The sequence below is a fragment of the Protomyctophum parallelum genome (assembly GCF_964188405.1).
Source record: "Protomyctophum parallelum genome assembly, chromosome: 4".
In the NCBI taxonomy this organism is placed as follows: Eukaryota; Metazoa; Chordata; class Actinopteri; order Myctophiformes; family Myctophidae; genus Protomyctophum; species Protomyctophum parallelum.
Window position 1 is genome coordinate 53,340,837 of NC_139700.1, and position 144,179 is coordinate 53,485,015.

Consider the following 144,179-nt stretch of genomic DNA (forward strand, 5'->3'; position numbering starts at 1 on the left):
TAGCAGACCTACAAGCTCGTAGCGCTATGAGCTTGTAGATCCGCTATTTTTCAATAGCTAAAGCATAACATAATGCTAACACCAAAAGGGGTCCCCCCCCCCCAAAATAGCCACTGTACATGTATGTAGGCTACTAGTTGTACGAACACACTCTACCATACAGATTGGATAAGTTATATTGTATTAACACACTCTACCATACAGAATTGATAAGTTATATTGTATTAACACACTCTACCATACAGATCTAGTCATATTGTAGTGGGGGTCAGGCCAGTTCTCCTGTAAAGGTCTTCATTGGGGACTGTCCGTTGGCCAAAATATCCTAAGTATATCCTTCTAAGATATCTTTGTCTGAAACACGTCTTGTTGTGTCACTTTCCACGGCTCTGCAAAGCAAAGTTACTATATGTTTACCCTGCAGGGTAACTGGACTAAAGGTACCATGTTTACCCTGCAGGGTAACTGGACTAAAGGTACTATGTTTACCCTGCAGGGTAACTGGACTAAGCTCAAGAACTTGTTTACAGCCAGGCCCTGCTCATAGAACATTTCATGGTAGGGGTTCAATGCCCCATACAGGAGAACCCCATGAAGGACGTTTGCTCTTGAGCATCCTTAAAGGGATTGTGACATAAAAAAAAAGGTTTTGGAATTGTTCTTGTTTTTTTTGGTTTTCTAATCTCAATTGCACCCAAAAAACATGAACTTTTAACATTCAGTAGATTTTCTGTGATCTGGGGTTTTCTGGCTCAAACAGGTGCTCTGATTTGCCGGCAGTAAGTGACATCACTTACTGCAAATCCCATATATGTCAATGGGATTTGCCAGCAGATGTCACTGTTTCACTGTGTTGCCTGTTTTCATTGTAGCTCAAAAGGCCCAAAAAACCCCAAAGAAAACTTCAGACCACAGAAAATCCACTGAATGTTCAAAGTTCAGGTTTTTTGGGTGTAATTGAGGTCATAAAACCTAAAATAAAAAATAAAAATAAATGAAAATGAATGTCATAAAACCTTTAAACGTTCCGGATTGCAGCTTCAGAACGTGTGACGTTGTGTAGGTTAAAAGTACGTTGGCTCAGAAAAAAACACTGTGTCAAGTCCAAGGCAAATGAAATGTCCTCTAAGCATTAATATTATATATATATAGGGTGTATCTTTTAAAAGGGATTGTGACATAAAAAATTTAATACAACGTTTTTGTCATTTCTCTTATTTATTTATTTTAGGTTTTCTGAGCTCAATTTTACTCAACAAACCTGAACTTTTAACATTCAGTAGATTTTTTGTGGTCTGGGGGTTTTCTGGCTCAACCAAGGGCTCTGATTGGCCCGTGAACTGTGATGTAAGAGTCCACAAATACCACATTCTGTATGACAGCAGGTGTCACTGTTTTTTTAATATATTTTTTATCCCACGATCTAATCCTAATGTGATCCTGGGCTCTACACACCCTCCACCAACCTAGTCCCCAGCAGGTGTCACTGTTGAGGGATTTTGCCTGTTTTCATTGAAGCTCAAAAGGCTTCAGAACACCGCGAATCGCGAAAACCGCGAAATCGCGAAAACCCCAAGACCACAGGAAATCCACTGAATGTTCAAAGTTCAGGTTGTGTGGGCGTAATTGAGGACAGGTCATAAAACCAGAACAGAAAAACGAAAAATAAAAAATAATTAAAATGAATGTTCATGGAACCTTTAACCCTGAAATGAAAAAATGTCTTCTAAATCATGACCGTTTTCTGAAATACCTATGTTTCTATATCGGTGGTGCTCAATATTTCATGTCAAGGACCCCAAATATATGTAGGCTAATTGGCCTCCGACCCCCATCTGAAAATATGTTGTTCCAGGGACCTCCCCAGAAGCAAAGATTTAAGGTAAAATATATATATTCCAAATTTGCGACACATTTTCACTGTTTTTTCAACCGCACGCTATGAGCTTGTAGCGAGCTACAAGCTCAGAGTGGGGGCTCAAGCTACAAGCTCGCGACCTACAAGCTACGAGCTTGTAGGTCTGCTATTTTTCAATAGCTAAATTATAACAATGTTTAAAACACCAAAAGGGGTTCACGCCCAAAATGGGTTAAACCCCAACACCCCCTATTTTGGGGAGGAACATTCACCAGAACTAGCAGATCTACAAGCGTTATATAGATCTGATATTTCTTGCAAGGGGAGTTGGTGTAGAAGTACAGATCGATCGAGGCAACTCAGGTCTGTTTCTCTAAAGTCTAGAAGAGAGAGGTTATAAGTGTCCCCGCACCTGAAGTTGTACAGTATGGACTCTGATGTAATATATATGACTGTAAATATAGTGTTCACTGTAATATATTCAGAAGCTGTCTGTTTGGAATAGGGATATTCGAAAAAGGGATATGTGTATAATACTGTAGCGCTTTATACAACTATAATTGTACTCATTTAAAACCCCAGAAAACAAAACAAAGAAAGTGTATACACGGCGTGTATGGCTGAGCGGTGCACACTAGAATGTGATGAATTGAAATTGAGAGGTGCAATTAATCATATTCTTTCAGCTGAGCACGCTCGGTCTGCCTAGGAATATAATTACATACATCATTATGCTCTATACTGTGGGTTCTCTGCCTCCCCATTTAACCCATTTCGACCGAGACAGATTCTACAAAATGGCTTTTTTAAATCATGAATTTTTTCTGAAAAACTGTTTCTATGTCAGTGGTTCTCATTCTATTTCATGTCAAGGACGCCCAAAAATATATGTAATTGTCCGCAGACCGCCCCATCTGAAAATATGTTGTTCCAGGGACCCCTCCCCCCCAGAAGCAACGATTTGAGTTAAAAAAAAAACTTCACTCTGAAAGAATAATATATATATTCAAAGCTTTGCAGCACATTTTCACGATTAAAAAAAAAAATAGCAGACCTACAAGCTCGTAGCACGGCACTCAGTGCCGCGCTATGAGCTTGTAGATCTGCTATTTTTCAATAGCTAAAGCATAACGTCATGCTATAAACACCAAATTTGGTTCCCGTCTAGAATGGGTTATAGCAGCTTGTTGTCTGTGCTCTTGTGTTTTCGTCCTTGAGGCTGAATGTAAAACTTATTATAATGGTGACTGTAGTTTAGTAAAAGGTATTTTCATAAAAACCCCAATGTCATATTGGTGCTGTACGTGTGTTTTGTTTGTGTGTGTGTGTGTGTGCTTTTTCTGGAGGATTTGGCCAGGCGTTTAGCAAAACTTTATAAACTTTTATTAGGCTATACATACTTATGGGGCATATATTCCGTCAAGCTTCATGTACTTATGAAATAGGAATATGCTGGTACACACGATCGAGGCTATGCTATCAAGCTGACCTCGGGGCTAAAGTGGTTCAACATGAATATATACCCTTCATTACAATATGGAGGTCTATTTGTGTGTGTGTGTGTGTGTGTGTGTGTGTGTGTGTGTGTGTGTGTGTGTGTGTGTGTGTGTGTGTGTGTGTGTGTGTGTGTGTGTGTGTGTGTGTCTTTGTTTAATACAATAAGATAGGACTTTTCTGTATGGATGTATGGATGTATGCAGTCAAGGCCTAAAGGTATTTAAAGAGCAAAAGGTACGTTTCTGAACTTTCCACCATTTCCTGTCTGGCAGCCAAATCTCGCGATAACAGAAACGATACCTGCTGCTGTAAATCCTCAAATAAAATGATGTACTGTGCACTCATGTGTACATCGAAAAGCAAGTGATTTAGAAAACAAACTGTGATAATATGTCTTCTTTTATATGCCTGAACCTATTATATGACACAGGTCTCAATATGGTTCATAATTAATGTTTGTTATGAGGTAGTCAAGCGGAAGTCTAGAATGAATAAGAAGGATAGTGCATGGAGGCGCGGCCTGGGCTCCTGCGGGAGGTTTGCACATGCTCAGTGTAAACAGGAACTGCGATGATGGAGTGTTCCAGCAGAGGTGCTGTAGATATAAAGCTCATAACTTGTGATGTAAATAATGAGATCCAGAACAGTTGAGAATTAAACAGCCGTCACCCTTCCCTTTTCAAATGTTTTGTATCATCCACAGCACTTGAATGAACAGTATCCATGTTCCTTTGTCATTTTAACAAAAATAAAAGTTTGACACATGTACTAAAGAACATGGAATATCCACAAAAGAAAATATACAAAAACATTAACATTTAGTGAATGTACTTGTCCTTTATCTTTCAGTATGTTATACACAACATTTTCTCCACAGTTATGAAATTGATATACTTTTTAAAATAAAAACAAAATCAACTTTGTACTATTCTCTTTTTGTGATATCCTTTTTACTATTTCAGTTCAGTGTCAGCAACTCTCATGCACCTCTAGCACCTCTGTTGGAACACTCCATCATCGCAGTTCCTGTTTACACCGAGCATGTGCAAACCTCCCGCAGGAGCCTAGGCCGCGCCTTCGTGCACCATCCTTCTTATTCATTCTAGGCGGAAGTGCGGAAGGCACGCTGCGTCGCTGCCATGCACTCAAGTGACTTCTGGCCAATCACAGCGTGTCTTTTCCAGGACTTATCGATTCAATCCAAGGGAGCTTTATTGGTATGATGAGGAAACGGACGTTTACATTGCCAAAGCAAGCACCGCTGGGAAAGGGGTGTCGCGCCTCTGATTGGCCAACCGAATGTCCTGTTTCCGTTACATACCTGGAAGCTCCGCTATGCTTGGCAAAGGCTAAAAGGGTTTCTTCCGCGGATTCGGGTTCTTGGAAACGCCCCCCAGCCACTGCGTTAGTTTGACTGAGGTTAGGTTTAGGTATAGTTTACTGAGGTTAGGTTTAGGTATAGTTTACTGAGGTTAGGTTTAGGTATAGTTTACTGAGGTTAGGTTTAGGTATAGTTTACTGAGGTTAGGTTTAGGTATAGTTTTACTGAGGTTAGGTTTAGGTATAGTTTACTGAGGTTAGGTTTAGGTATAGTTTACTGAGGTTAGGTTTAGGTATAGTTTACTGAGGTTAGGTTTAGGTATAGTTTACTGAGGTTAGGTTTAGGTATAGTTTACTGAGGTTAGGTTTAGGTATAGTTTTACTGAGGTTAGGGTTAGGTTTAGGTGTAGGCTGTCAATCACAGCGACTGGCCAGTCACAGCGCACCATTTACTCAAACCCGAGGCAGAAACCATAATTAGCTTGGCAAAGGAATCTGGGGAAAGCTTGCCTCCATGTTGCCTCCCCTCGAGAGACAAACGGCCCAGAGCCGAAGGAGGTGTTTGCCTCGTCATGTCTACGTTTAGGCCTAGAAGACTCACTGCAGCTCTGACTGCGTGAGACTTGAGTCCTGAGGAAGATGCAGTGGCATTGAAACATATCAGTCTCCCATCTTCGTGTACTTAATAATTAAAGCACCTTAATAAAGAAGTTTATTGTCCACGCTGCTACAATGTGTTCTACGTTTAATGATTGTATATCTGCTGTTCAAACACCATCTCACATATATGGCAATTAACTTGTTTACAAACGGACGTAGACAGCGGACAGCGCCTTTTGTAATGATTTATTAGGACAACCTTTAGCACGCTGTGTTTGTTGTTTGTGCAATGAATGCTGGGAATGAAGCTGCAGCAGCCCTTTAGGGGCAGTTCAATAATGAACCAGTGCTTCTTGTTTATAAAAACTTGACGGGAGAACCAACTTAACCTAGTCAAGAGGAGTTAGAACCAACTCAACCTAGTCAAGATTTAAGTCAACCGCTTATAGTTAGTAGTCAAGCAGTTCTGCACAACACAAAGGTAAGTAAGACCATGCACTTATATGAGACTGTTGATTCACAAAGCTTGTTGCTGCGATGAGTGTTATATCACACTATGGCAATGTATTAAAGCTACACATTGTGTTTAAATAAATGCAGACAGTGTGAAGTATAGTCTATAGCTTCCTGCATGCGAGTCATTAAGCCCCTCTGGCTATATATGGACATGTAGTATTTAACATAGTTATACTATTGTGTTAGTTTAGTTCATGTTTTGCTTAAACAACCTGCGGGTAACATGCAGCAATGTGTTTATTATTAGTATAGGTTTACCTCATTTTACCTGCACGCGCGCAAACACACACACAGCCATGTCTGCGGCAGAGGAGGGCAGCCCCCGGACCACCCCAGAGGAGGGCAGCCCCCTGACCACCCATGTGCTGAACAGTGCGGACGGGGTCCCGGCGAGGAGATTGTCCCTGAGTCTACATCGCCTGGACTCAGACCTGGTCATCTGGAACCTGGTCACAGTGGGGTAGGGTTCAAATCCATGACAACTACTCAATGGTTTTACTTATAAGTAAAAGTACCAATGCTGCAATTTTTAATATAGTAGAGGTCTCTAATAGTGGTGGGTCGTCCACATTCCATTAAGTCCATAAAGGGGGTTGGGTAGTAAGCTGACTCACAAAGTACACACATGTTGATGGCAGGGTGAACAATGTAACTAAGTACCACTTTAATTCATGTCATAATCATAAAAATCATAAAGTAATCAATATGAGTTCTAGAGTCCATACTTAGATATTGCAGGGTTAGCAAAACACCTTTATAATAATATCTAAGAGTCTTACCAGTTTTTGTAATGAGCTGTAATTCTGCAAACTGTTTATTTAAATAAATCCAATCAACCAATCAAAATGGAAACTAAATATATTGACAATTTTGTCAACAAATAAAATCTAGACTAAAATGTCACGTTGTGAGCTTGTAGATCGGCTATTTTCAGTAAGTGTAAAATCAGTCATTATACGACGGCATCAAGGCCCGTCAAAATACATTTTAGTCGACTAAATCAACTGTAGATTTAGTCCACTAAAAACTAGACTAACATTCCAGGTGACTAAAACCAAAATAAAACTATTCAAGAGAATAGATTATGACTAAAACTAAAATCAAAATCAAAACACTGTTTATTAGGCTACTTTATTTAGGAGAAGCTATAGGTCACGTGGATCTACAATACACATCACAGCATATCTCTCTGTTGGTGGGGTGGGTCAGGTTGGTGGGGCAGCGGTGGCCGAACGGTTTGCGGAGCGGTCTTGATATCGGAAGGTCGCTATAGTTCGTATCCCCGGACCGGCACGTTAAAATTACCACCGCTGAAGTGCCCTTGAGCAAGGCATTGAACCCCTACCATGAAATGTTCTATATATGAGCAGGGCCTGGCTGTAAACAAGTTATTGAGCTTAGTCCAGTTACCCTGCAGGTAAACATGGTAACTTTGCTTTGCTTTGCTTTGATCTACAATACATCACAGCATATCTCTCTTCGTTGTTGCAGGACGACAGATGAAAACGGACGCTGTCCAAACCTCATCACCACGGAAGCTTTCACCCCGGGCATGTACAAGCTCCGCTTTGACACCGGACCGTACTGGGAGAGCAACGGACAGGCGTCATTCTACCCTTATGTTGAGGTATATAAGGGCAGTGTTGTTTTTAGGCAGATAATTGTTGTGAGCTTGTAGATCTGCTATTTTCCGCATGAAACCAAGTGTAAAATGACTTATACTTGTCCACTAGTCCCTTCCTAACATTTCAGTCTAGTTTCTATTTGTTGACGAAATCGTCAGTAAGCCTATATTTAGTCTTGGTTTTAGTCATCGTAGCTTAGTTTTCATGTAGTTTCCATTTAGTTTTCATCGGTGAAAAAAGGTAGTCGACGAACATTTTTCGTCTTAGTTTTAGTCGACAAAAACAACACAGGGTAGGGTCCCCCCCCCCTCTTAACCTCACCAAATTGTTCACCTATACAATAATGCACGTACAATTTGTGACAACAAACTGTGACAATGCCCAACATGGCCTCCAGCTCCAGGTGGCTGCGGCATCACAAAGTAAAGGTCAAAGAGACCAAAGGCCGGGGAAGAGGAACTATATTTTATCCACTTTTCTTATTTTATGCCATCAAATTATTTTGTTAGGATGCAGTGGTGTGCACAGACATTTAGAGGGGCAGGTGCTCAAGTGAAAAAAGGGCACATGTGCAGCGCGTGGAACCGGCCGGTTGCCTTAATAGTGTGAGATTCATGTCACCATGGTCCACATACTGTACACTGTACATCCCCCCCCCCCCCCCCCCCAAAGGGCACATTGCTGTCCAGAGGTCAAGGGCAGGTGGTCCTCTAGCACCCCCTAGTGTCTATCTGCGCTAGTGCCACTGATGCTTTTGAGGGGCGCCAGCCGCTCCTATATATGTCCAGCATTCCGGGTTTGTGTAAATCATTTTACACAAACTGCTGTGATTCCCCTAGTGAGCTTTAAATGGATTGCCATGGGCACACTTCCCATACACTGCTCCTGCTTTGATGTATAGCAACTGTCTGCTTGCTTTTTTAGTCAACTAGCAATTCCCGTTGCTTAGATTTTTTAGTCCTTATTGGTCGCGTTCCTGTTCTCCCTTTCAGCTTCTTCGGTAGTGGGTAGGCCTACTGAATTTATGAGCATTGTATGTCTGTCCTGTTTTTTGTTGTTATTTTTTGTTACTGGCAGAGTTGTGTCACTTATTTTGCCTATTGTTCTGGCCAGTTAACACTTGTAAAAGAGACTTCAGTCTCAATGTGGTTTTTACTGGTTAAATAAAGGTTAAATAAAATTGAAGACGGAAAAGTGAACGACGCAATTTTTGTGATTGGCCAGAATGAGATGATGTATGATCGATGAAGTATGATGATCATCAGAGCGCCCCTGTGATTTATTTGAGGGGCGCTATAGCCCCTCCTATATGTCCAGCTTTGAGGGTCTGTGTAAACAGTTATACCGGTAACTCCAGGTTGAGAATCACGGCGCTCCATCCACAGGCGCTCTTGGTAGTCCCAGCTTCCAAGTTGAGAACGAAAGGGCCTTTGCACTCAGAGCCCCAACTCTCTGGAATGCCCTCCCCCTCGAGATAAGGCTCGCAGAAACCGTCCCCCGCTTCAAATCCCTCCTAAAAACTCACTTTTATAAAGCTGCTTTTAACACCTAAACGTTTTTTAACATTCCCTATTGTTCGTATGTCTTACTGCATTTCTGTACATTGCCTGTTCTTTATTGTCAACTGTTGTTTATGGTGTGCACTGCATTTGTTCTTATTTTTCTGTAAAGCACTTTGTATAAACCTCGTTTTGAAAGGTTCTATGTAAATAAAGGTTTATTATTATTATTATTATTATTATCTAACATAATTCTCCGTTGGACAGGTTGTCTTCAACATCACCAACCCCAGCCAGAGGTTTATTATTATTATTATTATTATCTAACATAATTCTCCGTTGGACAGGTTGTCTTCAACATCACCAACCCCAGCCAGAGGTTTATTATTATTATTATTATTATCTAACATAATTCTCCGTTGGACAGGTTGTCTTCAACATCACCAACCCCAGCCAGAGGTTTCACCTTCCTCTCGTGATGAGTCGCTTCTCCTACAGCACCTACAGCGGAAGTTAGACGTTGTCCCGCAGCGCCATCCAGTGGAGGAAGTTACTATGTTCTCCTCTTTCAGCAAAGTACAGAAGAAGTTAGACTATAGGAACCTTCACCCATTCAGGACGGGAACCCCTTTTTTGGTGTTTTAACCCATTCTGACCTGAGATCAGATTCATACGAGGTTTCCGCCGGACACACACTGGTCTGATGAACCCATTCTGACCTGAGATCAGATTCTAGAAATGTCAGTCGCTCTTCGATTTTTCAAAAATAGCAGACCTACAAGCTCGTATCGCGCCACTCGGTGGCGCGATATGAGCTTGTAGATCTGCTATTTTTAAATAGCTAAAGTATAACATGATGCTGACACCAAAATGGGTGCCCGTTCAGAATGGGTTAAGTATTATGCTATACTTTAGCTATTGAGAAATAGCAGATCTACAAGGTCGTAGCGCAGATCTGCTATTTGTTTTTGGAAAAATTGTGAAAATGTGGTGCAAATCTTTGAATATGTAATCTTTCAGAGAGAACGTTTTTAACTAAAATCTTTACTTCCGGGGGTCCTTGACATGGAAATGTTTGAGAACGACTGACATAGAAACATGGGTTTTTCAGGAAACTTTCAGGATCTAGAAGGCATTCTAGATCCTCAGGTTTTAAGCCAAATTCTGTTGTTTGATGTTGGTTCCAATAAGTTGGAAGCCTTCATCAGCACACTGAACTGTTGTTGGGTTGTTTTCAAACGGCTATACTTTTCAAGTAATAATGAAAAAAAGAAGGGATGTAAAGCAGTTATTCATTATTAAGTCACAACAAGCTCTTGTTAATACTTTTCATTGGTGCAATATGGATGCAAATAATTACAAAGAACAAAAACAACAAAAAAAGTGTTGTAACCTGCCGTTTTCTTCTTCTTTCTAATTATTTGTTCGGCCCGAAACATTGTGTTTGTTGTCATGATTTGTCACAACTCGAGTTGGCTTTGTACGAGGTCTTTAAATAAATACTTTTTGAAATGTCTATGAGGAAATTGAACGGAGAATCATTTCCTGGTCCCTGGTAGGGGGCAGGACTGTGACACTCTATACACTATAGAGTGCTATGTCTACATAAAATGCTATCTAAATTACACAAGTTTAGCCTAAAAAGGCTAAAAGGCTAAAAGGTCGTCCAAGCTATAGTAAAGATGCTACAGAAAGTGCTATGAATACATACAAACTATCCTTACGATACATAAATAAATAATTACACTTTAAGACAAAGACATGCATATATATATATAGGCATATACATTTGTATAAGACCCACTTCACATTTCACAAAATGTCCCTTTTATCTTGCATTCTATAAGCTCCAGCTTCTGTTGTTGCAACTGATAAATGGATTGATGTTGGAGTCCGAGTCGATAAACAGATAGTGATCGATTGCTACATGGTGAACTTTTGTTACTTTGGTATTCTTTCTCCCCTTTATTTCGCCTTTATTCTATATTTTGTATAGAGAGACAGACAGTAGGCTGACGGGAGGTGGGTGGAGGGATGGGTGGGGTGACGTTGTGCAGTGAGGGCCGTCGGGATCGGGAGTCGAGCCCGCGGCACACTGCCAGACTGGATTACCAGCCAAGGTGCCTGGACCGCTGAGCCACGGCCCAGGCCCCCCCTATTTGTTTCAACCAATATGTCATAGGCGGCAGGCCTATGTCAGATCTTCTAATATGCAGGTAGTTTTACAAAAAATAAACACAATGATAATCATAACTAGAAATGCACTCTGTCGAGCTGCCAACTTGCACCTTGCGCACAAGTAGGCCACACATGGCCGATTGGCCAAACATGGCCTGCTTGTGCGCAAGCCGAGCGCGCAAGTAGGCTACTGCTACTATAATGTCTATTACATGTCTATTAATGTCTGAGACCGCAGAGCGGGTTAATAAGAAAATGATAGGCAGTATTAGGCCTATGGTCGAATATGACAATCAAGTCATTTAAAGGTATATTCAGTGATTTCACTTAATTCAAATATCACTTCTGTTTCGTTTTGTTGTGATAATAATCCTCCCTACTATAGAGTGTGCTGACCACATAAGAACTTCCTCCCTGCCCTCAGTTAACCCCTGGGGCTGGGGGTAAAAAATAAACAGATTTCGTTTTTGGCTAGGTGGCCCAGCCTTCATCCAATCAGGATATAGAAGGCCCTTCCGGAAGGCCCTTCCGCCAATCATGATCTAGCCTGTTGCGTGTCCCCCCCACTGTAGAGCGTGCATGTGCACATCTTGTTAAGGCCTCTACATAGTCTGTTTTGTTCCTTGTCAATTGGCCATACATGGCCTACTTGTGCGCAAGCCGAGCGCGCAAGTAGGCTACTGCTACTATAATGTCTATTACAACTGCTGTTCTAAATCCTTTGTTTGTTTGTTTGTTTATTTCCAGTTACAACATATTGTGTTACAAAGTCAATAAAAAAACATGTGAAGGAGAAACCCTAAAAACCCTCCAGGGGCTAAATAACAAGAAAAGAAAACAAAAGTTCACAAAACAGGTTAAATTGTCAGACCGTAAGGGAAGTATGTGGTGTTTAAGAGAAGTGATTTCAGACCGTTCTTGAATTGATGATATGACGACTCTCTTTAGAGCCGTTATTGACCTTCTACCAACCTCGTACGACCTCGTACCTTAGTTACGTCACCATCAACAGCCAATAAGGGAACACCATTCTTACAGCGACATACATACATACATACATACATACATACACACATACATACGTATATAGTTACGATTATGTCATCAATAATGGTGGTCCCCTATTGGCCGGTGGACACCACCGACATACCCAGCCGATTACAGTACTTGCGTGCTCTGCTTGCGGAAGTAATAACTATACATGCACTTTATCGAGCTGCCAACGTGCACCACAACTACTTGTGGTGCACACAGAGCGTGCAACTACTGCCGACTTCTACAAACTTGAAACTTATCTTACATCAACATCAACAATCAATAAGTGACCACCATGTTTACCACAACACACATGCATACATATGTATGTATGTGTAGGCTACCTTTTACCCAACCAACAACATTGAAACATAGCCTATCTTAATTAAGTCACCCGGTCACCTAGCTCTGTTCCATAGCCTTCCGCTTCGCAGAAGGCTTTACCGGTTTGAATCTCAAATCGAAATCAGACCAGCCTCTCCTCTTTAGTGGAAATCTCACGAACGTTTGACCTACTCACCAATACAAACACGGGTTGTGTCAATAGAAAGCCTACTTTCCTTAGTGGACGCACTCTGAGCCCCCCACCACACGTATAAACGGTACTTTTTGGCAAAAAGGGGATTTTGTTTCCACCGGGAAAAAAAACATTTTTTGTTACTGCGCCCTCTACTGATATTGCCCAGAGAACTGCCTCATAGAGAATATTTGTCCTCCGGTGGAAAAAATAAAGGAAAAGTAGGCTTTCTAATGACACAACCCGTGTTTGTATTGGTGAGTAGGTAAAACGTTCGTGAGATTTCCACTAAAGAGGAGAGGCTGGTCTGATTTCGATTTGAGATTCAAACCGGTAAGTCGCATAGCCTTCTGCGAAGCGGAAGGCTATGGAACAGAGCTACCGGTCACCACCAACAGCCAATTAGGGACGGGCCTACATAATGATGTATATTTTTGATAGCTTATGCTTCTCAACATATGTCATAATTGTACACATAACGATGAATAACGATGAATTCGGACATACTGACTGCAATGAAAGCCAGAGACAACAAATGCTCTGAACTTCTTAAATGCAAGTCCAAACTAGCCAAGTGCAAGCGCTTCGACAGTGATCTCCAAACCAAACTGCACAACCTAAAAGCCCAGTGAAACAAGCTAAGAAACGGTGTAATTGCCATGACCAAATCAGCCAAATGTAACTTTATCAATGATAAAGCCGAGGAAATCAAAAACAATCCTCGGGAGCTATGGAAGTTACTAAACAACCAACTAGGCTGTGGTCGGAAACTAAAAACCAGGTTTACTAACATAAACATCAAATCGAATAACACCCTCATCACTGACAAACTCGATGTAGCCAACCACTTGAACATCTTCTTTACAAACATTGCAACAAAGCTGGTTAGCAAACTGCCCTCCCACTCTGGGCGTTTTGGTGTAGAGCACATCAAAGCCTTCTACAAAAACCTTGGTGTTTGTAAAGATGATTTTAAAATGGCAATGGTAACAACCGAGGAGGTACTTAAAAAACTGAGTGCCCTCCAACCCCACAAGGCCACTGGCCATGACAATATTCCCTCCAAATTTCTCAGAGACTCAGCCTTTTCCATAGCTCCAGTCATCACCCACATAGTTAACCTCTCCATCAAACAGGGACAGGTCCCCCAAGATTTTAAACTGGCCAAAGTAACCCCCTTGTACAAAAAAGGGAGTAAATTAGAACCCGGCAACTACCGCCCTATTTCTATTCTAAGCTCCATCTCGAAAGTGATGGAAAAAATAGTCTATGAACAGGTTGAAAAGTATCTTGCCACTAATAAATTGCTGTACGAGTTCCAATCTGGCTTCAGAACATCCCACTCCACTGACACATGCCTCCTCTATTTGAGCGATCACATCAAACACGAGGTGGATGCTGGAAAATACTGCGGCATGGTCATGCTGGACCTCCAAAAGGCTTTTGACACCGTGAACCACTCCATACTGGTTAACAAGCTTAAAGCTATTGGTTTTGATAGCACATCAGTGAGCTGGATGCAATCCTACCTGGAGGGGAGAGAACAGATGGTGGAGGTGAACGGAACACTGTCCCCTCCCCTCCCAGTGAGCTGTGGTGTCCCACAAGGAAGCATACTAGGGCCTTTACTGTTCCTAATTTATGTTAACGACATGACTTCAGCTTGTGACTGCAACTTGTTCCTGTTCGCAGATGACTCAGCACTGCTGGTCTCGGACAGGAACAAACTGCAGGTTGAAAAGACCCTCAGCTCTGAACTCGGTAGAATCTGCACCTGGCTCGCTGATAACAAACTATCCTTACACCTGGGAAAAACTGAATCCATCCTCTTCGGATCAAATAGTAAACTCAGCAAGGCAGATGGCTTCTTGGTTAGAGTGGGTGACAATATTATCACACGAAAAGATCAAATTACCTACCTAGGTTCCATCCTGGAGGCTAATCTTTCCGGTGATAAAATGGCCACCAACGTAATCAAAAAAGTCAATCAAAGAACAAGATTCCTTTACAGGATCTCCTCACTGGTCAGCAAAAACACCTTGAAGACCTTAACAGGAGCCCTCGTACAAGGTTTCTTTGACTATGCATCCACCTCTTGGTACCACAGCACCTCAAAGGCCCTTAAAACAAGGCTCCAGACCTCCCAAAACAAACTGGTCAGGCTCCTACTTGGCCTCACCCCCCGAACCCACCTCACCCCTGCCCACTTTGACAGGCTGGGATGGCTTAGGGTCGTCGACAGAGTACAGCATCTTGCAATGGGTCTGGTCCACAAGATTCGATACACCACCAAGATACCCATGTACCTGTCTAAATACTTCCTTAATGTAAACGAAGTCCACACCCACAACACCAGAGGGAGTGCAACAAACCATGTACAACCCAGATTCGGCACAAACAAGGGACTAAATTCTTTTCGCTCCTATGCCACCAAAATGTGGAACGCCCTACCAACAGTCATTAAGACATGTGAATCCCTTGACTCCTTCAAAACCGCTCTCAAAGGGCACCTACGGATGGCTGCAATTCGAAACTGGCCTCTGTAAAATCTGAATCCCCCCCACCCCCCCACCCCATTTCCCTCACTGTATATTGTATATTGTATATTTTCCCAGTGCTTGTATATTTTCCCTTTTTTGCTTCCCATATGATGAATTCCTGTTCTGTTCTTTAGCTACATAGAAATGTCTATTTGTATGTCTCTAAATGGTTGTATGTCTTTAAATGTTTTGATGAATTGAACAATGTGGACCCTGTTGTAAACAAGTGTAATGCTTAATTGGGTCGTCCACTCACAGTTGACAGTCTTTGTATTGAGTTTGTGCTTAAAATGTACTGTAAATTCTACAAACTGTTAATAAATATTTCAATCAATCAAAAAAACTTCGGCCTATAGGAGGTCACATGCAGGGAAGCCTGAGTGAAGAGGCCATCTAGGATAGCAAGTCACTAAATAAGTGTAGGGACACTTTAAGATAGTCATTTTGCAACAGCTGAGTTCATCCTGCTATATAGTGGACATTGTGAGGTTTTATCACTCAAGAATGCTTTCAAAATAGACCTGTTTACTGAGGCAACAGAGCCTTAAGGGTCAACACACACACACACACACACACACACACGCACGCACGCACGCACGCACGCACGCACGCACGCACGCACGCACGCACGCACGCACACACACACACACACACACACACACACACACACACACACACACACACACACACACACACACACACACACACACACACACACACACACACACAGGGACAAGGTGACACCCACAGGTTAGAGATGTATAAGATGGGACAGAGAATCAGTTAGAACTGTGAGTGAGGGACAGCAGAGAGAGACAAGGGGAACCTAGCTAGGCGCTCTGCCATGGGACGAAGGCCTCAGTCAATATGCTGTAACCATGGAACGAATGCTTGTAACCTGTAACTGATACTGATTGCTGACCAATAAATGGAAATAAGGAAATGTGCCTGTTTGGATCTCCTATTCATTTCAACAGCAACTTCAACAAAGGAATTTAGGTAAATTAATCCACAGAGCCCTGTAAGAAAACTAAAGACACATCAATACCATGGGCGAGCTCGGAAATAGCTGAGCACTGAGCTCACTGTGCAATGCAAACTAATAGGCGAGTGCGCTCCCGGTAGTGTTGTTTTTGGCAGCAAATTTCTATTTTAGTTTTAGTCATAGTCTCTTGAATAGTTTTCGCCTGGAATGTATTAGTGTTAGTCTAGTTTTAGTCGACTAAATGTCATGCAATTTTAGTCGACTAAAACTACAGGTGATTTAGTCGACTAAAATGTGTTTTGGCGGGCCTTGATGCCATCGTAATGGCAGATTTTATACTTGCTGAAAATAGCGGACTAGTCCCTTCCTAACATTTTAGTCTAGTTTTTATTTGTCGACGAAATTGTCAGTATATTTAGTCTTAGTTTTAGTCATCGTAGCTTAGTTTTCATTTAGTTTCCATTCGTTTTTGTCAGTAAAAATAGGTAGTCGCCGAACATTTTTCGTCTTAGTTTTAGTCGACGAAAACAACACTGGCTCCCGGTGCGCATTTCCGAACACACCCCATACATACATATATGGGGTGTTAATAATACATATATGGGGTATTAATACAATAAATACGCCAGCCGACCACAGTACTTGCACGCTCTGCTTGCGCAAGTAATAATGATGATAATAATGGTGATTGATTATTATTAATTAATACAATCTATAAAAAAAAATTATCACTTCATTCTCATTTTATTGTTTTTAATTGGGTCTATGATGATGCCTATATAGTTATAAGTGTGATGCAATGCCTGAAAGCAGCCAGTCATTGTGAGACCAGTGCTTTATAAAGAGGACAACAGTCATGCATTACTGGTTTACTGGTTAGTAGTTACAGTTGCATGGTGTTGCCGTTGCCAGTGTGTTACGTCACGTGCATGGAGGGGGAGGGATCTTTTTTTGTCTCGGCCAATCAGAGGCGGAGGTCTATGAGGACCCTTCCGCAGGACCCGCACGCACACACAGCTGTCCTTTTTAATGCACGCATGCAATAATAATTATATAAATATAAAACAACAAAATGCTGTTATTATTTCTCGACACCGAAATCACTCAAAATTGTTTTTTTAATCGACGCAAAAAATACGTTAAAAAAAAGTCAACGGTATAAAAATCAATGCGCAAAACAAACTGAACAGTGAAGTGTATTTTTCATCGGGCACGCGGAATGGAAGCTTCTCGTGTCTTTACCCTCTCGTGACATTTCCGTGGCTGCTGCTTGCCTTACTTAGCTTCAGAGGCTCTTCTCAATAACACAACAGAGACAGACAGACAGTCTGACGGCTGAATGAAGGAGAGGAGACATAGAAACCTTTCAAAACAACCGTCCATAACAAAGTGAGGTGGCGGCGGTGTCAGCGGGTCGGCGGCGGGCAGCAGCGGGGGAATGTCTCTCATGATGGGGCTCCTCTCGGCGGCAGCTCGGCTGCAGGCGGCGGGGAGGCTGAGGACGGCGGCGGCGGCGGCACGATGCTGCTTCACGGCCGCCAGATGCAGCTCCGTGCCCGGCTATGGCGGCTGCGCCACCACGGTACGTATACGTTGTTGTTGTTGTTGTGTAAAAGGCTTGTTTCTTTCTCCGCAACTGCAGGCATGGGTGGGTGTTCAAGCTGTCTGTCTGTGCAGCAGCCCGAAAGAGACGTTTGTTGTGGACTGGAGGTCTGATTCGTGTGATTGTTGTTGTTGTTGTTGGCTTAAGTTAAGAGTTCCTCCATCACTGTCATGAGTGGAGAAGTTAGCTTCCTGGGCTAACGTGGACTGGCCCAGTTAGGGTGACCTAGGCTAAACTGACCAGACCAGAATATGTCCCCATGGTTGACCAGATCTGTCCCCCTTTGCGTGGGTGGGGACAGTCCCTCATTTCCGAGACTTTCCAGGCGTCCCACACAGTGAGACCCTGCTGGCCTGTCTGTCCCACACACACAGTGAGACCCTGCTGGCCTGTCTGTCCCACACACACACACACACACACACACACACACACACACACACACAGTGAGACCCTGCTGGCCTGTCTGTCCCACACACACAGTGAGACCCTGCTGGCCTGTCTGTCCCACATTGTGACTGTCTGACAGACGGGCATCAGTGTTCAAATGCCCTATAGTCTCCTAGTTGGCTTTCTGTTTGCAAAGCTCTCTCATTCTCTCTTTGGTGTTTAAGCCCGTTAATAGCCTAACGTGATAAATATCAATATACAGCAGTACAGCACCAATACGTCGGCCATTATGGGCCATATAATACCACCCATGGATGAAAGTAGCATTTAAAACTATGTGAGACCCCAGAGCGGGTTAATAACAAAATGATAGGCAGTATTAGGCCTATGGTCGAATATGACAATCGAGTCATTTAAAGGTATATTCAGTGATTTCACTTAATTAAAATATCACTTCTGTTTCGTTTTGTTGTGATAATAATCCTCCCTACTATAGAGTGTGCTGACCACATAAGGAGTTCCTCCCTGTCCCCAGTTAACCCCTGGGGCTGGGGGTAAACTAAAAACAGGTTTCGTTTTTGGCTAGGTGGCCCAGCCTTCATGCAATCAGGATATAGAAGGCCCTTCCGGAAGGCCCTTCCGCCAATCATGATCGAGCGGGGGGTGGGACTTGGTCTGTGTGCTGTTGGCCTGTTGTGTACTATCCCCCCACTGTAGAGCGTGCATGTGAACATCTTGTTAAGGCCTCTACATAGGCCGTTTTGTTCCTTGCGTGGGGGAGTCAAACGGACACACAAAACGCAAGCTTATTATATATATATATATATGTATAGTCACTCCGTCGCTTGCGTCGTTTTCATTGGTCTATTATAGTTTGCAAAGCAGTGCTTCGAACGCTGATGTATTCGAACTATGATGTCATGTTCAAGACAAGGAAGCTCTGAGAAGGAAGGGAAGTGGTCACGTGACTGGGCTGCGTCATGACACTTTCATGGACACTTTCATGGGAGCTAAACTCACACCGGAAGTGCAATTAATACATGGCAGTAAATGGAGCCGGCTGGACCAGCTCATAACAAACATTATTCATGAACAATTGAGACCTTTTGTAAAGTAATCATTTCTGGAAAATAACAGAAGACATATCACAGGTTGTTTTCTAATCACTTACTTTTCGATGTGCACAGAGTGCACAGTATATAATTTTATCTGAGGATCTAAACGGCAGCAGGTATCGTTTCTGGCTCCGAAGTATCGCGATATTTGGCTGCCAGACAGGAAACGGTGGGAAGTCTCGCGATACTTGGTGCGTTCAGAAATGTACTTTGTACTTTATGGTATCTCTATTTAATCATCATAAATAATGTTTGTTCATGAGCTGGTCACTGAGCTCTCATTGACTCCAATGCATTCTGCCAAACTTCCGGGTAGTTTGGCTCCCATGAAAGTGTCCATGAAAGTGTCATGGCGCAGCCCAGTCACGTGACCACTTCACTTCCTTCTCAGAGCTTCCTTGTTTCAAGAGCGGTCGCGCAGAGGAGGAAATGCCTTCTTGCTCTCTGCTGCCTCCAGGTGGGCGAGGTGTCCTCGACGCAAGGTATGCGTAGGCTCGGGATCAGATCTCAACCCGACAGAACGAGACGGATCACGTACTGTAACTGACGCAACGCAAGGGAGAAATTTCTCTCACCCTGCGTTGCGTATGTATTCTTGCTTCGATTACGTTCGACTCTGCGACTGCAAGGCACTTTACCGGGGCGGACCTGGGGAGGTTTCCAAATCACCCAAATCACTGAATGCTCCTTTAACCCATTCTGACCGGGCACCCATTTTGGTGTCAGCATCATGTTATGCTTTAGCTATTTAAAAATAGCAGATCTACAAGCTCATATCGCGCCACCGAGTGGCGCGATACGAGCTTGTAGGTCTGCTATTTTTTAAAAAATCGAAGAACGACTGACATTTTTAGAATCTGATCTCAGGTCAGAATGGGTTCATCAGACCAGTGTGTGTCCGGCGGAAACCTCCGTATGAATCTGATCTCAGGTCAGAATGGGTTAATGGCAACTTATGTAATTAGTTGGCAACCCAGTCCCGTCCCACGCAAGTGATGCTTCTGTCCGTCCCTCAAATGAACAGTGTGGATCTGGTCACTCAGTGGTTCTCAAACGTCTCAACGTTGTGCATGGTCTCCAGCAGAGAGTCTCTGGAGCTGCGGACCCCCCCTTCCCCAGGAGGACCCCTGTCTGTCTGGTGGTCTCTGCCAGACATGGGGTCCTCTCCTGGAGCTGCGGACCCCCCCTTCCCCAGGAGGACCCCTGTCTGTCTGGTGGTCTCTGCCAGACATGGGGTCCTCTCCTGTCCTGCTTCTGGGGGTTCCCCAGCTAAATGCATATAGATAGATTCATATTCTTCACCATTATTATTACATACAACTAGAGACACTTAACACCTGCCCACCAGGTAAAGAAAATGTTCGGGCAGGTGACGTTTGCTACTATAAACACAACAACACAACTGTCTTTAATGTCTCTCCCTATCTCTCTACCAAGTCCCTCCCCCCCCCCCCCTACGCACGCACGCACACACACACACACACACACACACACACACACACACACACACACACACTGAGCGTGAAGTGGCTACGGCGCGGCTCTGGCGAAGACAGCTAATCTACAAGCTCACACCAACATCAACATCACCCGGCCTTGAGTTTTCTTAAGCCAGAGCTCAAAATTGCGACCATTTTTGCCCGCAAATGCACCTGAAATGTAATCTGTGCGACTTAAAAAATATATTTTGGAGCACCTAGTCCGGCAGCCGACAGGCTTCTTTTGTTTTAAAGTGGGAAATCTAGGTTGTATTGTCAAGAGGAAGGTGTGAGACATGACTCAACAATACAAATTAATTTACCTGGGCTTCCATAACACCTCAGTGACAAAGGCTAATCACCTCCATCAACGCCCCATTGATGAAATAATTTGTTCAAAAGTAGCCCAGACCAAGTATGGACTGCATACATTAATATATTTTTCAAATGGTCGACATTTCTCGTTTAAAAAAATCATTTATTTTAGTGGTCTCGTAAAATATTCTAATTTGTTGAGATAGGATTTTAAGATTTTCATGAGCTGTACGCCATAATCATCAAGATTAAAACAAAACGGTTTTGAAATACTTCACTTTATGCACAATGGATTTAGAATAATATGAAAGTTTCACTTTTTGAATTATATTATGGAAGAAAATGAACTTTTTTTCACAATATTCTAATTCATTGAGATGGGCCTGTAATGGGTTACACGGGTACATTGAGATGGGCCTGTAATGGGTTACACGGGTACATTGAGATGGGCCTGTAATGGGTTACACGGGTACATTGAGATGGGCCTGTAATGGGTTACACGGGTACATTGAGATGGGCCTGTAATGGGTTACACGGGTACATTGAGATGGGCCTGTAATGGGTTACACGGGTACATTGAGATGGGCCTGTAATGGGTTACACGGGTACATTGAGATGGGCCTGTAATGGGTTACACGGGTACATTGAGATGGGCCTGTAATGGGTTACACGGGTACATTGAGATGGGCCTGTAATGGGTTACACGGGTACAATGAGATGGGCCTGTAATGGGTTACACGGGTACATTGAGATGGGCCTGTAATGGGTTACACGGGTACAATGAGATGGGCCTGTAATGGGTTACACGGGTACAATGAGATGGGCCTGTAATGGGTTACACGGGTACATTGAGATGGGCCTGTAATGGGTTACACGGGTACATTGAGATGGGCCTGTAATGGGTTACACGGGTACATTGAGATGGGCCTGTAATGGGTTACACGGGTACATTGAGATGGGCCTGTAATGGGTTACACGGGTACAATGAGATGGGCCTGTAATGGGTTACACGGGTACAATGAGATGGGCCTGTAATGGGTTACACGGGTACAATGAGATGGGCCTGTAATGGGTTACACGGGTACAATGAGATGGGCCTGTAATGGGTTACACGGGTACAACGGGTATTGCATAGCCAGGTTAGGGCATGGATCTCCAACTTCCATCGTTACCGACTCGGTGCTCTACAGCCGTAGCCTGGTTAATAAACCAGACCAATCAGCCGTTGGCAAAAATAAATTGCCTGCCGGTGGATTACGGTCTGGAGAGGCTCAATTGTACGCCCATTTCCTACACCAGAGAAATGGGGCGGCCAATCGGGACACGGTATGCAATATGGGCGGGCTTTGGTACAGTGACTTTCAATGCTTGAGACCTTTGACTGACAGTAGCTCTGACCAATTGCGTCAAAGAGAAAATGTTTCAACCCGCCCCCCCCTGGAAATGAAATCCAAGCGGAGCCTCCCCAGACTTATATCCCGCGGTCCGTGCGATATAAGTCTGTTTTTTAACCAGGCTACTACAGCCGGTCTCCGGTCTAGTGTACAGTATATAAATGCATTTTCAGCATTTCTTCCAGACCGTTTTAATCGAACTAATACGTCTGATAATCTGGTAACCTCCCACGTTACATTGGTTCTAAATTTGAACTTGTCCAAAACTCTCTCAACCTCAGATCCAATGCTTGGTTACGCTATGTCGTGCCCCCAACTAAATCTGAGGCTGGGGAAAAAAAGCATTGCTTATTTCGGACCCTGGTCTTGGAATGACCTACAGTCCAGACTCAAACTGGCTGCTGTGATTTCCCCTAGTGAGCTTTCAAAGGATTGCCATCATGGGCACACTTCCCATACACTGCTCCTGCTTTGACGTATAGCAACTGTCTGCTTGCTTTTTAGTCTACTAGCAATTTCCGTTGCTTAGTTTTTATTTATTAGTCCTTATTGGTCGCGTTCCTGTTCTCCCTTTGAGCTTCTTCGGTAGTGGGTACTGTATTTATGAGCATTGTATGTCTGTCCTGTTTTTTTGTTGTGTATTTTTTGTTACTGGCAGAGTTGTGTCACTTATTTTGCCTATTGTTCTGGCCAGTTCACACTTGTAAAAGAGACTTCAGTCTCAATGTGTTTTTTTACTGGTTAAATAAAGGTTAAATAAAAATAAAATCTCCCACGTGGGACACCTGGGTTTGAATAGGAAACATACATTCATATTTCAGGTTTCTGTTTTCTTGTTCCACATATAGTGTGAAAGTAAATAATCTAATTGTGGATTCGTGTTCTTTTTCAGAATGTGTCTCTCACCCCATCGGAGTTGTTGTCCTACTGCCAGGGACGCTACTCGGCTCCAGGGAGATTTTATTCCAGTGAGGCTCCAAAAGGTACAGTAGGGTCACCATTACACATTTGACGATTCATTTTCACAAATAAATTGCGATTTAACGATTTTATTTTTTATTTTTTTGCCTTACTCCTTTTTCTTTGAGTTTTACCTTTTTCCACCAAACGCATGGAAACATATCAGAATAGGCCTATTGTGTATTGTGATACTGCTTGATTTTTTTATTTTATATATGTGACTAAATTTGACTGAGGGACTGCCATTGGATTTCTTTTTAATTTTTGTTATTTCATGACATATGAAAGCAGGAAATCATAGCTTCAAATTGGCATATTGGTTGTTTGACCCACCAGTTTTGTAGATATGGCTCATAGAGTAATGTCTTGCAGAAAACGGCGAGTTGAGAAAACAGGCTTCAACTTCAAAGGTTCACTTCTGTGGACTCTAACATTACACCTAGCTACATGTTTAAGCATTTATTTCATATTTACATGTCTTCTGTGGACTCTAACATTACACCTAGCTACATGTTTAAGCATTTATTTCATATTTACATGTCGATTTCAGCTCTGACACTTATTTCAGACATAGTATGTGACGAGTCTGCCTGTGCTATTAACTCATTTTGAAAAAAATAAAAAAGTTTTTCTCCTCTGGTGAAAAGCTGTAATTTGCACGATGGCAGTCTCTCAGTCAAATCTGGTCACATATATCACCCCACCTTTACTTGCAATCCGCAGATGGAAAAAGCAAGGAGTCGAGCGGGGGAGGAGGGAGGTCCGGTGGAGGGAAACGAGGTGGTAAAGACTGGTGGAGCCGCATGCAGAAGGTATGTCAACCCATCCATCTCATCAGAATACCAAAATAACAGCTTTTTGTGTGTTACACCAGTATTATTAGTATTATTTATATATAGTTGTGTTCACACACGCACGCACACACGCACGCATCAGGGCTGGACTGGGACAAAAATTTGGCCCGGTCATTTTCGCGTGAATTTGGCCCAGACCGGCCCACCACAAACAGCGCGCAGATAGCAGAAACTCTACCGCCCGCTCCGTCGAGGCACACGCAAACAAACAAGCCCTAATACCACCACTTTTACAGAACAACATAAATGATACAAACCAACAGACAACTAGACAACCCTTTGTAGAGGGTTTATTTGTCACTCACTGATACAGGTACGGTGACATTATCATGATGGCACTGGCAGAATGGCCTGCCGCCTATTGGCCTGCCTGCCTGTCCTACGGTCGCGGCCCACCGGTATGACCTGTGGCCCGTCCAGCCCTAGCACGCAAACATTGTTGCGAATGCAGTGAGCACTAACTATGAGACCCTGCAGATCGTGTCTGTCTGTGTGTGTGTGTGTGTGTGTGTGTGTGTGTGTGTCTGTCCCGCTGTGACACCACCCGCCCGCCACCAGAGGGCGCAGCTGTAGCACACACACACACACACACACACACACAGAGCTGCGTTCGCTTCCCGCGTTTGCGCGTCTTACTTGTATCACCTACACTCCTACAGTAAGGCAGTGATCACAGCAAGATGGGTCGCTACGTTGCCAAGTCCGCTTATTATAAGCGACAATGAGCAACTTTGGGCTTGTTTTTTTTTCTGCCAAGTCGCTTGTATATATGGATATACCATAAGTTACCATTTGCATTTTTGGGGGGCTTTTTCTGTGTTGTTTAAACTAAGTAACCAGTGGTTCTCACACATTTCCATGTCTTCAAGGACCCCAAATGAATATGTATTTGTCCGCGAACCCCCATCCATCTAAAGAAAATGGGGAAGTCAAAGTCGTACGATTTGTCACACATGTTTCCGCAGTGACATTTGTTCTCCGCATTTGACCCATCTCCTCGCGCTCGGGAATAATTTGATTAGTAGTTTTGACCCCCCCCAATCCAACCCATTGATTCTGAGTGCCAAGCACAATACTTTACAGTCTTTGGTATGACCCGGCCGGGGATCGAACCCCCGACCTCCCAGTTTCAGGGCGGACACTCTAACCACAACAAGGCCACTGTCTGGCGATTTTTAACGATCCCTGGTCTCTCTCCTGGTGTTACAGGGTGATTGTAACGATCCCTGGTCTCTCTCCTGGTGTTACAGGGTGATTGTAACGATCCCTGGTCTCTCTCCTGGTGTGCAGGGTGATTGTAACGATCCCTGGTCTGTCTCCTGGTGTTACAGGGTGACTTCCCGTGGGATGAGAAGGATTTCCGGTACCTGGCCCTCTGTGCGGCGGGAATCTCGTCGGCGTTCCTCTACATCTACTTCCGAGACACCGGCCGGGAGATCACCTGGAAGGACTTTGTGCATCGCTTCCTGGGCAGAGGCATGGTGAGGACCAATGACTGGGATTATTATGGTCTGTGGGCCGGTGTAGCGACGAATCCCGACGAACTTTACCTTGTGAGAACACATACATGTGTGTGCGGAGGAATCAATTGGCATACCGACTAAATTGGCGAGAAAAGGGGGTGCTCAAATGGCTGCTCTTAAAAAAAAAAAGGCAGACATGAAATAGACAAATGTTTCAGTAAATGGTAAATAATAATTTGAATAAATAAATAAAACATATAATTTTGGTAAAACTAGTACTAAATGCTGTGAGCACCATGCAGGCAGCTTCTTAGCCCTGAAACATGACTGCCATGATGATTATCATGACAGTCATGCAGAAACTTTGCCCTGTTTTTTGCGCTCGCTGCATTTACAAGATTTCCGTATATATAAACATTCAGATTTCAAATATAAAGTACTCACAAAGTGTCCCACAGGTGTTAGTTAGTAGGCGGGTAAAAATATGGTTTGACCCTAAAAAAATTGCAACAAAAGGTTTCTCAACTTTTTTTTGTAGTATTAGGTGTCCTTAATAACATACTAAAAGTTTACCAAAGTTTGACCACCCGAAAGGTGTTATTTTCAAGATGGCCGCCGCCAGTTCTTAAAATACCATTACTCCTCCATTATTCATCCTAGAAAAATAATTTTGGTGTCTAACCCTATGTCTTGGTTATCTAGGAATCCAATTAGCATATATAAATTATATAAAAGTACAATGATATATTAAAGCAATTGTTTATAAGGTTATAACAGTGTAATAGGGCATTTCTCTTTTCTATAATGCCGTACTGCTGTATAGGTGAATTCATCACCTATACACAATTCACATTCTGTTGAAGCTTTCAGGAGATTTATTTTGATACCATAACAATAAGGATTCATTATTACTGGGTGGTACTGTCATGTGACATTTGTAAAAGCATGGCTGCCAAATGATAGACTGCATGGGAATATTACACAAATCATGGAATAAATTTACAGAGAAATGTCTGCCCTTTTTTTTGTAAATGTGTCTGGCAATAATAATAATAAAAATAAGTCCCCTATAAGGGTAGTGTTTCCCAAACTGTGGGCCGGGACAAACATTGTGAAAATAGGCAATCTATAAAAGCTCACAACGCTGAGTGTCTTTGCAGCAAACACACTCAGTCAGTAGAACCAAATGGCCACTTGTCTGGTCTATGGGGAAGATGGACTCCTCAGTGGGGATACAGTGGAGAGAAATGGCCCCTCATGGGCCTAGAGCAGGGGTGTCGAACTCAACTTGGGGCGAGGGCCGCATTGGTCAAAAGGTCACTTGATGGGGGCCACAACCAGTTGCGGACGCACGCTCGATGTCTCATAGGGGATTCACACTATGGTCCCGGGTGCGCACTCGGGACCACTTGGCAGATGTTGTGGTAGTGTGAATGATGCGTACCGTTCCCGGGAGCGGATCGCCCAACCGTCCCCGGGACCGCATGGGGGGAGGGTCTCTGGACCGTTGAAGTGTATTCAGATACGGATCGTTCCAATGTGAATGCATGCGTACCTAAAGAAGGATGTGGACTGTTTTTTTTTAAAGAACGTGACATAATCTCTAGTCGACGAGCCAAGCGTCAACAAAAAAAAACACAGCCGCTGCACGATGCGTAACACCAGCGCATTTCTCAACGCCGCCCTTCTCCTGTTGAATCTGCTTATACGCGCAGCACTGCGCTGATCTTATTCTGCGGACTACACGTGGCTCTTGGGCTTTGCTTGGCACAGTTTCCAAAGTAAAACAAAATAATAATAATGCTAAAGTAGAATCCATAGCAAACTAATACACTGGAGCACAGAACTGACTGACACAGTGAATAGCAGGCAGGCTGACAGTGAAGTAGTATAATGGCAAAAAGCCAAAGAGGCAATGCAATTCAGTGTGTCTGGATTTATTTGAGACAATGTCGCACAGTTGATGGTCAGTGTCTGTGCGCGCCAGCCATCAAGCACACCGTCATCAGGAGGATTAAAGTGTGTTATGCAAGTGTACCCGGGTGCGCTGTTGAATCTCGGGCAATGTGAATCATGGCCATCGGGGACCAGGCAACCGTATTCGGAAACGGTTCCAATGAAACGGATTCAGTCCGTCTCAGTGTGAATCCCCTATTAGTCAGTCACTGCTATAATATCTATCTATCTATCTATGCTCAGACCCAGCCAGCCAGCCAGCCACACACATATAGTGCTCAGACCCAGCCAGCCAGCAAGCCACACACATAGTGCTCAGACCCAGCCAGCCACACACATAGCTCCGTAAGGGAGTGGTTGCACCACTCAAAAACTCTTCAAAAAACTGAAGAGGCTACTGGAGATTGGAGAACCTGATTTGGACATGATCTGATGCAGGACAATATTATGTCACTATGACAGAAAGAGAAGATGGGTCTGGCCACATTCATTCACCCCATAATCTCAGTGGAAATTGGGGAATATGTTGACAATAGTCGACAGCTCTGCCGATTAATAATCGATTAATTGAACCCACCCCCCATATTAATCAATATCACAACATGGAGGTCTTAGAACTACCACCACAGGGACAGACAAGCCCCAATCTCTCAAGCTCTCAAGTGCCCCATAGCTTTAATGGGACATGTACTGTATGAGCCACCTCAGACATGCATAGAGGAGAAGACCATGAGGGTCTTCTTAACTTTGCTCTTCTGTGCTCCAAGTCCCCAGGGAGAAATCCAGTGACCCCCCACTCCCCATACTCCCCTGTACCCACCTGAGGGGAACCCTAGGCCCACTAAACTCTAGACCGGACCCCCCTTTACCTTCTCACCCAACCCCACCTATCATACTCCCCTCTGCACCCGGTAGAGACTTAGGTTCTGACTACTCTGCACTAAGAGTAAGTAGAGCGTCGCAGTTCCGCCCCCTCGAGAGAGACGGAGAAGAAATCACCGTTCATTTTCCTCATAGACTTTTCAAAAAGTATTTATTTAAAGACGTTTACACTGCGGACAAAGCCAACTCTTGTCGTGACAAATCATGATATTAAACACAATGTTTTGGGCCAAACAAAGAATTAGAAAGTAGAAAAGAACAGCAGATTACAACACTTGTTGTTTTTCTTCTTTGTAATTATTTGTTGTCATGATTTGTCACGACAAGAGTTGGCTTTGTACAACGCTTATAATGTCTTTCAATAAATACGTTTCGAAATGTCTATGGGAAAAATGCATTGGGAATTATTTCCTGGGCCTGGCGTCGTCATGAAAGGGGGCGGGACTGCGACGCTCTAGAATGCAAGAAATTAGTTTTGGGTGGGGTGTATAATGATGAATTATTTACAGTAGTTTGAGCCAAAGTTTATCCACCAAGCTATCCAAAACGTTTCAATATTGCAGTAGACTATTATCTATCAACTGACAATATTCTCTGCCACAACCTTCTGCATTACTGACAATTGTGACTATTAGTTTTGTTGTGTTTTGAGGATATCTTGAAACCTTATTCCAAAAGATATATAAATATTCAGACATTTATTAAATATTTAGTTTAGTTAACTTGAAACTGGTGACTATTTCAGAGGGTTTTAACAGAGTCACAAACATAATATTGGATTTCACAATTATCTAATTGTATCTCTGCAATTTGAAGTTCAATGGACTCCTAGACCCCAAAAACATAGGATTAGACACAAAAAGTACTTGTCTAGGATGAATAATGAAGGAGTTAGGCTATTTTAATGGTTTTTAGGCCATCTTGGACGCCATCTTGAAAATAACACCTTTCGGGTGATCAAACTTTGGTAAACTTTTAGTATGTTATTAGGGACACCTAATACTACAAAAAACTGTTGAGAAACCTTTTGTTGCAATTTTTTTAGGGTAAGGTGCTTTTTTTTCATAGATTTACTCGCCTATAGTAGCAGCGCCAGCGATTAGAATTGCTGCGTCCCGCGTTGTTTAATAAAAAGCATTTTTGTCCGAGCTCCCCGGCTACTTTTTTCAAACGGGGTTCGTTTGGGAAATCCACAGTTGCACACCGGGAGCGCACTCGCCTATTAGTCTGTATTGGCAGGGCGGTCAGCGTACCTATATCGAACACACCGAGTGCCACCCTCCTCCCGACCGATAGGGGCGCGTAGTTGAAAGCCAATGGCAAAATAACACCTCGGATAAAAATGCTTTTTATTAAACAACGCGGGATGCAGAAATTCTAATCGCTGGAGCTGCAACTAACTAACACCCGTGGGACAAATTGTGAGTACTTTATATTTGAAATCTGAATGTTTATATATACGGAAATCTTGTAAATGCAGCGAGCGCAAAAAACAGGGTGAAGTTTCTTCATGACTCTCGTATGAATACGAGAGTCATGAACCATGGCTAGCAGCTTCTTGATGCGAGTTTCAACAACCTAAAAATAAAAATAAAGTCATTAGATTTGTGTTGTTGTTTCATCCTAATTAACAACAGCAATGTGATGTTACTACATACCAAAACATGCAATTAACTTATACCAGTATAAGGGCCGATTCATACTCCTATTTTATCGCTGTAGTTTCGGCTCGTCGGAAATGTTCATTAGCACCGAAGAGCCGACTTTAGGACGGTACCCCCCCCCCCCCCCCCCAAACCTCAAATGACGACACATTGTAGGCTAAAATAGGAGTATGAATCGCGCCTAAGTATGTCTAATAGTACCGGTAGCTATTTATTGCTAAGTGTGTTGTTAATGTGTGTGTGTTTCTTTCCTCTGTTATGCCGTGTTTTACTAGGTTGACCGCTTGGAGGTCGTCAACAAACAGTTTGTACGAGTCATTCTGATGCCAGGAGCAGACGCAGCCGACGGGGTAATAATAATAATACTAATGAATTGCATTTTTATAGCGCTTTTCCAAGTGCTCAAAGTGCTTTAAAATACAACGGTTCATTCATTCATACATTAACCCATTCTGACCTGAGATCAGATTCTAAAAATGTCTGTTTGAAAATGACAGTTTTCTGAAAAAGTCAGTCGTTCTTCGATTTTTCAAAAATAGAAGACCTACAAGCTCGTAGCGCGCCACCGAGTGGCGCGCTACGACGTCATTTTTGAGCTTGTAGATCTGCTATTTTTAAATAGCTAAAGCATAACGTAATGCTAACACCAAAACGGGTTCCTGCCTAAAATGGGTGAATTGGGAGGTGAAGCGGCGAACAATCAACGCCAGCGTCCTCACTTCCCACATGGGGTGTGTGTGTAGATCAGGGGGGCAGTCAGCCAGATATTTCGTGAAGCCTCATTTTAAATCGGTAGTTCATATAATGGCCTGTTGTGGCGCTGGACTGGACCCAAAAAGCCCCATAGCTCCATAGAGGCCCATGTATTTGGGCCCAACTTCACCTAGACTGTATTACCTTAATAAACATGGTCATGAATACTTTCTGCTTCCAGTCACTAGTTTAAAGTCTCATTTCTAATGTCATAATATTCTTTTTGGAAAATTATGGTCCCATTTATAAAATAAATGACCATAAAGTCGCGTATGTTCTGAGGGGCGTGGCTACCGTTACAGTCTATGATCGGGATCCCCCACCCACTCGAGTCAAAATAAAAACCAACGGAGAAGAAGGGGGGAAGTCCCGCCTCGTTGTCTGGGCCAGCCAATGGCCAGCTGGGCCAAAACGGATCTAGAAAGATGGCGACTTACAGTGCATTAGAATGCAAGGGATTTCAGGCTTCATTTTACGTTCATGTTAGACCCGGGGAACGCTTTGTCCATATTTTTTACAGTCTATGGTGTAGATGCATGATTGACAATTATTTAAAGTATAGCATTTTCTCACAAATACACTATAATGTGAATACTTTGGACCCGCTGGGCCCGACTCATTAATTCACTGCGTTTACACCCATATGTTGGATGTAAAGGAATTTTCCAAACTTCCCACGTTTAGTACGGTAGTCTGATTCAGTAATCTGTTTAGTACGTTTAGTACGGTAGTCTGATTCAGTAATCTGTTTAGTACGTTTAGTACGGTCGTCTGATTCAGTAATCTGTTTAGTACGTTTAGTACGGTAGTCTGATTCAGTAATCTGTTTAGTACGTTTAGTACGGTCGTCTGATTCAGTAATCTGTTTTTTGTCTGTGAATGTCGCGGAGGGACACTCTTTCTCAGGTCTGCTCGCATGCACTGTTGTTTTTGTCGACTAAAACTAAGACGAAAAATGTTCGTCGACTACCTTTTTCCCCTGACGAAAACTAAATAAAAACTAAGCTACCGTATGTATGGTGACTAAGACTAAATGTATTGACAATTTCGTCAACAGATAAAATGCTAGGAAGGGACTAGTGGACAAGAGATCCACTATAAGTCATTTTACACTTGTGTGTTGCATGCTGAAAATAGCAGATCTACAAGCCCACAACGCGTCGCAGCGAGACACGTTGTGGGCTTGTAGATCGGCTATTTTCAGCAAGTGTAAAATCAGTCATTACGACGGCATCAAGACCCCTTGAACCCCTTTTGGTGTTGCATTATGTAATGCTTTAGCTATTGAAAAATAGCAGACCTACAAGCTCATACGATCTTGTAGGTCTGCTATTTTTGAAGAATCGTGAAAAGTGACATGAAAGTGTTTGAGAACGACTGACATAGAAACATAGCTTTTTCAAGAAAACAGTCAGGATGTAGAAGACATTTTTAGAATCTCAAAAGGAACTGGTTGGAATAACGTGTTCCTTCCAAGCGCTACGTCCAACCAGGGAAACTCCCCCCTGTCAGGTTGTAAAGGAGCAACTTGGACACTCAGGCATGAAGGAAGCATGAGTTCAAGTCCATTGCTCTCCCCAGGTTGGTGGAGGGTGTGTAGAGCCCAGGATCACATTATTAGATGATTGACACAGGGGTGAAAAAATGGGTTACAAAATCGTGGGATAAAAATTATTAAAAAAAAAATCTGATCTCAGGTCAGAATGGGTTAAACGACGTGCTTGTGTTCCAATGCTGTCCTTTTGTCGTCTCTGCCCCCCCCCCCCCCCCCCATCCACAGAGCTACGTGTGGTTCAACATAGGGAGCGTGGACACCTTCGAGCGGAACCTGGAGGCGGCCCACATGGAGCTGGGCCTGGAGCCGTCTCACAGAGCAGCGGTGGTGTACAGCAACGAGGGGGATGGGTGAGTACTCTCTCTGTTCTGTCTAACGGCCAAGCTACACCAGGCAATTTTGCGCGCGTGCGTATGCGTTTACTGCGCGCGTACAGTGCGTTTGGATAGGACCAATATATGTCAATGATACCAGCTACACCAGACAGACGCACGGATAACGCGGACCATCCTACGCGTGCTCTAAAAATAGGATCGGTTCTAAATTTTCTACGTGCGTATATTAATGCCCCCATGCGCGCGTATCTATATATCCTCCCGCACAAATCTGCCGCGCGCCACAGATCTGGTGTAGCCGGGGCATTTCGCACGCATACTTTGTGCGCGCAGTGCGCTTACGTCAAACGCACACATGCCCGTAAAGGGCAGTCCATACTGTCTCCGACCATCGAACTTTTCGTCGGAAAGATCAGACTTTAATTTTTTCTCCGAAGTCGAGTTCGGCGAGTCACAACATCTGGGAGTGCAGCTTTCAGAACAAAAGTTCTGAGGAATGCGTTTCAGAAGTTGCGAGTGACGTCATGTTGTAGTTGTACCGGAGCTTTCCGACGAAAAGTTCGATGGTCGGAGAGACAGTATGGACTGCCCTTGACCCATTTTGGATTCGATTAAAATAAATTCTTCTAAATTCTATTAGTTTTCTGAAAAACCAATGTTTCTATGTCAGTGGTGCTCAACCTTTTTCACGTCAAGGACTCTCAGAATTATCTGCATTTGGCCACGGACCCCCCATCTGAACATGTTGTTCCAGGGACCCCCCCCCAGAAGCAAAGATTTGAGTTAAAAAACGTTCGCTCTGAAAGAATATATATTCAAAGATTTGCGCCACATTTTCACGATTAAAAAGAAAATAGCAGATCTACAAGCTCGTAGTGTGGCCGTGCTATGAGCTTGTAGATCTGCTATTTTTAATAACGTTTTGAACTCAAATCTTTGCTTCTGGGAGGTCCCTGGAACAACATATTTTCAGATGGGGGTCGGCGGCCAATTGCATAATATTTTTGCGGGTCCTTGACATGCAAATGTTTTGAGAACCACTGATATAGAAACGTTTTTTCAGAAAAATGTCAGGATTTAGAAGACATTTGTAGAATCGACCTCAGGTCAAAATGGGATAATGGCATGCAGTGTTGGTTTCGTCGACTAAAACTAAGACGGAAAATGTTCGTCGACTACCTTTTTTCACGGACAAAAACTAAATAGAAACTAAAAAATTAAAACTAAGCTATGATGACTAAAACTAAGACTAAATATAGAAATAAAAACAAAAACAAAAATGGACTAGTAGACAAGAGGTCCAGTATAAGTGAATTTACACTTGGTTGCATGCTGAAAATAGTCGATCTACAAGCCCACAACGCGTCGCAGCTTGTAGATCGGCTATTTTCTGTCATTTCTGTCATTCTGTCATTTCGACGGCATCAAGGCCCGACAACAAAATACATTTTAGTCGACTAAATCAACTGTAGATTTAGTCGACTAAAATTGCGTGACATTTAGTCGACTAAAACTAGACTAACACTAAGACATTCCAGGTGACTAAAATGTGACTAAAACTATATGAAAACTATTCAAAAGACTAAAACTAAAATAAAAACGTGCTGCCAAAAGCAACGCTGGCTGCATGGATAATCTCAGTGCTGTCAATCATCGTTCACTCCTTTTCTGTCCACAGTTCTTTTCTGAAGAGCATCATCCCCACCTTGCTGGGGATTGGCCTGCTGCTCTTCTTCCTGCGCTGGGGACCAATGGGACGGGGCGCCGGCGGCGGGAAGGGCGGGCCCTTCAGCATGAGCGAGTCCACGGCCAAGATGATGAAGGACAACATCGACATCAAGTTCAAGGACGTGGCCGGCTGCGAGGAGGCCAAGCTGGAGATCCTGGAGTTCGTCAACTTCCTGAAGAACCCCAAGCAGTACCAGGACCTGGGAGCGAAGATCCCAAAGGTAACTCATAGCTTAACCCGTTAACACATTCCGTTCGTAAAACGCCTCAGGGCGTCTTAAGGATTAAAACCGAGCTGAGCCTTAGACTTCGCTGGACGTCCTAGCGCATCCTCAATGATACGGGGCGAGATAAGAATATTCCGATTTTTTTTTTTTTTTGGCCTGTTCGCCTTTCGGCTCATATTAGCTTACCGTTGACTTACATGTTAGCGCAGCGGAAAGAATGACTCGTATCTCCTAATCCAGGGCGCTCTCCGTGGTGATGAACGGATCGATATGCTGGCGCTTCATTTCTGCTCCTAATCCGTCTCTCCCGCAAAATATGAACGCTTTTTAGATCATATATCGTATAAATTAAAATGATCGCAATGTAAGCTAGCAACCCAGAGCCCTTATTTTGAAGCACTTCCGGCACTGATAGTGTTTTAAAGATGGAGTGCCGTGATCAGGTCTAAAGTGGTTAAAAGCTTTCCCGTGTATAAGGGGGTAACGCGGCAGCCATTTGGCAATACAACACACATGCCACGTTTGAAGTCTTATCGTTCGTACGGTTCTAAAGCACACAGTCAGAAACACACACTCAGAGATGCTGTGCATGTATAGATGCAGATAGAGCCGTGCCATGCAAACGGCATTGTAAATATGGACATTAGTGCGTAAAGAGTCAACGTGCAGAAACGGGGAGTAGGTGTGTGTGTGTTTGTGTGTTAATGTGTAGGCTTGGGGAGAGATATATTAAGGGAGAATTCTATACTAGAAGGCTTTCTTACCTTTATTTGTAGTTCTTACATCCCCACCAAAGAGGTCCAGGTGTTATTTGTAGTTGTTACGTCCCCACCAAAGAGGTCCAGGTGTTATTTGTAGTTGTTACGTCCCCACCAAAGAGGTCCAGGTGTTATTTGTAGTTGTTACGTCCCCACCAAAGAGGTCCAGGTGTTATTTGTAGTTGTTACGTCCCCACCAAAGAGGTCCAGGTGTTATTTGTAGTTGTTACGTCCCCACCAAAGAGGTCCAGGTGTTATTTGTAGTTGTTACGTCCCCACCAAAGAGGTCCAGGTGTTATTTGTAGTTGTTACGTCCCCACCAAAGAGGTCCAGGTGTTATTTGTAGTTGTTACGTCCCCACCAAAGAGGTCCAGGTGTTATTTGTAGTTGTTACGTCCCCACCAAAGAGGTCCAGGTGTTATTTGTAGTTGTTACGTCCCCACCAAAGAGGTCCAGGTGTTATTTTGTGCAAAAGTGCATTATTGGCTATTAACCCCTAATATAAGCCCTCAATGGGGGTTCGGTTTTTGTGCTAATTCGCTTATTTCCATCAAAAAATAAATAGTAAAGTGTGCCGCTCGGGATACTATTTACATTATGAAGAGAGGTATATACAAAAGATATCGATTTTTGAGCGATGGAAATAAGCGACTTAGCATAACACCCCATAGCCCCATTCAATTCAATGCAATTCATTGAGGGCTTATGGACGCTTTTGCACAAAATAACACCTGGACCTCTTTGGTGGGGACGTAACGACTACAAATAAAGGTAAGAAAGCCTTCTAGCATGGAATTCTCCTTTAACTCACGATACGATTTAACTCATATCTTTGCTTCTGAGGGTCCCTGGCTGGAACAACATATTTTCAGATGGGGGTCGGCCGCCAATTACATTATCATTCTTGGTGTCCTTGACATGAAATGGTTTGAGAACCATTGACGCAGAAACATAGTTTTTTTTCAGAAAACTGTGATGATTTAGCAGATATTTGTAGAATCGGCTACTCAAACCTTAATGTGGTGTTTGTCCTGCGCCTGGTCACTAATGGGTGTGCGTGTAACGATTCACTCAACTCACGATACGATTTGTATCACGATATGAGGTTCCACGATATGATTTAACTACGGTACATTGCAAAAGAAGTAGCATTACTTTTGAAACATAATTGCTAGGGCTGACCCAAAAAAATCGATTAATCGATGTTCAATCGATACGCACGGGAATCGATTTTTAAATTTTGAATCGAATAGTCATTTTAAAAAAAGCGGCCGCTTTTGGTCCGCGAGACGGCCCCATTTGGTCCGCGAGCCATGATCGCGCCTCGCAGCACCGCAACGCCTCCTCCCCTCTCCCCCTCACTACTCGTGGTAACAACAAGGAAGTCAACACACACACACACAGCAGCCTGCCCTGCACTCATGCCGCCACAAAAGAAATCTAAAGTGTGGTTGCATTTTAGAATATGCAAGGAGAACAAAGAACAAGTGGTGTACAGTGTCAACTATGTGACAAGAAATTGGCGTATCACATACGGGATGGCGCAAATGGGGAGAAAAATCGGCGAGATTTCACGCATGGGACAGGGGAAAAAGCCCTAGACCTCCTGGGCTCCAGGCGCGCTAATTTGAGCCGCGGTCATCCACACTTTTCTACCCCAAGAAAGAGCCTCGTCGGAAGGGTCTGAGAGCGGCGTAGACCGCGGCGCAAATTAGCGCGCCTGGAGCTCCAGGACTGGTGTTTTTTTTTGGTGTTTTCACATCTGAGTTTCAATCGGAAGAGAAGCTTTGATTATAGGCTATATATATTTTTTTTTGGAGAGGTAATGCGCCTGTGTCAGGCAGTTGACTTGTTACGGTCGAATGTTTTATTAAGCCTAATTATTTGTGCGTCACTGCTTTCATGAAGGCTGCAACAGTTGTTGCTTAAATGCTTATCGCTTTAAATAAATGAGACCAATCCAAGCATGCCTTTCTCTCCGCTATTGTTTAAGGTGCGCGCCTCGCATCGCGCATCCCGCACCTCGTATCGCCCCCCCCCCCCCCCCCCCCCCCCCGTTGGGTTTCGAAGTGTCGAAGATCGAAACAAAATTATATCGAAGCGTCGATCATCAAAAACGTAATCGAAGGTCAGCCCTAATAATTGCACAGCTCTACAGTCACAGACACACACAGCTCCCCTCTACAGTCACAGACACACACAGCTCCCCTCTACAGTCACAGACACACACAGCTCCCCTCTACAGTCACAGACACACACAGCTCCCCTCTACAGTCACAGACACACACAGCTCCCCTCTACAGTCACAGACACACACAGCTCCCCTCTACAGTCACAGACACACACAGCTCCCCTCTACAGTCACAGACACACACAGCTCCCCTCTACAGTCACAGACACACACAGCTCCCCTCTACAGTCACAGACACACACAGCTCCCCTCTACAGTCACAGACACACACAGCTCCCCTCTACAGTCACAGACACACACAGCTCCCCTCTACAGTGCTCTACTACTGAAAGTGATTAATTTCTCTCCAAAAGTTTGAATATGATGGAATATGACTAAAGCTCACATACCATAATTCACTAGCCCCCCTTTTTTTTTTTTATAAATCGATTCATATCGTCGGGATTAATATCGATATACGATATATCGTTACATGCCTATAGAGAACAATACAAGGGGGCACGGTGGCACAGTTGGTAGTGCTGTCGCCTCACAGCTAGAAGGTCCTGGGTTCGATTCTCGCTCGGGACGCTGTGGGTGCTGGCGGCGTGTTTCCTCCTCCGCGTCATCAGTGCCCATACCCGAGGCGGGGGTTGGCGAAAGGGCCTTTCTGTGTGGAGTTTGCATGTTCTCCCCGTGTCCCCTAGGGTAGGTACCCTCACAAAAACATGCTGTAATCCTGGTCTCTAAAACTACCTCCCCCTGGCCAGCCGGGGCGCCTGATGGAGGGGAAAGGAACTGGTCGGAATAACGTGTCCCTTCCACGCGCTACGTCCGGCCGGGGAAATTCCCCTCTGTCGGGTGAAAAGAAGCAGCTTGGACTCCTCATGCATAGAAGGAGGCATGAGGTCAGTCCGCTGCCCCCCCAGGTTGGCAGAGGAAGTGTAGCGCCCAGGATTACATTAGATAATTGGCACTGGGTGAAAAGAAAACTGGGTTACAAAATCGTGGGATAAAAAAAAAAGAGAACGATACATGTTTCCGTCCGTTCCGTTCCCACAGGGGGCGCTGCTGTCCGGGTCGTATCAGTGTTGTTTTTGGCAGCAAATTTAGATTTTAGTTTTAGTCATAGTCTTTTGAATAGTTTTCATTTAGTTTTAGTCACATTTTAGTCACCTGGAATGTGTTAGTGTTAGTCTAGTTTTAGTCGACTAAATGTCATGAGATTTTAGTCGACTAAATCTACAGTTGATTTAGTCGACTAAAATGTATTTTGGTGGGCACTGATGCCGTCGTAATGACTGTTTTTGCACTTGCACATCACAAAATACTCATGCTGAAAAAGCATGCAACCAAGTGTAAAAGGACTTATTCTGGATCTCTTGTCCACTAGTCCCTTCCTAACATTTTAGTCTAGTTTTTATTTGCTGACGAAGTTGTCAATACATTAGTCTTAGTTTTAGTCATCATAGCTTAGTTTTAATTTAGTTTCCATTTAGTTTTCTTCAGTGGAAAAAGGTAGTCGACGAACATTTTTCGTCTTAGTTTTAGTCGACGAAAACAACACTGAATGATACAGAACCTTACATGTTCTGTCCGTTCCGTGCCCACAGGGAGCGGTGCTGTCTGGACCCCCGGGTACGGGGAAGACCCTGCTGGCCAAGGCCACGGCCGGAGAGGCCAACGTCCCGTTCATCACCGTCAACGGCTCCGAGTTCCTGGAGATGTTCGTCGGCGTCGGGCCGGCCAGGGTGAGTTCCTCCTGGAGATGATGATGGACGGTTACCCTAGTGGTGTTTTTGGGGCAGCACATTTTGATTTTAGTTATAGTCTCTTGAATAGTTTTCTTCATTTAGTTTTAGTTACATTTTAGTCACCCGGAATGTTTTAGTGTTTTACTGCTCTAAATACGATGACTTAAGGGATATTTTGGTTAATAAGATGTCTTCTATTTGTGGGGATTTCCTAGATTTAAATGACTATGTAAAAAAAAAATTGCCAAAGGGACTTTCGTTGTAGCAGATTTGATTTGTCAAGCTTTGGAAAGAAGACGTATGAAGATGTATACATCTGAGGTGTAATATAATGAATTATGTAATGTAAACATGCTGTAAAATGCATAAATTATCTAATGTAAAACATGCTGTAATTGCAAATGTGAAACGGTGTCTTATAAAACCCATGAGGGTTGGGCACAAGGTGTGCATGACACGAAAAATAAATAATCAATCAATCATAGTGTGTCATATTTTAGTCAACTAAATATAAGATTTTAGTCTAGTTGGTCTTGATTTAGTCGGACAAATTTTTATTTTGGCGGGCCTTGATGCCGTCGTAATGACGTAATGATTTTATACTTGCTGAAAATAGCAGATCTACAAGCTCGGCAAGAAAGCCTATGGCTTGTTTCCATTGGGGGTCCTTCATATTCAATTCATCAGAACATTTAATGACAAATTATACAGTAATATGTTACAAAAATAAAGAAGGAAAACAAATCGTATAAATGGTTGCTGCCTATTTTTATTTATTTTAGCGATGCACGATTAATCGGTAGCATAATCGGAATAGGCCATAAAGCCGTATCGGAGCGGTCTAAAAATAATACACATTATCTGTTTTCACCAGCAAAAAATAGAAATGCATTTTAAACAATTCTACATTTACTTTGTGTACTCATCTCATTCAGTACTAGTCATTCAGTTATGAAAACATGTAAGAGGTATAAAGTACAGCAGCCTTGTGTTGCTAAAACAGAAAGATTGGGTATTGGGTAAGACTGACATTATGTATCTTTCAGGACCTTTCACTACTTCGTCTCAACCATTACTCAATGGCTCTGGTCTCAGCCACCGCGGTGGATATTTTGACATTCCGTTTTATTTTATTATTTATGTTGCCACTACTGTTGGAGCAGCCATAAACTACACAGGTTCATCCCGATGTTCTGGGCATCTTTGTAATGTTAGTGTTAGTAAAAAGCAGGTAAAAGAGTAACGTTTGAGGCAGACTAACATCAGTCACTTTTCCATTCACTGTAGTAGAAGAGGTGCAGGTTTAAACCGCAGTTATGTCGTCTCCGCCTACAGGAAATACGTTGCCTGCGACCATGAGACCCGTTTCTGAATCGGTCTATAGGGCCATTGTGGTCCTCTGTATAATATCGGAATTGGTCAGAATCGAGTGGCGCGCTACGAGCTTGTAGGTCTGCTATTTTAGAAAAATCAAAGAACGACTGACATAGAAACATCAGAAAACTGTCAGGATGTAGAAGACATGCATGTAGAAGACATTTTTTAGAATCTGATCTCAGGTCAAAATGGGTTAAGATTGTGATTTTCATCTTTCTCCTTCCATTAACCCCTGACCCCTATAAGGTCAGGGACATGTTCGCCATGGCCAGGAAGAACGCCCCGTGCATCCTCTTCATCGACGAGATCGACGCGGTGGGACGGAAGAGAGGAGGCGGGAACTTTGGAGGCCAGAGTGAACAGGAGAACACGCTGAACCAGCTGCTGGTGGAGATGGACGGTGAGTTAGGGTCAGAGTGAACAGGAGAACACGCTGAACCAGCTGCTGGTGGAGATGGACGGTGAGTTAGGGTCAGAGAACAGGAGAACACGCTGAACCAGCTGCTGGTGGAGATGGACGGTGAGTTAGGGTCAGAGAACAGGAGAACACGCTGAACCAGCTGCTGGTGGAGATGGACGGTGAGTTAGGGTCAGAGAACAGGAGAACACGCTGAACCAGCTGCTGGTGGAGATGGACGGTGAGTTAGGGTCAGTGAACAGGAGAACACGCTGAACCAGCTGCTGGTGGAGATGGACGGTGAGTTAGGGTCAGAGTGAACAGGAGAACACGCTGAACCAGCTGCTGGTGGAGATGGACGGTGAGTTAGGGTCAGAGAACAGGAGAACACGCTGAACCAGCTGCTGGTGGAGATGGACGGTGAGTTAGGGTCAGAGGCTGTTGTTTTTGGCAGCACATTTTGATTTTAGTCTTAGTCGTCGTAGTTTTAATTTAGTTTTAGTCACCTGGAATGTTTTAGTGTTAGTCTAGTTTTGGTTCGACTAAATGTCATACGATTTTAGTCTACTAAATCTACAGTTGATTTTGTCGACTGAAATGTATTTTGGCGGGCCTTGATGCCGTCGTAATGACTTTGATTTTTCCACGATCTACAAGCACAAGCTTGTAGATCTGCTATTTTCAGCATGCAAACGAGTGTAAAATTACTTATACTGGATCTATTGTCCACTAGTCCCTTCCTAACATTTTAGTCTAGTTTTTGAGTGGTGCAAGCACTCCAAGGAACAGCACCGTGATGTTCACCTATGTGTTGGTTAATGAGCACCATGAGTACCAGTAGGGGCGCTGTTTGCCAGAAACGGAGAGAGAGACAGTGCTGCACTGTTGCCAGAGAGAGAGAGAGAGAGAGAGAGAGAGAGAGAGAGAGATGTACATATATATAACTGTATATATATATATATATATATGGTGATTTCGGGTGTGCCAGTACAGTGCAGTGACAGTACAGTAGAGGGACCCCCACACGGTAACTCTGTCATTTCTCAACCGTTTCGGACGTGGGGCGGCTCGCCGGAATCGGCCCGGCACCCTGGGTGCGTTCCTGTGGGTCTGGACCTTAAAATGTTGAGTAGTAACTAACTGTCCTGAGGTTGTTTTGCAGGGTTTAATACGGTCACCAATGTGGTGGTGCTGGCTGGAACCAACAGGCCAGACATCTTGGATCCCGCGCTCATGAGACCGGGGCGCTTTGACCGGCAAATCTTCATAGGTAGGTAGTTTTCCTCCTACATGTTCAAACATTCTAAAAACACATCTTCATAGATAGGTACCCTTCCTCCTTAATGTTCAAACATTCTAAAAACAAATCTTCATAGGTACCGTTTCTCCTTCATGTTCAAGCATTCTAAAATCAAATCATAGGTACTGTTCCTCCTTGACGTTAAAACATTCTAAAAGCATTGGTTTCCACCCGACGGAGACGACATTTGGCTTATTTGAATCCAAGGCCTCTCAAATAAACTGTTAAAATGAAACGACTCCATACGAACTATAAAAGGTTTGTTTTTGTGGGGATAATGTCTAATATTAATATGAAACATCCACAATCTGCTGACACTGTTCTTTCTTCCAGGTCCACCTGACATCAAGGGCCGAGCCTCCATCTTCAAAGTCCATCTGCGACCGATCAAAATCCACCCCGACATGGACAGGGACGCGCTCGCCCGCAAAATGGCCGCCGCTACGCCGGGGTTCACGGGTAAGGAGAGCCAACGGTTCCGCCTCATTTACATTTCATCATCACGTTCAAAGTCCACCCCCACCCTAGCTCTGGTCCATAGCTCTAATGCGTTTCATTTAGAGCTATGTTACTCTCAACTTCCGCCGCTCGCATGAATGCAGACCAGCCTCTACTCTTTGGCGTAAATAAAAAGAACGTTTTTTCTTTTTTACTCACCAAAACAAAGGCGGGTTGTTTCATTAGAAAGCCCACTTTCCTTAGTGGAAGCACTCTGAGCCCCCCACCACATGTATAAACTGTACTTTTTGGCCAAAAGGAGATTTTGTTTCCACCGGAAAAAAAAAAAAATTAGTTACTCCGCTGCGCCCTCTACTGATATTGCCCAGATAACTGCCTCATAGAGAATATTTTTCCTCCGGTGAAAAAAAATCCCTTTCTGGCCCAAAAGTACCGTTTATACGTGTGATCGGGGTCTCAGAGTGCGTCCACTAAGGAAAGTAGGCTTTCTAATGACACAACCCGCCTTTGTTTTGGTGAGTAGCTAAAACGTTCTTTTTATTTACGCCAAAGAGGAGAGGCTGGTCTGATTTTGATTTGAGATTTAAAACTGAAAGTCCCATAGCCTTACTGCGCAGGGCAGAATCATAGAAGCAGTAGAAGGCTATGGACCAGAGCTAACCCCCACCCCAAGGAGCACAAGGAAACTCGATTAAAGTCGATTAAAAAAAAGGGCTTCTAAATCCTAAAACATTTTCTGAAAAACCCCATGTTTCTATGTCAGTGGTGCTCAACCTTTTTCATGTCAAGGACCCCCAGAATGATCTCTATTGGGCCACGGACCCCCATCTCAAAATATGTAGTTCCAGGGACACCCCAGAAGCCAATATTTTAGTTAAACACAACTTAAAAAAAATAGCAGACCTACAAGCTCGTATGAGCTTGTAGGTGTGTAGGTGTTTGTAGGTGTGTCCCCAGCCAAAATCATTGAGAACCCCTGCCCTAAGACACCCATGTACCTGTCAAAATACTTCCTTAATGTCAACGAACAAAGGGGTTCAATTAATTTCGCTCCTATGCCACTAAAATGTGGAATGCCCTACCAACAGCCGTTACGAAATGTGAATCCCTAGACTCCTTCAAAACCACTTACAAGCTAACGAGCGTTTTGATGAATTGAAAATGGAGGACCCTCATGTAAACGAGTCTTAAGTGTTTGTTCTGGTTTGTGAATTGACCTGTACCTTCCTTTAAAGATGGAGTGCCGTGATTTTGTTCCACCCTAAAAACATGATCATCAGGTCTTATTGTTATATAAGGAGGTATAATTATTTTCCAAAAAGTGTACAGTATTTGTTAAAATGACATTTTTATGTGGGCACGCCCACCAGTTCATTAAGTATGCCTGGTTTGCCTGGTGGGTGTTGATCCACCTGAACTGAAGCCGCACCCACAGCTGTAGTTGTATGATAAAGGGGGAGGGGTTAGGGGAGGGGCTGATAGTGTGATGTCACTATATTTCTGTTCATTTCATTGCTCCGTTTGACTGTCAAGGGTTCAGCCTCCAGGAAGAAACCCTAAATACACCATTGCACAGACAAACGACTCCAGGGTGTCTAATGAAGTACTGTCACCTCATAGACGCATACAGTAGACCCCAGGGTGTCTGTAAATTGAAGTACTGTAAATGGTAAATGGTGCATTTATATAGCGCCTTTATCCAAGGCGCTTTACATAGATTGTGCATTACATTCACCCATTCATACACCGATTGCGGCGGAAGCCATGCAAGGTACCAACCAGCACATCGGGAGCAATTTGGGGTTCAGTGTCTTGCCCAAGGACACTTCGACATGTAGACAGGAGGAGCCGGGATTCGAACCGCCGACCCAGGGATCATTGGACGACCTGCTCTACCTCCTGAGCCACAGTCGCCTCATAGACACACGAAAAACTGGAAAAATACAAAAAATGTGGCACTCCCTCTTTAACTGTACCCATTCTGCAATCTGTGAATAACATATTCAATCCATCAACTTTATTTGCTATTTACACGGATGCATAGGAGTCCTTGACGACTTTCCTTTCGTAACATTCATTTTCCGACGTGTTCTCCAACGCCAGGAGCCGACATCGCCAACGTCTGCAACGAGGCAGCGCTCATCGCCGCCAGACACCTCAACACGTCCGTCAACGCCAAGCACTTTGAGCAGGCCATCGACAGGGTCATCGGAGGTCAGTGCAATATTACTGTACATAATATTGTTTGTTTTTACTTTGAAATTGGTTGTGGTACAGGTAAGTACAGTTGTATTAGTTGTAGGTTAGGTTGAAAACCTTAAACAGAGAAAGACAAAAAATAATAATACAAGCTGTCATTAACTATGTAAGGTCATAATCAAACAAAAACAATAACTGAAATGCACTCATTTCACTTCAATAACCATAGTTGCATCAGTAACCTACAGCACTGAATCACTAGACACTTCAGTAATCCAAATAAACAGCTTGTTTTAACTCATATTTCTTCCATATTCAATTAAAGATCATCACATCAACTTAGCAAGCCTATATGCAATCGGAGGTCAGTGCAATTTTACCTATACTGTTGTTGACTTCATCCACTAAAACTGTGACAAAACTACACTGTGATGACTAAAAACTGAGACTAAATATATTGACAATTTTTCGTCAACAAATAAAACTAGACTACAATGTTAGGGGTCATTTAGGGAAGTTTCAGTAGAAGTAAAAGACAAGTCATTTTATGCTTGGTTGCATGCTGAAAATAGGCCGATCTACAACAAGCTCACTCTGAGCTTGTAGATCAGCTATTTTCAGCATGCACCCGAGTCTAAAACCAGCCATTCCGACGCCATCAAGGCCTACAATTTAGGCATTTATCAGACGCTCTTAATCCAGAGCGACTTACATTAAGCAATAACAAAAAGCATGGGAATACATCACATAAAAACATTTATCATGCGTAAGCTAAGAACGTAACAGTGGAATATCTATATAATGAAGCTATACATATAAACTATATATCTATACTACTATGCTATACATATGTACTATGGCGTGCTATGACTATATACAATGCAATTATAGTGCTGTCTACATAACATGCTATAAGTCTGTGTCAAATGCTATCTAAGTCTACAGAAATGCTATCTAAGGGGGTGGGGTAAGTGCTATGGGCCATGATGGAGTCTGAAAAGGTGGGTTTTCAGACTACGGCGGAAGATTGGGAGTGATGCTGCAGTTCTGACTGCAATGGGAAGTGCATTCCACAGTTTTGGAGCCAAAAGACATTTTAGGCGGCTAAATCTACAGGTGATTTTCTAAATCTTGTCTTTTCTAAATCTTATATTTAGTTGACTAAAACCTAGGATAACACTAAAACAGTTGACTAAAATGTGAATAAAACAAAATGAAAATGCATTCAAAAGACTACATCAGAATGTTCTTTCAAAATCAACACTACTTTATATTTAGATCTCACAACACATCGCAGTGTGTCGCGTGAGCTATTAGTGTTGCAGGTGTGCCTCGGTTCACATTTGGACAAACGTTTTTGACCGTTCATAACAGCAGCCACGATATCTACTGTATTCTTTTCTCTCGGTTTATTCAGTGACATTTATATTACTCCTGCAAAAATTAAAAAAAGTTTGAGATCTCTACATACATACATACATCTAATTTCTTAATTCTTAATTTGAGCAGTAACGGTGCTGCACTAGTTGGCAATTCATTTTAGTAACTCTTATGTTTTTGCTACAAGAGCAGTCGACCACTTTTGATGTTGTCTGTTTAAAGCCACAGTAGTTGTCTCCAGGTGCCACATTTTTAATTAAGCAATATTACACAAGAGGGGGGGGGGGGTGGTATTTCACTTCTGCGTTCCTTTCAGAACTCGCCCTGCGTGTTCGTTCCTGCAACATCGCAGGCGTGCATTAACCCATTCTGACCTGAGATCAGATTCATACGAGGTTTCCACTGGACACACACTGGTCTGATTAAACCACGCCCTCGAGTGTAATAATATCGCCGAAAAAACATGTTTTTTTTTTAATGACGGATGTCATTACGACCACAAATGTCCCAAGAAACTAGCCTAGCCACCGAGTTTGCTGCGCTCTGGGAGAACAGAGCAGCTGAATTCTTTGTTTTGATTGGGTGTGGAGCGGTGCTCGTTTGAACCACGGCTATAGAAGGCTGTTTCAACCAATCGGATTGCTTCCTCGAAACGACCTGTTGTATAATGTATTAATGTTCAGCAACTACACAGACTAAAGACTACATGTTTTCATGGAACAAAATGAGAATCTCAATTTTTGTGAAGGAAAAAAATGGAGATTGACATTTGAGCGAGAAGAATCCAGAATGGTGCAGCAATAAATTAATATTCCTGGTTGCTCTTCAGGTCTAGAGAAGAATCCAGAATGGTGCAGCACTAAATTAATATTCCTGGTTGCTCTTCAGGTCTAGAGAAGAATCCAGAATGGTGCAGCACTAAATTAATATTCCTGGTTGCTCTTCAGGTCTAGAGAAGAATCCAGAATGGTGCAGCACTAAATTAATATTCCTGGTTGCTCTTCAGGTCTAGAGAAGAATCCAGAATGGTGCAGCACTAAATTAATATTCCTGGTTGCTCTTCAGGTCTAGAGAAGAATCCAGAATGGTGCAGCACTAATTAATATTCCTGGTTGCTCTTCAGGTCTAGAGAAGAATCCAGAATGGTGCAGCACTAAATTAATATTCCTGGTTGCTCTTCAGGTCTAGAGAAGAATCCAGAATGGTGCAGCACTAATTAATATTCCTGGTTGCTCTTCAGGTCTAGAGAAGAATCCAGAATGGTGCAGCACTAAATTAATATTCCTGGTTGCTCTTCAGGTCTAGAGAAGAAGACGCAGGTTCTCCAGCCCAACGAGAAGAAGACCGTGGCGTACCACGAAGCTGGCCACGCCATCGTGGGCTGGTTTCTGGAGCATGCTGACCCTCTGCTTAAGGTACACCTGGTCCTGGTTCTGGTTCTGGTTTCTGGAGCATGTTGACCCTCTGCCAGTGCCCATACCAGAAGGCGGGGGTTGGCGAAAGGGCCTTTCTGTGTGGAGTTTGCATGTTCTCCCCGTGTCCCCTCACAAAAAACATGCAGTAATCCTGGTCTCTATAAACTGCCTCCCCCTGGCCAGCCGGGGCGCCTGATGGAGGGGAAAGGAACGGGTCGGAATAACGTGTTCCTTCCACGCGCTACGTCCAACCAGGGAAGCTCCCCCCTGTCAGGTGTAAAGGAGCAACTTGGACACTCAGGCATGAAGGAAGCATGAGTTAAGTCCGTTGCTCTCCCCAGGTTGGTGGAGGGTGTGTAGAGCCCATGGATCACATTAGATAATTGACAAAGGGGTGAAAAATGGGTTACAAAATCATGGGATAAAAAATATATTAAAAAAAAAAGAAATCCTGTTGTTTCCATGTCATATCTGTACTTTGCCAGATATGACTGACACTTTTTTTCAGAAAACTGTCCCGAATTTAGAAGGCATTTGTAGAACCGTCCTCCGGTCTAAATGCTAAGGTGACACAGATTCATTCCAGATCTTAACCCATTCTGGGCGGGAACCCCTTTTGGTGTTTTTAAAGCATCATGTTATACTTTAGCTATTGAAAAATAGCAGATCTACAAGCTCATAGCGCACGAGTGCCGCGCTATATGAACTCTGCTATTTTCGAAAAATCGTGAAAATGTGCCTCAAAACTTTGAATATATATATATATATATTATTACAGAGTGAACATTGCTACCACACAGTGACATTTATGTATAGTACAGTACTTCTGCTGGCCACCAGATGGGGCACTTTCCTAACATTCTGTGTGGTTCGATAACCATGTCTGAAATGACACATACTAAGGTATGTTGAGCAATAGCCTACCGATTGCTATTTAGCATGTGCTATGTGATTTGATTGATTGAAGTGTGTATTAACAGATTGGAGAATTACAGTACATTTCAAGCACAACTCAATACAAAGACTGTTAAGTGTGGACGACGCCAGAAAGCATTACACTTGTTTACAATAGGGTGCACCATGTTCAGTTCATCATGACATTTAGAGACGTACAAATATACATTTCTATTTAGCCGAAATCAGTGCCCTTTGAGAGCGGTTTTGAAGGGATTTCCATATCTTAATGACCGTTGGTAGAGTGTTCCACAGTTCCACATTTTGGTGGCATAGGAGCGAAATTCATTTAGTCCCTCGTTTGTGCCAAAAGAGGGACTATTTTTCAACGGCTGATTTAAAAATAAATAAAGGAAAGTAGATGCTTTCACTCCAAACGTCCTTCTCGATTCTTCGATGAAAAGCAATCGATGGAATGCGAAAATCTACACTAAAATAGCTGAATATCCTAAAAAAAAAAACCCCAGGAAGCCATGCTAAAAGGTAAATTGACGGTCGCCATTTTCATATTATGGAGTATACGGTTGACTACGAACATATACGTGGTTGGCACCTGCCGTACCCCCTAGCCTAGCGGGGTGGTTGGAAATATGTTCGTAGATGTGCGCAGAGAAGAATGAACCCATTCTGACCGGGAACCCATTTTGGTGTCAGCATCATGTTATGCTTTAGCTATTGAAAAATAGCAGATCTACAAGCTCATATCGCGCCACTGAGTGGCGCGATACGAGCTTGTAGGTCTGCTATTTTTGAAAAATCGACAAGAACGACTGACATTTTTATAGAATCTGATCTCAGGTCAGAATGGGTTCATCAGACCAGTGTGTGTGTCCATGTGGAAACCTCGTATGAATCTGATCTCAGGTCAGAATGGGTTAATAACATCCCTATTCTTGTGTGCGCTGCAGGTGTCCATCATCCCGCGGGGCAAAGGGCTGGGCTACGCCCAGTACCTCCCCAAGGAGCAGTACCTCTACACCAAGGAGCAGCTGTTCGACAGGATGTGCATGATGCTGGGGGGGCGCGTGGCCGAGGAGGTCTTCTTCGGGAAGATCACCACGGGGGCTCAGGACGACCTGAAGAAGATCACCCAGTCGGCCTACGCTCAGGTACTGTACGCCCATCCGTCACCCCCCAGGCCCGGATTAACCCATTCTGGGGGTCGGGGGAGCCCCTTTGGTGTTTTAACACTTATACCGCCATTGCCGAAGTCCTTTGTCAATTGAAGCCTAATTTTGATACTGACGCTTAACGCCATTGCCGATGCCCTTCGGCAATTGCGCTTTTATAGTGCATTCGATCAAGCGACCCATAATGCTACTCACGTTAGCCGGTTAGCTAGCTGTGTTGTTAGCACAACACTGGATCGTCCATCTTAGATCGCTGTCGCCATAATAATCCATTCTATCCATTTCTTTCAATCGCCTGTATCTCCTTTTCCTTGTCCCAGATGGCATTTTTGGTCAAAACGACATTTCTTTGACGGCACAGAGCCGACGATATGGTGCTCCCCAGAGCCCCGGTCTGGATTCATATTGTCAACAAGGCTGGCCCAGCTCCGTGTAGATTCCCAGTTTAGGTCTACTGCTAACTGACCGAAAATGGCGGCTTTTCAAAATAAGAGCTCAAATTCAAAAAATGCTGGCGTGAATTCAATAAATGCTAGCGGGCAATGGCTTAAGCATTATGTCATACTTTAGCTATTGAAAAATAGCAGATCTAGGTCTACTATTTTTGAAAATAGCCGGGGCGCCTGATGGAGGAGAAAGGAACTGGTTGGAATAACGTGTTCCTTCCACACGCTATACGTCCAACCAGGGAAACTTCCCCCTGTCAGGTGTAAAGGAGCAACTTGGACACTCAGGCATGAAGGAAGCATGAGTTCAAGTCCGTTGCTCTCCCCTTGTCCCCCATATATGGGGACTAGGTTGGCGGAGGGTGTGTAGAGCCCAGGATCACATTAGATGATTGACACAGGGGTGAAAAATGGGTTACAAAATCGTGGGATAAAAAAAAATATATATAAAAAAAGAGTAAAAAAAACCCCCAAAAGATCCAACCCTTCATCACCGCTATAGGTGTCATTGTCCCTGTGCGGTCGGGGCTCAACCTTCTGCTCTCGTTGTGGTTCCTCAGGTGGTGCAGTTCGGGATGAGCGACAAGGTGGGCCAGGTGTCGTTCGACCTGCCGCGGCAGGGCGAGGTGGTGATGGAGAAGCCCTACAGCGAGGCCACGGCCGAGATGATCGACCAGGAGGTCAGGGAGCTGGTGGACCGCGCCTACCGACGGACCATGGAGCTGGTCCTCGAGAAGAAGGAGCTGGTGGACATGGTGAGAGAGAGGGAGGGGGAGAGAGGGAGGGAGGGAGGGAGGGAGAGGGAGGAGAGAGGGAGAGAGGGGGGGAGGGGGAGAGGGAGGGAGGGAGGGAGAGAGAGGGGGAGGGAGAGGGGGAGCTGGTGGAACGCGCCTACCGCCGGACCATGGAGCTGGTCCTCGAGAAGAAGGAGCTGGTGGACATGGTGAGAGGGAGGGAGGGAGAGAGGGAGGGAGGGAGGGAGAGGGAGGAGAGAGCTGGTGGACCGCACCTACCGCCGGACCATGGAGGGAGGGAGAGAGAGAGGGAGAGAGGGAGGGAGGGAGGGAGAGAGAGAGAGAGAGAGGGAGGGAGGGAGGGGGAGAGGGAGAGGGAGGGAGAGAGAGGGAGAGAGAGAGAGGGAGGGAGGGAGAGAGAGGGAGGGAGGGAGAGAGGGGGAGAGGGAGGGAGAGAGGGGGAGAGGGAGGGAGAGAGAGAGAGAGAGAGAGGCCCGCCCGCCCGCCAGCGAGAGAGAGAGAGAGAGAGACCTGCCTGTGCCAGTCAGTCATGTGCGAGAGATTTATTCACTCCCAATCTGCATTTCAAGCATTGGGAGCTTGTAGATCGGCTATTTTCAGCATGCAACAAAGTGTAAAATGAGTCTTGAGTGTAAAAATGAGTCCCTTCCTTTTAGATTTTAGTCTAGTTTTTATTTGTTTTAACGAAATCGTCAGTATATTTAGTCTTAGGGCGCTTTCACACCCAAAGTTCGCTTAGAAGGTCCGGATCAAGGACCAAGGACCAAATATTTAGATTTTGGTCCGTTTGGTGTTCACACTGGACTTTGTAAAGCGTACCAAATATGTAAACAAGTGACACATGGACATGTTAAAGGGACACTTCACCCTTTTTGCAAAATAATATATGTTAATGACGTTTAGAAGCTTTAGAACACTTTCCTGGGGGTCTTTATGTGTGTAATATGTGGTTTTAGATCTTTTAGATTGTAGCAGTGAGCCCGGTGTCTCTGATGTCATGGACACTGGGCTCACTTCCTTCCTGGACTACATGTTGTCTCTAAGACAGCCCTCCCCCTATCCACAAGGAGGAGCAGTGCACCAAAGAATGATGGGAATTGTAGTCCAGGAAGGTAGTGAGACCAGTGTCCATGACATCAGAGACACTGTGCTCACTGCTACAATCTAAAATAATCTAAAACCACATATTACACACATAAAGACCCCCAGGAAAGTGTTCTAAAGCTTCTAAATGTCATTAACATATTTTTTTTGCAAAAAGGGTGAAGTGTCCCTTTAAGCGAACCGAATGGTGAAAAAAAAGAAAAGGTAATTTTACGATGGAGGGAAATAGAACATGAGGGGAAATCACTGTCTACAATTTCTGGGCGCAACCTTCAGTCTCACACAGAGAGAGAAGAGAACACAGCAACAACCTGCTATTGCATTCATTCTTATTCATTATTTTATTAGCCAAATAAGAGCAACAGATGAACAGAGGAGCAGGTGTTTGAACAATAATGTGATTGCTGCTGATGTATACAATTCACGGAGACGTGTAGGCTATAGCCTACATTCCCTACAACAAGGTATCCCCGATAAAAAAGACTTTTCTTCCATGTGTGCACCTTAACCCGATTAGATATATGTTATGCGCATCAAATCGGCGGGCATTTATTTCCATGTCCTCTTATGGTTTAAACTTGAAGGTGGTCAGTTAGTATTGAGCTTCAAGTCAGAACAGCTCCGCTGCAGCTAATTGAGTTGACCTAGTTTTACGTCTTTTGCTATAGTGATGCAATCAATTAATCATTTGGGACCACCTGCTTATTTAACATTTGCTCCATTCCATTGGCTCTTTCTCTATTTACGTGCGGCCGTGCACTAGAGCGAGACAGGATGATTTTAAATATTTCTCTGTCTCTGCGTCTCTCCCATATAAATATATGGGGTCTCTCCCCCCCATGTGCGCGCGCCCCCACACACACACACACACTCTCTATTTTATGACAGATTCTGACAGTAAAAAGGAGAGTTGAAAGAAACACTCTCACATGAAGGCTCATGCATCGCATGCTTCGTCATAACTTTTCGTGGCGGCGGCGGTGCATGCTTAAACAGATCTACAATCATCTTACATCATGTACCATACTGTACATACCATTCCGTGTCGATAACTTGTACATCTGTTATTTTTGCGCATGTGAACCTCGAACGCTGCCATTAAATTTGCGCTGCGCCTCGGCCTCTATGTATGCGTCTACTCTACTATTAAAATCAGACAGCTAGCTGTCATATCGATAGTGATCCCCGTAAAAAATACATGCTTTTAGAACTAATTATTAATGCAGCTTCATAACTGCCGACGCCCGACGGCTATTTTGGCTATCGTCCTGTATTTGGTCCTCTATAAAGTCCGAATGCAAATTTCACACCAGTAACGAACCGCACCGTGGTTCGTTTGGAAGCGAACCGAGTCCGGCCTTTTTTAGCGGACCATGGTTCGTTTCTTTGATCCGCACCAGAGTTCGGATGCACGTTTCATTTTCATTTCATTTCATTTTATTTCGCACATGGCGTATCACAATACAGTACAAATCATAATAGATAACAATTCATTTGTCTTACATACTTCATTTGTTTTTCATACCTATCTGATACACCCATGACGAAAAGGAGCAGGAAGAAGAATAAATTCTTATAAATACCTGCCCCCTTTTCACTCAAGTTAGTTTTTACTTTAATGATTGGCTCATACACATCCAAACAAAACAAACAAAAACAAAATAAAACAACAAAAAACTAAAGTAAGACAAAACAAGCAAGAAGTTGAGCAATGACACGTGCAAGAAATAATAGCTAACCTATTCGTCGGCTTCATATTGCCTAAATATTCGATTTTTGTAATTCATTTTAAATTGGCAAATATTTGTACAACCCTTTAAATTGTCATCCAGAGAATTCCACGTTCGGATTCCTGTTACCGAAGGACACATCAGTCTTTGAGTGGTCCGTGCAACTTTATGTTTAAAATCAAATTTCCTCCTACTATCCCCACTTTCTGAACTAGGTTCAAATAGCTGTTGTAAATGAACTGGTAATGTTTTGCTTTTTGCTCTGAACATAATTAATAAGGTTTGTAGCTTCACGACATGTTCAAGTTTCAATACCCTCGATTTTATAAATAGACCATTTGTGTGCTCTCTATAATGCACTTTGTGCATGATTCGTACTGCTCTCTTCTGTAATAAGTATAATGGTTTTGTGGTAGTCATGTACGTATTCCCCCACACTTCAGCACAATAACTAAGATATGGAGAAATTAGTGAAAAATATAATATTCGCATTGCTTCTTTTGCTAGCACATGCTTCACTTTGTTTAAAATAAAGATGCTCTTCGAGATCTTTTTCTTAACATGCGCTATATGGGATTTCCATGTTAATTTGTCATCCATTATTACACCTAAGAACCGAAATTCTGATACTCTTGCGAGTATCAGAATTTCGGTTCTTAGGTGTAATAATGGATGTTCACACCAACCGAACCAAAGGGGTAAGCGGGTAACCATGGTTCGTTTTAAACAAACCAAACATGTCCGGTGTGAAAGCGCCCTTAGTTTTAGTCACCATAGCTTACCGGTAGTTTTCATTTAGTTTCCATTTATAGTTTTCGTCAGTGGAAAAAAAGGTAGTCGACGAAACATTTTTCGTCTTAAGTTTTTAGTCGACACAAAATCTAAATCCCCGCTCCTCTGCTCCGTCCTCCCAGGTGGGGAAGCGTCTCCTGGAGAGGGAGGTGTTGGACAAGGCGGACATGCTGGAGCTCCTGGGCCCGCGGCCCTTCGAGGAGAAGTCCACGTACGAGGACTTTGTGGAGGGCACCGGCAGCTTCGAGGAGGACACCAGCCTGCCTGAGGGCCTCCGAGACTGGAACCGGGAGAGGGAGGACTCTGCCCCGGCGCCGGCACAGGAGAAACAGGCGGCGTAAAGGACAAAAAAAAGGACAAAAACCCCCGGACCCCCCATTCATACCTGAAATGACATGAATGCGTCTCATAATCCAGATTGACGCTTTGTTTTAGCTCGGTGACTCTGGACCTGCGAGGGATTGTGAAGTTGTGACGTGACAATTTAAGGACCTTTTTGTAATACCTAAACACCATTGATCAAAGGTAATCATCAAAGGTAATCCACAGACATTGGCCAAATTGTTACATTATATATTTAAAGGGGAATACCACTCATTTTCAACATTTTACTATGTCATTAATATACCTTAAAGCTGTTGTGTGGAAATAATAAAAAAAGTTCCCCCATTCAGTGTTTCCTAGAACTGGAGGTATGTTAATGACATAGTAAAATGTTGAAAATGAGTGGAATGCCCCTTTTTTTTAAATGGCAAAAGCTTATTAAAATAATAGCAGATATCTACAAGCTCACAACGCCTTATTGCATTCTGTGGAACCGAGTCAAACTATATAGTGTATATAGTTTATAGCTTGTACGTCAGCTATTACAAAACATCCTCTAATGGAGGTCCCTGGCACGCTATTTTCAGATGGGGGGGGGCAGTCATATGATAGATAGAGATTTTATTAACCCATTCTGACCTGAGATCAGATTCATACGAGGTTTCCGCCGGACACACACTGGTCTGATGAACCCATTCTGACCTGAGATCAGATTCTAAAAATGTCAGTCGTTCTTCGATTCTTTTTTCAAAAATAGCAGACCTACAAGCTCGTATCGCGCCACTCGGTGGCGCGATACGAGCTTGTAGATCTGCTATTTTTTCAATAGCCAAAGCACGACATGATGCCGACACCAAAATGGGTTCCCGGTCAGAATGGGTTATTAAAGTGTCCTACATCATAGGATGCCCAGCCCGCACGGGCTTACAAGACACTCACAAAATTGTACATATATAATGATACATAATATACAAATGGACAGTAAAGGTGGTCGCACACCGGCCGCGTTTTTCGGAAAACCGATGGAGAAACCGCCGCTTAAAAATCCGAATTTGCGCCCGGTGTGTGGAGACCTTTACTCATGGATACATCGTTCTCCAACTCAACTGCCATGCCTTCTCTATGAATTTTACAAAAACAAAAACTTCATTACTGAACAACCAATTTAACCCATTCTGACCTGAGATCAGATTCATACGAGGTTTTCCACTGGACACACACTGGTCTGATGAACCCATTCTGACCTGAGATCAGATTCTAAAAATGTCAGTCGTTCTTCGATTTTTCAAAAATGGCAGACCTACAAGCTCGTATCGCGCCACTCGGTGGCGCGATATGAGCTTGTAGATCTGCTATTTTTCAATAGATAAAGCATAACATGATGCTAACACCAAAATGGGTGCCCGGTCAGAACATAAAACGCCTCAGACATCCAAAACAGATCTGGGTTCTTATCCTGATTTATTTTTTCAAATAAAATGTTTCTTAAATCATGGTATCAGACATGATACCATGACAAGCATTATGATAAGTCGTATGCATGTCAGTTTGTGGGTCCTTGACATGAAGATGTTTGAGAACGACCGGTCTGGTTGGTGTTCAATTCTGGGGCAATACAGAATTCAGGGGAAATGGCAGATTGTCATGCCTTGTTGAGCCTGTAAGATCGGCTCTCTAAATGGCAGATTGTCATGCCTTGTGAGCCTGTAAGATCGTCTCTCTAAATGGCAGATTGTCATGCCTTGTGAGCCTGTAAGATCGGCTCTCTAAATGGCAGATTGTCATGCCTTGTGAGCCTGTAAGATCGGCTCTCTAAATGGCAGATTGCCATTAGCCTGGTTAATAAACCAGACTAATATCGCACGGACCGCGGGATATTAGTCTGGGGAGGCTCAGCTTGGATTTCATTTCCAGGGGGGGCGGGTTGAAACATTTTCTCTTTGACGCAATTGGTCAGAGCTACTGTCAGTCAAAGGTCTCAAGCATTGAAAGTCACTGTACCAAAGCCCGCCCATATTGCATACCGTGTCCCGATTGGCCGCCCCCATTCCTCTGGTGTAGGAAATGGGCGTACAATTGCGCCTCTCCAGACCGTAATCCGCCGGCAGGCAAATCCTTTTTTGCCAACGGCTGATTCGGTCTGGTTTATTAACCAGACTAGGTTGTCATGCCTTGTGAGCCTGTAAGATCGGCTCTCTTTGGCGAAGAGATTTGATTGGTGGGGGAGAAAGGAACCAAGTATCCGCCCCTTTCATGACGATGTGAGACCCAGAAGTGAATTATTCCCCGTTCATTTTCTCCATAGACTTTTTCAAAAAGTATTTATTTAACCCATTCTGACCTGAGATCAGATTCATATGAGGTTTCCACTGGACACACACTGGTCTGATGAACCCATTCTGACCTGAGATCAGATTCTAAAAATGTCAGTCAATAGCAGACCTACAAGCTCTTAGGTAGTCACGACTCCAGTTGGCTTTGTCCGCGGCGTAAACGTCTTTCAGTAAATACTTTTTAAAATGACCGTGGAGAAAATAAAACGGGGAATCATTTCCTGGGCCCTGCCTGGTAGGGGGCGGGACTGCGACGCTCTATAGGTCGCGGTCAGCTAAAAGTAGTAGTGCTTTTAAAAGGCCTTCCCGTGGTTTCACACGGTCAGATGTTGGGACTTCTTTCTCCTCGTTAGATGCTGGGCTGCACTGCCTCATTATAATTCACCGTACCGTACTTTAGAAATAAGGCAAGTACTCAGTGGCGTAAATATCGACGGTGCAACCGGTGCCATGCACCAAGGCCCAGCGCCCCCAAGGGGCGCCCGGGGCCCCCAAGGGGCGCCCGGGGCCCAGCACCCCCTAGGGGCCCATGAAGGGGGAAGAAGAAGAGCGAGAGAAGTCTGGTTTCAGGGGCTATCGGTCGCAGGAAGAGTAACACCAAGGATTTGTCAGTGATGTCACTGACTGACTGGTTTATAAACGGCATCAAGTCCATACAACACTACCGCGTTGCATAACAGTGACATCACTGTCTACTCCTTGTTATCTTCACCACCTTGTTTCAATGTGTGTGTGTGTTCATGGCGCGCTGCGCTGCCTGTCAGCAGCACAACAAGCTCAGACTACTGTAGACTATTTTGTCACGTTCCGTCGCGCTAATGACACACTAGATGGGATTATTATGTCATGTCAGCAGTCCGCTTGGGTACAGTTCAAAGACTCGGTTGGGAAAATGACACAAATTCCATCCATGCACGCCAACACTGTTTCCACAACTAAGCGCAAGACGGGTTTGCGCCGCGGACAGAAGAAGAAGCTGTGCGGCGTGTTGGTGCGCAGCTGGTTTTTAGACAGCTGGTGGATGCCGGGAATTAAGCTCCACCTCCGCAGACGACTGACGCCGCGGAGGAGAGCGCGCTTCCCGGGAATCTGGCCGTCGTGCAAGTCGTCCGCGGAAAGTGGAGCTTCTTTTCCATCCACCAGCTGTCTAGAAACTGCGCAGCCGAGAACGTGGCTCTCGTGGCTCTTTAGATAGTGTGGCAGCACCTTAAAGCTCACCCAGGCCCTAGCCACTCCTTCCTCCCTTCCTAGTGGCAAACATGTATTCCGTCTCGCAGGTGTTGGCATTTTGGATTTGAGACTCATTTCGATTTTAATTTAACCCTTTTTTATTGCTACTAAAGTGGCCAAACGTGTCCATCTTGACCACCTATTGTGGGAGACGGTGCGTTTGATCGGATCGCAATTACACTGACATTTTAATGCATTTTATAGTGATTTACAAAGCGATCGCCCCCCCCCAAGGGCAGGACGTGTAAATTCCAGATGTAAAGTGGGAAAACTCCATTCCGGAAGGAATCATGCTGTTTTGTTGAATCTGTATGTTGGACTAATGACAATAGAGCACCGAAGTCCTGACGTAACTCGCTCATCCCGACGATTCCCCTGGTTCGCGGAAGTAATGTCTCTATGGAGAATAACATGGGGTGATCTTAATATCGTCTACTATAAGCGTTGTGGTCCAACAATAAACAAGCTGTCTCGGCGTTATTGTCATGGAGGTGTCTCTGTATCGTTTGCTACAGTCAGTCACTCATATATGATACAGTCTGCTTCTAGCGAAAATCTAACTAATTCAGCAGCAGTAACATTAGCGTTGTCTCTCAGTCAGTTGATTCTTCATATCCATATGAGTGAAGCGGCCGGGGTGACATGTTTATTTTTCAAACACAGTTGTTATATGAGGCGATCTCAAATCGCCTCAATGGGGATTTCAATGCAACTACGAAAATACATGAACCTGGGGACTGACGCCCTCTACTGAATGTGACGTCAGACTTCGGTGCTCTATGCTGGGTGGATCCTTTTTTTTTCTTCTTGTGTGTTTTTCTTTTCTTTTTTTCCTAGTTATTTGCTCAGAATGTGAATGTAACTTCATAGACCCTGGTGTCCGTATCGTGGGCTTGTTGTTATAGGTGACGATTGATTCATACACACAACATACTGTACCTTGTATGCCAGTCAGTGTTGCACGGCGAAAATAGCCAGTTTCTGTGAGCTTTTTTAGATTGGCTATTTTCGTTGCATGCCGGTTGGAGGTTTGAGGTCGTGTAGTTACGTGGCCGTGATGCAACTTAACCCATTCTGACCTGAGATCAGATTCTAAAAAATGTCTTCTACATCCTGACGGTTTTCTGAAAAAGCCATGTTTCTATGTCCGTCGTTCTTCGATCTTTCAAAAATAGCAGACCTACAAGCTCGTAGCGCGCTATGAGCTTGTAGATCTGATATTTTTGAATAGCTAAAGCATAGCATAATGCTAACACCAAAAGGGGTTCCCGTATAGGCAAGATATCTTCAATAGAGAAACCGTTGAAGATTAGAAACCGATTATTCAAATCTATTATCGTCGTTTACTTGAATTTGAACACTGAAACAGGTCTCCGTGTTACTCTTTCAGCTGGTGAACAAACGCAAAACAAAGGAGATTCTGACAATATTGCAACATGAGAAAACCTTGTACAGAATTGTATTTATTTTGAATTAAAAGTTAATTTGTTAATTTGATTCATTTAAAGTGTCATTTTCAAAGTGTATCTCGACAATCTCGTTGTCTTCAGCCTCTGACAGAAAGAACGCATGCTCGTTGTCGTTCTCGTTTGTTAAAGTCAAAGAATGTCTTTTCGATGACTTTTTATTTTTATACCATTTGAATCAGGAAGAAGATCCAAACTGGAAACGTGGATCAGAATTTTCAAATTGTAATCAACAGGAAGGTACCTTTTTTATTAATTATATTTAAAAAAAAATCACACCCGTGTGAACTGAGTGGTGCAACTCTCCTCTCCCCCTCCCTCTCATTAGCAGACAACAGTGCAGCACTATCTATATCTCCCTCTCTGTTTCTGGCACAACAGCGCCACTTTTGCCCCTACTGGTACTCGTAGTCACACACAGGTTAACACGGACATGGCTGTTCCTTGGAGTGGTTGCACCACTCAAACTGGTCAAAACTATATTTTTTTCTGTACAAGGTTATACATTCATAATCAACAGAAACTATAGAAGACATACCGCCAATATGTGTGCAGTTACATCATGGCAACTTGACGACTACACAACCAGCCTGCTAATCGCGCAGAAATACGTAGATATGCAACGGAATTGACAATTCCGCAGAATACACGACTGGAAAAGCCCCAACATCCGTACATATTCAGTATTTTAGCCGTGACGCGAGCGCCCCCTCCTGAGATACTTCCGGGTCCTACTTTTGTGTCGCTTTTGTGTCCCCATAGAGTTATACTGTGACGCTCCGTCGGACTAAATCTGAGACGAAAACAACCACGAAAGTCTCATTTTACCGCTTTCCTCGCAACAACAAAGCTGCGCTGCTCTCCAAAATCTGCCTGTGACAGGCCGTCTGCCCCACATGGAATACTATCGCCATTTTATTTGATTGTGTCAACTAAGTCCTCATTAATGCAAACTAGATTCAACATACTCAAGCCTGCACACATTCTAAATATCCCCCGAAATATTTTACAGAGCAAATGGACTGTTGCCACCTAAAATAATAATGATAATAATAGTCTTTATTGTCTCCACATCATATATTTTTGTTGTCATGGACACTTGTACAAAACATTAATAATTCTACACGAGTTGGAAGCATTAAGACCCATTTTAACCCTCTATGGCTTCCTTTCTGAAAAATAACGTCACTGTAAAAAGATTCACACGTTTAGATATTCTATTTACAATGGGATGTGGACGGGAGCTGGTGCCACTTGGACCCGGACGTAACGTAGCACTACAAAATGACGTCGGACTTAAATACTGAATACACGACTACTGACGGAGGCATGGCTTTCACAAACACGGAAGTGCCACGTGACGTCACCGTGTCTTCGCAATGCTCGACACGGCAACGCGTGTCATTGTTTTTTGGGAGGCATTTGTGTCGGGTACGGATTTTGATTTTCTTTTCACGGAATTGCAATTCCGTGCATAGCTATTAGCTATGAGGGAACTACGGATGAGCTTTTTCTTGTCGCCCGAATCCGCGTGTGCATATTTATAATCCGCCCGTCATCCGACCGCATTCACCCATTCTGACCTGAGATCAGATTCATACGAGGTTTCCGCCGGACACGCACTGGTCTGATGAACCCATTCTGACCTGAGATCAGATTCTAAAAAATGTCAGTCGCTCTTCGATTTTTCAAAAATAGCAGACCTACAAGCTTGTAGATCTGCTATTTTTAAATAGCTAAAGCAGGGGTTCCCAAACTTTTTTGGACCAGGTACCCCTTTTGGGGTAGATATTTTTCCAGGTACCCCCTCATCCTCGCAACACAGATAACAATATATTTACAACCACAAGCAGTGTTTCCTGCAGGAAAAAGCTTTGGCATGGTGCTGGGCGCAGGCCGCAGGGGGGCCTTCTTGCGTCGAACATTTTGATGAATTAATTAATTTGATTCAATAATTAATGAATAAGATTAATAAATTAAGATTAATTTGTATTATTGCTCTTGTATTGCTATTGGAGACACTGGGGGGACACTGGGCAGGCACTGGGGAGGCACTGGGGAGGCACTGGGGAGACACTGGGGAGGCACTCAGGGGGACACTGGGGAGGCACTGGGGAGGCACTGGGGAAGCACTCAGGGGGACACTGGGGAGGCACTCAGGGAGACACTGGGGAGGCACTCAGGGAGACACTGGGGAGGCACTCAGGGAGACACTGGGGAGGCACTCAGGGGACACTGGGGAGGCACTGGGAAGGCACTGAGGGGACACTGGGGAGGCACTGGGAAGGCACTGAGGGGACACTTCGGAGGCACTGGGGAGACACTGGGGAGCATGGGGAGGCACTCAGGGGGACACTGGGGAGGCACTGAGGGGACACTGGGGAGGCACTGGGGAGGCACTGAGGGGACACTGGGGAGGCACTGGGGAGACACTGGGGAGCATGGGGAGGCACTCAGGGGGACACTGGGGAGGCACTCAGGGGGGCACTGGGGAGGCACTCGGCTGGGCACTGGGGAGGCACTCAGGGGGGCACTGGGGAGGCACTCGGCTGGGCACTGGGGAGGCACTCAGGGGGACACTGGGAAGGCACTGAGGGGACACTGGGGAGGCACTGATGGGACACTGGGGAGGCACTGGGGGGACACTGGGGAGACACTGGGCAGGCACTCAGGGGGACACTGGGGAGGCACTCGGGAGGCACTTGGGAGGCACTCAGGGGGACACTGAGGAGGCACTGGGGGGAAACGGGGAGGCACTGGGGAGGCACTCAGGGGGACACTGGGGAGGCACTGGGGAAGCACTGAGGGGACACTGGGGAGGCACTGGGAAGGCACTGGGGAGGCGCTGGGGAGAAACTGCAGCCACTGGGGAGACATTGGGGAGGCACTGGGGAGACACTGGGGAGGCACTCAGGGGGACACTAAGCAGACACTGGGGAGGCACCATGGCGGACACTGGGGAGGCACTGGGCAGACACTGCAGGGCAGACACTGGGGTGGCACTTGGGGAGGTACTGGACATTTCATATCACACACACACCATGATTCACTAGCCCTTGAGGGGGCTTGGGGTACCCCCTGGCTATGCGTCGCGTACCCCTAGGGGTCCGCGGACCCCACTTTGGGAACCGCTGAGCTAAAGCATGACATGATGCTGACACCAAAATGGGTTCCCGTTCAGAATGGGTTAAAAGCTATACATTTATTTCCCGCATTATTTCACCCGCGGTTTATCCTGTATTAATGTATAATATATTTTAATGACCCAAATCCACCCTAAACTGCGGTTATCTGCGGCACGGTCTCTTAATGTCTGCGTATTTCTGCACGATGAGGTTGACACAACTCAAAAGAACCTCTACCAAAGTGTGATTGTGGTTTTAACCCATTTTGACCTGAGATCAGATTCTAAAAATGTCTTCTGGGTCTTATAAATGTCTTATAGGGGCAGCGGTGGCCGAACGGTTTGCGGAGCGGTCTTGATATCGGAAGGTCGCTAGTTCGTATCCCCGGACCGGCACGTTAAAATTACCACCGCTGAAGTGCCCTTGGGCAAGGCATTGAACCCCTACCATGAAATGTTCCATGAGCAGGGCCTGGCTGTAAACAAGTTCTTGAGCTTAGTCCAGTTACCCTGGGTAAACATAGTACCTTTCCTTTCCTTTCTACATCCTGACAGTTTTCTGAAAAAGCTATGTTTCTATGTCAGTCGTTCTTCCATTTTTCTAAAATAGCAGACCTACAAGCTCATGAGCTTGTAGATCTGCTATTTTTGCACCAAAAGGCGTTCCCGCCCCCAAAATGGGTTAAGGCTTATTGTTGGCAGAAAGTGAACCTTTGCCGTATGTGATCTGTACCGTGTGTGATCTGTACCGTGTGTGTTCTGTACCGTGTGTGTTCTGTACAATTTACAATTTACAATTTAGGCATTTAGCAGACGCTCTTAATCCAGAGCGACTTACATTTAGGCAAGAACAAAAGCATGGGAATACATCACATAAAAGCATTTATCATGAAACATGCGTAAGCTAAGAAGGTAACAGTGGAATATCTATATGATGAAACTATACATACACTATACATAATAAACTATACATATTCACTACTATGCTATACATATGTACTATGGCGTGCTATGACTATATACAATACAATTATAGTGCTGTCTACATAACATGCTATAAGTCTGTGTCAAATGCTATCTAAGCCAACAGAAATGCTATCTAAGGGGTTAGGGTAAGTGCTATGGGCCATGATGGAGTCTGAAAAGGTGGGTTTTCAGGCTACGGCGGAAGATTGGGAGTGATGCTGCAGTTCTGACTGCAATGGGAAGTGCATTCCACAGTTTTGGAGCCAGAAGGGAGAAGAGTTTGGGACGTGTGGAGCGTTGTCCCGGCGTTTTTAGTGAGGGTACTTCCAGTTTCCCTGCGTTGGCTGATCTGAGTGCGCGGGAGGGTTTGTAGGGTTCAATCATACTTGTAAGATATGGGGGAGCCATACCTTTGGTTGCTTTGAATGCCAGCATCAGAGTTTTGTATTCTGTGCGGGCAGCGACCGGGAGCCAGTGGAGGGAGCGGAGCAGGGGGGAGACATGTGAGAATTTTGGCTGGTTGAAGACCAAGCGAGCTGCTGCATTTTGGATCAGCTGGAGAGGCTTAAGTGCACATGCTGGTAGGCCAGTAAGGAGGGAGTTACAATAGTCGAGTTTTGACAAGACTGTTGTCTGGATTAGGAGCTGGGCTGATTCCTGGGTGAGGAACGGTCTAATTCGTCGTATGTTATAGAGTGTGAACCTACATGATCGAGTGACAGCTGTGATGTGAGCTTTGAACGAGAGCTGACTGTCCAGGACAACACCAAGATTCCTGGCTGTTGGGACAGACGTTACCAGGGCGTTGTCTACGGAAATAGTTAGCTCCTGCATAGGCATACCATGTGTGTTCTGTACCGTGTGTGTTCTGTACAGTAGGATATATAGCCTAAAGCACTGGTCACTAGCGATGCTCACATTTCACATTGTGTTCCTCATTATCGCCATGTTTTCATTTTCCATAACGAAGTGCAGTAACAGTCGTGTATATTTGAACCGCTTGAAGAGATGAGTCTCTAGTCTGCATACATATTTATTTTATTGAAAGTGTAATCAATCCTTTTATTATGACTGACGGAGATTCTCAGCCTCCCGATTAAGAATAAATGAGTATGAGAAATGGTCTCTAACTTACCTATAACTATAACATAACATGAATTAGTTTTGTTGAATGCTTTTATTGGGGTCCCACAGACAAAAGCGTTGAGAAACCCAGAGGATGTACATGCATAAAGTGAGTTTAATATTTAACATGGTACATAAAACCATAATGCAATCAGATCAGACTTTCTGTTTGGATGTATGTGCTGTCAAGGCCACAAAGTAGTTCCCCCCCCCCCCCCCCCTCACTCGGTAGGCATTCCCGCAGAACCTCTGGCCGTGTATGATGGCGGTGGCTCAGGGGTAGAGTGCCTGGATGGTAACCGCAAGGTTGCCAGTTCGAACCCGGGCTCCCCCAGAGTTACTGTCGAAGTGTCCTTGAGCAAGACACTGAACCCCTAATTGCTCCCGATGTGCTAGTTGGTGCCTTGCATGGTTTCCGCTGCCATCTGTGTATGAATGTGTGTGTGAATGGGTGAATGTAATGCACAATCTCTGTAAAGCGCCTTGGATAAAGGCGCTATATAAATGCACCATCTTATGACGACGTCACATATCGCATATACCTCTATTCACCTGTTTCCTAGGCTGTGTGTGTCCCACTTCCTGTCGATTGGACCCAATGAAACTGGTCAGAAGTGGAACACACACACAGTCTAGGAAACGGGTGAATACATTGCGGACACATTGATAAAAATAAGTTGTTACATTTCCTTCTGAGTCTAGCTTTTTTTCCCCCCTTGAACTTGTGCCTCTAGCAATGTAAATGACCACAATTTACAATTTAGCAGACGCTCTTAATCCAGAGCGATTTACATTAAGCAAGAATGTCATAAATGTGAAAATGCACATGATTGAATTACTCTAGGTACGCAGTAGGCGTACTTTACCTTCAGTTTGCTATTAGTGGAGGATATTAAGTCAATATTTCATGAGAATCGTTCACTTTATGGTACAAGCACCAAAATTGGCACACGAGTGCTTCGGAACCTACTCTCTCAGAAAAGTACGTTGTCCACTTAAAAAAACAAAATGGACACCATTTTTCAAGATGGCCGCCAAATGAAAAAGGCCATTTGTGGCGGTTCTGGACAACCGTTGGTCCGACCGACTCGAGACCGGGCACTGCACTCCCTGTGGGTGTGTGGAACGTGTGTGTCGAATTTGAAGTTGGTGGGGCGAACGGTTCTCGAGTTACGTGGATTACAGACGTACACACACACAGAATTTGTGCAATTAGCAGATCATTGGAACGGTTGTTCGCTTGGTGATACAAGGGTGACATTTGCCGTGAACATTCCTTTGGTCAACTCTTTAACTTTTTAAACCGAGCCATCCAAAAATCCAATATGGCGGTGATATTTCAAGATGGCCACCAAAATTAGACTGGTTTTGCATTTCAGCATATATTTGGCTATACCTTTGTGATGTACTATACCATACTACTGTATAATACTGTACGGCACTGTAGGGCATCATACTGTACCATACTGTACAGTACAGTACAGTACAGTACAGTACTGTACCGTACAGTACCGTACTGTACAGTACTGTACCATACAGTACTGTACCGTACTGTACCATACTGTACCGTACTGTACCTTACTGCATGGTATCATACTGTACCATACTGTACCGTACTGTACTGTACTGTACCGTACTGTACCATACTGCATGGTACCGTACTGTACCTTACTGTATGGTATCATACTGTACCATACTGTACCGTACTGTACTGTACTGTACTGTACTGCATGGTACCATACTGTACTGTACCGTGCCGTACTGTATCATACTGTACTGTACCATACTTTATGGTATCATACTGTACCATGCCGTACCGCACGTTACTGTACCGTACTGTACTTTACCATACTGTACTGTAACATACTATAGTGTACTGTACAGTACCGTGTGTGTGTGTGTGTGTGTGCACGTGCAGGGAAAAGGGGAGGGGTCGGTTAATGTGGAAATTGTAATGTAATTTGTGTCACAGTGAAATGTTGTGCAAAAACAGTATGTCATACAAAAGCAATATTTGTACAGTAAATATGACATGGATGCAATGTAGTGCAGATGGATTTCTGTGGCATGCATCATTTTTTGTGCATAGAGAGATGTGTGCTAACGGAGTGATTTGGTAGGAGAAGTCGGACGGATAAACAGACATATTGCTTTGCATCCCCTATAGTAGTAGGAGCTAGGATGAGCATCAAAACTATATATTTTAAATACTTTTCATTAGCACAATTTTACATTCCATAGGGCTGGACCACACATGGACCCCATTTGGTTTTGTTTTCTGCATCTTCCTCTGTGACCTGCCACCTTCATGTCATCTCTCACAGCATCCTTAAACCTCGTCTTTGGCCATCCTCTTACCTGGCAGCTACATCTTCAGCATCCTTCTCCCAATGTACCCTCATCCCTCCTTTTCACATGTCTAAACCATCTCAACCTCACCTCTCTTGCTTTATCCCCAAACCTTCTAACCTGGGCTGATCCTCTAATTCAGTAATTTCTGATAATGTCCTTCCTTTTCACTCCTAATGAGAACCATAGCATCCTTAATTCTGCCACCTCCAGCTGTGCCTCCTTTTCATCAGTGCCACCGTTTCCAACCGTACGGCATGGCTGGTCTCACTACCATCGTATACATCTTCCCTCTCACTGGTAGCCTTCTGTCACAAATAACTCCTGACACATACATAATATGTCCCATATTCTCAATACATTGGCTTCCCTTGCTAGAACATTTCCATCTCTATACTCACCTTAACCTGTTACACTACTGTCTGGTCAATTGGTACAAATAATTTTCTCCCTCCCTCACCATCTCTCTTTGCACTTACTGTACATCTCATATAGCCCTGACCACTTCTTAGCCCACACCACCTGACATCACATCTCTCTCTTCTTACCCATCATCTAAAAAAAAAACCCAATGGGCATTGCCCATTGACATATATTCAAGTCTGTGTGTGTGTCTGTACATCTGTAATCCACATAACCCAAGAACCGTTCGCCCCACCGACTTCAAATTCGACGCACACGTTCCACACACCCACAGGGAGTGCAGTGCCCGGTCTCGAGTCGGTCGGACCCACGGTTGTCCAGAACCGCCACAAAAGGCCCTTTTCATTTGGCGGCCATCTTGAAAAATGGTGGCCATTTCGTTTTTTCAAGTGGACAACGTACTTTTCTGAGAGAGTAGGTTCTGAAGCACTTGTGTACCAAATTTGGTGCTTGTACCATAAAGTGAACGATCGTGTCATTAATATCCTCCACTATATACCTACATAATACTTTCATTGATCACCCTAACATATTATGCTACTACAGAGAGTTTTCATATTCCATTCCAATTGGCTATGACTGTTATGGGCACTGGCGTTCAACACCTCTGTGTTCTGGGGAGAGGAGTGCACTTTTCTAATGTCGGTAAGTGTACTTTCAACTCCACCTTTCCTCTTACTACTTCTAACTTGCGGGGAATGGTTTTGGGGTCCACTGATGGGGATAACATATTGTGATAAAGTTGTCAACTTAGCATAGACCAGGGTTGGGCAACTAGCGGCCCCCACCTTCACTTAATGTGGCCCTCAGGTTAATATCAGAATACTAATATAATATTGGTTCCAGCTGTTTACAATTCCACGACATGCAAAACATGACCCGCTTTAATTACTTCAGTCTAAATCAGTAGCTCAATGCTCAACACACGTATAAATTAAAGGCATTTGAAATGACATAAAAATGTAGATTTTCAGGATTCCAATTCGAATATAGCAAAAAATAGCTGATCTACAAGCTCAAAACGCGTCGCAGCGCGGCGCGTTTTGAGCTTGTAGATCGGCTATTTTTGCTACGACAGTAAAATATGGCCCTAGGGAGTGAGTGTGGAAATATAGTGGCCCTCTCCATCGTCAAAGTTGCCCACCCCTGGCATAGACCACTGGTTCTCAACGTGGTAACTCTTGAGAGAAAGAGTGGTCCAATTGGTTCCATTTTATTTGTACGCTCATGTTGTGTTCACACAGGGCAGATTAAACGATGCAGTCTAGGTGGTTCGGGCATCTGGTTAGGATGCCTCTCGGGCGCCTCCCTAGGGAGGTCCTCGACGCACGTCCCATTGGGAGGAGACCCCCGGGGGGGGGGGGGGGGTGGGGGGGGGGCAGACCAAAGCGCAGTTGGAGGAAACACATCGACTCACTGGCCTTGGAACGTCTCGGAATCCCCCACAGGAGGAAGTCACTAATGTTGCTCTGCATGGAGAGGGAAGTCTGGAGCACTCTGGTGGAGCTGTTTGTATGTCAGTGTTGTTCTCGTCGACTAAAACTAAGACTAAAAATGTTCGTCGACTACCTATTTTCACTGACAAAAACTAATGGGAACTAAATGAAAACTAAGCTACGATCACTAAAACTAAGACTAAATATACTGACAATTTCGTCTACAAATAAAAACTAGACTAAAATGTTAGGAAGGGACTATAGTGGACAAGAGATCCAGTATAAGTTATTTTACACTTGGTTGCATGCTGAAAATAGCCAATCTACAAGCTCACAAGTGTAAAAACAGTCATTACGACAGCATCAAGGCCCGCCAAAATACATTTTAGTCGACTAAATCACCTGTATATTCAGTCGACTAAAATCTTATGACATTTAGTCGACTAAAACTAGACTAACAATAAAACATTCCGGGTGACTAAAACTAAATGAAAACTATTCAAAAGACTAAAACTAAAATAGAAATTTGATGCCAAAAACAACACTGCTCTCTCAGCGTGTTCATTTCCTTCTCCAGCTGTTGCCCAATCAGCTTGGCCGACTTGGCCATCGCGACGTCCTGCTTGTTGCACGCCACGACGAGAGCGGGCCCGGCGTTCCCGCGTATCGCGGCGTCCGTCGGTCGGTCAGCAGAACGTAAAGGAACTACGTCTCCACGTCTCTACGTGGAACTACGTCACCACGTCTCTCACCACCTCCTTCCGGAAGACGGCGGCGCTGTCCACCACGGACACGATGGCCCTCGTCGCCGTGGACTTGAACTTCTCCACGGCCTGAACACTTCCGGGACAGCATGCCGAGTGAACAGCAGGGTCTTTCCGGAGTCGCACATTCCCGCCAGGATCACCACCGCGGCACCACCTCTCCTTCCCGCCGTCGTCGTCTTACCCAGTGGCGTGCACAGACACTTGGGGGTGCTAGAGCACCCCCTGCCCTTTTGGCAATTTTGCTCTTAAAAAAAAAATTGTAGTGTGTGGACCATGCGGTGACATTGATCAAATCTTGATAAAAACGCTTCTATTATTTAGGCCCCCACAATCTAAAGCTATATGTTTCTATGTCAGTGGTTCTTCGATAAAATAAAAATAGCAGACCTACAAGCTCGTAGCGCGCCACCGCTATTTTTCAATAGCTAAAGCACCAAAATGGGTTCCCGCCCCAAAATGCGCTGCACAAGGTGCCCTTTTTTTTCACTTGAGCACCTGCCCCTCTAAATGTCTGTGCACGCCACTGGTCTTACCGCCGTGTAGATACTTCAGGAAAACAGAAGTGACGACGACGACTAACAGAGCAACGATGAAACCGATGATGAGCGCCGGAGATTCGGACATCTCTCCTCTCCGTCCAGGAGCGGCAGTTTGTTGTTAAAGAAGTCCATATAGACTGTAACGGGTCGAAGTGAATGTGAAAGTACCTCACACCTTTATATATAGACTATAGCCAGAGGCCACGGCGTACTGAATACAGAGAAAACGTGTGTCATTAGTCAGAAGGTTCATTGTTCCGAAATTACTATCCCCATCTCTAACCCTAACCTAAACCTAACCGCAAGCACGGGAGCAAACCTAAACCTAACCGCAAGCACGGGAGCAGTGCATGTTCGGACTAACGGGACTTCGGATCTATGGGAAGGTCCCTTGGAAATGGTGTATTTTTGTATATAGCGCCTTTATCCAAGGCGCTTTACATAGCTTGCGCATTACATTGACCCATTCATTCAGTCATCGATGGCGGCGGAAACCATGCAAGGCACCAACCAAGCACATCAGGAGCAATTAGGGGTTCAGTGTCTTTCTCAAAAAGACACTTCGACTAAGAATGAAGCCGGGACCACTGCTGCGTTGGCTATTATGGGATATGGATATGGGCTTGGTGTGGTGGGGTGGGGTAAAAAAAAACAACAACATGAGATTAAATCATGGCTGTTATTTAGGCCTAAGGGCTTGGTTTAGTTTGTTGCACAATACTATACGCATAACTAATTTAATCAAGTCTTTAATAGTCATTATCTAAGTGAAATAATATGCTATAGTCACGCAAGGGTGTGCCCAGAAGGTAGATCGCGATCTAGATCACAATGGCTGTGCAGGTAGACCACATGACATGCCCCAAAATATATATCATTAACCCATTCTGACCGGGCACCCATTTTGGTGTCGGCATCATGTCATGCTTTAGCTATTGAAAAATAGCAGATCTACAAGCTCATATCGCGCCACCGAGTGGCGCGATACGAGCTTGTAGGTCTGCTATTTTTTTTTTTATCGAAGAGCGACTGACATTTTTTAGAATCTGTTCCCAGGTCAGAATGGGTTAATCAGACCAGTGTGTGTCCGGCGGAAACCTCGTATGAATCTGATCTCAGGTCAGAACGGGTTCAAAAAATACAAATGCATTACAAATACAAAGTCATATTATACAAATAACTACGAATTCCATTTTCCTCTCTCTCTATTTCCCATTCCCAGTGTGTTTGTCTTATAGTATGTAACGCCAGTGCTGCATGTTTTCAGCAATGGGATAATACTTTTTTGGGTGAGCATATACTGTAGATCTTGTTGAGCTGGTTATTGTGAAAGTAGCTCTTAAGTCAAAAAAGTGTGGGCACCCAGTCCCCTGTTGACAGGTTCCAGAGCTCAGCAAACGCTGAGAACCTCTGATCCATTCCTATCCCACGGTTAACCCAATATGTTGTTGTCTTCATGTTGACTGATATACTGACAGTATCTGATGTATCAGCGAGCAGACACATGCCATTTAGACGAGAAGACAATCAGCCTCAGGTCTTAATGGTGGTTGTGTGTTAAAGCTATATTCAGTGATTTCACTTAATTCAAATATCACTTGTTTTGTTGTGATAATTAATCCTCCCTATACTGTAGAGTGTGCTGCTGACCATATAAGGAGTTCCTCCCCAGTTAACACCTGGGGTAAAAAACTAAACGTGGGTTTAGCTTTTGGCTATAATGGACCAGCCATCATCCAATCAGGATAGAGAGGGGCCTGACGCCATGATCGAGCGGGGGCGGGCCTTGGTGTGCGCGCTGTTGGCCTGTTGTGTGTGTGTGTGTGTGTGTGTGTGTGTGTGTGTGTGTGTGTGTGTGTCGTGCTGTAGAGCGTGCATGTGTACATCTTGTTACCGGAGCGGACCGTTTGTTTTTCCAAATCACTGAATGCTCCTTTAACTTGGAACTGCAAGCTGTCTCCCAACTACATGGGCCAAGATCAGCAGTGGTGATTGATTAATTAATCAGAACCACATTTCCTTTAGGCATTTATTTCACACGTTCCAATATTTGTTGATATTACCTGCGACCAAAGTCGTAAATTAAGGGGGTAACTTTGCAGTGGTTTCCCCCCCCACACTGTGTGCGGAACGCCCTGCCCTCGGCGATAAAACATGCTGAGTCTGTTGGCAGTTTTATCCCACGATTTTGTAACCCATTTTTCACCCCTGTGTCAATCATCTAATGTGATCCTGGGCTCTACACACCCTCCGCCAAACTAGTCCCCATATATGGGGGACATGGGGAGAGCAACGGACTTGAACTCATGCTTCCTTCATGCCTGAGTGTCCAAGTCGCTCCTTTACACCTGACAGGGGGGAGTTTCCCTGGTTGGACGTAGCGCGTGGAAGGAACACGTTATTCCAACCAGTTCCTTTCCCCTCCATCAGGCGCCCCGGGCTGGCCAGGGGGAGGCAGTTTAGGGACCAGGATTACTGCATGTTTTTTGTGAGGGTACCTACCCTATAGGGGACACGGGGAGAACATGCAAACACACAGAAAGGCCCTTTCGCCAACCCCCGCCTTCGGCTATGGGCACTGATGACGCGGAGGAGGAAACACGCCGCCAGCACCCACAGCGTCCCGAGCGGGAATCGAACCCATAGGACCTTCTAGCTGTGCCTTGTTTTAATGAGCATTGTGCCTGTCACAGACATGATGATGTCACAGACATGAAGATGTCACAGACATGCGCAGAGCACGTTCAGTCAGGAAACCTCCGTGCAGTCGGACGCTGCCAGGCGTTAATTACAGCATCACGCTCTCATCCATCGCTTGGTCTGAGTACCTAAAAAGCAGATCCAGTTCATCGCCTTGGTCTGAGTACCTAAAAAGCAGATCCAGTTCATCGCCAAACCATAATAAACATATTATACTGCTCCTTTATATTCAATAAATATCTATTCCATCCATTCGTGAGCTGTCCTGACTGAACCTTGGTTGATTTATATTGTTGTCCACTGTATATATAGCACCTTGTAAGGTGCTATATATATATATATATATATATATATATATATATATATATATAGCACCTTGTAAGGTGCTATATATATATATATATAGCACCTTGTAAGGTGCTATATATATATATATATAGCACCTTGTAAGGTGCTATATATATATATATATATATATATATATATATATATATATAGCACCTTGTAAGGTGCTATATATATATATATAGCACCTTGTAAGGTGCTATATATATATATATATAGCACCTTGTAAGGTGCTATATATATATATATAGCACCTTACAAGGTGATATATATAGCACCTTGTAAGGTGCTATATATATATATATATATATATAGCACCTTGTAAGGTGCTATATATATATATATATATATATATAGCACCTTGTAAGGTGCTATATATATATATATATATATAGCACCTTGTAAGGTGCTATATATATATATATATATAGTGCCCACTGGCCTAGCGGTCCAGGCGCATGCATGCCACACAATAGAGCGGCGCAGTCCCTCCCCCTTTCAGAATAACGAACGGCCCAGGAAATGAAAACACAATGCATTTCCCCATAGGGCAGTTCTTATTTAATTTATTTAAATACCTTTTAAGCTTCGTACGAAGCCAACTCTTGTCGTGACAAATCATGACAATAAACACAATATTTTGGACCAAACAAATAATTACAAAGAAGAAAAACAACAAAAAACCTGTGTGTGTTGTCATGATTTGTCACGACAAGAGTTGGCTTCGTACGACGCTTAAAAGGTCTTTAAATAAATTAAATAAAAACTGCCTGATTCAGGGGCATAATCTGGGGGTCTCAGCGTGTGGCACTTGTCGCCCCCTAGAGTTCACATTCAACCTGCAATTGATTTTAGACGATCTCGTCTGATTTCAGATGAGAAATCTCTATGCATCGAGACTGCATGTGACAGATCAAAGATTAGCTGTTTTTAAACGCACGCACGCACGCGCACACACACACACACACACACACACACACACACACACACACACACACGCACACACGCACACACGCACACACATGCACACACAACACACACATGTGATGACCGAAATGTATATTTGAAGTGATAAATGTATGTTTTGTAATAATAATCAAGAAGTAGCTACATTTTGTAACTAAGGTTTTCAAATAAATGTAGTAAAAGTAGACCTATATATATAAAGTAGAAATAAAAGTATTGGAAATTGGAAATACTCCATTACAAATACCTCAAATTAAAATCTGGACATATAAGTACAGGCCTTTCCACCAGTGGGAAGATGTTTCGATATCCAAACAATGACTCATTCTTTTGATGTCGAAATAAATAATTTATGTTCAGAGTGAAGGGTGGGAGGGGCCTTTAAGAAGGGCTGCTATACTGTATATATACTTCTGGTCATCTGTGTCAAATAACCAGAAGCTGCTGAAGAAGTGAGTCCATCTTCATTCCAGGTCAAATTACTTTTACCTTATTTAATGCAAACACAATGTTTTGTAACGGTCTGCTGGTTATATAGAATAGGGCAGTGTTTAAATTTTTATTAAATACATATATTAACATATTATGCCAATATAATATGGCAAGCGCAGAAGCCTATGCTGCATATACTGTATATATATGCCATATTCAGGTTCATATATGTGAATAAATAGGAATTATATGTCTCTATAAAGCTTATGCAATTTTTATGTTTATGTTTATTCAACTTTCAGCATGATCACAGGTTTTAAAAGACAGGTGCCATTAAAAACACTGAATTATTTTGCCGATCACAAATATAAAACTTCAAATCTAAAATGCAATAGCCTATCTAAAAATGCTGGATTCTATAGGCTTAACCCATTTTGCGCGGGAACCCATTTTGGTGTTGGCATCATGTCATGCTTTAGCTATTGAAAAATAGCAGATCTACAAGCTCATAGCGCGCCACCGAGTGGCGCGATACGAGCTTGTAGGTCTGCTATTTTTGAAAAAATCGAAGAACGACTGACATTTTTAGAATCTGATCTCAGGTCAGAAAGTGTTCATGTGTTATGGAACATTAGATATGGAGGTGATCAGCCTGTGGTAGTGTTCATGTGTTATGGAACATTAGATATGGAGGTGATCAGCCTGTGGTAGTGTTCATGTGTTATGGAACATTAGATATGGAGGTGATCAGCCTGTGGTAGTGTTCATGTGTTATGGAACATTAGATATGGAGGTGATCAGCCTGTGGTAGTGTTCATGTGTTATGGAACATTAGATATGGAGGTGATCAGCCTGTGGCATTGTTCATGTGTTATGGAACATTAGATATGGAGGTGATCAGCCTGTGGCAGTGTTCATGTGTTATGGAACATTAGATATGGAGGTGATCAGCCTGTGGTAGTGTTCATGTGTTATGGAACATTAGATATGGAGGTGATCAGCCTGTGGTAGTGTTCATGTGTTATGGAACATTAGATATGAAGGTGATCAGCCTGTGGTAGTGTTCATGTGTTATGGAACATTAGATATGAAGGTGATCAGCCTGTGGTAGTGTTCATGTGTTATGGAACATTAGATATGGAGGTGATCAGCCTGTGGTAGTGTTCATGTGTTATGGAACATTAGATATGAAGGTGATCAGCCTGTGGTAGTGTTCATGTGTTATGGAACATTAGATATGGAGGTGATCAGCCTGTGGTAGTGTTCATGTGTTATGGAACATTAGATATGGAGGTGATCAGCCTGTGGTAGTGTTCATGTGTTATGGAACATTAGATATGGAGGTGATCAGCCTGTGGTAGTGTTCATGTGTTATGGAACATTAGATATGGAGGTGATCAGCCTGTGGTAGTGTTCATGTGTTATGGAACATTAGATATGGAGGTGATCAGCCTGTGGTAGTGTTCATGTGTTATGGAACATTAGATATGGAGGTGATCAGCCTGTGGTAGTGTTCATGTGTTATGGAACATTAGATATGGAGGTGATCAGCCTGTGGCAGTGTTCATGTGTTATGGAACATTAGATATGGAGGTGATCAGCCTGTGGTAGTGTTCATGTGTTATGGAACATTAGATATGGAGGTGATCAGCCTGTGGTAGTGTTCATGTGTTATGGAACATTAGATATGGAGGTGATCAGCCTGTGGCAGTGTTCATGTGTTATGGAACATTAGATATGGAGGTGATCAGCCTGTGGCAGTGTGTTATATGGAACCTCATAGGTTTGCTTTGACAGCAGCCTTGATTGAGCTCATCTGTATGGTTTCACTGGGTGAACAAAAACATGTGTTACAACATTTTAAAGATTAGAAAATAATAATAATAATAATAAGAAAAATGTCATATCTGTTTAAATACAGTGTTGTTTTTGGCAGCACATTTTGATTTTAGTTTTAGTCATAGTCCCTTGAATAGTTTTCATTTAGTTTTAGTCACATTTTAATCACCTGGAATGTGTCAGTGTTAGTCTAGTTTTAGTCGACTAAATGTCATAATATTTCAGTCGGCTAAAATGTATTTTGGTGGGCCTTGATGTTGTCGTAATGACTGATTTTACACTTGCTAGCATTTCAGTCTAGTTTTTAGCTGTTGACGAAATTGTCAATACATTAGTCTTATAGTTTCAGTCATCATAGCTTAGTTTTAGTCTTAGTTTTAGTCATCATCATAGCTTAGTTTCCATTTAGTTTCCGTCAGTGAAAAAACGAATAGTCGGCGAACATTTTTCGTCTTAGTTTTAGTCGACGAAAACAACACTGTTTAAATACTATACACAAACACGAGCATATGAGCCATTAAAGGGATTGTGACATTAAAAAAAAGGTTTTGGAATTGTTCTTGTTTTTTTAGGTTTTCTAATCTCAATTGCACCCAAAAAACATGAACTTTTAACATTCAGTAGATTTTCTGTGATCTGGGGTTTTCTGGCTCAAACAGGTGCTCTGATTTGCCGACAGTAAGTGACATCACTTACTGCAAATCCCATATATGTCAATGGGATTTGCCAGCAGATGTCACTGTTTCACTGTGTTGCCTGTTTTCATTGTAGCTCAAAAGGCTTCCAAACCCCATGGAAAACTTCAGACCACAGAAAATCCACTGAATGTTCAAAGTTCAGGTTTTTTGGGTGTAATTGAGGTCATAAAACCTAAAAGAAAAAAGAAAAAGAAAAATAAATGAAAATGAATGTCATAAAACCTTTAAATCGTAACAAATTGCTCTTCTGTGCCACAGACAGACAACAGGTTTCCTGAGCTTCCGATCATGTCCACTGGGGGATCAAGCTTTTTGGGCTGGGCGTGCAGATACTCATTGATTCGTCCGGTGAGCTGGAAGACATCGCCAATGGTCTGCTGGCGCTGATACCGACCGACCGCCAGTGTCTGATCAAGATCCAGAACTTCTCTTCTAAACATAATCTCAGTAACGCCCAGTAAGTATCTGTTTTTCTACAGTAAGTATCTGTTTTTCTACAGTGCCGGCATAAGCAATATACGCAGTCTTTAGGGGCCACAACCACAAAGGGGGCCACATACTATAGTCTTTTTATGTCCAATGTATTGGACATGAAAAGACATATGCATTTAACCCCTTCTGACCTGAGATCAGATTCATACGAGGTTTCCACTGGACTACACGCTGGTCTGATTAACCCATTCTGACCTGAGATCAGATTCTAAAAATGTTCAGTTGCTCTTCGATTTTTCAAAAAAATAGCAGACCTACAAGCTCATATCGCGCCACTCGGTGGCGCGCTATGAGCTTGTAGATCTGCTATTTTTCAATAGCTAAAGCATAACATGATGCTAACACCAAAATGGGTTCCTGTTCAGAATGGGTTAAGTTCATGAAGTTAACATAAGAACATATAAATGTATTTGAAATTAAATAATAACGTTAATTTTCAGTCAAATTCAGAAATAGCAAAAAGAAAGTATTCAGGATTCCAATAAAGAAATTGCAATAATTGCAGATCTACTATAGCTCAAAACACGTCGCAGTTTGAGCTGTATAGATCAGCTATTCTTTTTTACTATAATGCATTGTGGCCCCAAACCTGCCTTATCCAAAAACTATAGTTATTATTTGAATATGCAAAAAAAATTAGATCTCACAACAGACACAATGCAAGTTGCAAATTGCACTCTGCCCACAGGTGAAGTGGTTTGCCATTGATTGCAGTCGGTTGATTGAATTGTTGGCAATAGGTATAGCACAGTAAAGATGATAATAAATTAATAATCTAATATGATGTGTGTAGTTCTTTATAGATATATATAGGGCTCCATTTTTGTCACCCCTAAACCCCTTATCCCTAAACTTCTTTCCACTGGACACACACTGGTCTGATTAACCCATTCTGACCTGAGATCAGATTCTTAAAATGCCAGTCGTTCTTCGATTTTTCAAAAATAGCAGACCTACAAGCTCATAGCACGCCACGTCATCAATTAATCTATTAAAGAATCATGGACTCACATGTGCCACACTGTGGCTGATTTGCCACACTACACCCATTGACACCTATAAATCAAGTGTGAATCGTTTGTACCACCAAAGGGGGGCGTGGCACCACAGAGTCACTGCGGAGGTAGCCTCGGTACCAGGCTTTCATTTTTGTTGGTGCAAAAATGTAAAGCCTGGAGGAACGCATTGGCCGCTCTGGTCTAAAAGTGGGAGTCAACCCTTCCGGGTGGGCGTCGCTCCAAATGATGTGACGTAGCGCTGCACTAGGGGGGAGAGGGGGGGGGGGGCGGAGGTGACAGACAGATCGATGAGATCCAATCAGGGCGTGCGCAAATCTCAGCCGCGACCCGCCCCTCTAGACCAGAAACCTAACACGTTAGCTCAGGCTACTGCGGAGGTAGCCGACTCGAGTGGTATCGCTGCCAGTCTCACCTGCTCACCACTGTATGTGTTTTTTTCCCCCCTTCTACGCAGGATGTTCGTTTACAGCGGGCACAGCTACGACGCTCTGCCGTCGGTGGTGAGTCCGGGCCACGAGACCACGCTGTTTTTCGTCAAGACGCCGCACCTGGCCCGCGGCGCCGTGGCCGTGGTGACCTACGACATCGAGGACCCCATACAGACCACCAAGAGGCTGGCCGTCATGTTCAGCGTGCCGTACGACTTCAACGTCTTCTCCAACTGGTTCGCCGTGGGGGCCTACTACAAGGTCTTTCCTCCAGTTTCTCACTCTTCTGATTCAAATTGTATATACATGTTTTTTTAAAGGGATTGTGACATTAAAAAAAAGGTTTTGGAATTGTTCTTGGTTTTTTTTAGGTTTTCTAATCTCAATTGCACCCAAAAAACATGAACTTTTAACATTCAGTAGATTTTCTGTGATCTGGGGTTTTCTGGCTCAAACAGGTGCTCTGATTTGCCGGCAGTGAGTGACATCACTTACTGCTAATCCCATATATGTCAATGGGATTTGCCAGCAGATGTCACTGTTTCACTGTGTTGCCTGTTTTCATTGTAGCTCAAAAGGCCCAAAAAACCCCAAAGAAAACTTCAGACCACAGAAAATCCACTGAATGTTCAAAGTTCAGGTTTTTTGGGTGTAATTGAGGTCATAAAACCTAAAATAAAAAATAAAAATAAAAATAAATTAAAATGAATGTCATAAAACCTTTAATAACCTTCATTGTAACATGAATACAGTCAGACATGAACTGTCAACGTTACATCAGGCGGCTGTGGCTCAGGAGGTAGAGCAGCAGGTCGTCCAATGGTCTCTGGGTCGGCGGTTCGAATCCCGGCTCCTCCTCCTGTCCACATGTGGAAGTGTCCTTGGGCAAAGACACTGAACCCTACATTGCCTCCAATGAGTCGGTCGGTGAGCCCTATACAGTATGTTGCATTTAACTTAGAAATCACCTCCGTGTGAAGTGAGTGGTGCAACTCTGTGTGGGGGTCCCTGGGGGGGGGGGGGGGGGGGACAGCAACACTGCCAGGGTGCCACCCCCCTCTTATATATACTGTGTGTGTGTGTGTGTGTGTGTGTGTGTGTGTGTGTGTGTGTGTGTGTGTGTGTGTGTGTGTGTGTGTGTGTGTGTGTGTGTGTGTGTGTGTGTGTGTGTGTGTGCGCGTGTGCGTGTGCGTGTGGCTGCGCAACAGTGACACTTGGTCGTGAAAACCAACCAAAAGATAAGATCTTTACTGTCACTGTATGAGACATACAATGACATTTCTTATAGTGCAACCATAATAACACATAGTAGTATCAACAGAGAGAAAAAAAAGACCAAGAAAGAAACACTGATAAAGTCCATCACAGTCCAGTCAAGTCATCTCAATCCATTAGCCTACTATAAGAGCACCATTAGATGCACCATTAAAAATGGTAAAATACACCAATAATCAAATAAGGGGGACCACACAATCCCATGACTAAATCGATGGAACAGAGTTCAAAGCTATTTCCGTGCTCGGACAGACCCAGCCAGCCAGCCAGCCAGGGACAGACCCAGGAACCCACGGACTGTCTATATGGTCCACTGTTATGTACCATGATTTAAGAAATCTTTATTAAGATTAGCAAAGTATTTGTTTTAGAAAGATTCATAGAGAAGGCATGGCAGTTATACATTGGAGAAAGATCTATCCATAAGTAACTGGTTATGTATTTTGTTTATGGTGGGTGTATCATTGTGTATGCAAATTTTGTAAGTGTCTTGGCATCCTTTGATATGACAAAGAAGTCTATTGACAAGCTACAACTTGTGCAAAATGCAGCAGCGATGCAGGACCATATCACCCCAGTTTTGGCCTCCTTGCACTGGCTCCCGGTTGTTCTTAGAATAGATTTTAAAATGATTTGACTTGTTTACAAAGCTTTAAATGGCCTCGCCCCCACCTATCTTCAGGACTGCTTGCCCAGGTATGTCCCAAACCGCCTCCTTATAGGACCGCCACTGCTGGCCTGCTCGAAAAGCCACAATAAATGGCATTGAAAAAAAAATGGCAAAGCAGCGTTTTCTTTCCACGGGCCGACCGTTTGGAATAAACTTCCAATCCACCTTAGACTGCATGGGACCCTCCCTAGATGTTTTTAAAACTCAGCTTAAGACCCACTTTTTTATTTTAGCATTTGGCTGAATCCTTTGATTTTAATCTCACCGTTTTACCTCTTTTCTTTTTGTCTTTTTATGCATTTTTTATGTCGTTTGGTGTTTTTTTACATTTTTTATACTTTGTTGTCTTGTAAAGCACTTTGCGCTGCACTCGTGTCATGAAAGGTGCTCTATGAATAAAGTTTATTATTGTTATTATTATTTTAATAAAGAAAATCTATCTATCCATCTACAAGGAGGACAAGCACTGCGACTACAGCCTCTACAAGGAGATGTACTACAACAACTTTGGCGAGGGCTCCGACTTTGCGCGTCAGCGCGGCGGTCGGACGCTCTCGTTCAAGAAGTGGCAGATCCGGGTGGAGGCCACGATGACTGACACCTACAAACCCAACATCCTCATCAAGTTCCACGACGACCACCAGTATGAGAACCAAGATGACACCAGCGGTGCAAAGTTCATTCACTCAACCCATTTGAAATAAATAAAATTACAGTTTTCTTTTTTGTGACCAACTTATTTTTTTATATATAATAAACCCCTCAACAGACCCCCAGGGTTAGCACAGACATTACAGGGAAAGGAAAATATATATCCCAGCTAACATGTCCATCTGGGCCCAATTGGGTTTTGACATGGGCTATGGGCATGGGTTCCAAGTGGGCCGTGGCGTGCACCCAGTTTTCACAAAGGGCCCACCCGTGTTAGCTCATATGGGCTTACGTGGGTTTCTAACTGGATCTTAGGTGGTATCCAAATGGGCCATTTTATTTCAGAACCATGTGTGCGCCACCTGTGTTTGCCTATATGGGTTTGAACTGGGATCTGATTGGGCCCTAAGTGGGTACCAGCTGGGCGAATTATATGTGACCCGTGTAGGCCACACTTGTGTCCGCCCTCATTGTCTTCCGTCCTGTTTCTGTTGTCACCTGCTGTCGATTGTTCATTCCTACGGATAGGATGCAGTGCGCCACATTGGCGGTGTTTCCAGTTTTCTGTAGTAGTTTCTTCAAGTGTTCAAATTTTATGACTGGATAGCACTCGATCTGTAGAGTCCTACATTACTATCTCCTACAATCAAGGGTTAGGGTTAGGGTACTGTAGCATGCCGTTTTTCATCATTTTTGAGGACGAAAATCACTCTGACACCATGGACTATAGCCCATGGTCTGGAAGTGATTTTGTCTTTTTTCAAATCCTCGTTTTTCATCGTTTTTGACCATGGATTATAGCCGGGTTAGGGTTAGGTTCCACGGGCTAATAAAGTGTAAATTCGGGGGTCCTTGACAAGAAAAGGTTTGGGAACCACTGTTGTAGAGGGTCTATAGGTCAAATGAGGTACAGAAAACCGTATGACTTCCAGGCTGATCTCACTGGGGGTAAACTGTATGAGTTTATTTGTTTAAGAACTAACAAATACATTGAAAAATATATTCTGGATGTGACACTTACAAGCCGAAATAGCGCAGTTGGTAGAGCATTAGACTGAATATCTAAAGGTCCCTGGTCAATCCAGGCTTTCGGCAGTTGAAATCAAAGTACAAAAAAAGTACAGAAAATCCTATGACTCTTAGGTTGATCTCACTGGGTGAAAAACTAGATGAACAAGACCAATTTCGGGAGAACAAAACAAACAAAAAAGCATTGTGAATTGTCTGGAACCAGTGTCTCAGAGTGTTAGAACATTGGCCACATGATTGGAAGATGGTGAGTTCAATCCCCACTCAAGTATTTACTTTCAAGACCAATTTCAGGAGAATAAAACAAACAAAAAAGCAGCATGTATTGTCTGGAGCCAGTGGCTCAGTGTGTTAGAACGCTGTCACATGATCGGGAGATGGTGAGTTCAAACCCAACTCAAGTATTTACTTTCAAGATAAATTTCAGAAGAATAAAACAAACAAAAAAGCACTGTGAATTGTCTGGAACCAGTAGCTCACTGTGTTAGAACGCTACCACATGATCGGGAGATGGTGGGTTCAAACCCCACTCAAGTTCAAACAAAAATAACTCATAAACTACAAAACATTTCAAAGGAAAACGTTCCATCATGTGTCTCCACAGTAAGCTGAATAATAAAAAGTGTGAATGGAGTTTCTAGGTGAAAGTGATTTTTTTACGTGCCAAAATCTGCCATTGAGCCCCATGTTAAAAGTCTCAAATTTGAAAGCACTATATTTCTAAAACTATGACACCTTTCAAGAATTCCTTTTCAGGCAATAGGCATAAACCTAAGTAGGCTAGAATGGGGTTGGTAGGTTTAAGTATGTAGGACTAGTAGCATGCCAAAGTTTGTGCTATTGCCATATAGAATGCATTGGGCGTTTAAGTTAAATAACTCAGAAACTACAAAAATCTGAAACTACAAAACTCCATTCACACTTTTTATTATTCAGCTTACTGTGGAGACACATGCTGGAACTTTTTACTTTGAAATGTTTTATAGTTTGAGTTATTTAACTTAAACACCCAATGCATTCTCTATGGCAATAGCACAAACTTTGGCATGCTACTAGTCCTACATACAAAATGATGAAAAACGAGGATATTTATTTTTATCTAAAATTCAAAAAACTATGGGCTATAACCCATTGTTTTTTTCATTTTTTATGAAAAAAACCCATTGTTTTTTTTCATTTTTTTCAAATCCTCAAAAATGAGGAAAAGCGGCGTGCTATAGTATGCCGTACGATATGGGCTATAGCCCATGGTCCAAAATGATGAAAAACGAGGATAAAAAAAAATCTAAAATTAAAAAAACGGTGGGCTAAAACCCATCGTTTTTTAAATTTTCGAATTCTTTTCAAATCCTCAAAAATGATGAAAAACGGCGTGCTACAGTATGCCGTACGATAAGGGCTATTGCTCAGTGGGATGGTCAAAAATGATGTAAAACGAGGATTAAATAAAAAATAACCCATCGTTTTCTTTTTTCATTTTTTTCAAATCCTCAAAAATGATGAAAAACGGCGTGCTACAGTATGCCGTATGATATGGGCTATTAGACGAGCGTCTAAAAATGGGATAAGAAACGTCTAAAAATAGACGTCTAAAACACGTGTAAAAATAGACGTTTTTTATCCCATTTTTAGACGCACGTCTAATAGCCGGCTATTGCTCAGTGTGATGGTCAAAAATTATGAAAAACGAGGATAATTATTTTTTTCAAAAATTCAAAAAACGATGGGCTATATATAACCCATTGTTTTTTTTTATTTCATTTTTTTCAAATCCTCAAAAATGATGAAAAACGGCGTGCTATAGTATGCCGTACTGTATGGCCTATAGCCCATGGTCAAAAATGATGAAAAACCAGGCTAAAAAAGAATATCAAAAACTCAAAAAACGATGGGCTATAATCAATTTTTTTTTTTTTTTCATTCTTTTCAAATCCTCAAAAATGAATGTATGTCCGATATGGGCTATTAGACGAGCGTCTAAAAATGGGATAAAAAACTTCTAAAAATAGACGTCTAAACACGTCTAAAAATAGACGTGTTTTAGACGTCTATTTTTAGACCTTATTTTGACGTCTATTTTTAGACGTTTTTTATCCCATTTTTAGACGCACGTCTAATAGCCGGCTATTGCTCAGTGGGATGGTCAAAAAAATCTAAAAACGAGGATTAAAAAAAATCAAGAGATCAAAAAACGATGGGCTATAACCCATCATTTTTTTATTTTTATTTTTTTTCAAATCCTCAAATGATGAAAAACGGCGTGCTACAGTATGCCGTATGATATGGGCTATTAGACGAGCGTCTAAAAATGGGATAAAAAACGTCTAAAAATAGACGTGTTTAGACGTCTATTTTTAGACGTTTTTCGACGTCTATTTTTAGACGTTTTTTATCCCATTTTTAGACGCACGTCTAATAGCCGGCTATTGCTCAGTGGTATGGTCAAAAATGATGAAAAACGAGGATTAATTTTTTTTTTTTTAATCAAAAAACGATGGGCTATAACCTATCGTTTTTTTTTTTTCAAATCCTCAAAAATGATGAAAAACGGCTTGCTATAGTATGCCGTACAGTATGGGCTATAGCCCATGGTCAAAAATGGGATAAAAAACGTCTAAAAATAGACGTCTAAAACACGTCTATTTTTAGACGTGTTTTAGACGTCTATTTTTAGACATTTTTATCCCATTTTTAGACGCTCGTCTAATAGCCCATGCTGTACGGCATACTATAGCACGCATTTTTTCATCATTTTTGAGGATTTGAAAAAAAAGGAAAAAAAAAAAAGATGGGTTATAGCCCATCGTTTTTTTTTTTTTTTTTAATCCTCAAAAATGATGAAAAACGGCTTGCTATAGTATGGCGTACAGTATGGGCTATAGCCCACGGTCAAAAATGGGATAAAAAACGTCTAAGAATAGACGTCTAAAACACGTCTATTTTTAGACGTGTTTTAGACGTCTATTTTTATCCCATTTTTAGACGCTCGTCTAATAGCCCATACTGTACGGCATACTATAGCACGCATTTTTTCATCATTTTTGAGGATTTGAAAAAAAAAAAAAAAGATAGGTTATAGCCCATCGTTTTTTTTTTTTTTTTTTTTTTTTTCAAATCCTCAAAAATGATGAAAAACGGCTTGCTATAGTATGCCGTACAGTATGGGCTATAGCCCATGGTCAAAAATGGGATAAAAAACGTCTAAAAATAGACGTCTAAAACACGTCTATTTTTAGACGTGTTTTAGACGTCTATTTTTTGACATTTTTATCCCATTTTTAGACGCTCGTCTAATAGCCCATACTGTACGGCATACTATAGCACGCATTTTTTCATCAGTTTTGAGGATTTGAAAAAAAAGAAAAAAAAAAACGATGGGTTATAGCCAATCGTTTTTTTTTTTTTTCTTTTTTTCAAATCCTCAAAAATGATGAAAAACGGCTTGCTATAGTATGCCGTACAGTATGGGCTATAGCCCATGGTCAAAAATGGGATAAAAAACGTCTAAAAATAGACGTCTAAAACACGTCTATTTTTAGACGTGTTTTAGACGTCTATTTTTAGACATTTTTATCCCATTTTTAGACGCTCGTCTAATAGCCCATACTGTACGGCATACTATAGCACGCATTTTTTCATCATTTTTGAGGATTTGAAAAAAAAAAAAAAAAAAAAAAAGATGGGTTATAGCCCATCGTTTTTTTTTTTTTTATCCTCAAAAATGATGAAAAACGGCTTGCTATAGTATGCCGTACAGTATGGGCTATAGCCCATGGTCAAAAATGGGATAAAAAACGTCTAAAAATAGACGTCTAAAACACGTCTATTTTTAGACGTGTTTTAGACGTCTATTTTTTGACATTTTTATCCCATTTTTAGACGCTCGTCTAATAGCCCATACTGTACGGCATACTATAGTACGCATTTTTTCATCATTTTTGAGGATTTGAAAAAAATGAAAAAAAAAAAAAACGATGGGTTATAGCCTATCGTTTTTTTTTTTTTTTTTTTTTCAAATCCTCAAAAATGATGAAAAACGGCTTGCTATAGTATGCCGTACAGTATGGGCTATAGCCCATGGTCAAAAATGGGATAAAAAACGTCTAAAAATAGACGTCTAAAACACGTCTATTTTTAGACGTGTTTTAGACGTCTATTTTTAGACCTTATTTTGACGTCTATTTTTAGACGTTTTTTATCCCATTTTTAGACGCACGTCTAATAGCCGGCTATTGCTCAGTGGGATGGTCAAAAAAATCTAAAAACGAGGATTAAAAAAAATCAAGAGATCAAAAAACGATGGGCTATAACCCATCATTTTTTTTTTTTTTTTTTTTTTCAAATCCTCAAATGATGAAAAACGGCGTGCTACAGTATGCCGTATGATATGGGCTATTAGACGAGCGTCTAAAAATGGGATAAAAAACGTCTAAAAATAGACGTGTTTAGACGTCTATTTTTAGACGTTTTTCGACGTCTATTTTTAGACGTTTTTTATCCCATTTTTAGACGCACGTCTAATAGCCGGCTATTGCTCAGTGGTATGGTCAAAAATGATGAAAAACGAGGATTAATTTTTTTTTTTAAATCAAAAAACGATGGGCTATAACCTATCGGTTTTTTTTTTTTCAAATCCTCAAAAATTATGAAAAACGGCTTGCTATAGTATGCCGTACAGTATGGGCTATAGCCCATGGTCAAAAATGGGATAAAAAATGTCTAAAAATAGACGTCTAAAACACGTCTATTTTTAGACGTGTTTTAGACGTCTATTTTTAGACATTTTTATCCCATTTTTAGACGCTCATCTAATAGCCCATGCTGTACGGCATACTATAGCACGCATTTTTTCATCATTTTTGAGGATTTGAAAAAAAAAAAAAAAAAGATAGGTTATAGCCCATCGTTTTTTTTTTTTTTTGTTTTTTTTTTCAAATCCTCAAAAATGATGAAAAACGGCTTGCTATAGTATGCCGTACAGTATGGGCTATAGCCCATGGTCAAAAATGGGATAAAAAACGTCTAAGAATAGACGTCTAAAACACGTCTATTTTTAGACGTGTTTTAGACGTCTATTTTTATCCCATTTTTAGACGCTCGTCTAATAGCCCATACTGTACGGCATACTATAGCACGCATTTTTTCATCATTTTTGAGGATTTGAAAAAAAAATATATATATATAGGTTATAGCCCATCGTTTTTTTTTTTTTTTGTTTTTTTTTTCAAATCCTCAAAAATGATGAAAAACGGCTTGCTATAGTATGCCGTACAGTATGGGCTATAGCCCATGGTCAAAAATGGGATAAAAAACGTCTAAAAATAGACGTCTAAAACACGTCTATTTTTAGACGTGTTTTAGACGTCTATTTTTTGACATTTTTATCCCATTTTTAGACGCTCGTCTAATAGCCCATACTGTACGGCATACTATAGCACGCATTTTTTCATCAGTTTTGAGGATTTGAAAAAAAAGAAAGAAAAAAACGATGGGTTATAGCCCATCGTTTTTTTTTTTTTTTTTTTTCAAATCCTCAAAAATGATGAAAAACGGCTTGCTATAGTATGGCGTACAGTATGGGCTATAGCCCACGGTCAAAAATGGGATAAAAAACGTCTAAGAATAGACGTCTAAAACACGTCTATTTTTAGACGTGTTTTAGACGTCTATTTTTATCCCATTTTTAGACGCTCGTCTAATAGCCCATACTGTACGGCATACTATAGCACGCATTTTTTCATAATTTTTGAGGATTTGAAAAAAAAAAAAAGAAAAAAAAGATGGGTTATAGCCCATCGTTCTTTTTTTTTAATCCTCAAAAATGATGAAAAACGGCTTGCTATAGTATGCCGTACAGTATGGGCTATAGCCCACGGTCAAAAATGGGATAAAAAACGTCTAAGAATAGACGTCTAAAACACGTCTATTTTTAGACGTGTTTTAGACGTCTATTTTTATCCCATTTTTAGACGCTCGTCTAATAGCCCATACTGTACGGCATACTATAGCACGCATTTTTTCATCATTTTTGAGGATTTGAAAAAAATGAAAAAAAAACAAACGATGGGTTATAGCCCATCGTTTTTTTTTTTTTTTTTTTTTTCAAATCCTCAAAAATGATGAAAAACGGCTTGCTATAGTATGTCGTACAGTATGGGCTATAGTCCATGGTCAAAAGTGGGATAAAAAACGTCTAAAAATAGACGTCTAAAACACGTCTATTTTTAGACGTGTTTTAGACGTCTATTTTTTGACATTTTTATCCCATTTTTAGACGCTCGTCTAATAGCCCATGCTGTACGGCATACTATAGCACGCATTTTTTCATCATTTTTGAGGATTTGAAAAAAAAGAAAAAAAAAAAAAGATGGGTTATAGCCCATCGTTTTTTGTTTTTTTTTCTTTTTTTTCAAATCCTCAAAAATGATGAAAAACGGCTTGCTATAGTATGTCGTACAGTATGGGCTATAGTCCATGGTCAAAAGTGGGATAAAAAACGTCTAAAAATAGACGTCTAAAACACGTCTATTTTTAGACGTGTTTTAGACGTCTATTTTTATCCCATTTTTAGACGCTCGTCTAATAGCCCATACTGTACGGCATACTATAGCACGCATTTTTTCATCATTTTTGAGGATTTGAAAAAAAAAAAAAAAAAAAAGATGGGTTATAGCCCATCGTTTTTATTTTTTTAATCCTCAAAAATGATGAGAAAGGGCTTGCTATAGTATGCCGTACAGTATGGGCTATAGCCCATGGTCAAAAATGGGATAAAAAACGTCTAAAAATAGACGTCTAAAACACGTCTATTTTTAGACGTGTTTTAGACGTCTATTTTTAGACATTTTTATCCCATTTTTAGACGCTCGTCTAATAGCCCATACTGTACGGCATACTATAGCACGCATTTTTTCATCATTTTTGAGGATTAAAAAAAAAAATAAAAAAAAAAAGATGGGTTATAGCCCATCGTTTTTTGTTTTTTTTTCTTTTTTTTCAAATCCTCAAAAATGATGAAAAACGGCTTGCTATAGTATGTCGTACAGTATGGGCTATAGTCCATGGTCAAAAGTGGGATAAAAAACGTCTAAAAATAGACGTCTAAAACACGTCTATTTTTAGACGTGTTTTAGACGTCTATTTTTATCCCATTTTTAGACGCTTGTCTAATAGCCCATACTGTACGGCATACTATAGCACGCATTTTTTCATCATTTTTGAGGATTTGAAAAAAAAAAAAAAAAAAAAAAAGATGGGTTATAGCCCATCGTTTTTTTTTTTTTAATCCTCAAAAATGATGAGAAAGGGCTTGCTATAGTATGCCGTACAGTATGGGCTATAGCCCATGGTCAAAAATGGGATAAAAAACGTCTAAAAATAGACGTCTAAAACACGTCTATTTTTAGACGTGTTTTAGACGTCTATTTTTAGACATTTTTATCCCATTTTTAGACGCTCGTCTAATAGCCCATACTGTACGGCATACTATAGCACGCATTTTTTCATCATTTTTGAGGATTTAAAAAAAAAAAAAAAAAAAAAAGATGGGTTATAGCCCATCGTTTTTTGTTTTTTTTTCTTTTTTTTCAAATCCTCAAAAATGATGAAAAACGGCTTGCTATAGTATGTCGTACAGTATGGGCTATAGTCCATGGTCAAAAGTGGGATAAAAAACGTCTAAAAATAGACGTCTAAAACACGTCTATTTTTAGACGTGTTTTAGACGTCTATTTTTATCCCATTTTTAGACGCTCGTCTAATAGCCCATACTGTACGGCATACTATAGCACGCATTTTTTCATCATTTTTGAGGATTTGAAAAAAAAAAAAAAAAAAAAAAAAGATGGGTTATAGCCCATCGTTTTTATTTTTTTAATCCTCAAAAATGATGAGAAAGGGCTTGCTATAGTATGCCGTACAGTATGGGCTATAGCCCATGGTCAAAAATGGGATAAAAAACGTCTAAAAATAGACGTCTAAAACACGTCTATTTTTAGACGTGTTTTAGACGTCTATTTTTTGACATTTTTATCCCATTTTTAGACGCTCGTCTAATAGCCCATACTGTACGGCATACTATAGCACGCATTTTTTCATCAGTTTTGAGGATTTGAAAAAAAAAAAAAAAAAAAACGATGGGTTATAGCCAATCGTTTTTTTTTTTTTTCTTTTTTTCAAATCCTCAAAAATGATGAAAAACGGCTTGCTATAGTATGCCGTACAGTATGGGCTATAGCCCATGGTCAAAAATGGGATAAAAAACGTCTAAAAATAGACGTCTAAAACACGTCTATTTTTAGACGTGTTTTAGACGTCTATTTTTAGACATTTTTATCCCATTTTTAGACGCTCGTCTAATAGCCCATACTGTACGGCATACTATAGCACGCATTTTTTCATCATTTTTGAGGATTTGAAAAAAAAAAAAAAAAAAAAAAAGATGGGTTATAGCCCATCGTTTTTTTTTTTTTTTTTTTTTTTTTTTTTTTATCCTCAAAAATGATGAAAAACGGCTTGCTATAGTATGCCGTACAGTATGGGCTATAGCCCATGGTCAAAAATGGGATAAAAAACGTCTAAAAATAGACGTCTAAAACACGTCTATTTTTAGACGTGTTTTAGACGTCTATTTTTTGACATTTTTATCCCATTTTTAGACGCTCGTCTAATAGCCCATACTGTACGGCATACTATAGTACGCATTTTTTCATCATTTTTGAGGATTTGAAAAAAATGAAAAAAAAAAAAAACGATGGGTTATAGCCTATCGTTTTTTTTTTTTTTTTTTTTTCAAATCCTCAAAAATGATGAAAAACGGCTTGCTATAGTATGCCGTACAGTATGGGCTATAGCCCATGGTCAAAAATGGGATAAAAAACGTCTAAAAATAGACGTCTAAAACACGTCTATTTTTAGACGTGTTTTAGACGTCTATTTTTAGACCTTATTTTGACGTCTATTTTTAGACGTTTTTTATCCCATTTTTAGACGCACGTCTAATAGCCGGCTATTGCTCAGTGGGATGGTCAAAAAAATCTAAAAACGAGGATTAAAAAAAATCAAGAGATCAAAAAACGATGGGCTATAACCCATCATTTTTTTTTTTTTTTTTTTTTTCAAATCCTCAAATGATGAAAAACGGCGTGCTACAGTATGCCGTATGATATGGGCTATTAGACGAGCGTCTAAAAATGGGATAAAAAACGTCTAAAAATAGACGTGTTTAGACGTCTATTTTTAGACGTTTTTCGACGTCTATTTTTAGACGTTTTTTATCCCATTTTTAGACGCACGTCTAATAGCCGGCTATTGCTCAGTGGTATGGTCAAAAATGATGAAAAACGAGGATTAATTTTTTTTTTTTAAATCAAAAAACGATGGGCTATAACCTATCGTTTTTTTTTTTTCAAATCCTCAAAAATTATGAAAAACGGCTTGCTATAGTATGCCGTACAGTATGGGCTATAGCCCATGGTCAAAAATGGGATAAAAAATGTCTAAAAATAGACGTCTAAAACACGTCTATTTTTAGACGTGTTTTAGACGTCTATTTTTAGACATTTTTATCCCATTTTTAGACGCTCATCTAATAGCCCATGCTGTACGGCATACTATAGCACGCATTTTTTCATCATTTTTGAGGATTTGAAAAAAAAAAAAAAAAAGATAGGTTATAGCCCATCGTTTTTTTTTTTTTTTTTTTTTTTTTCAAATCCTCAAAAATGATGAAAAACGGCTTGCTATAGTATGCCGTACAGTATGGGCTATAGCCCATGGTCAAAAATGGGATAAAAAACGTCTAAGAATAGACGTCTAAAACACGTCTATTTTTAGACGTGTTTTAGACGTCTATTTTTATCCCATTTTTAGACGCTCGTCTAATAGCCCATACTGTACGGCATACTATAGCACGCATTTTTTCATCATTTTTGAGGATTTGAAAAAAAAATATATATATATAGGTTATAGCCCATCGTTTTTTTTTTTTTTTGTTTTTTTTTTCAAATCCTCAAAAATGATGAAAAACGGCTTGCTATAGTATGCCGTACAGTATGGGCTATAGCCCATGGTCAAAAATGGGATAAAAAACGTCTAAAAATAGACGTCTAAAACACGTCTATTTTTAGACGTGTTTTAGACGTCTATTTTTTGACATTTTTATCCCATTTTTAGACGCTCGTCTAATAGCCCATACTGTACGGCATACTATAGCACGCATTTTTTCATCAGTTTTGAGGATTTGAAAAAAAAGAAAGAAAAAAACGATGGGTTATAGCCCATCGTTTTTTTTTTTTTTTTTTTTCAAATCCTCAAAAATGATGAAAAACGGCTTGCTATAGTATGGCGTACAGTATGGGCTATAGCCCACGGTCAAAAATGGGATAAAAAACGTCTAAGAATAGACGTCTAAAACACGTCTATTTTTAGACGTGTTTTAGACGTCTATTTTTATCCCATTTTTAGACGCTCGTCTAATAGCCCATACTGTACGGCATACTATAGCACGCATTTTTTCATAATTTTTGAGGATTTGAAAAAAAAAAAAAGAAAAAAAAGATGGGTTATAGCCCATCGTTCTTTTTTTTTAATCCTCAAAAATGATGAAAAACGGCTTGCTATAGTATGCCGTACAGTATGGGCTATAGCCCACGGTCAAAAATGGGATAAAAAACGTCTAAGAATAGACGTCTAAAACACGTCTATTTTTAGACGTGTTTTAGACGTCTATTTTTATCCCATTTTTAGACGCTCGTCTAATAGCCCATACTGTACGGCATACTATAGCACGCATTTTTTCATCATTTTTGAGGATTTGAAAAAAATGAAAAAAAAACAAACGATGGGTTATAGCCCATCGTTTTTTTTTTTTTTCTTTTTTTTCAAATCCTCAAAAATGATGAAAAACGGCTTGCTATAGTATGTCGTACAGTATGGGCTATAGTCCATGGTCAAAAGTGGGATAAAAAACGTCTAAAAATAGACGTCTAAAACACGTCTATTTTTAGACGTGTTTTAGACGTCTATTTTTTGACATTTTTATCCCATTTTTAGACGCTCGTCTAATAGCCCATGCTGTACGGCATACTATAGCACGCATTTTTTCATCATTTTTGAGGATTTGAAAAAAAAGAAAAAAAAAAAAAGATGGGTTATAGCCCATCGTTTTTTTTTTTTTTTTTCAAATCCTCAAAAATGATTAAAAACGGCTTGCTATAGTATGGCGTACAGTATGGGCTATAGCCCACGGTCAAAAATGGGATAAAAAACGTCTAAGAATAGACGTCTAAAACACGTCTATTTTTAGACGTGTTTTAGACGTCTATTTTTATCCCATTTTTAGACGCTCGTCTAATAGCCCATACTGTACGGCATACTATAGCACGCATTTTTTCATCATTTTTGAGGATTTGAAAAAAAAAAAAAAAAAAAAAAAGATGGGTTATAGCCCATCGTTTTTTTTTTTTTAATCCTCAAAAATGATGAGAAAGGGCTTGCTATAGTATGCCGTACAGTATGGGCTATAGCCCATGGTCAAAAATGGGATAAAAAACGTCTAAAAATAGACGTCTAAAACACGTCTATTTTTAGACGTGTTTTAGACGTCTATTTTTAGACATTTTTATCCCATTTTTAGACGCTCGTCTAATAGCCCATACTGTACGGCATACTATAGCACGCATTTTTTCATTATTTTTGAGGATTTAAAAAAAAAAAAAAAAAAAAAAGATGGGTTATAGCCCATCGTTTTTTGTTTTTTTTTCTTTTTTTTCAAATCCTCAAAAATGATGAAAAACGGCTTGCTATAGTATGTCGTACAGTATGGGCTATAGTCCATGGTCAAAAGTGGGATAAAAAACGTCTAAAAATAGACGTCTAAAACACGTCTATTTTTAGACGTGTTTTAGACGTCTATTTTTATCCCATTTTTAGACGCTCGTCTAATAGCCCATACTGTACGGCATACTATAGCACGCATTTTTTCATCATTTTTGAGGATTTGAAAAAAAAAAAAAAAAAAAAGATGGGTTATAGCCCATCGTTTTTATTTTTTTAATCCTCAAAAATGATGAGAAAGGGCTTGCTATAGTATGCCGTACAGTATGGGCTATAGCCCATGGTCAAAAATGGGATAAAAAACGTCTAAAAATAGACGTCTAAAACACGTCTATTTTTAGACGTGTTTTAGACGTCTATTTTTAGACATTTTTATCCCATTTTTAGACGCTCGTCTAATAGCCCATACTGTACGGCATACTATAGCACGCATTTTTTCATCATTTTTGAGGATTAAAAAAAAAAAAAAAAAAAAAAAGATGGGTTATAGCCCATCGTTTTTTGTTTTTTTTTCTTTTTTTTCAAATCCTCAAAAATGATGAAAAACGGCTTGCTATAGTATGTCGTACAGTATGGGCTATAGTCCATGGTCAAAAGTGGGATAAAAAACGTCTAAAAATAGACGTCTAAAACACGTCTATTTTTAGACGTGTTTTAGACGTCTATTTTTATCCCATTTTTAGACGCTTGTCTAATAGCCCATACTGTACGGCATACTATAGCACGCATTTTTTCATCATTTTTGAGGATTTGAAAAAAAAAAAAAAAAAAAAAAAGATGGGTTATAGCCCATCGTTTTTTTTTTTTTAATCCTCAAAAATGATGAGAAAGGGCTTGCTATAGTATGCCGTACAGTATGGGCTATAGCCCATGGTCAAAAATGGGATAAAAAACGTCTAAAAATAGACGTCTAAAACACGTCTATTTTTAGACGTGTTTTAGACGTCTATTTTTAGACATTTTTATCCCATTTTTAGACGCTCGTCTAATAGCCCATACTGTACGGCATACTATAGCACGCATTTTTTCATCATTTTTGAGGATTTAAAAAAAAAAAAAAAAAAAAAAGATGGGTTATAGCCCATCGTTTTTTGTTTTTTTTTCTTTTTTTTCAAATCCTCAAAAATGATGAAAAACGGCTTGCTATAGTATGTCGTACAGTATGGGCTATAGTCCATGGTCAAAAGTGGGATAAAAAACGTCTAAAAATAGACGTCTAAAACACGTCTATTTTTAGACGTGTTTTAGACGTCTATTTTTATCCCATTTTTAGACGCTCGTCTAATAGCCCATACTGTACGGCATACTATAGCACGCATTTTTTCATCATTTTTGAGGATTTGAAAAAAAAAAAAAAAAAAAAAAAAGATGGGTTATAGCCCATCGTTTTTATTTTTTTAATCCTCAAAAATGATGAGAAAGGGCTTGCTATAGTATGCCGTACAGTATGGGCTATAGCCCATGGTCAAAAATGGGATAAAAAACGTCTAAAAATAGACGTCTAAAACACGTCTATTTTTAGACGTGTTTTAGACGTCTATTTTTAGACATTTTTATCCCATTTTTAGACGCTCGTCTAATAGCCCATACTGTACGGCATACTATAGCACGCATTTTTTCATCATTTTTGAGGATTAAAAAAAAAAAAAAAAAAAAAAAGATGGGTTATAGCCCATCGTTTTTTCTTTTTTTTTCTTTTTTTTCAAATCCTCAAAAATGATGAAAAACGGCTTGCTATAGTATGTCGTACAGTATGGGCTATAGTCCATGGTCAAAAGTGGGATAAAAAACGTCTAAAAATAGACGTCTAAAACACGTCTATTTTTAGACGTGTTTTAGACGTCTATTTTTATCCCATTTTTAGACGCTCGTCTAATAGCCCATACTGTACGGCATACTATAGCACGCATTTTTTCATCATTTTTGAGGATTTGAAAAAAAAAAAAAAAAAGATAGGTTACAGCCCATCGTTTTTGTTTTTTTTTCAAATCCTCCACGCATTTTTTCATCAGTTTTGAGGATTTGAAAAAAACGAAAAAAAAAAACGATGGGTTATAGCCCATCGTTTCTTTTTTTTTTTTTTTTTCAAATCCTCAAAAATGATGAAAAACGGCTTGCTATAGTATGGCGTACAGTATGGGCTATAGCCCATGGTCAAAAATGGGATAAAAAACGTCTAAAAATAGACGTCTAAAACACGTCTATTTTTAGACGTGTTTTAGACGTCTATTTTTTGACATTTTTATCCCATTTTTAGACGCTCGTCTAATAGCCCATGCTGTACGGCATACTATAGCACGCATTTTTTCATCATTTTTGAGGATTTGAAAAAAAAAAAAAAAAAAAAAAAAAGGGGTTATAGCCCATCGTTTTTTTTTTTTTTTTTCAAATCCTCAAAAATGATGAAAAACGGCTTGCTATAGTATGGCGTACAGTATGGGCTATAGCCCACGGTCAAAATGGTCTAAAAAACGTCTAAGAATAGACGTCTAAAACACGTCTATTTTTAGACGTGTTTTAGACGTCTATTATTAGACATTTTTATCCCATTTTTAGACGCTCGTCTAATAGCCCATACTGTACGGCATACTATAGCACGCATTTTTTCATCATTTTTGAGGATTAAAAAAAAAAAAAAAAAAAAAAAAAAAAAAAGGGGTTATAGCCCATCGTTTTTTTTTTTTTTTTTCAAATCCTCAAAAATGATGAAAAACGGCTTGCTATAGTATGGCGTACAGTATGGGCTTTAGCCCACGGTCAAAAATGGGATAAAAAACGTCTAAGAATAGACGTCTAAAACACGTCTATTTTTAGACGTGTTTTAGACGTCTATTTTTATCCCATTTTTAGACGCTCGTCTAATAGCCCATACTGTACGGCATACTATAGCACGCATTTTTTCATCATTTTTGAGGATTTGAAAAAAAAAAAAAAAAAAAAAGATGGGTTATAGCCCATCGTTTTTTTTTTTTTTCTTTTTTTCAAATCCTCAAAAATGATGAAAAACGGCTTGCTAGTATGCCGTACAGTATGGGCTATAGCCCATGGTCAAAAATGGGATAAAAAACGTCTAAAAATAGACGTCTAAAACACGTCTATTTTTAGACGTGTTTTAGACGTCTATTTTTATCCCATTTTTAGACGCTCGTCTAATAGCCCATACTGTACGGCATACTATAGCACGCATTTTTTCATCATTTTTGAGGATTTGAAAAAAAAAAAAAAAAAAAAAAAAAAGATGGGTTATAGTCCATCGTTTTTTCCTTTTTTTTTTTTTTTTTCAATTCCTCAAAAATGATGAAAAACGGCTTGCTATAGTATGCCGTACAGTATGGGCTATAGCCCATGGTCAAAAATGGGATAAAAAACGTCTAAAAATAGACGTCTAAAACACGTCTATTTTTAGACGTGTTTTAGACGTCTATTTTTAGACATTTTTATCCCATTTTTAGACGCTCGTCTAATAGCCCATACTGTACGGCATACTATAGCACGCATTTTTTCATCATTTTTGAGGATTTGAAAAAAAAGGGGAAAAAAAGAAAGATGGGTTATAGCCCATCGTTTTTTTTTTTTTTTTTCAAATCTTCAAAAATGATGAAAAACGGCTTGCTATAGTATGGCGTACAGTATGGGCTATAGCCCACGGTCAAAAATGGGATAAAAAACGTCTAAGAATAGACGTCTAAAACACGTCTATTTTTAGACGTGTTTTAGACGTCTATTTTTTGACATTTTTATCCCATTTTTAGACGCTCGTCTAATAGCCCATGCTGTACGGCATACTATAGCACGCATTTTTTCATCATTTTTGAGGATTTAAAAAAAAAAAAAAAAAAAAAAGATGGGTTATAGCCCATCGTTTTTTTTTTTTTAATCCTCAAAAATGATGAGAAAGGGCTTGCTATAGTATGCCGTACAGTATGGGCTATAGCCCATGGTCAAAAATGCGATAAAAAAACGTCTAAAAATAGACGTCTAAAACACGTCTATTTTTAGACGTGTTTTAGACGTCTATTATTAGACATTTTTATCCCATTTTTAGACGCTCGTCTAATAGCCCATACTGTACGGCATACTATAGCACGCATTTTTTCATCATTTTTGAGGATTAAAAAAAAAAAAAAAAAAAAAAAGATGGGTTATAGCCCATCGTTTTTTTTTTCTTTTTTTTTTTTCAAATCCTCAAAAATGATGAAAAACGGCTTGCTATAGTATGCCGTACAGTATGGGCTATAGCCCATGGTCAAAAATTGGATAAAAAACGTCTAAAAATAGACGTCTAAAACACGTCTATTTTTAGACGTGTTTTAGACGTCTATTTTTTGACATTTTTATCCCATTTTTAGACGCTCGTCTAATAGCCCATGCTGTACGGCATACTATAGCACGCATTTTTTCATCATTTTTGAGGATTAAAAAAAAAAAAAAAAAAGATGGGTTATAGCCCATCGTTTTTTTTTTTTTTTTTTTAAATCCTCAAAAATGATGAAAAACGGCTTGCTATAGTATGGCGTTGTTACATAATCGGGGATTATATATAGTTATGAGATGATAACGTGATGATTGTATTTATATATATATTATATGATAACGTGGTTATGCTTATATATATATATATATATATACTTATAATATATCATGAATAGGTTGCATTGTACAGAGTGCTGATCAACACTTTCAGTCACAGGTCTGATCTGCTGTGGTGCGTGGAGGCGGAGACCCATCAACCTGTCTGCCCACCCCCTCGTCACCAGGAGCCAATCCGTGCTCGGAGGACGGACCTGGGAAGACTACTTAGCAGCACCTGTGACACGCAATCATTGGCAGTGTCTCTCAGTTTCCCCATACTGAGAGCACGCTGTCCAGAGGAGCTAGGGAAAGCTCAACATCATGAAGCTGTGTGATTCCGTAGGCCAGGGGCAAGATCTGTGTGGAGCCCCTGAGCTGACTATGTGACTATGATTCTGTGATTCCGTAGGCCAGGGGCTATATCTGTGTGGAGCCCCTGAGCTGACTAGGTTTCTGTGACATTGTGACATTGTGCTAAAGATTCAACTGATTATAATTATATATCTATATGTAGAGATATAGATTATATAATATAACTTAATATATGGCGTATGGGAGCGTACTTGTTGTAACTCTTTGTTAGGCAGTAGTTAGTGTAGGCAGCTTAGATAGTTTTGAACTTGTGTAACCCCTCTTTTCCTTTTTATTGGTTAGAGTTAGGTCAGAGTGTTGTGTGACTTTAGCATAGGGCTAGATAGTTTTGATTGTTTTATTAGTTGCCCCATACAGCCTGTCTTTGTTTTGGAGTGAATTTGTAATCACTATTGTTTATATCTATACCTTTATCATTCCAACGTTGAATAAACAACAACTCTTATGCCAGCTGTGTTGCATCCTCTTCTTATACCCCTAGACATACAAAGGGGAATGTAACAATTGGGGGCTCGTCCGGGATAATTGGGGGCCCGTCCGAACAGTTGGCGGCTCGTCCTAAGGCACAGAAGGTTACCGGTTTGGGAAAGTGCTGGCTGGAGTTGTTGGTTTATTAGTGGTGATAAGGTGGTGAAGATGGCAACTCGATGCGTTCGTGGTGGCTTCTTTTCCTCTGTCCTGTCTGTGATCGGCTGGAGTCGTGGTGGTAGGTATGTTGCTCGTATTCTTTGCACCTTGAAGTTTTGCTTGTGTAGTAGCTAGGTTAATTGGACAATCTAAAAGTTGTTAGACTTCCAAATTTCTTAGAATCTCTGCGGTGGGGCTGTTGAGAGGCGGTAGACAGGAGTGGTGGCAGAGCTGTTGGTTCTAGCCTACGTGGCAAATGTGGCGTCCTGTGGAAAGGAGCGGGCCAGTACAGATTTGGTTCTGGGGGTCGGGTCCCCGGAGCCGTGCTGGCCTGCTGAGAGTGACTGGGGGGGGGCCTAGTCATCACCCTGGGGGCTTGGGAGCATCCATCGTCTCCGGGAGGTGGAACCTGTCTGACGGGGTGCCTCCTATCGGCATAATCACCGCTCCCCCAGTCTGAAGATGCAGCCACGGAAGAGAAATGTTGGTCCGGAGCACGGTGCTCCTGCTCTAAGCCCACCACTCAAGGAGTGCCTCTGTCCCATATGCTGCAGAAGGTAAGGTTGAAAACTTGAAATTCAACTGTGTCAGCGTTTGTGTTGAATGTGTTGCTGCCACGGGAAGATTGGCCTAACCCGTGAGGAGCTTGTATGCTAAATGAGGGTGCAGAAAATCGAGTAATATAGTTACTGTCGCTCTCTGTTTAGTTGTGCTGGTATCGCGCTAATTTTGAAATGCCACGGTACTTTGGGTTAGTTCCCATTGTTCGTGAGTCCGAGGTGGGTTCGTACTTTAAGGTGTGAAAGGGTTAATAATCAGTGATTTTGTCTTGGGCTATATGTACTGCCCTGGTTCTGTATCTCGCTCCTCTTAATTCGCTTCCCTTGTACTAGTTGCTGAGGGGTTGAGGGAAGGTGGCAGGGTTTAACAAGCTTACAGACAAATTAAATGTGGTGTTTTCTCTCATGACAGGAGACATGTGAAACATGTTCCTTTTTTGATCCACTCGGTACGTTCAGGTGTCATGTATTTGACAAAGTCAGTGATTGTGTGTGCAATTGAGTCAGTGATTGTATATTCAGTCAAGTCAGTGATGGGATATTTGTATATTTGTTGCCCCTGGGTGGGACATCAAATACACAATTCAGTGATTGTGTGTGCAATCAATTCATAGATTATCCTTTCTGTTGCGCATGGAAAGAGGTTGTGTGTCTTGAAACATAGTTGTAACTGAGGGGGACACCTCCGGTTACTTAAATTAAACACTGGTTGAGGCGGACAATATGGACTTAATTCCGATCAAAGAATTAGGCTCCGGAGAAGGGATATCTTCAGCAGATTTATTTGCAATGTGATGTATGTGGTCTGGAATACACAATAAACATAAATAAAGAATAGCATCAGTAACATGAACTTGAATTAACTGAAATATCTACTTAAATAGCCACAGCGAGATTGATGCAATCACTAAACAAAATATATGCAGTATGCACAGTATATTGATCAAACATAGGCTACACAATAATTAAACCCAAACTATGCATGTTAGACTAACAATATATTGTATAGTTCTACAAGGAAATCAAACACTCAATATTGTATATAACATATTAAGGCCAAAAACGGTCCAAATGTTGATAAACATGTAAAGAATTAAATACTGTAACATAGAGTGACATAAACAGCATAAAACGGACTACAGGCAGTAGGGAGCTAAGCTAACCAAACAACCATGTGCTGTCAATTAACCAAACAAACTATCAAACCTAATATACAGAGTCACAGATATTATTTAACTACTAAAGTAACACTTATGACCCAAACATAGTAGGCTACTTACTTTGATTAAAGAACGCACAGAAGATACACTTGGAGAAAACAAATACAATACACGGCTCTCAACATGTTGGACTGACTGACCATGCTGATGCCAAACGCTAAACTGCCTAAACTGCCTAATTTGACTGCCTGTGGAAAAGTACCAGCCAATACCAGGTCAGGCCACTAGGCGGCACTGACAGGCTTTCTGACACAGCCGCCCCCAAATGTCTATCAATGTCATTTGTAATCACTAAGAAAGGCTGTCAGGGGAATCCTTTCTTTTGGTAGTCTGTGAAGCCCAGCCCTGGTAGGTACTGGCGGATGAAGGCACACCAGAAGCTATCTTCCAGCGCCTGGCTGTGTCTCTCTGTCAGTTGAGGTAGTGATGAATCTCGGCATGCCATGCCCAGATTGTTGGGGAATATTAGGTTTGGCGTAAGGGAGCCTAGCTGGCTAGATGAGGAAATGGGACATTTGCCCTTGAGGGCTTCGGCCTCATGTGGGAATGAGTCCATCTGGGCTGGTTGTAACAGCAGCTTCGGTGTTGCAACGTAATCAGGCAGGTCCACTTTGGCGGCAGCCGCCCCGTGAAGGGACCTCGCAGTATGCTGGAGAAGCTCCTTCCGGGTGTAGAAGAGGCTGGGGTTAGGAACCTGGGAAGTAGGATCTACAGACACTGCTCCAATAGACACAGTCTGCTGGGGATCTTCTGCCAGATTGGGCAGTACAGCTTCCTGCATATCTTGGAGAGTAATGCCTGAAGTTAGCAAGGGAAGGGATGTAACAGTCGCTATCTGTGACAGAACGTAGGCTTGCTGGTCCTGCTCAGATCTGATTGCTACCTTTGAGGTCAGGGTGTCAACTTGCCATGGGTGTACCGGATGACTGGGGAGTGAAGCAGTTGTGATGTGGAGACATTGTTGATCCCCATGTGAGCTTTGAATGGGACCCATCGGACCTTGGAGTGACCAGCCAAGTCGTGTGTGGATGGCAACAGGTCCCTCTTGTGGTCCTTGGCATACAGGTTGGATGGGAGTGAGCAGGTGAGGTAGGTCAGACCCAATCAGCAGTAACGGCAGTGCATGATCCACCCGGGGTAACGGGAGCCCTCTCAAATGTTTGTACTGCTTCTGTAGATCAGAAACTGGATAGGTGTGCTCAGCAAAACTTAACCCATTAGCGGTGAAAGCATTGGAGATTTGGTACCTCTCAGTAGGCTTGAGCAGCGGGGATATCTCGAACGAGACGGAGGCACCATCGAGTATCTTGACACTCTGGTGGACGGTTCGCAATGGGAGAGTCTCTGGGCAGGGAGTGAGATTGAGTCTCTGTACAACCTGAGGGAGAACAATACTCCTCTGTGATCCGTCATCGAGGACAGCATGGGCTTCCATGGTGTGGTCACCGTTGTGGAGGAGCACCTTCACCACTTTCAGCATGACACTCTGAGAGTGGTTAGGCCTGTCCCGGTATACTTTGGTGGGTGGAAGGCTGACCATTAAGGACGAGCTGGAGGTTTCCTGGATAGAGTCATGCAGAACTGTAAGATGTAGCTCTTTGCAGACATGACATGGGCGCTTCAGTCTGCATGTATCCACAGCATGTCCTCGACCACATTTCCAACACCTATGGTCCTCTGTAATCCACTTGACAATCTGACTGGTGTCAAACTTCTTGAATTGCTCACAGGCGTTGAGGTAATGATCTTGGTTGTCACAGTAAGGACAGTAGGGAGTAGGTTTAGGTGTAGTAGCCTTCTCTTCCGCTGTAAGGAGAACTGGGGTTGGCCTTTGCTTTGGCGGATTGGGCCATTGTTCTTTCTTAACTGGCTTGGGATTGTCATTCTCATAAAGAGCTGCGGCACGACTGGAGATGCGTTTGGCTTGTGACTTGACCTGCAACCAGGTAGCTAGGTCGGAAAGAGTGTAGGTCTTGTGGGTACCCGACTGTAGAATGTGGTGAGTCAGGCAATACTCCACAAAGCCGTCCCGATAGGCTGGAGGCATCTTGCTGAGTAAACGGTCCACGTGTGAACCACAATGGAGCTCGTAGCCACCTTGCCCTTCAAGTGTCTTTAACATCCCCACTAGGGACTGAACAGAGAGAGCAAAAGTGTCAAAGGCAGTAGCATCACCCATCTTCAGGGCTGGGGCGTTGAGGATGGCACCCAATTCAGACTGGACCAGTTGTCTTGACTGACCATACTTCTCCTGAAGGGCCTGCAGTGCTGCGGTGTATGGCCGTGGTTCATGCATGTACGCCTTGGCTAGCTGTAGAGCACTAGGGAGTTTCAGGTGGTTGAGCAGCACTTGATATTTATACTGCTCACTGAGATGGCTATGGCAGCTCACCAAACTGTCCAGTGCCATCTTCAATAGAGCAAAGTCACTCTCACAGCCACTTTGGAACACTGGCAAGGTAGGTCTTGGGATGCCATATGCCGAGGCAATTAGCAGCTCAGCTCCGGGTGGTGGTTGATAACCAGGGTAGGAAGCTCCAGGGGATGGTTGGTAACCAGGGTAGGAAGCTCCAGGGGATGGTTGGTAACCAGGGTAGGAAGCTCCGAGTGGTGGTTGGTAACCAGAGTAGGAAGCTCCGAGTGGTGGTTTGTAACCAGGGTAGGGATCCCCGAGTTGTGGTTGTTGTACGATTGGTGTTTGTGCTGTAGTCTGTGTTGCTGCATCTGGTACAGCTTCGGACTTGACTACAGTTGACGGTGAATACTGTTGCACTGGACCAGGTACAGGTGGTGACAATGCAGGTGGCATGGCACGTGATGCTATCTGTGCTGGGCCAGAAGGACTTGGCCCATGGACAGCTGAAAGATGTGTGGCTTGAGATGCTTGCTGATTAGAGGGTACAGCTTGAAGTGCTGGCTGCCGAGGTGCAGCTGGGGACACAACAGAACCCTGAGGCCCAAGTAGGGGGTGCTGCAGGAGCTGGGAGTCTGGAAGAGGCGCAGTAAACCATGATGGCAGCCGATGACCTACAACAGGGGGCAGGTCACGGCTCTGGGACACAGGTTGTGGAACAGTGTTAGTAGTCTGGGTGGCTGTGGCTACCAGCACTGATGAAGGAAGTACAGGATGTTGGGCAGAGGAAGCTGCAGCTGACATCATTGGATTAGTGGTTATTGAATGTTGGGGCAATGAATGCCGGCTGTGAACTGAGAGTGCTGTAGTGGACTGGTGAGAGCTGCTGACGCTACCAGGTGCTGATGAAGGGCCTGATACTGTGGCGTTGGGGTCAGCAGTAACAAGAGATGTGACGAGTCTGGCCACATTCAGTTCCTTCTCTGCTTCCTTCAAGCGGCGGCTCCTATCCAGTTGTTTTGTGAGATATTCTCTGGCTTGGATGGCCTCCTCCTGGTGGCGCTGAAACTCTGCCTGCTGCTCCACCTGGTACCGTTGGGCTTCCTTTGCTTGTGCATCTAGCCGTTGATACTCCAGGTCAGCTTGTGAATCTTCATCTAGCTGCTGGCGGAGGACATCAACCTCCATCTGCCTTATCCCCTCCTCCAGAATGGCAGTTTGAACATCAGATAGACCCCGAGCAGGATACGTGCCAACAGAGAGTAAAGTGTGCCTACTAGAATGGGACCTGAAGCTGGATCCACTCCGACTGGATGTTCTCCTCGAGTTGCTTCCGGTTTGGCTCAGGTGGCGTTGAGAAGCGGTTGGAGAAGGACCCTGGGAATGTTGATGACCAACTTCATAGTCGTTGAGGTAAAGAGGCAAACGATGTGCTCTACTGGGCCTACCCTGTGGGTCAGGTGGTCCTGAAACTGCTCTGTCCATATTGTTGATGGATGCACTCAATCCGGCTCGAGGGACCAAATGTAACTGAGGGGGACACCTCCGGTTACTTAAATTAAACACTGGTTGAGGCGGACAATATGGACTTAATTCCGATCAAAGAATTAGGCTCCGGAGAAGGGATATCTTCAGCAGATTTATTTGCAATGTGATGTATGTGGTCTGGAATACACAATAAACATAAATAAAGAATAGCATCAGTAACATGAACTTGAATTAACTGAAATATCTACTTAAATAGCCACAGCGAGATTGATGCAATCACTAAACAAAATATATGCAGTATGCACAGTATATTGATCAAACATAGGCTACACAATAATTAAACCCAAACTATGCATGTTAGACTAACAATATATTGTATAGTTCTACAAGGAAATCAAACACTCAATATTGTATATAACATATTAAGGCCAAAAACGGTCCAAATGTTGATAAACATGTAAAGAATTAAATACTGTAACATAGAGTGACATAAACAGCATAAAACGGACTACAGGCAGTAGGGAGCTAAGCTAACCAAACAACCATGTGCTGTCAATTAACCAAACAAACTATCAAACCTAATATACAGAGTCACAGATATTATTTAACTACTAAAGTAACACTTATGACCCAAACATAGTAGGCTACTTACTTTGATTAAAGAACGCACAGAAGATACACTTGGAGAAAACAAATACAATACACGGCTCTCAACATGTTGGACTGACTGACCATGCTGATGCCAAACGCTAAACTGCCTAAACTGCCTAATTTGACTGCCTGTGGAAAAGTACCAGCCAATACCAGGTCAGGCCACTAGGCGGCACTGACAGGCTTTCTGACAATAGTAGTCAGTAGTATTACTAGGTCTGAACAAGGCTGATTTTGTTCCAGTGTAAGCTGCTGGGGAAAGCACAGGTGATGGCCACGCTTTCTGTTCAGGGTTGACTATTACGTAGAACTTCACTATAGAGTGCAGGGGGTGTCTTGATAGGCGTGCTCCTCACTAGAGTATAGTTGCGGCTAACTCTGAGTGTTGTGCAGGGGGTGTCTTGATAGGCGTGCTCCTCACTAGGGTATAGTTGCGGCTAACTGAGAGTGTGGTTGAGGCTACCTCAAGAAAGAAATGTAAACCAAGGTAATTCTGGTGTACTCTGTATTTTATGCGTTTGGGAGGGTTGTGCCCAGAACGAAAATGTTGTTCAAACTGTGTTTGATTTTGGGTGTGGGGGTGTTACATAATCGGGGATTATATATAGTTATGAGATGATAACGTGATGATTGTATTTATATATATATTATATGATAACGTGGTTATGCTTATATATATATATATATATATACTTATAATATATCATGAATAGGTTGCATTGTACAGAGTGCTGATCAACACTTTCAGTCACAGGTCTGATCTGCTGTGGTGCGTGGAGGCGGAGACCCATCAACCTGTCTGCCCACCCCCTCGTCACCAGGAGCCAATCCGTGCTCGGAGGACGGACCTGGGAAGACTACTTAGCAGCACCTGTGACACGCAATCATTGGCAGTGTCTCTCAGTTTCCCCATACTGAGAGCACGCTGTCCAGAGGAGCTAGGGAAAGCTCAACATCATGAAGCTGTGTGATTCCGTAGGCCAGGGGCAAGATCTGTGTGGAGCCCCTGAGCTGACTATGTGACTATGATTCTGTGATTCCGTAGGCCAGGGGCTATATCTGTGTGGAGCCCCTGAGCTGACTAGGTTTCTGTGACATTGTGACATTGTGCTAAAGATTCAACTGATTATAATTATATATCTATATGTAGAGATATAGATTATATAATATAACTTAATATATGGCGTATGGGAGCGTACTTGTTGTAACTCTTTGTTAGGCAGTAGTTAGTGTAGGCAGCTTAGATAGTTTTGAACTTGTGTAACCCCTCTTTTCCTTTTTATTGGTTAGAGTTAGGTCAGAGTGTTGTGTGACTTTAGCATAGGGCTAGATAGTTTTGATTGTTTTATTAGTTGCCCCATACAGCCTGTCTTTGTTTTGGAGTGAATTTGTAATCACTATTGTTTATATCTATACCTTTATCATTCCAACGTTGAATAAACAACAACTCTTATGCCAGCTGTGTTGCATCCTCTTCTTATACCCCTAGACATACAAAGGGGAATGTAACAGGCGTACAGTATGGGCTTTAGCCCACGGTCAAAAATGGGATAAAAAACGTCTAAGAATAGACGTCTAAAACACGTCTATTTTTAGACGTGTTTTAGACGTCTATTTTTATCCCATTTTTAGACGCTCGTCTAATAGCCCATACTGTACGGCATACTATAGCACGCATTTTTTCATCATTTTTGAGGATTTGAAAAAAAAAAAAAAAAGATGGGTTATAGCCCATCGTTTTTTTTTTTTTTCTTTTTTTCAAATCCTCAAAAATGATGAAAAACGGCTTGCTAGTATGCCGTACAGTATGGGCTATAGCCCATGGTCAAAAATGGGATAAAAAACGTCTAAAAATAGACGTCTAAAACACGTCTATTTTTAGACGTGTTTTAGACGTCTATTTTTAGACATTTTTATCCCATTTTTAGTCGCTCGTCTAATAGCCCATACTGTACGGCATACTATAGCACGCATTTTTTCATCATTTTTGAGGATTTGAAAAAAAAGAAAAAAAAAAGAAAGATGGGTTATAGCCCATCGTTTTTTTTTTTTTTTTTCAAATCTTCAAAAATGATGAAAAACGGCTTGCTATAGTATGGCGTACAGTATGGGCTATAGCCCACGGTCAAAAATGGGATAAAAAACGTCTAAGAATAGACGTCTAAAACACGTCTATTTTTAGACGTTTTTTAGATGTCTATTTTTAGACATTTTTATCCCATTTTTAGACGCTCGTCTAATAGCCCATACTGTACGGCATACTATAGCACGCATTTTTTCATCATTTTTGAGGATTTGAAAAAAAAAAAAAAAAAAAAAAGATGGGTTATAGCCCATCGTTTTTTTTTTTCTTTTTTTTTTTCAAATCCTCAAAAATGATGAAAAACGGCTTGCTAGTATGCCGTACAGTATGGGCTATAGCCCATGGTCAAAAATGGGATAAAAAACGTCTAAAAATAGACGTCTAAAACACGTCTATTTTTAGACGTGTTTTAGACGTCTATTTTTAGACATTTTTATCCCATTTTTAGACGCTCGTCTAATAGCCCATGCTGTACGGCATACTATAGCACGCATTTTTTCATCATTTTTGAGGATTAAAAAAAAAAAAAAAAAAGATGGGTTATAGCCCATCGTTTTTTTTTTTTTTTTTTCAAATCCTCAAAAATGATGAAAAACGGCTTGCTATAGTATGGCGTACAGTATGGGCTTTAGCCCACGGTCAAAAATGGGATAAAAAACGTCTAAGAATAGACGTCTAAAACACGTCTATTTTTAGACGTGTTTTAGACGTCTATTTTTATCCCATTTTTAGACGCTCGTCTAATAGCCCATACTGTACGGCATACTATAGCACGCATTTTTTCATCATTTTTGAGGATTTGAAAAAAAAAAAAAAAAGATGGGTTATAGCCCATCGTTTTTTTTTTTTTTATTTTTTTCAAATCCTCAAAAATGATGAAAAACGGCTTGCTAGTATGCCGTACAGTATGGGCTATAGCCCATGGTCAAAAATGGGATAAAAAACGTCTAAAAATAGACGTCTAAAACACGTCTATTTTTAGACGTGTTTTAGACGTCTATTTTTAGACATTTTTATCCCATTTTTAGTCGCTCGTCTAATAGCCCATACTGTACGGCATACTATAGCACGCATTTTTTCATCATTTTTGAGGATTTGAAAAAAAATAAAAAAAAAAGAAAGATGGGTTATAGCCCATCGTTTTTTTTTTTTTTTTTCAAATCTTCAAAAATGATGAAAAACGGCTTGCTATAGTATGGCGTACAGTATGGGCTATAGCCCATGGTCAAAAATGGGATAAAAAACGTCTAAGAATAGACGTCTAAAACACGTCTATTTTTAGACGTGTTTTAGACGTCTATTTTTTGACATTTGTATCCCATTTTTAGACGCTCGTCTAATAGCCCATACTGTATGGCATACTATAGCACGCATTTTTTCATCATTTTTGAGGATTTGAAAAAAAAAAAAAAAAAAAAAAGATGGGTTATAGCCCATCGTTTTTTTTTTTTTTTTTCAAATCCTCAAAAATGATGAAAAACGGCTTGCTATAGTATGCCGTACAGTATGGGCTATAGCCCATGGTCAAAAATGGGATAAAAAACGTCTAAAAATAGACGTCTAAAACACGTCTATTTTTAGACGTGTTTTAGACGTCTATTTTTTGACATTTTTATCCCATTTTTAGACGCTCGTCTAATAGCCCATGCTGTACGGCATACTATAGCACGCATTTTTTCATCATTTTTGAGGATTTGAAAAAAAAAAAAAAAAAAAAAAAAAGGGGTTATAGCCCATCGTTTTTTTTTTTTTTTTTCAAATCCTCAAAAATGATGAAAAACGGCTTGCTATAGTATGGCGTACAGTATGGGCTATAGCCCACGGTCAAAATGGTCTAAAAAACGTCTAAGAATAGACGTCTAAAACACGTCTATTTTTAGACGTGTTTTAGACGTCTATTATTAGACATTTTTATCCCATTTTTAGACGCTCGTCTAATAGCCCATACTGTACGGCATACTATAGCACGCATTTTTTCATCATTTTTGAGGATTAAAAAAAAAAAAAAAAAAAAAAAAAGATGGGTTATAGCCCATCGTTTTTTTTTTCTTTTTTTTTCCAAATCCTCAAAAATGATGAAAAACGGCTTGCTATAGTATGCCGTACAGTATGGGCTATAGCCCATGGTCAAAAATTGGATAAAAAACGTCTAAAAATAGACGTCTAAAACACGTCTATTTTTAGACGTGTTTTAGACGTCTATTTTTTGACATTTTTATCCCATTTTTAGACGCTCGTCTAATAGCCCATGCTGTACGGCATACTATAGCACGCATTTTTTCATCATTTTTGAGGATTAAAAAAAAAAAAAAAAAAAAAAAAGATGGGTTATAGCCCATCGTTTTTTTTTTTTTTTTTTTAAATCCTCAAAAATGATGAAAAACGGCTTGCTATAGTATGGCGTACAGTATGGGCTTTAGCCCACGGTCAAAAATGGGATAAAAAACACGTCTATTTTTAGACGTGTTTTAGACGTCTATTTTTATCCCATTTTTAGACGCTCGTCTAATAGCCCATACTGTACGGCATACTATAGCACGCATTTTTTCATCATTTTTGAGGATTTGAAAAAAAAAAAAAAAAAAAAAAAGATGGGTTATAGCCCATCGTTTTTTTTTTTTCTTTTTTTCAAATCCTCAAAAATGATGAAAAACGGCTTGCTAGTATGCCGTACAGTATGGGCTATAGCCCATGGTCAAAAATGGGATAAAAAACGTCTAAAAATAGACGTCTAAAACACGTCTATTTTTAGACGTGTTTTAGACGTCTATTTTTATCCCATTTTTAGACGCTCGTCTAATAGCCCATACTGTACGGCATACTATAGCACGCATTTTTTCATCATTTTTGAGGATTTGAAAAAAAAAAAAAAAAAAAAAAAAGATGGGTTATAGTCCATCGTTTTTTCCTTTTTTTTCAATTCCTCAAAAATGATGAAAAACGGCTTGCTATAGTATGCCGTACAGTATGGGCTATAGCCCATGGTCAAAAATGGGATAAAAAACGTCTAAAAATAGACGTCTAAAACACGTCTATTTTTAGACGTGTTTTAGACGTCTATTTTTAGACATTTTTATCCCATTTTTAGACGCTCGTCTAATAGCCCATACTGTACGGCATACTATAGCACGCATTTTTTCATCATTTTTGAGGATTTGAAAAAAAGGGAAAAAAAAGAAAGATGGGTTATAGCCCATCGTTTTTTTTTTTTTTTTTCAAATCTTCAAAAATGATGAAAAACGGCTTGCTAGTATGCCGTACAGTATGGGCTATAGCCCATGGTCAAAAATGGGATAAAAAACGTCTAAAAATAGACGTCTAAAACACGTCTATTTTTAGACGTGTTTTAGACGTCTATTTTTAGACATTTTTATCCCATTTTTAGTCGCTCGTCTAATAGCCCATACTGTACGGCATACTATAGCACGCATTTTTTCATCATTTTTGAGGATTTGAAAAAAAAGAAAAAAAAAAGAAAGATGGGTTATAGCCCATCGTTTTTTTTTTTTTTTTTCAAATCTTCAAAAATGATGAAAAACGGCTTGCTATAGTATGGCGTACAGTATGGGCTATAGCCCATGGTCAAAAATGGGATAAAAAACGTCTAAGAATAGACGTCTAAAACACGTCTATTTTTAGACGTGTTTTAGACGTCTATTTTTTGACATTTGTATCCCATTTTTAGACGCTCGTCTAATAGCCCATACTGTATGGCATACTATAGCACGCATTTTTTCATCATTTTTGAGGATTTGAAAAAAAAAAAAAAAAAAAAAAGATGGGTTATAGCCCATCGTTTTTTTTTTTTTTTTTCAAATCCTCAAAAATGATGAAAAACGGCTTGCTATAGTATGCCGTACAGTATGGGCTATAGCCCATGGTCAAAAATGGGATAAAAAACGTCTAAAAATAGACGTCTAAAACACGTCTATTTTTAGACGTGTTTTAGACGTCTATTTTTTGACATTTTTATCCCATTTTTAGACGCTCGTCTAATAGCCCATGCTGTACGGCATACTATAGCACGCATTTTTTCATCATTTTTGAGGATTTGAAAAAAAAAAAAAAAAAAAAAAAAAGGGGTTATAGCCCATCGTTTTTTTTTTTTTTTTTCAAATCCTCAAAAATGATGAAAAACGGCTTGCTATAGTATGGCGTACAGTATGGGCTATAGCCCACGGTCAAAATGGTCTAAAAAACGTCTAAGAATAGACGTCTAAAACACGTCTATTTTTAGACGTGTTTTAGACGTCTATTATTAGACATTTTTATCCCATTTTTAGACGCTCGTCTAATAGCCCATACTGTACGGCATACTATAGCACGCATTTTTTCATCATTTTTGAGGATAAAAAAAAAAAAAAAAAAAAAAAAAAAAAAAAGATGGGTTATAGCCCATCGTTTTTTTTTTCTTTTTTTTTCCAAATCCTCAAAAATGATGAAAAACGGCTTGCTATAGTATGCCGTACAGTATGGGCTATAGCCCATGGTCAAAAATTGGATAAAAAACGTCTAAAAATAGACGTCTAAAACACGTCTATTTTTAGACGTGTTTTAGACGTCTATTTTTTTACATTTTTATCCCATTTTTAGACGCTCGTCTAATAGCCCATGCTGTACGGCATACTATAGCACGCATTTTTTCATCATTTTTGAGGATTAAAAAAAAAAAAAAAAAAAAAAAAGATGGGTTATAGCCCATCGTTTTTTTTTTTTTTTTTTTTAATCCTCAAAAATGATGAAAAACGGCTTGCTATAGTATGGCGTACAGTATGGGCTTTAGCCCACGGTCAAAAATGGGATAAAAAACGTCTAAGAATAGACGTCTAAAACACGTCTATTTTTAGACGTGTTTTAGACGTCTATTTTTATCCCATTTTTAGACGCTCGTCTAATAGCCCATACTGTACGGCATACTATAGCACGCATTTTTTCATCATTTTTGAGGATTTGAAAAAAAAAAAAAAAAAAAAGATGGGTTATAGCCCATCGTTTTTTTTTTTTCTTTTTTTCAAATCCTCAAAAATGATGAAAAACGGCTTGCTAGTATGCCGTACAGTATGGGCTATAGCCCATGGTCAAAAATGGGATAAAAAACGTCTAAAAATAGACGTCTAAAACACGTCTATTTTTAGACGTGTTTTAGACGTCTATTTTTATCCCATTTTTAGACGCTCGTCTAATAGCCCATACTGTACGGCATACTATAGCACGCATTTTTTCATCATTTTTGAGGATTTGAAAAAAAAAAAAAAAAAAAAAAAAAGATGGGTTATAGTCCATCGTTTTTTCCTTTTTTTTTTTTTTTTTCAATTCCTCAAAAATGATGAAAAACGGCTTGCTATAGTATGCCGTACAGTATGGGCTATAGCCCATGGTCAAAAATGGGATAAAAAACGTCTAAAAATAGACGTCTAAAACACGTCTATTTTTAGACGTGTTTTAGACGTCTATTTTTAGACATTTTTATCCCATTTTTAGACGCTCGTCTAATAGCCCATACTGTACGGCATACTATAGCACGCATTTTTTCATCATTTTTGAGGATTTGAAAAAAAGGGAAAAAAAAGAAAGATGGGTTATAGCCCATCGTTTTTTTTTTTTTTTTTCAAATCTTCAAAAATGATGAAAAACGGCTTGCTATAGTATGGCGTACAGTATGGGCTATAGCCCACGGTCAAAAATGGGATAAAAAACATCTAAGAATAGACGTCTAAAACACGTCTATTTTTAGACGTGTTTTAGACGTCTATTTTTAGACGTTTTTTATCCCATTTTTGACCATGGGCTATAGCCCATACTGTACGGCATACTATAGCAAGCCGTTTTTCATCATTTTTGAGGAATTGAAAAAAAAAAAAAAAAAGGAAAAAACGATGGACTATAACCCATCACTATATATAACACATTTTTATCCCATTTTTAGACGCTCGTCTAATAGCCCATACTGTACGGCATACTATAGCACGCATTTTTTCATCATTTTTGAGGATTTGAAAAAAAAAAAAAAAAAAAAAAAAGATGGGTTATAGCCCATCGTTTTTTTTTTTTTAAATCCTCAAAAATGATGAAAAACGGCTTGCTATAGTATGCCGTACAGTATGGGCTATAGCCCATGGTCAAAAATGGGATAAAAAACGTCTAAAAATAGACGTCTAAAACACGTCTATTTTTAGACGTGTTTTAGACGTCTATTTTTAGACATTTTTATCCCATTTTTAGACGCTCGTCTAATAGCCCATGCTGTACGGCATACTATAGCACGCATTTTTTCATCATTTTTGAGGATTTGAAAAAAAAAAAAAAAAAAAAAAAAAGGGGTTATAGCCCATCGTTTTTTTTTTTTTTTTTCAAATCCTCAAAAATGATGAAAAACGGCTTGCTATAGTATGGCGTACAGTATGGGCTATAGCCCACGGTCAAAATGGTCTAAAAAACGTCTAAGAATAGACGTCTAAAACACGTCTATTTTTAGACGTGTTTTAGACGTCTATTATTAGACATTTTTATCCCATTTTTAGACGCTCGTCTAATAGCCCATACTGTACGGCATACTATAGCACGCATTTTTTCATCATTTTTGAGGATAAAAAAAAAAAAAAAAAAAAAAAAAAAAAAAAGATGGGTTATAGCCCATCGTTTTTTTTTTCTTTTTTTTTCCAAATCCTCAAAAATGATGAAAAACGGCTTGCTATAGTATGCCGTACAGTATGGGCTATAGCCCATGGTCAAAAATTGGATAAAAAACGTCTAAAAATAGACGTCTAAAACACGTCTATTTTTAGACGTGTTTTAGACGTCTATTTTTTTACATTTTTATCCCATTTTTAGACGCTCGTCTAATAGCCCATGCTGTACGGCATACTATAGCACGCATTTTTTCATCATTTTTGAGGATTAAAAAAAAAAAAAAAAAAAAAAAAGATGGGTTATAGCCCATCGTTTTTTTTTTTTTTTTTTTTAATCCTCAAAAATGATGAAAAACGGCTTGCTATAGTATGGCGTACAGTATGGGCTTTAGCCCACGGTCAAAAATGGGATAAAAAACGTCTAAGAATAGACGTCTAAAACACGTCTATTTTTAGACGTGTTTTAGACGTCTATTTTTATCCCATTTTTAGACGCTCGTCTAATAGCCCATACTGTACGGCATACTATAGCACGCATTTTTTCATCATTTTTGAGGATTTGAAAAAAAAAAAAAAAAAAAAGATGGGTTATAGCCCATCGTTTTTTTTTTTTCTTTTTTTCAAATCCTCAAAAATGATGAAAAACGGCTTGCTAGTATGCCGTACAGTATGGGCTATAGCCCATGGTCAAAAATGGGATAAAAAACGTCTAAAAATAGACGTCTAAAACACGTCTATTTTTAGACGTGTTTTAGACGTCTATTTTTATCCCATTTTTAGACGCTCGTCTAATAGCCCATACTGTACGGCATACTATAGCACGCATTTTTTCATCATTTTTGAGGATTTGAAAAAAAAAAAAAAAAAAAAAAAAAGATGGGTTATAGTCCATCGTTTTTTCCTTTTTTTTCAATTCCTCAAAAATGATGAAAAACGGCTTGCTATAGTATGCCGTACAGTATGGGCTATAGCCCATGGTCAAAAATGGGATAAAAAACGTCTAAAAATAGACGTCTAAAACACGTCTATTTTTAGACGTGTTTTAGACGTCTATTTTTAGACATTTTTATCCCATTTTTAGACGCTCGTCTAATAGCCCATACTGTACGGCATACTATAGCACGCATTTTTTCATCATTTTTGAGGATTTGAAAAAAAGGGAAAAAAAAGAAAGATGGGTTATAGCCCATCGTTTTTTTTTTTTTTTTTCAAATCTTCAAAAATGATGAAAAACGGCTTGCTAGTATGCCGTACAGTATGGGCTATAGCCCATGGTCAAAAATGGGATAAAAAACGTCTAAAAATAGACGTCTAAAACACGTCTATTTTTAGACGTGTTTTAGACGTCTATTTTTAGACATTTTTATCCCATTTTTAGTCGCTCGTCTAATAGCCCATACTGTACGGCATACTATAGCACGCATTTTTTCATCATTTTTGAGGATTTGAAAAAAAAGAAAAAAAAAAGAAAGATGGGTTATAGCCCATCGTTTTTTTTTTTTTTTTTCAAATCTTCAAAAATGATGAAAAACGGCTTGCTATAGTATGGCGTACAGTATGGGCTATAGCCCATGGTCAAAAATGGGATAAAAAACGTCTAAGAATAGACGTCTAAAACACGTCTATTTTTAGACGTGTTTTAGACGTCTATTTTTTGACATTTGTATCCCATTTTTAGACGCTCGTCTAATAGCCCATACTGTATGGCATACTATAGCACGCATTTTTTCATCATTTTTGAGGATTTGAAAAAAAAAAAAAAAAAAAAAAGATGGGTTATAGCCCATCGTTTTTTTTTTTTTTTTTCAAATCCTCAAAAATGATGAAAAACGGCTTGCTATAGTATGCCGTACAGTATGGGCTATAGCCCATGGTCAAAAATGGGATAAAAAACGTCTAAAAATAGACGTCTAAAACACGTCTATTTTTAGACGTGTTTTAGACGTCTATTTTTTGACATTTTTATCCCATTTTTAGACGCTCGTCTAATAGCCCATGCTGTACGGCATACTATAGCACGCATTTTTTCATCATTTTTGAGGATTTGAAAAAAAAAAAAAAAAAAAAAAAAAGGGGTTATAGCCCATCGTTTTTTTTTTTTTTTTTCAAATCCTCAAAAATGATGAAAAACGGCTTGCTATAGTATGGCGTACAGTATGGGCTATAGCCCACGGTCAAAATGGTCTAAAAAACGTCTAAGAATAGACGTCTAAAACACGTCTATTTTTAGACGTGTTTTAGACGTCTATTATTAGACATTTTTATCCCATTTTTAGACGCTCGTCTAATAGCCCATACTGTACGGCATACTATAGCACGCATTTTTTCATCATTTTTGAGGATAAAAAATAAAAAAAAAAAAAAAAAAAAAAAAAGATGGGTTATAGCCCATCGTTTTTTTTTTCTTTTTTTTTCCAAATCCTCAAAAATGATGAAAAACGGCTTGCTATAGTATGCCGTACAGTATGGGCTATAGCCCATGGTCAAAAATTGGATAAAAAACGTCTAAAAATAGACGTCTAAAACACGTCTATTTTTAGACGTGTTTTAGACGTCTATTTTTTTACATTTTTATCCCATTTTTAGACGCTCGTCTAATAGCCCATGCTGTACGGCATACTATAGCACGCATTTTTTCATCATTTTTGAGGATTAAAAAAAAAAAAAAAAAAAAAAAAGATGGGTTATAGCCCATCGTTTTTTTTTTTTTTTTTTTTAATCCTCAAAAATGATGAAAAACGGCTTGCTATAGTATGGCGTACAGTATGGGCTTTAGCCCACGGTCAAAAATGGGATAAAAAACGTCTAAGAATAGACGTCTAAAACACGTCTATTTTTAGACGTGTTTTAGACGTCTATTTTTATCCCATTTTTAGACGCTCGTCTAATAGCCCATACTGTACGGCATACTATAGCACGCATTTTTTCATCATTTTTGAGGATTTGAAAAAAAAAAAAAAAAAAAAAGATGGGTTATAGCCCATCGTTTTTTTTTTTTCTTTTTTTCAAATCCTCAAAAATGATGAAAAACGGCTTGCTAGTATGCCGTACAGTATGGGCTATAGCCCATGGTCAAAAATGGGATAAAAAACGTCTAAAAATAGACGTCTAAAACACGTCTATTTTTAGACGTGTTTTAGACGTCTATTTTTATCCCATTTTTAGACGCTCGTCTAATAGCCCATACTGTACGGCATACTATAGCACGCATTTTTTCATCATTTTTGAGGATTTGAAAAAAAAAAAAAAAAAAAAAAAAAGATGGGTTATAGTCCATCGTTTTTTCCTTTTTTTTTTTTTTTTTCAATTCCTCAAAAATGATGAAAAACGGCTTGCTATAGTATGCCGTACAGTATGGGCTATAGCCCATGGTCAAAAATGGGATAAAAAACGTCTAAAAATAGACGTCTAAAACACGTCTATTTTTAGACGTGTTTTAGACGTCTATTTTTAGACATTTTTATCCCATTTTTAGACGCTCGTCTAATAGCCCATACTGTACGGCATACTATAGCACGCATTTTTTCATCATTTTTGAGGATTTGAAAAAAAGGGAAAAAAAAGAAAGATGGGTTATAGCCCATCGTTTTTTTTTTTTTTTTTCAAATCTTCAAAAATGATGAAAAACGGCTTGCTATAGTATGGCGTACAGTATGGGCTATAGCCCACGGTCAAAAATGGGATAAAAAACATCTAAGAATAGACGTCTAAAACACGTCTATTTTTAGACGTGTTTTAGACGTCTATTTTTAGACGTTTTTTATCCCATTTTTGACCATGGGCTATAGCCCATACTGTACGGCATACTATAGCAAGCCGTTTTTCATCATTTTTGAGGAATTGAAAAAAAAAAAAAAAAAGGAAAAAACGATGGACTATAACCCATCACTATATATAACACATTTTTATCCCATTTTTAGACGCTCGTCTAATAGCCCATACTGTACGGCATACTATAGCACGCATTTTTTCATCATTTTTGAGGATTTGAAAAAAAAAAAAAAAAAAAAAAAAAGATGGGTTATAGCCCATCGTTTTTTTTTTTTTAAATCCTCAAAAATGATGAAAAACGGCTTGCTATAGTATGCCGTACAGTATGGGCTATAGCCCATGGTCAAAAATGGGATAAAAAACGTCTAAAAATAGACGTCTAAAACACGTCTATTTTTAGACGTGTTTTAGACGTCTATTTTTAGACATTTTTATCCCATTTTTAGACGCTCGTCTAATAGCCCATACTGTACGGCATACTATAGCACGCATTTTTTCATCATTTTTGAGGATTTGAAAAAAAAAAAAAAAAAAAAAAAGATGGGTTATAGCCCATCGTTTTTTTTTTTTTTTTCCAAATCCTCAAAAATGATGAAAAACGGCTTGCTATAGTATGCCGTACAGTATGGGCTATAGCCCATGGTCAAAAATGGGATAAAAAACATCTAAAAATAGACGTCTAAAACACGTCTATTTTTAGACGTGTTTTAGACGTCTATTTTTAGACATTTTTATCCCATTTTTAGACGCTCGTCTAATAGCCCATACTGTACGGCATACTATAGCACGCATTTTTTCATCATTTTTGAGGATTTGAAAAAAAAGAAAAAAAAAAGAAAGATGGGTTATAGCCCATCGTTTTTTTTTTTTTTTTTTAATCCTCAAAAATGATGAAAAACGGCTTGCTATAGTATGCCGTACAGTATGGGCTATAGCCCATGGTCAAAAATGGGATAAAAAACGTCTAAAAATAGACGTCTAAAACACGTCTATTTTTAGATGTGTTTTAGACGTCTATTTTTATCCCATTTTTAGCCCATACTGTACGGCATACTATAGCACGCATTTTTTCATCATTTTTGAGGATTTTAAAAAAATGGAAAAAAAAAAAAAACGATGGGTTATAGCCCATCGTTTTTTTTTTTTTTTTTTCAAATCCTCAAAAACTGGCGGGCGTTCCGCCCGCCAGTCTTTGAAGGTTGAAACGAGCCACAGTCAGTAATGCTAATTCAACCCCCCCCCTCACAGTGGGGTTCAGAATAGCTCAAGCTGTGATCGTTGTTTTTCGGGAAAAACCGCTTAAAAGATCAGGTGTTTGTTGTTTTTTTCTTTTTTTCTTCTTTTCTTCCAAAGTCATACAATTCTGTTTTAAATCACATATAGCACTATATTTCCTTTCTCGTTAGTGCTGACACACACACACACACAAACACACACGCGCACGCGCACACACACACACACACACACACACACACACACACACACACACACACAACACACACGCGCACGCGCACACACACACACACACACACACACACACACACACACACACACACACACACACACACACACACACATGTTAGAGTTGCCTCTAACAAGGAAATTATATCAGAGGAAAGCCGTTGGGACTATTTCATTACTGTCAGAAAGATAAGAAAGTCCACTTGTCCGTGAGTGACAGTAATTTGACAAACATGGCCATCCACCCCCTTAACTTCTCGATGCGTTTAAGGCGGCAGCCCGCCAGACGCACGTTTAAAAACAAGCGAAAACAGCAGTGTAGTTTCGCTGGCCGTTCAAAGCTGTCAAAGTATCAGAAATAACGAAGCAAAAGTTGCGACGACGGTCTTGAGCTGAACATGAACTAACAAAGTTGAACAACGGGTATGATGCCGCAAGGGGTGTGAGTTATTTTAACCCATTCTGACCTGAGATCAGATTCTATAAATGTATTCTAACATCCTGACAGTTTTCTGAAAAAGCTATGTTTCTATGTCAGTCGTTCTTCGATTTTTCAAAAATAGCAGACCTACAGTAGATCTGCTATTTTTCAATAGCTAAAGCATAACATGATGCTAACACCAAAAGTGACACCCAGCTATTCAAGGACCTCGATCCTCTCACCGGACGGTCAAACTTGGAGATCATAGACGAAATAACTTTTCAGGTTTTTTTTCCCCCTTTCTTTTGTTGCACAGCCACGTGCGTGTATATGTGTAGTGTTTGTTGTTGTATTTGTCCTGCGTTTGTTTGGTCAAACAACAGCCTATATGTGGTCACTGTTGACGCTGTGCCTGAGCAGACATGCTGTTCGACCCCAATGACCAGGGCCGTTCAGCGATGCCCGTGTGTGTACTCAGCTGGGTCTGCACTCACTGTAGAGAAGGCAACGCTCTCTGTCTACCGAGCAGCCTTAATTCCTTCCTACTCTCACCTATGGTAATCTGGGGAGGCACTGGGGAGACACTGCAGCCACTGGGGAGCCATTGGGGAGGCACTGGGGAGGCACTGGGGAGACACTCAGGGGGACACTGGGGAGGCACATGGCAGACAGTGGGGAGGCAATGGGGAGGTACTGGACATTTCATATCACACACAGTGAAATGTGACTAAACTAAATCTACAGTTGATTTAGTCGACTAAAAAAACACTTTGGTTGCATGCTGAAAATAGCAGTGTTGTTTTTAGCAGCACATTTTGATTTTACTTTTAGTCATAGTCTTTTGAATAGTTTTCATTTAGTTTTAGTCACATTTTAGTCACCTGGAATGTCTTACAGTACTGTCCCCTTCGTCTGTACCAGGCCAGTACCTAGAGGTACCTATAGGTTTTTAAAAGAACCTGGGTACCTCTGGAAGCCACACCTCTGATGGGTGTGGTTTAGTCTTAAGGGGTGTGTTTTTTTCACCCACTGTGTAATATAATAAACGGACAGTAGGTGGCAGTAGGACAGTAGGACAGAGGCCAGAGCAACAATATTTGCCTCTGAGATGTAGTGGAGTAGAAGTAAAAGTATTGGAATTCATGAATACTAAAGTAAAGTACAAATGCCTCAAAATTGTACAGTACTTAAGTAAATGCACTTACTTTCCACCACTGTGGAATGGTGAGTGACTTTCTTAATATCATTTAAATATAAAAACTTAAATTAATAGGTTTACCATGCATGCCAAAATAGGATCTTTTCAATGGTTTTGTGATGTCATCAGGAGTAAGTCAGTAACAGTTTATATTTACCCCTGACTGTCACTAGGCTCTTTGAATATGCTTTCTCAAAGCCTGTATCTGTTTAAGAGTAATAAAACAAGTCTAAGGTTTAATCCAGGGGTTTTCAACTGATTATGAACCAGGGACCACCACCCTGACTGAAACTTAACCTGGGGACCACCACCCTGACTGAGAATCAACCTGGGGACCACCACCCTGACTGACAATTAACCTGGGGACCACCACCCTGACTGAGAATCAACCTGGGGACCACCACCCTGACTGAAAATCAACCTGGGGACCACCACCCTGACTGAAAATTAACCTGGGGACCACCACCCTGACTGAGAATCAACCTGGGGACCACCACCCTGACTGAAAATCAACCTGGGGACCACCACCCTGACTGAGAATCAACCTGGGGACCACCACCCTGACTGAGAATCAACCTGGGGACCACCACCCTGACTGACAATTAACCTGGGGACCACCACCCTGACTGAGAATCAACCTGGGGACCACCACCCTGACTGAAAATCAACCTGGGGACCACCACCCTGACTGAAAATTAACCTGGGGACCACCACCCTGACTGAGAATCAACCTGGGGACCACCACCCTGACTGAGAATCAACCTGGGGACCACCACCCTGACTGACAATTAACCTGGGGACCACCACCCTGACTGAGAATCAACCTGGGGACCACCACCCTGACTGAAAATCAACCTGGGGACCACCACCCTGACTGAAAATTAACCTGGGGACCACCACCCTGACTGAGAATCAACCTGGGGACCACCACCCTGACTGAGAATCAACCTGGGGACCACCACCCTGACTGAGAATCAACCTGGGGACCACCACCCTGACTGAAAATGAACCTGGGGACCACCACCCTGACTGAGAATCAACCTGGGGACCACCACCCTGACTGAGAATCAACCTGGGGACCACCACCCTGACTGAGAATCAACCTGGGGACCACCACCCTGACTGACAATTAACCTGGGGACCACCACCCTGACTGAGAATCAACCTGGGGACCACCACCCTGACTGAAACTTAACCTGGGGACCACCACCCTGACTGAGAATCAACCTGGGGACCACCACCCTGACTGAAAATCAACCTGGGGACCACCACCCTGACTGAGAATCAACCTGGGGACCACCACCCTGACTGAGAATCAACCTGGGGACCACCACCCTGACTGACAATTAACCTGGGGACCACCACCCTGACTGAGAATCAACCTGGGGACCACCACCCTGACTGAAACTTAACCTGGGGACCACCACCCTGACTGAGAATCAACCTGGGGACCACCACCCTGACTGAAAATCAACCTGGGGACCACCACCCTGACTGAGAATCAACCTGGGGACCACCACCCTGACTGAGAATCAACCTGGGGACCACCACCCTGACTGACAATTAACCTGGGGACCACCACCCTGACTGAGAATCAACCTGGGGACCACCACCCTGACTGAGAATCAACCTGGGGACCACCACCCTGACTGAAAATTAACCTGGGGACCACCACCCTGACTGAGAATCAACCTGGGGACCACCACCCTGACTGAGAATCAACCTGGGGACCACCACCCTGACTGAGAATCAACCTGGGGACCACCACCCTGACTGACAATTAACCTGGGGACCACCACCCTGACTGAGAATCAACCTGGGGACCACCACCCTGACTGAAACTTAACCTGGGGACCACCACCCTGACTGAGAATCAACCTGGGGACCACCACCCTGACTGAAAATCAACCTGGGGACCACCACCCTGACTGAGAATCAACCTGGGGACCACCACCCTGACTGAGAATCAACCTGGGGACCACCACCCTGACTGAAAATCAACCTGGGGACCACCACCCTGACTGAGAATCAACCTGGGGACCACCACCCTGACTGAGAATCAACCTGGGGACCACCACCCTGACTGAGAATCAACCTGGGGACCACCACCCTGACTGAAAATCAACCTGGGGACCACCACCCTGACTGAGAATCAACCTGGGGACCACCACCCTGACTGAGAATCAACCTGGGGACCACCACCCTGACTGAGAATCAACCTGGGGACCACCACCCTGACTGAGAATCAACCTGGGGACCACCACCCTGACTGAGAATCAACCTGGGGACCACCACCCTGACTGAGAATCAACCTGGGGACCACCACCCTGACTGAGAATGTATGACTGTATGATATGCATGCGGACGTGCTGGATATATACAATTGTATTTCTACGGTATGCTCTTGCTAAATCAACATTAACATTACATACAGAGCCGCTATTTAAAAAAAATGCCCGGAGAGTTTCGCTCGTGGCCTGGGGGAGAGGAGAGCGGAGTGGGGGGTTTCCAACCCCAAGACGAGCACTTCAGCTGTGTGTGTGTGCCAATAAAGCCCTTTGAATTGAATTGTGTGTGTGTGTGTGTGTGTGGGGGGGGGGGGGGGGGGGGGGTGCGCATGCATGTAAACCTAACACAGGTCATTACCATTATGCTACATCCTTCCCTCCTAATTTGTTTACGCAAGATTCTTTTTAATGTCATGACTATTGCTGTACTCCAAAGTCCAAACACAGGTCATTACCATTATGCTATACGGTAGTTAAGCATGCATGTGAATGCATGTGCAAATGAGTGAGGAGAAGGAACTGGTTATTCTGCAATCAATCAATCAATGTGTGTGTGTGTGTGTGTGTGTGTGTGTGTGTGTGTGTGTGTGTGTGTGTGTGTGTGTGTGTGTGTGTGTGTGCCAATGAACGGAGCTCATATCTCTCTCTCTCTCTCTCTCTCTCTCTCTCTCTCCATCTGCCGTGCACATGCAAAGAGCGCATTGATAAACTGGTTCGCTGGGGGAGAGGAGAGCGGGGAGACGAGCACTTCAGCTGTGTGTGTGTGTGTGGGGGGGGGGGGGGGGGTGTGCGCACACATGTAAACCTAACACAGGTCATTACCATTATGCTACATTATACTACATCCTTCCCTCCTAATTTGTTTACGCAAGATTATTTTGAATGTCATGAGTATTGCTGTACTCCAAACTCAGGTCATTACCATTATGCTACATTATACAAGCATGCATGTGAATGCATGTGCAAATGAGTGAGGAGAAGGAACTGGTTATTCTGCTTTTAACTAAATGCTACACTAACCTACACAGCTACACAGTGTGTTGAAAAGTTCATGAGTTTGATTGACTGATTTAATAGTTTATTGAACATAAATGTTATAACAGTCCAAAACAAAAGCATATAGCACCAAAAACGTTTTCATTTAGGCATGACATAAAGAATTACATATACTGTACAACTAAATTAAAAAAATAAATGCATATGGCCAAAATTAATGCTCTCGAGCACAACTGAAATCTGTCGCGCACAGACACCGACGCTGGTGTAAAAAAAAGTTTTCTTTAAAAGAAAAAGGTGTTCCCCCCCGAGTATCATCTACATTACAGTAATAATACCTATCCCGAGGGAAGTCGACATTTGCCCACACTTTATTTCTATTTACTTTTACATTTACAGTTTATTTAGATTACACACACACAGGCGAGGCGGTACAGGTCTCCTCCCCTCCTTTTTTGAGTCTTTGCTCTCCTCTCCTCTCCTCCTGTGTATAGCCTACTGCGCCCAGTGCAAACCATGCTATAAAAACTGGTCAAACTGGTGAAAATAGCCGATCTACAAGTTCACAACGAGCTTGTAGATTGGCTATTTTCACAATATTTATCTGTGGAACCATTCTGTTGCTTGTCTGGGTGGGGGATCCCCAGTTCAAATATGATTACTTTGGGGGTCCTCAGAACAGGGGGTCCTCTCAAAAAAAATTACAAGATATATTGTGCCAGTTCAATTCTTGTTGGGAGCGTACCTATGTTCCCCAGGTTCTATGTTCCCCACCATGCAAAAAAGGTTCTTTGTTGAATATTTTGTTTTACATGGCTGATTATTCCAATGAATTGGATTCAGTTGTAAAAAGAGCTGGCTTATTTAGTGGGTGGAAGGGGCCCGGTTGAAAAGTAATATAAAGTAATATGTAACTATATTACTCTTGATTCCAAGTAATAAGTAATGTCATAGTATTACTATTTCTAATGAGTAATAAGTAAAGTAAACATATTACTCTTAAGTAATATTGCCCCAGATGACAGTTGGTAACCATTTGGTTACCAACGCTCCATCATTTAGGCTGCATATGGGGACCACCTGGAATCCCCCCAAGGACCACTGGTGGGCCCCAGACCACCTGGAACCCCCCCAAGGACCACTGGTGGTCCCCAGACCACCTGTAACCCCCCCAAGGACCACTGGTGGTCCCCGGACCACCTGGAACCCCCCCAAGGACCACTGGTGGTCCCCGGACCACCTGGAACCCCCTCGAGGGCCACTGGTGGTCCCCGGACCACCTGGAACCCCCCCAAGGACCACTGGTGGTCCCCGGACCACCTGGAACCCCCTCAAGGACCACTGGTGGTCCCCGGACCACCTGGAACCCCCTCGAGGGCCACTGGTGGTCCCCGGACCACCTGGAACCCCCTCAAGGACCACTGGTGGTCCCCGGACCACCTGGAACCCCCTCAAGGACCACTGGTGGTCCCCGGACCACTGGTTGAGAACCACTTATTTAAATGCACTAAGGGGGTAGCTTCATCTCTCTGCTAAGGGGGTCCCTGCTTCATATCTCTCTCAGCTAAGGGGGGTCCCTGCTTCATCTCTCTCTCAGCTAAGGGGTCCCTGCTTCATCTCTCTCTCAGCTAAGGGGGTCCCTGCTTCATCTCTCTCAGCTAAGGGGGTCCCTGCTTCATCTCTCTCTCAGCTAAGGGGGTCCCTGCTTCATCTCTCTCTCAGCTAAGGGGGTCCCTGCTTCATCTCTCTCAGCTAAGGGGGTCCCTGCTTCATCTCTCTCAGCTAAGGGGGTCCCTGCTTCATCTCTCTCTCAGCTAAGGGGTCCCTGCTTCATCTCTCTCTCAGCTAAGGGGGTCCCTGCTTCATCTCTCTCTCAGCTAAGGGGGTCCCTGCTTCATCTCTCTCAGCTAAGGGGGTCCCTGCTTCATCTCTCTTTCAGCTAAGGGGGTCCCTGCTTCATCTCTCTCTCAGCTAAGGGGGTCCCTGCTTCATATCTCTCTCAGCTAAGGGGGTCCCTGCTTCATCTCTCTCAGCTAAGGGGGTCCCTGCTTCATATCTCTCTCAGCTAAGGGGGGTCCCTGCTTCATCTCTCTCAGCTAAGGGGGTCCCTGCTTCATCTCTCTCTCAGCTAAGGGGGGTCCCTGCTTCATCTCTCTCTCAGCTAAGGGGGTCCCTGCTTCATCTCTCTCAGCTAAGGGGGTCCCTGCTTCATCTCTCTCAGCTAAGGGGGTCCCTGCTTCATCTCTCTCTCAGCTAAGGGGGGTCCCTGCTTCATCTCTCTCTCAGCTAAGGGGGGTCCCTGCTTCATCTCTCTCAGCTAAGGGGGTCCCTGCTTCATCTCTATCTCAGCTAAGGGGGTCCCTGCTTCATCTCTCTCAGCTAAGGGGGTCCCTGCTTCATCTTTCTCAGCTAAGGGGGTCCCTGCTTCATCTCTATCTCAGCTAAGGGGGTCCCTGCTTCATCTTTCTCAGCTAAGGGGGTCCCTGCTATTAAAACTTAATAGCTCTGCTCATCATGGGCCGACGCCACCTGGTGGTTGAATAGCTACTCCACACTCCACAATAAACCTGTGGGTGTGGCTGAGAATCTGGGGGTGTGTCTGTGGGTGTGTCTAACATAGATACCCATAGGTACCCATGGATGTCATTTTGAGATCGAGGAAGAATCGGATAGGATCCCACCGTAGTGTTAGTCTAGTTTTAGTCGACTAAATGTCACGCAATTTTAAAATGTATTTTGTCGGGCCTTGATGCCATCGAAATGAAAATGAAATGAAAATGAAAATGAAATGAAATGAAATGAAATGAAATGAAATGAAATGAAATGAAAATGAAAATGAAATGAAATGAAATGAAATGAAATGAAATGAAAATGAAATGAAAATAGCCGATCTACAAGCCCACAACGCGCGTTGTGAGCTTGTAGATCGGCTATTTTCAGCATGCAACCAAGTGTAAATTCACGTATACTGGATCTCTTGTCCACTAGTCCATTTTAGTCTAGTTTTTATTTCTTGACGAAATTGTCAGTATATTTAGTCTTAGTTTTAGTCATCATAGCTTAGTTTTCATTTAGTTTCTATTTAGTTTTTGTCAGTGGAAAAAGGTAGTCGACGAACATTTTTCGTCTTAGTTTTAGTCGACGAAAACAACACTGCCTAGAACACTAAACATATTTTTGTCACACCATCACCAAACACGGGTATATTTTACCCAATATAAAAAAAATCCATAAAAAAATATTTCTCATCAAAATATATTGCAGTACAGCAATATACATCATGGCAACTGGAGCTTTACTCTTCTTTAATATTTCGTCGTGCCTTTCTACTATAGGCCTACTATAGTAAACATTTTAAACATTTTAAAACAATTTAATATAAACCATGAGAAGTTGAATTACATACACTTCAATGCAGCCAAATCAGTTTTACTGTCATGAAATCAATGAATGAATACATGCATACATAAATTGTGCGTGTGTGTGTGTGCGTGTGTGTGTGTGTGTGTGTGTGTGTGTGTGTGTGTGTGTGTGTGTGTGTGTGTGTGTGTGTGTGTGCGCGCGCGCGCGTGCGTTTGTGCGTGCGTGCATGCGGAGGGGAGGGGGGTTCCTTGAGCTGCACGGTGCACGGGATGCGCAGCAGCAGCGCATGCGCACACGGCACGCCACCTTTTGGTAAAATCAATACCACACCCCACCACCACCACGCTGCTTTAGTGTTTGTTTGTACAACAAGCCGTTTGTTTTAATGCATAACTCGTAAACATAACATTTCATTGACATGGACATCGATCAGGCCGTCGGTGTTTTTACCAGGCTGGAGAAAAACAAGAAAAAAAGCTTCTACAAGAAGCTGTGGAAACTTAAGTCCTCAGTCTGCGGTCTATCAAACTATCAGGTGAGTGCACAGGTGTTGGGCCTCTGTTGGCTTATTTAGCTCAGTGGTTTTCAACCGTTTTTATATCAAGGTCCATTAGCCTATTTATTCGGCATTTGAGCCACGGACCACCATTTGATTACATTTTAGCCCCTCAGACCCATTTGAGCCACGGACCACCATTTGATTACATTTTAGCCCCTCAGACCCATTTGAGCCACGGATGTTTTGGTGTCGTTGGATAAGATTGATCGAAGTAACAGTTTTGCAGCATGGCTACATTTCACATGAAAGCACAACTCAATACAAAGACTGTTACTGTGGACAGCATTACACTTGTTTACAATAGGGTCCACCATTTTCAATTCATCAGAACATTTAGACTAGATTTGTCCACAATTCCATCCATTCTGTATTGATGTTGGTACCACCTATTAGGAGAGATGACAGGCCAAACGTTGATCAAAATGACAATTTAGCTGGGGACCAGCCGGGAAGGACCGATGGTGCACTGGCTTAGCTAATTATGAATTAACTGCTTAATTTTCATTAAAGGAATTTATGGAATTGCCTGCGTGTAATTTCACTTTGTTTCTTGATGAAGCAGCAACTAGTTGGTTAGAACTAAGTATTGTTTTGTGTGATATGAAGCTTTTATTGGCTGAGTATGTATTTCCCATTTTAGTTTTGTACTCTTACGTGTGTGGCGCGCTGCGTGTGTGTGTGTGTGTGTGTGTGGCGCGCTGCGTGTGTGTGTGGCGCGCTGCGTGTGTGTGTGTGTGGCGTGCTGCGATATTTGGACAGCTTGTAGATTTGCTATTTGTATGCATTTCATACAAATCTCCCCCCCCCCATGGGTCCACAGTTGATATTGCTTAATGTGCAACATTGTGATTTGGATTACACACACACACACACACACACACACACACACACACACAGACCCCCCCCCCCCCCCCCCGAGTCAAAATGACTAATTGATGAAGCTGCTGGATTGGAAGTGACTGTTGAGTCGTGTTGTGTTGCGTATGTTTCGTTCCTTGTGTACAACATATAGACCATGTTTAAGTAACAACACGAGATAACTACAATGTTTTTTTAATGTGTTAATTTATTGACACTGTGCGGAAGATACATTATCTGTGGGTCACCACCGGCCTGTCTGATCTGCAGTGGTGTTGGCAATCCTGTAGCCCCTTTCGGGACCCTACGTAAAACTTTTTTGATATTTTGTTGAGTTTTACGTTGGGTCCCTGCTCACTACTGTATTTTCGTATGGAAATTCCTAAATGCGGATGTGGAGATTCTCTCTAAAATAGGACCCGCGGCATGTGACGCCATTATTTTCCTTGAGTTATTCTGAAATCGGTAACTTTAAGTAGCTATACATCCAGCTGCGAATATCTCCTGTGGCGCGGAAGCCGTTAAGTATTTTTAATCTTTGTTTGACCGATTTGGTCGCTTTATTTCTTCTTGTTTGTTTACCGTTTATTGTACCGCCTCCCGGTGTGCGGTTGGCTTGTGAGGCTACGTCCCTGCCTCTGATCTGCTGTGTCATAGCTATAGCGCCACTAGCTAGCCAGATAGGCGGTACAATGAGGTGTCAATAAACAAGGAAGGAAAAGAAGAATCCAAGCTTCCAAATCGGGCAAACATATATTAAAAATACTTAACGGCTTCCGCGCCACAGGAGATATTCGCAAAGGTATGTATGTGTACTTATACTTTACATATTCAGAAAGCCTCATACTGAAGAATATCGTCAAAGAGCGCGGGGAGGCGTTTTAACATGTAAACATGAGCCAGTAAATGTTTTAATCAGGTGGCATGGACGACGTGGAACAGGACCCAATGCACTGGGTCGAACAAATGTCAGAAACTTCAGTAGCATTTGGGTTCTGCTTGGAGGGCTAGCAATCCTGTTGATTGGGAAGGTGCCAAAGCACTGTGGAGGGGTGTTCATATTTGTTTGGTGTTTAGTCTTTTTGAGTGGTGCCATCTTACCATATAAGTTAATGTCAAGGTGCTAACAAGGTCAGTGTTGTTTTTGGCAGCACATTTCTATTTTAGTTTTAGTCATAGTCTATGGAATAGTTTTCATTTAGTTTTAGTCACATTTTAGTCACCCGGAATGTTTTATTGTTAGTCTAGTTTTAGTCGACTAAATATCATAAGATTTTAGTCGACTAAATCTACAGGTGATTTAGTCGACTAAAATGTATTTTGGCGGGCCTTGATGCCGTCATAATGACTGCATCATATTTTTACACTTGCTGAAAATAGCCGATCTACAAGCTCACAACGACGCGTTGTGAGCTTGTAGATCGGCTATTTTCAGCATGCAACCAAGTGTAAAATGACTTACACTGGATCTCTTGTCTAGTCCCTTCCTAACATTTTTGTCTAGTTTTTATTCGTTGACGAAATTGTCAGTATATATTTAGACTTAGTTTTAGTCATCATAGCACAGTTTTAATTTAGTTTCCATTTAGTTTTCGTCAGTGGAAAAAGGTAGACGACGAACATTTTTCGTTTTAGTCGACGAAAACAACATTGAACAAGGTGCAACTTCCCATAGACAGCCCATTCATCCAAACAGAATTGTCATCTCTGATTGTATTAAAACAACGTCAAATTCACCAACATTGCAGCTGTATGAAAAGCTTGAATTATCCTCTTTCTATCCTCAAAGTGTTTGTTTCATAAACAATCCACTGTAGACATGTTATGAGCTACTTTGTGTCCTTGCAGGTGATTATTTTTCTAAGTGCTGGAGTTTGGAAGTGCTCGTTAGATATCACTCAACAGCCCATGCGTACCACCTGTTTTGAATTTGCACATGAAATGCAAGAGGCGGCTGCAGGACGCTGCTTTACTGAAAACGAGTGCTTCCAAACTCGGATGGCAAAAGAGTTTCCATGAGTGTTTGGAAGCACTCGTTTTCAGTAAAGCGACGTCCTGCTGCCTCTTGCATTATGTGCTAATTCAAAACAGGTGGTACACAGCACAGTTGAGTGATATCTATAACGAGCGCTCCCAAACTCCAGTCCAGCACTTAGAAAAATAATCACCTGTGCAAGGACACAAAGTAACTCATAACATGTCTACAGTGGATTTTTTATGAAACAAACACCTTTGAGGATAGAAAGAGAATTATTCAAGCTTTCCGTACAGCTGCAATATGTTGGTGAGTTTGACCTTGTTTAATACGATCAGAGAGGACTTTTCTGTTTGGATGAATGGGCTGTCTATGGGAAGTTGCACCTTAGCACCAGGTGTCACTGTTGCACAGCCTAAAGGCCTATTCATAGTCTGGATTTTCGAGGGTGAGGTGACCACCGCTCCGGTGGTGAGGTGACCACCGCTCCGGTGGTGAGGTGACCACCGCTCCGGTGGTGAGGTGACCACCGCTCCGGTGGTGAGGTGACCACCGCTCCGGTGGTGAGGTGAAAATAACGTTGAGTGGTGGCGGTGGTTTGCTCTTCACCACGGCTCAGTGACGTCATGTTGTAGTTCGGTGGTCACCTCAGTGACGTGATGTTGTAGTTCGGTGGTCACCTCAGTGACGTCATGTTGTAGTTCGGTGGTCACCTCAGTGACGTCATGTTGTAGTTCGGTGGTCACCTCAGTGACGTCATGTTGTAGTTCGGTGGTCACCTCAGTGACGTCATGTTGTAGTTCGGTGGTCACCTTAACCACCGAAAATCCAGACTATGAATAGGCCTTAACACCCAGACAGATACAGTACTGTACCACTCACTTCAGACGGGTCAGATTGTGTTGGGAGTTTGGAAGCACTCGTTATTGTTAACTGACTGCGCTGCTGCCTCCTGCATTGTGTGCAAATTCAAACGGGTGGTATGCAGGGACATTCAGTGACATGAAACGAGCGCTACCTGCACAGCATTTCTTGACAGAAAGTATAGCTCATAATAAATAACATGTCTATGCTGTTTTAATCAAGTACATTTTGAAATCCGGACCATATTTTTCGACATCGAAGCATTGATGCTTTTGCTTAAACGGATAGTTCACAATGGTTTTAACTTGAGCTGTATGAAATACTTGCCATTAATTAATATAGTTGTTGCAACTGTATTGATTGATTGCCAGAGTCTCGTGGTGGGAGTTCTGTTCTGGTTTTGGTGAATATGAATCCATTCTGGACGGGAACCCCTTTTGGTGTTTTAACTAAGCATTGTTATACTTTAGCTATTGAAAAATAGCAGATCTACAAGCTCATAGCGCGCTACGAGCTTGTAGGTCTGCTATTTTTTTTAAATTGTGAAAATGCTGCACAAATCTTATTTATTTCGACGTCAGGCCTAAATGGGTTAAAGGGACACTTCACCCTTTTTTGAAAAAACATAATATGTTAATGACGATTAGAAGATTTAGAACACTTTCCGTGGGGTCTTTATGTGTGTAATATGTGGTTTTAATATTTGAGCAGTGGGCCCAGTGTCTTTGATGGCATCGACACTGGGCTCACTTCCTTCCTGGACTACAATTCCCATAATGCTTTGGTGCACTGCTCCTCCTTGTGTATAGAGGGAGGGCTGTCTTACTGTACACATATTACACTCGTAAAGACCCCAAATGAAAGTGTTCTAAATCTTCAAAACAAATATTGTTTTGCAAAAAGGGTGAAGTTTCCCTTCATTTTCCGGTCATTTTGTGGGGGGCACTGGGGTAAAAAAATATGTTTTCTACCACTGCCTTTTCGACCAATGACAAAGCTTCTAGGAACATCTTTGAATGCTAGTTGTGGCCCCTAGATGTGTCACAGAGACTTTAATTTTTTTTGAGCGTTTTACTCATATCTGGCTGTCTGAATATACCAAAAAGATTAAATAAAAAAATGTCCTTAAAATTGAGAAATATTGCTTCTAGCAGCTTTAATTCTCAGGGCTTCTTGGTAATCCAGTCCCAATGCAATGCCCATATATGGAGTGTCACGGCAGCCTCCGTGTCGCTCTATGTTCTCGCTTGTGTCACGAGGCGTGACGGACTGACGCCCGTATATGGTGGAGTGACTGATGGGTCACGCCACGGGTTTTGCAGGTTTTCATAGTAATCTACGGTCGCAATTATTATGCAGAATGTCCCATGATTTCACACACGTTTTCAAATGTATAAATTGTATACAGATATTTTGAAAATGGCAGATCTATACAGACTCAACAATGTGTGACATCGCATGCTTGTAGATCAGCAATTTTCTAAGTGTATATAGGGCTTAATGTGGTTGATGTGTGTTTTGTACTAATGATCTAAATCAGTGGTTCTCAACCAGTGGTCCGGGGACCACCAGTGGTCCTTGAGAGGGTTCCAGCTAGGTGGTCCTCAGCTACATGATGGATAGTTGGTAACCAAATGGACCCTTACAGAGCGTTGCAGTTTTTTAATGACGACGAGAGACCCGGAAAAGAATAACGTTCATTTTCCTCATAGACTTTTCAAAAAGTATTTATTTAACCCATTCTGGACGGGAACCCATTTTGGTGTCGGCATCATGTTATGCTTTAGCTATTGAAAAATAGCAGATCTACAAGCTCATATGGCGCCACCGAGTGGCGCGCTACGAGCTTGTAGGTCTGCTATTTTTTGAAAAATCGAAGAACGACTGACATTTTTAGAATCTGATCTCAGGTCAGAATGGGTTTATCAGACCAGTGTGTGTCCAGTGGAAACCTCATATGAATCTGATCTAAAAAAGATGTCAGAAATCATGACGAGTTGGCTTTGTCCACGGTGTAAACGTCTTTAAATGAATACTTTTTTTAAAGTCTGAGGGGGAAAAAAAATAATAATCCCGGGTCTCTCGAGGGAGCGGGACTGCGACGCTCTATAGGTCTTTAACTCTTGAGAGCATAAAATGAAACCAAATATTTGGTTTAATTTTACGCTCTCAAGAGTTAAATTATTGTTAAACATCTGCATTACTTAATTTACAAGAAGTCTACCCAATTAGAGAATGTAGAAGAATTGTTATTTTGATCAACATCTGCCTGCTATATCTCCTACAGTATAATGGTACCAACATCAATACAGAATGCTATATCGACTCCTACAGTATATGTATTAATATTAATATTATACATGAATGGTACCAACATCAATACAGCATGGAATGATGGACAATGATGTCATCCAACGACACCAAAATATTCTTTAGTTTTGGGTCTGAGAGGCTAAATGTCATCAAACGGTGGTTCCGTGGCTCAAATGGGTCTGAGAGGCTAAATGTCATCAAACGGTGGTTCCGTGGCTCAAATGGGTCTGAGAGGCTAAATGTCATCAAATGGTGGTTCCGTGGCTCAAATGGGTCTGAGAGGCTAAATGTCATCAAACGGTGGTTCCGTGGCTCAAATGGGTCTGAGAGGCTAAATGTCATCAAACGGTGGTTCCGTGGCTCAAATGGGTCTGAGAGGCTAAATGTCATCAAATGGTGGTTCCGTGGCTCAAATGGGTCCGAGAGGCTAAATGTCATCAAACGGTGGTTCCGTGGCTCAAATGGTGTGATATATATATTTTTTACACATTGAGGGTGGGAATCCCTTTTGGTGTTGGAACAGCATATTTTCAGATGAGGGTTCTTGACATGAACCACCCTGACACAGAAACATGAGGTTTTTCAGAAAACTGTCAGGATTTAGAAGGCATTTGTAGAATTGTCCTCGCGTCTAATCCTTTTTTCTTTGTTTATTTTTAAAGGAAAATGATGTCTGGTGCCCTTGTCTGGAACGTGGGCATAATGTACAGTACTGTTCACCTACAACGACATGCGACACATAATGTACAGTACAGTACAGTACTGTTCACCTATAACGACATGCAACACATAATGTACATTACAGTACAGTACTGTTCACCTACAAAGACATGCGACACATAATGTACAGTACAGTACAGTACTGTGTTCACCTACAACGACATGCGACACAAAATGTACAGTACAGTACAGTACTGTTCACCTACAACGACATGCGACACATAATGTACAGTACAGTACAGTACTGTTCACCTACAGCGACATGCGACACATAATGTACAGTACAGTACAGTACAGTACTGTTCACCTACAACGACATGCGACACATAATGTACAGTACAGTACAGTTCACCTATAACGACATGCGACACAATGTACAGTACAGTACAGTACAGTACTGTTCACCTATAACGACATGCGACACATAATGTACAGTACAGTACAGTACAGTACAGTACAGTACGGCTCACATATAACGACATGCGCTACATAATGTACAGTACAGTACAGTACAGTACTGTTCACCTATAACGACATGCGCTACATAATGTACAGTACAGTACAGTACAGTACTGTTCACCTATAACGACATGCGACACATAATGTACAGTACAGTACAGTACAGTACAGTACAGTACAGTACAGTACAGTACAGTACAGTACAGTACAGTACAGTACAGTACGGCTCACCTATAACGACATGCGCTACATAATGTACAGTACAGTACAGTACAGTACTGTTCACCTATAACGACATGCGACACATAATGTACAGTACAGTACAGTACAGTACGGCTCACATATAACGACATGCGACACATAATGTACAGTACAGTACAACCCTTGTCTGGAAGCCTCCTCAGAACGGCGGTGGGGGAGAGGTACAGATTTGGCTCCCTGCCTCTCCCCGGCCTGTGGCCCCGGCAGACCGGTGAGTGTTGTTACAATGTTACAATGATGTTACACTGTTACAGTTATGTTATTACAATGATGTTACACTGTTACAGTTATGTTATTACAATGATGTTACACTGTTACAGTTATGTTATTACAATGATGTTACACTGTTACAGTTATGTTATTACAATGATGTTACACTGTTTGCTTCTTTCTTTCATTTTAGGGATTTTAGCTCTTTTTGACAGGGGGGCGGGGGCATTCGAGCATGTGGGCTAAATATGTATTTTTGTACAACATTTGATGGTGATTTATTTTTTTATTATTTATTATAGTCCTACCAGGAAATTGCATCTGGCCACGGAAGATCACAGGATCTACTGAATGTGAAGGTAGTCTACTGGGGGGGAAGCCACACTGTGTGTCATAGGCTCAATATGTCAGTCACATTCAGTAGATCCTGTGATCTTTTGTGGCCAGATGCAATTTCCTGGTAGGACTATAATAAATAATAAAAAAATAAATCGCCATCAAATGTTGTACAAAAATACATATTTAGCCCCATGCTCGAATGCCCCCGCCCCCCTGTCAAAAAGAGCTAAAATCCCTAAAATCTAGTCTAGTAGGACTATAGTAAAAAAAAAAAATTGCCATACCATTTTGTACAAAAATACATATTTAGCCCTACGCTCGAATGCTCCGCCCCCCTGTCAAAAACTGCTAAAATCCCTAAAACTAAAGAAAGCTGCAAATGCAAATTAGTTTCTCTAATAACAACCTAAAACATGAACCTTGGGTGAAAAAAACTAAAGTTGTCCTTTACATTTTGAGGTATTTGCACTTGAAAGTTTTCCCCCAATATCTTTTACTTCTACAACTACATCTCGGATCCAAATATTATCCTTTTACCTCCACTACATTTATTTAAAAACATTTGTTACTAGTTACTTTGCAGATCTTTTAAAAATATTTATTACAAAACATGCATTAACCCCTTCAGTCCTGTATACACGTATACAAAAGTAGCCGATCTACAAGCTCACATTTGAAAACGTGTAATGGGACATTCTGTAGAATTACTATACTTTCTACTTTTGGTACTTCATGTACATTTTTAAAACCAATGTTCATGTCTTTTAGGTTATTAGAGAAAGTAAAAGATGAGCATACCTTTTCTTCCATTTGCTGCTTTCTTTCGTTTTAGCGATTTGACCTATTTTTGACATGGGCGGGGGGTCATTCGAACATGTGGCTAAATTATGTTATAGCGATTTGTTTTTCTACACTATAGTGAAGTCCTACTAGACCCCTTAAAATTACATCTGGCCACAAAAGATCACGGGATCTGTTGAATGTCAAGGGTGAGGTGACAAACTGACATATTGAGCCTATAAATCCTCCTTCACATTCAGTTGATCCCATGATATTCGGAGGCCAGATGTCATTTCCTGGGGTCTAGTAGGACTATATTAAATATTATTAAAGATATCGTCATAACATTTTGTAAAAAAAAAGAAAAAAAGTATTTAGCCCCATGTTCGAATGCCCCCGCCCCCGCTAAAACGAAAGAAAGCAGCAAATTAAAATGAACAAATTAACACTAATCTTTTACTTTCTCCAACCACAACCTAAAACACGAACCTTGGTTGAAAACAACTAAAGTTGTCCTTCAAGTCAGAAATAAGAGTATTTTTTTCCAACACTGCTTTAAATAGTATTCATCATTTGCTGTTAGAAAGATTGTATTTTTTTTTTTAGCTACATCATTGCAGTGGTAATACCTTGCACACTGCGAGCTGTTGTGAGCTTGTAGATGGGCTATTTTCAACTTGCCATAGCACACCTGGTCAGGCTCTGCCAGTGGGCCTAATCAGTCCCCGGCCTCACCTGTGCAATTTCCAGCCTCTGCCTCAGCCAATTGATTGCCGTGGCAACCCCACACCTGCCAATTGATTACTTAAAGGACACCTTTAGTTTTTTTCAACCAAGGTTCATGTTTTAGGTTATTAGAGAAACTAAAAGGTGAGTGTTAATTTTCTTTCATTTGCTGCTTTCTTTCGTTTTAGGGATTTTCGCCGTTTTTGACAGGGGGGCGGGGGTGTTCGAGCATGGGGCTAAATATGTATTTCTTTACAAAAAACATTATGGCGATTTATTTTTTTATTATTTACTATAGTCCTACTAGACACCAAGAAATTACATCTGGCCACAAAAGATCACAGGATCTACTGAATGTGAAAAACTGACATATTGAGCCTATACAGTATACACACAGTATAAGCCTTGCAGTAGGCTACCTTCACATTCAGTAGATCCTGTGATCTTCTGTGGTCAGATGTAATTTCCTGGGGTTTATTAGGACTAGTAAATAATACAAAAATAATTGTCAAAAAATACATATTTAGCCCCATGCTCGAATGCAAAAAGAGCTAAAATCCCTAAAACGAAAGAAAGCAGCAAATGAAAAAGAAATAACACTCATATTTTAGTTTCTCTAATAACAACCTAAAACATGAACCTTGGTTAAAAAAAACTAAAGTTGTCCTTTAATCAGTCCACTTTTCCCAGTCAGTTTGCACTCTTCAGGCACAGACAGACAGATACAGAGACCTCCATAATACAGTATGGGCACAAAAGGGACCCGTTAAAACGGGTGCTATGACAAGTTGACAACGGGTATTATTAGGTTCCCTAGTTGCATCGTTCTCAAGTAGGCCGGTGGCCGATGTTCATGTACAGGTGTAATCATTTGTTTCACTTGTTTTTTGTTGTTTTTTTGTTTATTTATAGGCATTATTTATTAAGGAAAATTATGCCGGCTGCCCTTGATGTCTGGAATGCTCCTTGGGAACGCCAGGGGAGTGACCTCCGAACGCCGGGGATAGGGTCGAGATGCCTGGGGGGTCTCCCCGCCCGGGCAACGATAGTGGGCGCGCTATGTTGTCTGGAATCCCCATGCAAATGTACCGCTCAAGCTGGCACATTGAGGTACATTAGGCCCGTCACAAGTATTCATAAATTATTTAAATTACAATAAGAAAATACATGAATAGTGAAAGTATCAGATCTACGAGATCAAAACAGTTTTGAGCTCCTAGATCTGCCACTTCCACTACTTTCTAACATGGGAACGATTATGACTATTATCCCAAAAGTATTGCGATTATCACAAATACTTATGTAGTAATTGTGATGGGCCTAAAGGTGTGTGTGTGTGTGTGTGTGTGGGGGGGGGCACACAGGGGGGGGGGGGGGGGGGGGGGGGCGCTGAAGGACTTCAGCGCCCCCCCCCCTGTGTGTCTGTGTGAGCGAGCGCGCATGTGTGTGCCGTGTGTGTGTTGAAGCTGTGTGAGTTTTCCCTAACTTGTTGTTTCCTTCCCGCCAGGTTGTCCAAATGTTGTATTTTCTGTTTGATTAACCTCTTTTCGTAGTACTTTTCAGGTGACATAAATGAACAGATATTAATTAGTGCAGCTCCGTACCGTATAACCCTACATAGCTATTAGGACGTTGTGGTGGTGTGCATGGTAATGCATGTGTGTATGCGTGTGTGCATGTGTTTCATTCAATGAAACGATTGACGAATTTAATTTCTTCAAGATAATCTGCAAATTTTATTTAATTTCCCATCATTCCTTGGAGGTCCCATCATGGCAAGGTAACTATATTACCTATAGCCTACTATTTGGATTAAGGGCATCTGCTAAATGCCTAAATTGTACATTGTTGATTAAATAATATGAAATATATACACACACAGCAACGTGTCTGTATATATTTTTTATCAGTTTTTATCAACAATGTACAACTTACAATTTAGTCATTTAACAGATGCCCTTAATCCAGAACAATTTACAGTAAGCGAGAACAACAACTAGCTAATAATGAGCATCTTTCTCTTTCTTTCTCTCAAGGTTACAGAATATACCAGTATCCCTCCAGAACCTGCACATCAACTAGGCAGTGAGGAATCATAACGACATGCGACACATAATGTACAGTACAGCACAGTACGGCTCACCTATAACGGTCGACATGCAACACATAATGTACAGTACAGTACGGCTCACCTATAACGGTCGACATGCAACACATAATGTACAGTACAGTGCGGCTCACCTCTAACGGTCGACATGCAACACATAATGTACAGTACAGTACAGCTCACCTCTAACGGTCAACATGCAACACATAATGTACAGTACAGTACAGTGCGGCTCACCTCTAACGGTCGACATGCAACACATAATGTACAGTACAGTACAGTGCGGCTCACCTCTAACGGTCGACATGCAACACATAATGTACAGTACAGTACAGTGCGGCTCACCTCTAACGGTCGACATGCAACACATAATGTACAGTACAGTACAGTGCGGCTCACCTCTAACGGTCGACATGCAACACATAATGTACAGTACAGTACAGTGCGGCTCACCTCTAACGGTCGACATGCAACACATAATGTACAGTACAGTGCGGCTCACCTATAACGGTCGACATGCAACACATAATGTACAGTACAGTGCGGCTCACCTCTAACGGTCGACATGCAACACATAATGTACAGTACAGTACTGTGCGGCTCACCTCTAACGGTCGACATGCAACACATAATGTACAGTACAGTACAGTGCGGCTCACCTCTAACGGTCGACATGCAACACATAATGTACAGTACAGTACAGTGCGGCTCACCTCTAACGGTCGACATGCTATGCTACACATAATGTACAGTACAGTACAGTGCGGCTCACCTCTAACGGTCGACATGCAACACATAATGTACAGTACAGTACAGTACAGTGCGGCTCACCTCTAACGGTCGACATGCAACACATAATGTACAGTACAGTACAGTGCGGCTCACCTCTTAACGGTCGACATGCAACACATAATGTACAGTACAGTACAGTGCGGCTCACCTCTAACGGTCGACATGCTACACATAATGTACAGTACAGTACAGTGCGGCTCACCTCTAACGGTCGACATGCTATGCTACACATAATGTACAGTACAGTACAGTACAGTGCGGCTCACCTCTAACGGTCGACATGCAACACATAATGTACAGTACAGTACAGTGCGGCTCACCTCTAACGGTCGACATGCAACACATAATGTACAGTACAGTGCGGCTCACCTCTAACGGTCGACATGCAACACATAATGTACAGTACAGTACAGTACGGCTCACCTCTAACGGTCGACATGCAACACATAATGTACAGTACAGTGCGGCTCACCTCTAACGGTCGACATGCAACACATAATGTACAGTACAGTACAGTGCGGCTCACCTCTAACGGTCGACATGCAACACATAATGTACAGTACAGTACAGTGCGGCTCACCTCTAACGGTCGACATGCAACACATAATGTACAGTACAGTACAGTGCGGCTCACCTCTAACGGTCGACATGCAACACATAATGTACAGTACAGTACAGTGCGGCTCACCTCTAACGGTCGACATGCAGCACATAATGTACAGTACAGTACAGTGCGGCTCACCTCTAACGGTCGACATGCTGCACATAATGTACAGTACAGTGCGGCTCACCTCTAACGGTCGACATGCAGCACATAATGTACAGTACAGTGCGGCTCACCTCTAACGGTCGACATGCTACACATAATGTACAGTACAGTACAGTGCGGCCCCACCTCTAACGGTCGACATGCTACACATAATGTACAGTACAGTACAGTGCGGCCCCACCTCTAACGGTCGACATGCAACACATAATGTACAGTACAGTACAGTGCGGCTCACCTCTAACGGTCGACATGCAACACATAATGTACAGTACAGTACAGTGCGGCTCACCTCTAATGGTCGACATGCAGCACATAATGTACAGTACAGTACAGTGCGGCTCACCTCTAACGGTCGACATGCTGCACATAATGTACAGTACAGTACAGTGCGGCTCACCTCTAACGGTCGACATGCAACACATAATGTACAGTACAGTACAGTGCGGCTCACCTCTAACGGTCGACATGCTACACATAATGTACAGTACAGTACAGTGCGGCTCACCTCTAACGGTCGACATGCTATGCTACACATAATGTACAGTACAGTACAGTACAGTGCGGCTCACCTCTAACGGTCGACATGCAACACATAATGTACAGTACAGTGCGGCTCACCTCTTAATGGTCGACATGCAACACATAATGTACAGTACAGTGCGGCTCACCTCTAACGGTCGACATGCTACACATAATGTACAGTACAGTACAGTGCGGCTCACCTCTAACGGTCGACATGCAGCACATAATGTACAGTACAGTACAGTGCGGCTCACCTCTAACGGTCGACATGCAACACATAATGTACAGTACAGTACAGTGCGGCTCACCTCTAACGGTCGACATGCTGCACATAATGTACAGTACAGTGCGGCTCACCTCTAACGGTCGACATGCAGCACATAATGTACAGTACAGTACAGTGCGGCTCACCTCTAACCGTCGACATGCAGCACATAATGTACAGTACAGTA

General features: G+C 41.8%; 3 protein-coding genes across 3 annotated transcripts; all 3 read left to right on the top strand.

Moving 5' to 3' along the window:
• Nucleotides 1–6,087: 6,087 nt before the first annotated feature.
• On the top strand, nucleotides 6,088–9,432 carry urahb (urate (5-hydroxyiso-) hydrolase b; the record flags this gene model as incomplete). The annotated part of the gene is made up of 3 exons (XM_083762879.1): nucleotides 6,088–6,251; nucleotides 7,283–7,418; nucleotides 9,343–9,432. The coding sequence occupies 3 exons, from the start codon at nucleotides 6,088–6,090 to the stop codon at nucleotides 9,430–9,432; spliced, it is 390 nt and encodes a 129-aa protein (XP_083619005.1).
• Nucleotides 9,433–17,471: 8,039 nt separating this feature from the next.
• On the top strand, nucleotides 17,472–55,746 carry afg3l1 (AFG3-like AAA ATPase 1). Its single transcript, XM_083763622.1, has 16 exons — nucleotides 17,472–17,752; nucleotides 23,355–23,445; nucleotides 24,146–24,234; nucleotides 25,608–25,757; nucleotides 30,517–30,591; nucleotides 32,775–32,899; nucleotides 34,563–34,833; nucleotides 39,381–39,518; nucleotides 41,145–41,298; nucleotides 42,458–42,565; nucleotides 42,929–43,054; nucleotides 45,158–45,268; nucleotides 47,933–48,048; nucleotides 49,911–50,111; nucleotides 51,139–51,333; nucleotides 55,082–55,746. Exons 1-16 carry the CDS (start codon nucleotides 17,609–17,611, stop codon nucleotides 55,298–55,300), a joined length of 2,313 nt encoding a protein of 770 aa, XP_083619748.1. The 5' UTR covers nucleotides 17,472–17,608; the 3' UTR covers nucleotides 55,301–55,746.
• Nucleotides 55,747–75,472: 19,726 nt separating this feature from the next.
• Nucleotides 75,473–82,626, top strand: LOC310857427 (DELTA-sagatoxin-Srs1a-like). Its single transcript, XM_083763086.1, has 4 exons — nucleotides 75,473–75,525; nucleotides 78,280–78,478; nucleotides 79,987–80,221; nucleotides 82,361–82,626. Exons 3-4 carry the CDS (start codon nucleotides 79,988–79,990, stop codon nucleotides 82,607–82,609), a joined length of 483 nt encoding a protein of 160 aa, XP_083619212.1. The 5' UTR covers nucleotides 75,473–75,525; nucleotides 78,280–78,478; nucleotide 79,987; the 3' UTR covers nucleotides 82,610–82,626.
• The last annotated feature ends 61,553 nt before the right edge of the window (nucleotides 82,627–144,179 follow it).

Excerpts from the sequence above, each read along its gene's own strand:
- afg3l1 (XM_083763622.1), top strand. The coding sequence starts at position 17,609 with ATGTCTCTCATGATGGGGCTCCTCTCGGCGGCAGCTCGGCTGCAGGCG. Across the intron at positions 39,519-41,144 it reads TCGGCGTCGGGCCGGCCAGG|GTCAGGGACATGTTCGCCAT; the intron begins GTGAGTTCCTCC and ends GACCCCTATAAG. Across the intron at positions 42,566-42,928 it reads TGACCGGCAAATCTTCATAG|GTCCACCTGACATCAAGGGC; the intron begins GTAGGTAGTTTT and ends TCTTTCTTCCAG.
- LOC310857427 (XM_083763086.1), top strand. The coding sequence starts at position 79,988 with ATGTTCGTTTACAGCGGGCACAGCTACGACGCTCTGCCGTCGGTGGTG. Across the intron at positions 80,222-82,360 it reads CCGTGGGGGCCTACTACAAG|GAGGACAAGCACTGCGACTA; the intron begins GTCTTTCCTCCA and ends TCCATCTACAAG.